At 41.8% G+C, this 110,462-nt stretch overlaps 9 protein-coding genes across 9 annotated transcripts; 4 read left to right on the top strand and 5 right to left on the bottom strand.

Annotated features, from left to right (window-relative positions):
- The first annotated feature begins 7,862 nt into the window (after positions 1-7,862).
- On the top strand, positions 7,863-15,352 carry pax10 (paired box 10). The gene is made up of 8 exons (XM_056430222.1): positions 7,863-7,894; positions 9,113-9,330; positions 9,497-9,691; positions 11,962-12,044; positions 12,147-12,303; positions 12,786-12,859; positions 14,602-14,734; positions 14,828-15,352. The coding sequence occupies exons 2-8, from the start codon at positions 9,216-9,218 to the stop codon at positions 14,926-14,928; spliced, it is 858 nt and encodes a 285-aa protein (XP_056286197.1). The 5' UTR covers positions 7,863-7,894; positions 9,113-9,215; the 3' UTR covers positions 14,929-15,352.
- Positions 15,353-20,331: 4,979 nt separating this feature from the next.
- Positions 20,332-32,062, top strand: mmp25b (matrix metallopeptidase 25b). Its single transcript, XM_056430212.1, has 11 exons — positions 20,332-20,372; positions 20,514-20,604; positions 22,792-22,924; positions 23,045-23,183; positions 25,030-25,334; positions 25,885-26,064; positions 27,575-27,659; positions 27,906-27,988; positions 28,276-28,428; positions 28,888-29,181; positions 29,801-32,062. Exons 2-11 carry the CDS (start codon positions 20,524-20,526, stop codon positions 30,043-30,045), a joined length of 1,698 nt encoding a protein of 565 aa, XP_056286187.1. The 5' UTR covers positions 20,332-20,372; positions 20,514-20,523; the 3' UTR covers positions 30,046-32,062.
- Positions 32,063-32,414: 352 nt separating this feature from the next.
- Positions 32,415-37,583, bottom strand: LOC130203801 (carbonic anhydrase 4-like). Its single transcript, XM_056430217.1, has 10 exons — positions 37,500-37,583; positions 36,944-37,076; positions 36,596-36,668; positions 36,450-36,476; positions 36,191-36,358; positions 34,033-34,181; positions 33,843-33,938; positions 33,482-33,560; positions 33,224-33,387; positions 32,415-33,147 (listed from the first exon to the last, which is right to left on the bottom strand). Exons 2-10 carry the CDS (start codon positions 37,040-37,042, stop codon positions 32,980-32,982), a joined length of 1,023 nt encoding a protein of 340 aa, XP_056286192.1. The 5' UTR covers positions 37,043-37,076; positions 37,500-37,583; the 3' UTR covers positions 32,415-32,979.
- Positions 37,584-47,302: 9,719 nt separating this feature from the next.
- Positions 47,303-60,093, bottom strand: LOC130203798 (carbonic anhydrase 4-like). Its single transcript, XM_056430213.1, has 16 exons — positions 60,039-60,093; positions 59,153-59,185; positions 58,900-59,073; positions 58,633-58,784; positions 58,444-58,533; positions 57,688-57,754; positions 55,018-55,181; positions 52,754-52,859; positions 52,647-52,679; positions 52,398-52,574; positions 51,661-51,809; positions 51,473-51,562; positions 49,762-49,803; positions 49,596-49,665; positions 49,354-49,517; positions 47,303-47,899 (listed from the first exon to the last, which is right to left on the bottom strand). The coding sequence occupies exons 1-16, from the start codon at positions 60,091-60,093 to the stop codon at positions 47,729-47,731; spliced, it is 1,737 nt and encodes a 578-aa protein (XP_056286188.1). The 3' UTR covers positions 47,303-47,728.
- Positions 60,094-64,046: 3,953 nt separating this feature from the next.
- On the bottom strand, positions 64,047-66,558 carry LOC130203805 (sarcoplasmic reticulum histidine-rich calcium-binding protein-like). The gene is made up of 5 exons (XM_056430220.1): positions 65,568-66,558; positions 64,517-64,596; positions 64,327-64,398; positions 64,171-64,225; positions 64,047-64,087 (listed from the first exon to the last, which is right to left on the bottom strand). The coding sequence occupies exons 1-5, from the start codon at positions 66,292-66,294 to the stop codon at positions 64,047-64,049; spliced, it is 975 nt and encodes a 324-aa protein (XP_056286195.1). The 5' UTR covers positions 66,295-66,558.
- Positions 66,559-68,846: 2,288 nt separating this feature from the next.
- Positions 68,847-77,128, bottom strand: LOC130203803 (tryptase-like). Its single transcript, XM_056430219.1, has 6 exons — positions 77,048-77,128; positions 72,386-72,400; positions 72,089-72,263; positions 71,219-71,487; positions 70,794-70,936; positions 68,847-69,262 (listed from the first exon to the last, which is right to left on the bottom strand). Exons 1-6 carry the CDS (start codon positions 77,100-77,102, stop codon positions 68,960-68,962), a joined length of 960 nt encoding a protein of 319 aa, XP_056286194.1. The 5' UTR covers positions 77,103-77,128; the 3' UTR covers positions 68,847-68,959.
- A 4,884-nt stretch (positions 77,129-82,012) lies between these two features.
- LOC130203920 (carbonic anhydrase 4-like) lies at positions 82,013-84,340 on the top strand. Its single transcript, XM_056430381.1, has 6 exons — positions 82,013-82,030; positions 82,828-82,933; positions 83,008-83,040; positions 83,119-83,295; positions 83,980-84,128; positions 84,227-84,340. Exons 1-6 carry the CDS (start codon positions 82,013-82,015, stop codon positions 84,338-84,340), a joined length of 597 nt encoding a protein of 198 aa, XP_056286356.1.
- Positions 84,341-94,529: 10,189 nt separating this feature from the next.
- LOC130203919 (cilia- and flagella-associated protein 251-like) lies at positions 94,530-101,795 on the bottom strand. Its single transcript, XM_056430380.1, has 7 exons — positions 101,785-101,795; positions 101,370-101,561; positions 96,114-96,865; positions 94,999-95,078; positions 94,809-94,880; positions 94,653-94,707; positions 94,530-94,570 (listed from the first exon to the last, which is right to left on the bottom strand). The coding sequence occupies exons 1-7, from the start codon at positions 101,793-101,795 to the stop codon at positions 94,530-94,532; spliced, it is 1,203 nt and encodes a 400-aa protein (XP_056286355.1).
- A 67-nt stretch (positions 101,796-101,862) lies between these two features.
- On the top strand, positions 101,863-104,168 carry LOC130203918 (carbonic anhydrase 6-like). Its single transcript, XM_056430378.1, is given in 8 exon segments — positions 101,863-101,880; positions 102,662-102,767; positions 102,842-102,874; positions 102,949-102,996; positions 102,999-103,052; positions 103,055-103,123; positions 103,808-103,956; positions 104,055-104,168. Coding segments are annotated over 8 exon segments (591 nt in total).
- Positions 104,169-110,462: the final 6,294 nt, after the last annotated feature.

Raw genomic sequence — 110,462 nt, 5'->3', positions numbered from 1 at the left:
GGTCAAACACATTCTTATATTAGGTAGATGTGTGTATGTAATCTATGGTACTGTCTCCAGTGGACCTGTGTATGACATTAACATAACTCATTCGATTGTTTAGTTTTTTTGGAGTTTGCCACACAGCTGGGCTGTGGTTAGCCTATTTCCTTTTTTTGTTTTTCACAACACCAAATGTGTATTTCTTCTGTTTGTCTATAAAGCTGTCGACTGTTTCTCTTTTCCCTTTTCCTCTCTTCCCTCCCTCCCTCCCTGCCCCAGGCAGTGTGTCTAGTTTCACAGAGCAATTGAAGGTGACAGGGACAGAGAGAGAGGGAGGGAGGGACAGAGGGAGGACACATCACAGTATCGCCTCGGGCTACACAACAGTAGAGGAAGAGAGAGAGGGATGGAGGGACAAAGAGAAAAGAAAGGAGAGACTCACCAAAGTACTCATGGAAATCCATAAACAGGTAATGGAAAGAAAGTTATCCAGTCAAACTTGAAGCGTGTGTGAGTCGGTCTCACTGATGTTCAGTTTCACAAAAAATCCCTAAAAGTGTCTTTTTGCATGAGTCCATCCCGCCTGCTCCTCTCATAGCACATGAACGCATCGCCGCGTACAGTCGGTAAGAGCAGTTACAATGTCCTCCACTTTGTTTTTATTTTAACGACTTGATGAATATTTGTTGTGGCATTGTAACCATGGTGACTGCCTCCACCGCCACCGCCACCCCCTCTCCTCTCATCCCCCCCCAGGCTCGTCCACCACCCCTTCCCCATCCCCCCTTCAGTGCTGAAAAAGCAAGGGATGGCGAGAGAGAGAAAGAGAAAGAGAGAGAGAGAGAGAGAGGTGACAGGAATGAACTAACAAGATGCACACAAAAAAAGCATGTCCTGGAGCTACATGAATCTTTGCAGGGAAGCACGCGCTGCCTCACACACACACACACACACACACACACACACACACTCACACACACGCTATTGCATTCAGCACATAGGGATCACATAGGTTAGGCCACAATCCAACCACTGGAACACATCAAGATGCAACAATGATTTCTGAATAAAGGAAACAACAAACAGGGTCGCCATGAGGAAACGAGGGGGGTGGGATGATAAGTGTGTGTGTGGGGTTATTACAACTTTATTATAATTAACTTAGCAGTTTTGTTACTCAACTTTCATTCCCTTAGTTTCCATTTTCATGTTGAATGTATATTTGTGTAAGTAAAAAGAAATGAGTAAGATGTTGTCGTACGTGGGTATTACTTATTGTTTTGCGACTTAATGGCCTACTTCTACTACACTGAATATTATTGAGGCAAACATTGTATTTTCTATTCCACTACACATATGTGGGAGACATAATGTTCATGCAGAAGATGATTTTACATATATTGGAACCTATAAAGCCTCGTAAAGAGATAAAGCTATTAAACGAGCTCCCCCTCGGCCAGCTGTGATGGAGAAAGGCGGCTATGTTTACGTCTCGGTGATAATAGTCGGTAAAGCTCAGCAGGTAGAACAGCAGCCTGAATCCAACCCACGGCACTGTGTTGCTCTCTCTCTCAAGCCCCCTTTCCTGTCCCTAGCCTTCCTATAATGAAGGCAAAAAAACCAAATAAAAAATATAAATAATGACAATGCAATGCTATAATAATATTATATAATATGTTGTCATTCTACAGAATTTTGCAGCAATTTTGATACTTAGAGAACATTTATAACACATTTTTACTTTTACTCAATTAAACATGTTAAATGTAGGACTTTTTGTCCTGTGACGGCGTCTTTTCATGGTGTTACATTTGTACTTTTACTTAACTCAAGGCTCTTAATGCTTCCTCCTTCCACCGGCGTTATTACTTCTGTCTTTACCTTTGAACTTGTCAAGTCCTTTCCATTCTCCGAGGCACATCTTGGAGGAAAGTAACAGAGAAAGGGGGTGAGAGAGAGAGGGGTGGTGGGGGGGGGGGGGGGCGAGAGCAATGGGGGCGGAGAAAGAATAGCATAGTATGAAAGAGAGAGGGAGCGACAGAGAGAAAGGGAGCGCAAAGTCTTGTCAACCGGAAATAAAACAAGCTGGCACCCTCCCCATCCCCAAGCCCCCCCCCCCCCCCCCCCCCAGAGTCACATACTTCCTCTTCACTCTCTCTATCTCTCTCCTCTGTCTCCCTGCTTCCATCTTCCATCTCTTCTTCTTCTTCTTCTTCTTCTTCTTCTTCTCCTTCTCCTTCTTCTTCTTCTTCTTCCTCTAATACAACAATTTAAAAACACATATTTATTTATTTGCTCAATCTTTTTTTTTCACTTCTTCTTCTACTTCCTTTTCTTCTTCTTCCTGTACTTCTTGTTCCTCTTCTTCTTCCTCTTCTACATCTTTTTATTCTTCTTCCTCTTCTACTTCCTTTTCTTCTTCTTCTTCTTCTTCTTCTCCTTCTCCTTCTTCTTCTTCCTCTAATACAACAATTTAAAAAACACATATTTATTTATTTGCTCAATCTTTTTTGTCACTTCTTCTTCTACTTCCTTTTCTTCTTCTTCCTGTACTTCTTGTTCCTCTTCTTCTTCCTCTTCTACATCTTTTTATTCTTCTTCCTCTTCTACTTCCTTTTATTCTTCTTCTTCTTCTCCTTCTTCTTCTTCTAATACAACAATTTTAAAAACACATATTCATTTATTTGCTCATTCTTTTTTTTGTCACGTCTTCTACTTCCTTTTCTTCTTCTTCCTGTACTTCTTGTTCCTCTTCTTCCTCTTCTACATCTTTTTCTTCTTCTTCTTCTTCTTCTTCTTCTTCTTCTAATACAACAATTAAAAAAAACACATTTATTTATTTGCTCAATCTTTTTGTTGTCACTTCTTCTTCTTCTTCTCCCCCCTCCGCTGCAAAGAGATTTGCTCTCTGACTCTACCGTGCCGTCATACCTGCGTCATTACCTCCGCCTCACACAGACCTCGTGTGGCCTGCCCAGGGTTTCTGTGCGGCGCTCCTTCGACCCGCACAATGCCTTTGCTTCTTGTCCCTTAGCGTTAAGCTCAGTGTTCTGGGAGACCAATAGCTCTGTTGTGAGAGAACAACGGTAACTTTACTACCTACAGCATCTTTACTGCATTGTAGGCCTAACACACTGCTGATAGGATGAAGCAACTCAATCCTCATAAGACAAGAACACGGGGTCAACACAGAGCTCAACATGTAGTTCGTCAAATAAATCATTAGATGATCGACACAATGTAAAAACTCACATATTTACTACATGAATGGATATCTTTGGGGTTTGATCTTATCGCAAAAAAATACACCAATAACTTAGAATTGCGAAATCAAAATAAATGTTCTGGTGTTTTATGAACCAGTGAAGAAGTAAACCAGCAGATTATTCAATAATAAAATAAAAACAAACAAATGCAGACCATGCTTTTGTAAAACGAAATTTTTAACTGATAACAAGAATTTAGCTTTTTTATTATTATTATTATTTATTTTTTATATATATATATATATCACTCATAATTATAATATAACTATGCTTAGGTTTTTCTAATGTTGTTGATACATTAGTGAATGGAATCATAACTAATCTTTATTGAAGTTTGGTTCTTAAAACCGATAAAGTTATTATTGTTGGAGATTTTAATATCCATGTGGATGTTGATAATGATTGCCTTAGTGCTGCATTCATCTCCTTGTTGGACTCGATTGGCTTCTGTCAGAGAGTACAGAAACCCACTCACAGCTTTGGCCACACGCTTGATCTTGTTCTTACTTATGGCGTTGACATTGAGCATTTGAACGTCTTCCCACAGAATCCTCTTCTGTCAGACCACAACCTCATAACTTTTGAATTTATACTACCGGAGTGTACTCCGTTAGTCAAAAGTTTCTACACTAGATGTCTAACTGATAGTGCTGTAGCTAAATTTAAAGCGATTCCTTCTGTATTTGATTCGATACCACGTCTCAATATAACAGAGGACTCCTGGTCTAACTTTAGTCCGTCCCAGATTGATCATCTTGTTGACAGTGCCATAGGCTCTCTGAGAATGACACTGGACTCGATAGCCCCTCTGAAGAAGAAGACAGTGAGGAAGAGGAGGTTTGCTCCATGGTATAACCCTCAGACCCGCAAACTGAAGCAAGCGTCACGAAAGCTTGAGCATATGGCGTTCAACTAATCTCGAAGAATCCCGCTTAGTTTGGCGAGATAGTCTTAAAACATATAAGAAGGCCCTCCGTAATGCCAGAGCAGCCTATTACTCATCAATAATAGAAAAATAAAAACAACCCCAGGTTTCTCTTCAGCACTGTAGCCAGGCTGACAGAGAGTCACAGCTCTGTGGGCCGAGCATTCCTATAAACCTTAGTGGTAATGACTTTATGAACTTCTTTAATGAAAAGATTTTAACTATTAGGGACAAGATTAATAATCTCTTGCCCATAACCAGTGCCAATCTGTTCTCAAGTGGAATGGCCTTGGAAACCGCTGTATGCCCTGGTGTATATTTGGAGGATTTTCTCCTATCAACCGTGACCAATTATTTTCAACGGTTTCTACTTGAACACGTCTACCTGTCTCTTGGACCCCATCCCGACGAGGCTGCTTAAAGACGTTTTGCCTTTAATTGGCGGCTATCTATTAGATATTATCAATGTGTCTCTGCTAACAGGCCACGTACCACACTCCTTCAAGGTGGCTGTTATTAAACCTCTCCTGAAGAAGCCCACTCTGGATCCAGAGGTATTGGCTAACTACAGACCGATCTCTAACCTCTCCTTCCTCTCCAAGATCCTTGAGAAAGTGGTCGCAAATCAGTTGTGCGACTTTCTACATCATAATAGTTTATTTGAGAAATTTCAATCAGGATTTAGAAAACACCACAGCACCGAGACGGCACTGGTGAAAATTACAAATGACCTCTTAATGGCAGCAGATAAAGGACTCCTCTCTGTCCTGGTCTTGTTAGACCTTAGTGCTGCATTCGACACCATTGACCATGACATCCTGTTACAGAGACTGGAGCAGTCGATTGGCATTTCAGGCACGGCACTAATTTGGTTTAAATCCTATTTATCAGATCGATCTCAGTTTGTATTTGTAAACGATGACGCCTCGATAACCACCAACGTTAATCACGGAGTTCCACAAGGTTCTGTGCTTGGACCAATTTTATTTACCTTATACATGCTTCCTTTGGGCAATATTATCAGGAAACACTCCATAAACTTTCATTGTTATGCAGATGACACTCAACTATATTTATCGATAAAACCAGAGGAGAGCAACCAACTCTGTAAAATTCAAGCATGTCTTAAAGACATAAAACATGGATGACCTGCAACTTCTTGATGTTAAACTCAGACAAAACCAAGTAATTTTAATCGGCCCTGAGCACCTCAGAGATCAATTATCTGGTGATGTGGATTCTGTAGACGGCATTGCCCTGGCATCCAACACCACTGTAAAGAATCTTGGCGTTATCTTTGATCGGGACTTGTCCTTTAACTCCCACGTAAAGCAAATCTCAAGGACTGCATTCTTTCATCTACGTAATATTTCAAAAATCAGGCACATCTTGTCTCAAAATGATGCAGAAAAATTGGTTCACGCGTTCGTTACTTTGAGACTGGATTACTGCAACTCCTTATTAGCAGGCTGCTCTAATAAATCTCTTAGGTCCCTCCAGTTGATCCAGAATGCTGCAGCTCGTGTTCTCACTAAAACTAAGAAAAGAGATCACATCACTCCTGCACTAGCTGCTCTGCACTGGCTCCCAGTAAAATCAAGAATCACTTTTAAAATTCTTCTCTTAACCTACAAAGCCTTGATTGGTGATGCTCCATCATATCTTAAGGAGCTTCTCGTACCATATTGCCCCACTAGAGAGCTACGCTCACTAAATGCGGGACTACTTGTAGTTCCTAGAGTCTTAAAAAGTAGAATGGGAGCCAGAGCCTTTAGTTATCAAGCTCCTCTTTTATGGAACCAGCTTCCAATTTCAGTCCGGGAGGCAGACACAGTCACCTCGTTTAAGAGTAGACTTAAGACCTTCCTCTTTGACAGAGCTTATAGTTAGGGCTGAATCAGGTTTGCCCTGGTCCAGCCCCTTGATATGCTGCTATAGGCTTATAGCTGCCGGGGGACATTTTAGGATGCACTGAGTACCTATCTCCTCTTTTTCTCTCCTTAAGGATGAATTTTCATCTCTCAATCACACGTTACTAACTCTGCTTTCTTCCCGGAAGTCCTTTTGACTTTACGTCTCATGGGGTCATCGGACCCTATGAGACGGCATAGATCCTATCTGCCTGATGGATCGTCTGGGTCGTGGAATTCCTGCTCATGACTACGCCACTGTCCTGTTGAGACTCCGCCCTCCTCCTCCCCACCGCCATCTGCCTGATGGATCGTGGAGGTCTCCATCGTGGAATATGCCTACTATGAACTATTCATACACTCTGTCATATTCATTGAATGTATTTTAACTCTAAATCTGTCCTTCTGTACACATTACATCTATTGCATCTGTCCATCCTAGGAGAGGGATCCTCCTCTGTTGCTCTCCTCCAGGTTTCTTCCCTTTTTTTTCCCCCTGAAGGGTTATTTGGGAGTTTTTCCTGGTCCGATGTGAGGTTTTGGGGCAGGGATGTCTATGTGTACAGATTGTAAAGCACTCCGAGACAAATTTGTAATTTGTGAAATTGGGCTATACAAATAAACTGAATTGAATTGAATACATCTGGGCATTCAATAATTAAATATTCTCTTGAGATATTAACATCTTTTTTACGTTGTTGGCTTCATAAAAAGAAAATGAATAAATGATCAAAAAGCATTACTCAAACGTACCTAATAACTGTGTGGTAATAACACATTTTAGTATGTTTTATTAATGATACAGACTGTGCCAAGAGTTGTTGTTAAATAATGTTTCCATCTTCGTCGTTTATCAGTGTTACAAATAGATTGAAAACTCAATAATATAATATATTGTTAATATGACGAGTGAAGATGTTTTGATGACATCATATCAGGGGCTCAAGCATATAGAATAATAAGTTATTATTATGCCTAATATTACTAATTATTATTACAGAGAAAAATCTCAGAACACGTGCATTTGTTTTACAATTATGTATAACTATCCATTGTCTTAAACAGATACTAAAATCAATATAATAATAATAATATTAATAATAATTGTTATTATAATAATTTCCTAATACTTATAATAAAAATTGTTGTATTCTTGCCTAAAAAATATCTGCTTCTGTGTGTAGTTGGTGAATTTAATTTTTTCACAATACAATATGATTGCAGTTTTAAAACATCCAAATGAGGATCAATGAAAGTGAGTCCTTGCTCGTGTGAACTTTGAGTGGATTCAATAAAATTAGTTGACCGTTTGCACGTGTGTGTGTGTGAAAAACTAACACAGTTGACCGATTATTCTCTGTTTCTTATGTGCAATTCATGGTTACATTTGAATTCCATCATCTATTTATCATCCACTATATCTCCATGATCTGTGCTCCATGCTCCTCTCTCTCGGCCTCCCCTCCTCCGCTCGCTGGCATTAAGTTCAAACTTGACACTGATGTTGACTCACTTTGTCACCCCTCGGTGGCTCCCTCTCTCTCTCCCTCTCTCTCTCTCTCTCTCTCTCCATCGCTTGGAGGACAAGAGTGCCCGCAGACGCATTTCTCTCCACAGCCCCCCCTCTTCCTCTTCCTCACTCTCTCTCACCCTGTCTAACTCTCTCCATCTCTCTCCTACTCTCTGCTTTACACACAGTTATTGTCAACAAAGCTGTAGAACAAGGGGCGCAGGGCGAACGAGGGAATAGAGGGCCACAGAGGAGGGAAGTAACACACGGGAGCCAGCGCATCTTCTCACCTGGACGCTTGGTAAGTTTGAATCTCTGTCTCTTCAGTGTTCCTTCTGTGCCGTGATCCCTTCTTCAATGTGGACTTTGGCCGAGGCTGAGCGATGGACCTCAAGTGACTTTGCCGTCTTAGGATAATGTTTGGAGTTTAATATAACATCCTGCACCCAAATGAATTAAGTTTGACCTTTGACATCCAGCTGCTGCAGTAGTTTGTGAGATTTGGCTCAGTATTGACCTTTGCATTCCTCTCCAAAGAGGAAGTTTCTCAAATAAACGGGGAATGCAAGATGCGACGAGGAGCAGAGGAAAACCTTTATTCGCCCTAGACGTCGACATATGTTTATTGAGAGCGGATAATGATGCTTATGGACACAGCTGACCCCCTAATGTCTCATCCTGAAAGTTTAACATGGGTTTGGTCTGAATGTCTCGTTCATGAAGCCGCTGTGTGTGTGTGTGTGTGTGTGTGTGTGTGTGTGTGTGTGTGTGTGTGTGTGTGTGTGTGTGTGTGTGTGTGTGTGTGTGTGTGTGTGTGTGTGTGTGTGTGTGTGTGTGTGTGTGTGTGTGTGTGTGTGGGGGCGGCTCCGTGTAGATGCATTGTTACCTTCGCATTGAAAATGCGGAAGGTTATGTTTTGATCGCCGTGTATTTATTTATTTATTTATTTGTATGCGTGTTACTCGCATAACACAAAAAGTATTAAACCGAATCGAATGAAATTCGGTGGGATGATTGGTTATTATCCGGGGACCATTTGATTAGATGTTGGGATCAATCGGGTCAAAGGTCAAGGTCATGAAAAGGTCAAAATCTTCTTTTTACCATAGCACGGTCAATTTTTATCCAATTGGCATGAAACTAATGCCAAAATGTTCATAATTCAATGCCCAATCAAGTGATATGCGAAGGTATGCGCTCTACCGAGTGCCCGTTCTAGTCTTTTCATGCATACGTGTGTGCGTGCGAGCTTGTGCTTCGCAGTAGAGATAGAGCTCAAAGCAAGTAGCATAATAAATGTCATGGCTTTCAGAGAGTGGCTCCTCATGTACCTTTGCTCCAGCATACCAACGCAGAACACACACGCGGTCCGACAGCGAGCGTGGAACCAACTCCATTTCCGTCTGTCATCGTGAGGCTAATTCGCCACAATGCCAACCGTGTGTGAACTCATGCGATATGAACCCCTCCTTCTTCTCCTCCTCCTCTTCGTTCCTTCCCCTAACCCGAACGATTGAAGGGTCGAAGGAGGGAGAGCGGCGCCCAAAGGTGACGGTAAGCCGGGCCGACAGGACGCGGACCCCGCGTTCCTTTCTCTTCGTGGTGGTTCGGACGCTCGTGGCATGTATGAGAAGTTAACCATGCTGAACCTGCAGAGCGGCTCGAACTGGAGCGGGCCGAACGACTGGTACCACGACCCCCCCGGCGCCCAGACAGGTGAGGGCAGACGGACGGCGCGTGTCGGTGTCACGCCGCCGGATGTCAACCCCGTTAAAGGAAGGGTCGCTCGCGTCCCACGCACTTCCTGTTCGTCCAACGCATGAATCTGTTCGTCTCGTATCCGACGTGGGAATCTCCCCCTGACGCTCCCGCATCTCTTTTGTCCCCTTCCTCTCTCCGCCAGTGTCCGAGGGCTGCCTGCTGGACGCGGAGGGCAGCATGGGGGGGGAGGCGGCGGGAGGGGGGACGGGCGGAGGGGGCGGAGTCCCCGTGGAGAGGGACGACGGCGAGGAGTCTCAGCTGAGGCTGCAGCTCAAGAGGAAGCTGCAGAGGAACCGGACCAGCTTCACGCAGGAGCAGATCGAGGCTCTGGAGAAAGGTCAGGCCAACGCGGCTCCGTCCAATCGGAGCGCTCCGCGCTCACGGGCCACGCCAGAGTGTGGCCCGTGACGCGGCTCCCCCCCTCCCCCCTGCCAACACCTTTGTCATCGGACTGTAGTCTTTACACCTCGTTTACAGCTTTTTGGGGAAATGGCAGGGGACATAAATATGAGATATTGTAGCAGCACACACTGCCTCCCCGTGATGACTCCTAGATTATCCATAAACTGAACCGCACACGTATCCCCGATCTGCTCCAAACGGCCTGGACAGCAGAGTTGCGATAATGCATCATTACTGCGGTTGGATTCTGCAGCGGGACCCGGTCCTCGTAGCACGAGATCCACCGAGAGGGATCAGAGAGGCACCCTCGACTGGACATGGCTGCAGCGGGCCCTGGAGCTGAATCAGGACGCCATGTCCACTGTGCAGCCGAGTGGAAACGCATCGCTGTGGTCACTCGGTACAAATGACATTAATGAGGTACACTGACCTCAGTGCATGGCCAAGGCACAATAACAATCATGTGTTGACACAGATGGCAATTATAAACCAGCCAATTAGAACAATTTGTGAGACAGACTTAATTTATAGAGCTGTCGTTGCAATATGGATTTAGAAACCATGAGTTACCAGTGGGAACTTAAGTCTTTGGTTATTTACAATGCTGGTAATATGTCAATATATATATATATATATATATATATATATATATATATATATATATATATATATATACATGTCTACAGAAAATTATATATATATATAGTTCTTTATTTCTGTAATGCAATTAAAAACAAAATGTCATGCATTCTGGATTCATTCCAAATCAACTGAAATATTGCAAGCCGTTTATTCTTTTAATATTTAATATTTATTTAATTGCATTACAGAAAATAAAGAACTTTATATAATATTATAATTTTCTGAGACATTTATATATACATGCATATGCGTGTGTGTATATATATATATATATATATATATGTTACTACAGCAAGCATTTATATATATGTGTATATATACACATATATATAAATGCTGTTGAGATTATATATATGTTTATATGCTAAACTGATGTTCAGCATCATAATTGTAGAGCGCTCAGATATCTATAAAGACTTCTCCATTGCCAGACCTGAAGCTTCAGAGTTTATGAGGATGACTCAGACTGTCAGTTAGAGGGCGAGGCGTATTCTCGTTTAGACTTGTCAACAACCAAAATGTCAGCACTTTGTCAACTTTAAATTAACCGCCACGATGAGAAATGATGCTCAGTACACAGTCTCATTGATATAAACTCACAGCTTATTCAGGACTTTACTTACCTCACGCCTCTGTGACGGTTATATATATATATATGTATATATATATATATCCTGTAAACCACAACACAGCAGATAGGAACACGGATCATTTGAATGAAAGGTTTCTGCTGCTAAGTGAGACACACTGCGTAATATAGATGCTGTGAAATTAGAGAATAAATGAAATAAATGAAACCCTGAGGAGTTCAGTCACTTTGACATAAAGTGCTCCGGCAGCTTCTCAACTTGATATGAACTTTCTGCGTGTTCCATAACGATCAATCATTCATACAAAGTGCAGCAGATAAATATTTCAACTACGGTTGTGAGGATACATCTCAGCTTCCTGGATTTGTGTATTACATGACAAGATAATTAATGATCTTCAGCATTAATTACTTGATATGTCAATCTACACCTTAATCATTTTTTATTTTATTTTATTATAAGACAAAAGACAATACATAGACATAACACCTAGAGGACGACGAAACAGTGGACACAACTTCATAGAGTCAGAGTATTGTGAAAAAAGAAAGAAAGAAAAATGCATGTGTACATGTGTGCATGTGCGTGCGTGTGTGTGTGTGAGTTTAAAAATATATATTTTAATTAAATTTGTTATTTAAAGAAACAAAATGCATTGATGATGGCAGATGTATATGTATGAGCGTATGCATGTTCATGGAATTGAATTGGTTTCCGGGCAAGGGAAAAAAACAAATAAATAAAATGAATTATTATATATTATTATATATTAAGTATACACCTTAATACTTAATAGGTGATTATAATTAATTTCTGTTTGAATCTAGTGAGATCTTTCCGTTCACAGGAGCGGATTAATTAGAAACGTGTTGACGACACGCAGCCGGGGTCGTGAGGCGAGCCGCCGCCTGTCGCCCTGTCAGCCTCCATTAAGACTCACTGCGTGTTTGACAGGAGTTCATCTCTTCCACAGAGTTTGAAAGGACACATTACCCAGATGTCTTTGCGAGGGAGAGATTGGCAAACAAGATTGATTTACCGGAGGCCCGGATACAGGTAAGAGAACGAGGATTTCATTTGTTTACCTCCGGCGGTCGACCCGTGACGACGCGTCGGTCGTCGCGATGAAGTCGGCTGACGGGACTCTTCGATCGACAGGTGTGGTTCTCAAACCGAAGAGCCAAATGGAGGAGGGAAGAAAAGCTTCGCAATCAAAGGAGGTCAGCGGGTGTGACTTCCTGTTCTCAGAGCCAAGCCCCTCTGACCACTTCCTTCAACACGTCCGTCTACCATCAGCAGCACGGCAGCAGTTCAGGTAAACGCCGCTCTGACAGACTCTCGTGACAATGAATGAAACATCGGTGAAACCTAAACTCACATTTACTCAGAAGGACATTCGCAAGCTGGCAAAGCATTGTTTCCTCCAGTCGAGCACATTGGATTCAATCTATTGTCACTGCACAGAGGACAGGTACACAGGCAAGGAAATGCATTCTCTGCATTTGACCCCTCCTTAGTTATTAAGGAGCAGTGGGGGCAACTGGGGGTTCAGTGCCTTGCTCATGGACACTTCGACTTGCAACTAATGGGGAGAGCGGGGATCGAACCGACGACTTTGGGGTTGCAGGACGACCCCCTGACCCCACTGAGCTACAGCCGCCCCCTGCAGCCGCTATACATGCATCTATATTTCCACTGCAATATGTTCCCTTCCCGTGTGTGTAACTGCATGTGTGTGTGTGTGTGTGTGTGTGTGTGTGTGTGTGTGTGTGTGTGTGTGTGTGTGTGTCTCTCCAGGGTCCATGTTGAGTCAGGCGGAGTCGTCCCTGCCCAGCTACAGCTCCCTGTCAGTGTTCTCCTCTGGAGTCCAGGTTGGACATTTCTTCATTCATCATTCATCAGCAGCTTCCAAACTTTACTAACGCAGGCCACCGAGCAGGGCGGAGCCTGCTTATTAACGCTTTAGGTCAGGGGTATATAATATACAATAATACAAATAAATACATGGATGAATCAGGACTACTGCAAATATAATATATATATATTTATATATATATATATATATATGATATGATATTCCTTTATTTGTCCCACAGTGGGGAAATTTCAAAAATCACAGCAGCGATGCACATCAGAACATCAATGAAAATAAATATAAAACACAAAACACAATACAAAAAAACTAAATTCTAAATATACAGGGGGAAAATAAAGTAAAGTGCTGAGTTTGCCAGGATCTCCAGCGATCTGCTGGAGTCGTAGTAGTACAATATAAATACTACTGTAACATTGTTGTTATCCAAATGTCATTATTTATTATTAATAAACGTTATAATTTTAATGAAAAATACAATAGTAATAATTACGGTAATACTACTGCACAGTAATCTAAATAAAACAAACACAGTTTAAAAGAGAGTGGTAATTCATCAGAAATGATCTTTCAAATCTTCTTTCTGATAAGGTTTAATTATGATATTAATTAATAAATAGACGCACTCATTACTCCATTAGATTGACAAGTTAAAGGCTTACGGGCAGCAAATCGCTTAACAATAAAAGATTTAGTGTGAAAGCTTCTGTGCGATGAACCCAAATAATCGGCGGGGTCAAGAGATCCTGGCGGGTCGAGCCATTGTTTCGGGATCATCAGTAAAAAAAAAAATTTAACGAGATGTTTTTTTGCAAAAGCCACCTGACAGCCGCATAAGATAAATAAACGTTGTTTCTTATTTTACATGCTTGTCCATAAAATGTAATGCAAAGGTGCCATAAAAAATCCAAAGATTCATATGTGTTATTATTATCTGTGCATTCACAACTAGTGTCTGCATGAATTCAGTTTGTCTCTTTATTCTTTATTCAAATACCCATCGGGCTGTCGTAGTTGTAGTAGCCACACAGAAAAATACAAAACAACCGTTATCAGCGGAAGAAGGAAATGCAGAAGGAGAAGCAGAAAAATACGAAAATCATGTGAGTGACACCAGGTGTTTCTCTTGTTTCTGGAAGCAATGGAACAAGAGTTTGTATGTGTTTTAACCACGAGTGACTTTTTAGCTGCAGTGATTGGACCTGTGTCCCCGTATTGTATTGTATTGTATTTTATATATAGTTGTTATATTTGTGTGTGTGTTTTATGGACCCATGAGTCTGGAATAAAGAAATATATATATATAATATATACAAATATAATATTTATATAATATATATATATTATATATATTATATATATATAGCCATAGCCATATTTTGCCATATATATATATTATATATATATATATATTATATATATATATAGCCATAGCCATATATTGCCATATATATATATTATATATATATAGCCATAGCCATATATATATATATAGCCATATATTTCCATATAGCCATATATATATATATATATATATATATGTATATATTTGGTGTGTGTACTGCAAAGAATGTGGCTGCTCTGCTTCCTCCTGCTAAACACTCTAGCGCCTCCCTGTGGCCAACCTGGAACTGCCTTTACACTACATGTTGTAATGAACAGCAAAATATATAAAAAGAGAGTTTAGAGAGTATTGTTTGTTGTTTCAATATTTATCTAACCCACATCTCTCTCTCCCAGTCTATTCCTCCCCAGTCGGCCTCCTCCTACTCCTGCATGTTACCTCCATCCCCCTCTGCCCCGCGCAGCTTTGACTCCTCGTCGTACTCCTCCCCTCATCTGCAGACTCCGTCCTCGGCCAACTCCAACACCGGTGAGGATTTATGTGGTCGGGTTGGTTTTTATTCAGGCTTGGAAATCCGCAGACGGAGTAACAGCTTCCGTTGTTCTTCTCCCTCCCACCCAGGGCTCATATCGCCCGGCGTTTCAGTGCCGGTCCAGGTTCCAGGAGCTGAGCAGCAGAACACGAGTCATAACCTGGGTCAGTACTGGGCCAGATTACAGTGAACAACAGACAATGGCCGCCAACAAAAGAAGGAAAAAGAGGGGCACGTAACAAAAAGGTGTCAAGAAAACAAAATGGGGCGACGCAGGACTGAGCGAGAGAGAGAGAGACGAGCTGCAGACCCCAAACGCATTACATGTTTACAAATCCAGACGAGAGCCGCTTTGGTTGCACTTGACGGTACTCTGGTCATACTGGTATTTGCTTAGTATTATCAGGTTGCACACTTCTGTTAGGATAGTGTATTAATCATCAGGATTAGAAATAGGATTAGCTCGAGGTGTGTTTAGGATTAAAATAGAGCCAGGATTAGTAAAAGGCTTACATTGGGGGTTAGGTTACATGTAACGGTGTGTTTTATCACCAGATAGTTGAGGATTAGCATTGGACTCCTTCAAGGTTTTATCATTATTTACATTTTACCAATTAGAAAATGACTTGTCTGTCCTCTAAATACACGGAGAAGTGGCTGTAAACTCTAAAAGGCCAGTCCGTGCACTTTTGAGCTTATTATTCTGTGACATGTTTAAAGAAGGTTTATCCGACCTGACGTCACTACGAGCCCCTCTGCCCATAAACCTCAATGTCTCCCAAAAAAAGAATAAAAAGACAGCTTCATAAACTGCACCCTTGAATTTTCAAACATCAAAAGTGGAAAAAGATTTTTTAAATTCCTCATTCATGCTGAGCAAATGGCAGGATTATGATCATAATCCTACCACACAGAAACTGATACGTGATCAGTTGTACTAAGTAAATGCCAGCCAATGTCAGTATCGTGACGTGTGACCACGGCTTCTTGTTATCGAGCAGCTCAGTGATGGTGTGATATCTTATTCCATAAGCAGAAGCTGTGAGGCGACCTTACAGCTATCACGTTTACTACAACTTCAAAACTTAAAGGAAATATAAATAAATCCTGCCTCCCCTGCCAGCAACATTACACTAAGACTGATACTGCACATTCTTGTACAGACATGTGTGTGTGATGAAGATAACTGTGAAACACTGTCAGACGTTATTGGAGGGAAGAATGTAGAACGCTGTGGACTCCATCATCTTAAAGCACAAAAGTGAGATCGTTAGGGACGCATCATGAAAATATTGCTGTCAGATATTATCCCATACATAAAAATATCATTTACAAGTTTCATTTACACGTTTCCTAGATGACTTTTGCCAAAAACTACAGCAAAACAATTACATTTTCTCTTTGATCTATATATGTAGATACAGTATATACATATATTTATATATATATACAGTATATATATATATATGTATTTATATCTATGTATATACAGGACTGTCTCAGAAAATTAGAATATTGTGATAAAGTTCTTTATTTTCTGTAATGCAATTAAAAAAACAAAAATGTCATGCATTCTGGATTCATTACAAATCAACTGAAATATTGCAAGCCTTTTATTCTTTTAATATTTAATAATTTTTTTATTGCATTACAGAAAATAAAGAACTTTATCACAATATTCTAATTTTCTGAGACAGTCCTGTATATGTATGTGTATATATACATATATATACATATATATATATACAGTATAAATATATACATATATATGTGTATATATATACATACATATATATACATATCTATACAGTTTATACATATATATGTATATATACAGTATATATATGTATATATATGTATGTGTATATATACATACATATATATACATCTATATATACAGTATAAATATATACATATATATGTATATATATATATGTATGTGTATATATATACATATCTATATATACAGTATAAATATATACATATATATGTATATATATATATGTACGTGTATATATATATACATATCTATACAGTATATACATATATATGTATATATGCAGTATATATATGTATATATATGTATGTGTATATATATCCATACATACATGTATATATACATATATATATATAAATATGTATATATATACATATATATTTAAATATATATATACACATATATATATGTATATATATGTGTTTATATATATGTACATATATATATGCCTATGTATGTATATATATATACACATACATATATATATATATATATATATCTACATATATATATATCTTCATATATATTTATGAAGACTTTTTATTCGATCTATTTCAAAACAGAAACATTGCCATCATAGATATTCAGCAGTGAAACATACTTTTGATTGGCAGGGACCTTTTTGTACAATGAATAATGAACCATATCTATCAGCCAGAGACAATCAATAATCAATAATCCTCACACAGCGAACAGAGAGGCTGCCTTCAAACCATCAAACTCTTCAGAGAATGACAATCAAAGCGAAGAAAAAGAAAACACTGTGAAATTATTGCATCACTGTCGATACAATCGCAAAGACGTTATCGACCGCGAGCGACCGCCAGCGAGCCGCTGCAGACAATCAGCTGCTTGCAGAAAGGAATCGAGTATTCTCCAGAAGCGTCCGTGTGCTTTGCAGGGTGTGAGCCTCCGCTCACTCCCCCTGACTCTTGGTTTTGTTGATGCATCTCAGTTTAATCTCAAATGAAATGTCTTTCAACTCTTATTTATTTGTCTTTTCACTCGTTCACACACGTCCTCTGTGTTGTTCCGTTGTCGTTGTGTTAGTGCTGCGTAGATACCAAGAGTCAACCCTTTTGTGAAGGCCTTGGGTCCCTTTAATGAAAATAAAACTATGTGTAATGAATGTGTATTCAAGGGATTTTATTTATGATGTGCTGTTTAATTCAGGAGTTTGAACAACAATTGGATTCAATCTATTGTCATTGCACAGAGTGCAGAGGCAAGGAGATGTATCCTCTGCATTTAACCCCTCCTTAGTTATGAAGGAGCAGTGGGCTGCAGTGAAGCGCCCGGGGGTTCAGTGCCTTGCTCATGGACACTTCCACTTGCAAGTATTGGGGAGAGCGGGGATCGAACCGACGCCCTCGGGGTTGCAGGACGACCCCCTGACCCCACTGAGCCACAGCCGCCCATTCAGAGAACATTCAGAGATGAGGTTTTTAAAAAAGTATTCTTATATTATCGTCATTTCCCAAATACACAACAATTCATTACATTCTTGGGTAAATCCAATATGTGAAAATAGTCTTTGATGTCAATTCATTTAGTGGTAAACTTCTTAAAAGATAATCCTCAACACATAAAATGCAATGACATAAAGTACTTTAAAAGAAGATTTGGTTGATAGCTTTCGTCGATATGTATTTATTGTCAGCGGCTCGTAGAGAGGAACTCAAACCGGACCGGCACCCGACTGCACTTCCTCTCACTTCTACTCTGCAGTTCAGTGTCTTCTAGGTCTATGTTTTGGTTTTCCAGCTCTCAACCCTGACACATACAACTGTATTGTCTGTATGAAGTGTGTACACTGTTCTTCAAATGTGTTTACATGCTGTCGTAGATGTATAAAAAACATGAGGATTAAATCACATTATATCTTCTGTATTCAGATTTTACTTAGTTATTTTAGTTTTAGCAACCAGATTGACTGATGTCTAAAATGATTCCTCCACTTATGTTTAAATAGCGGGAATTTGTTATTCTCTGTTTGAAACAATCAATCCAAAGATAGAGTGCAAGGAGGTCTGAGCTCTTGTTGTGAGTGTGCAAATACTATTTCTACACATTTGGATTGATTCCATACATATTATTAGATATAAGATATTCAAAAGAAAATACGGGAACGGTAATCTACAAAAATTCTGCAAATAAAGGAAAGACTGTGTCATATATTATTTATGAAGAGTCCATGTTAGAGTGGCATCTATGGGAACACCCAGGAGAACTGTTACATGTCTGCATTGTGAATTGTGGGTCACGTGACGAACAATGTCAATAAGTAACATGACAAAATGTCAACATTAACTTTAAGGTTAAAAACGTGGTGCAAAAAAAGTGAATGTTTCACTTTATCAGCTGGTTTCAGCTGCCCCCAGGTGGACACATATTACCGAAAGCAGGTGTAAGATTATTTTTTAAGTATAGAGATTTGAAAATTTGGTCTTATTGTGCTTGGATTTGAAATTCATTTTAAAAGCATCGATGTGCAGAGGAGAGATTATCCATCGTTTTACGACAAAACCCACCCTCCTTCAAAGGGGCAACGCATAAACGGTGCGTCCATCATGAAGCGGACATAGCGGAAACTAGCCGACCATTAGCAGCAGTGTGTGCTAATGGCATGACTCACTTGGCCCCTGGAGAGTTGGACAGAAATGAAAGACGGGAGAGGAGGAAGAAGGAAAGAGAACACCAGGCGCTGCAGAGCGGAGGAACATGCATCATCGTCATGCAGCTTAATGCAGAGTCATCACATTCCCCCAAATGTATCACAAGTTCTTTGTTTTGAATAACCATGACACAATTGTTGAACAAAATATTCAACTAATATTGTTAAATCACCGTTTTTTCCCATAATGAAATGAAAAAGAAAAATAGGCAACTAAAAAAATCACCATAGTTATTATAATTATAATGCTGATATTATTTCAGTCTAGAAATATGAGGCACCTTTTAGGCACGTGTATCACAAAACAGGCAGAACAAGAGAGATGTTTAATTGCTCAAAGAAAGTTACGATAAATAAAAAAAAATACACATTCAACTTCCCAAGCTCTCCGTGGGGCCCTTTCCTCTCAGCGGCCTGACAAACTTTGACATGGGGTCAGGGGGAGGAAAAGGGAAAAGAAAGAAACTGCGAGATGACGCCTGTGCATCACTTTCAGGTAAGTCCGTGTTTAATCATTCTTAAATATGGGAAATGTGATGCTAATTTAACACAAGTTAAGGGGGGGGGGGTATGCTAAGTTATGCTTAGGGCACCAAAATGGCGAGCAGCGGCTCTGGTGCCAATGCTACTGTTGATATATAATAGAATCAGAACTGTGTTTTGCGTGAGATGAAGATTCAAATAGATAAAAAAATCGGAGTTGACAAGTTACTGCATTTTAATAACATTTTAAGATGATTTAATTTTGATGTTGTCAGATAGCTTCTGTAAAGCTGTCAGAAGTACTTCAGTGCAATTCACGTGTAATTATCTTCAACGGGACTTCATGGGCAACCAATACAAATGGAATACAGTTATAATAGCAGTATTATTAATCATATAAATACTTGATTACAGCCAGGCAGAACCACATTCAGTCCTACATCGTTTTAAAGCAGATATTTATTCTTTGACTACATCGCAGGGAACAAACGAAGGAGAAGCTTCTACTTCCGTCTTCATCTTCTCACCTGTACCTGGAGCCACTGCATGGCACCGCGCGCGCGCTCCCTCCTCCGCGTAATGGGCGGATGGCGAACGCCTCTCGCGGAGGGAGGGCAGAGGAGGAGAGACAGCGGGCTGCAGATCGATGAGCCCAGCCTAGTCCCGAGAGAACACCGGAGCTCCCGGAGAGGAAACAACGGTGAGCGTTTTGCTCCGGCTGGTCCGGAGGGCAGCTGCTGCCATCAGAAACTACAGATGTCTCCGTTTTCTCCAGATGATGAAGTGTCGTGACAGTGAAGCGTGTTTGTGTGTGTGTGTGTGTGTGTGTGTGTGTGTGCAGGGAGTGGACCATGGAGTTGGGTCGTGTGCTGTTGATGCTGTTGACCTTAACGGGAAGCACATCCGCGCAGCTCGAGCAGTACAGAGCCGTGGTGAGTTCATGCTCTCTTTATCCAGAGAGAGAGAGGGAAAACATGCAACTGTTCCAGAACTCTTCAATGTGTGTGTATGTGTGTGTGTGTGTGTGTGTGTGTGTGTGTGTGTGTGTGTGTGTGTGTGGCTGCCCTTCGGTTATTGTGGAAATGTGGTTATTATGTAATAAGCTTGCTGTGTGATTGAGTATTATATTTACTTGACATCGTTTACTTTGTGTATATATATATATATCATAGTCTTGCACATGCTCAGTCTGATAACAGTTTACTCGATGATATATCACTTTGTTGATTGTGTTTTTTAATTCTGGGTAAAATAAGCATTTAAAATACAATTCATGTCAATGTAGTGACACAAATGTATACATGAAGTCATTATGATGTTAAAGCATCAGCAGTTTTTTTGGGGGGGAAAATAATTCAAATATCTTGTCAATTGCGAATTTGTGCAGCCTGTCTTTGCATCAGGCGTGTTTCTATCTCATATTAATATGATAATCAGGGTGTGATGATGGCAGAGAGGCTGGTGCACAGGAAGCATCCATATGGCTTCAGCGGTTTTAAAAAACATAAAGAAAAGGCATTACGTCCACATTGTTGTATGTATTTGGGTAATGTTATACTGATCTTCATGTAAAAATAGGTTTAAAATAAAAATGACAATCCGAAGTGGTCATTACTGCGTTAGGGTATTATATTAAGTTAATTACTTCTTCAGTAATTGCCAAGAATTTAGATCCTTCCTTTGTCGAGTTCACACAAACACTTCCTCAAAATGATTTCTTTGCACAACTTTGCATGTGTGTAAGATAAAAGTTGAGTTTCACTTCCGGCACCACGAGAACACTTCATGTCTGCTGGTGTTTTGGGCTGCAACACATGGACATGTGAGTGGAGTCAAACAGACTTCAGGTGAAATCATAAAGCAAAAATAGCATCAGTATAACATAAAAAAATTTAAAAAATAGAACACCAGAAGTTGCTGACAACTATAAATTTTGCGGTGGTAGTTTTTTTGCAGTGTAAAACCCACCGAAAGACGACGGTTGATGAACGAGCCGCTGCCTTTTCCTCTCCGCTACCAGCGCGGTGGAAGGGTGGAGGCGGCGCGGGAGGAAGGGCGGGTTTCAAAATCACTTTCAAGAAACAGATTTGACTTTGAGAAACGAGCTGAGCATCAAACCCGTCACACCCGAGTCAACATCGACTTCACCTGCAGTTCTCAGTTCCTCTGTGTGCAGTAAGCCGGCTGCCATGAGCACGCGGCCTTTATCCATCTACAGCCCCTCACAGATGATATAACATAAATTGACACTCTCCATTATGAGGAATGTACTGGGTCTGATTTATAGTAATGAATACCCTGCATGACATCAGCATTTACTGGTAATCTTACAGTTGAATGGATTGTAGTGTTATTGTTGGTTCACAGTGATTAGAACGGTTTTAATGGTGTTAAAGTTATTCACCACCAAAGGAATTAAATGTGTTGAGGCTTCATCACCCAACATCCTGATACTACGATTATATATTTTGAAAAACAACATATATATAAGCTGTAAGGATGAGAGAACATAAATCCATTTTACTCGTTTTTGTACTGTCGTTCCAACATGTGTTGTGTAAGCAGGGATTTTGTTGTTGTATGCATTACATATTATGGATCTCAGTAGGATTGATTCCATACATATAATTAGATATTAGTTATTCAAAAGAAAATACGGGAACGGTAATCTACAAAAAGTCTGCAAATAAATGAAAGACTGTGTTATACATTATTTATGAAGAGTCCATGTTAGAGTGGCATCTATGGGAACACCCAGGAGAACTGTTACATGTCTGCATTGTGAATTGTGGGTCACGTGACGAACAACGTCAATAAGTAACATGAGAAAATGTCAACATTAACTTTAAATTAAAAATGTGGTGCAAAAAAGGGAATGTTTCTCCTTATCAGCTTTTTTTAATACAGCTGGTTTCAGCTGCCCCCAGGTGGACACATATTATCCAAAGTAGGTGTAAGATATATATTTTTAGTATAGAGATTAGAAAATGTGGTCGTATTGTGCTTGGATTTGAAATTCATTATAAAAGCATCGATGTGCAGAGGAGAGATTATCCATCGTTTTACGACAAGATCCCAAAACGACCAAATTTGTTCAGGCGTTCTTCTTTTCTGTGCAGGATTGGCTGAGCAGGTACGGCTACCTCCCTCCTCCCGACCCGCGCACCAGCCGGCTGCAGACCAAAGAGGGGATCGAGAAGGCCATTCGTCTCATGCAGAGGTTCGGCGGCGTCCAGGAAAGCGGGGTTCTGGGTAACGACCTCTAAACACGCGTCTATCAGGACGGCGTGCTGCGTGTGTCCGAGACGTCGCACACCGCAGGCGTAATCGCTCTTTTGGTTTCACCATATTTGTGATGAACTTCTCTTCCAGACACTGAAACCCTCAAACTCATGTCCACGCCTCGATGCTCTCTCCCTGATATCATTGGGAACGAGGACATGCTGAGGAAGAGGAGGAAACGATACGCCCTGTCGGGCCTGAAGTGGCATAAGGCCGACCTCACGTGGAGGTGTGTTTCCTGTCACATTGTGGCTCCATGTCATCCCTGTATGAATCACTGGGCTGTGTCAGGTTTCATCACACATTCATGAAAAAGTGACATCTTTCATTTTCAAGATTTTAATTAGAGCAAAAGTAAGTTATGTTTTAAAGCCAAGGATACTTAAAGAGAGGAAGTTAGGTTTTTGGGGAAGTGTGTTAGTGTCTTTTCCTTTTCTCCACAGTCACACAAGCTCATCAATATGACATAAGAGACACTAAGAGAAAGAAAACATGGTGATAAAAAAATACGTATTTAAATAATAAAACAAAATAAGGCTGGTGTATTCTAAATGAATCTCGTGTTCATCAATGCGTTACAACAGGATGGTGTGTGTGTGGTGAACTCCACAAAGGAATATGCCACCAATGCCATTTTGTCATTAATGTGTTTTTGGACAAGAATGTGGCATAAAATACACAACATTAGAGTTTGGATACACAGGAAATGCTGTTAGTTTTAATCTTTATGTTGTATTTGTTGACAATAACAACAAAAAACGCAGAATATCGGCGAACCCTATCCTCTAACTCAGGAACAATAGAAACAGTCGAGGATAATTCAAACAGCCTACAGCGTTGTTACAATATATGTGGGCGACTGTAGCTCAGTGGGGCGTCGGTTCAATCCCCGCTCTCCCCATTAGTTGCAAGTCTAAGTGTCCATGAGCAAGGCACTGAACCCCCAGTTGCTCTCCGGGCGCATCACTGCAGCCCACTGCTCCTTCATGACTGAGGAGGGGTTAAATGCAGAGGATGGATGTCGTTGTCTGTGTACCTGGACTCTGTGTACCTGTCCTCTGTGTACCTGGGCTCTGTGTACCTGTGCTCTGTGTACCTGTCCTCTGTGTACCTGTACTCTGTGTACCTGTACTCTGTGTACCTGGACTCTGTGTACCTGTACTCTGTGTACCTGTACTCTGTGTACCTGGACTCTGTGTACCTGGACTCTGTGTACCTGTACTCTGTGTACCTGTCCTCTGTGTACCTGGACTCTGTGTACCTGTCCTCTGTGTACCTGTCCTCTGTGTACCTGGACTCTGTGTACCTGGACTCTGTGTACCTGGACTCTGTGTACCTGTGCTCTGTGTACCTGGACTCTGTGTACCTGGACTCTGTGTACCTGGACTCTGTGTACCTGGACTCTGTGTACCTGTACTCTGTGTACCTGTACTCTGTGTACCTGTACTCTGTGTACCTGGACTCTGTGTACCTGGACTCTGTGTACCTGGACTCTGTGTACCTGTCCTCTGTGTACCTGTACTCTGTGTACCTGGACTCTGTGTACCTGGACTCTGTGTACCTGTCCTCTGTGTACCTGTACTCTGTGTACCTGGACTCTGTGTACCTGGACTCTGTGTACCTGGACTCTGTGTACCTGTCCTCTGTGTACCTGGACTCTGTGTACCTGTCCTCTGTGTACCTGTACTCTGTGTACCTGTCCTCTGTGTTCCTGTCCTCTGTGTACCTGGACTCTGTGTACCTGTCCTCTGTGTACCTGGACTCTGTGTACCTGTCCTCTGTGTACCTGTACTCTGTGTACCTGTCCTCTGTGTACCTGTCCTCTGTGTACCTGTCCTCTGTGTACCTGTCCTCTGTGTACCTGTCCTCTGTGTATCTGTCCTCTGTGTACCTGTCCTCTGTGTACCTGTCCTCTGTGTACCTGTCCTCTGTGTACCTGTCCTCTGTGTACCTGTCCTCTGTGTACCTGTCCTCTGTGTACCTGGACTCTGTGTACCTGTCCTCTGTGTACCTGTCCTCTGTGCAGTGACAACAGATTGAATCTAATCCCGTGTGTAATCTGTTCCCGTCTGCAGCGTCCACAGCTACCCGTCGGCCTCCCTCTCCCCCGGCCTCCCTCGTGATCTGGTGGACACGATCCTGACCCACGCCTTCAAAGCCTGGAGCGACGAGGTCCCCTTGAGTTTCCGTCGGCTGGCGAGCGACATCAGGGGGGCGGCGGCCGGAGGGGACATCAGAGTTTCTTTTGCACGCTCGCTGCACGACGACGGCTACCCCTTTGACGGGCAGGGCGGCACCCTGGCCCACGCCTTCTTCCCCGGCAGGGACGAAGTGGCGGGGGACACACACTTTGACGACGATGAGATCTGGAGCTATAGAGGTGGGTACTGAATGAACTCCTGATGGATGCACGATGTCTGGCAATCTATACTCTTTCCACAGCAAGGAAACGGAGGATATTAGAGGAAAAGACGCCTCAATCGTGGTTGTTTATGTATCGTGGATATGCCTACTGCCACGGCTCTGCTGAGGCTCCGCCCACTCCTCTCTACCTCCGTCTGATGGACCGTGGAGGTCTGGATGGTGGAATATGCCGACTACCAACTCTTCATCCACTCTGTCATCTTCATTGTGTTGTTCCTGTGTTTTAATTAGTGTGTAATGATTCCTTCTGGTCACATGACATCTATGACACCTGTCCATCCTGGAGAGGGATCCTCCTCTGTTCTCTCCTCAAGGGTTCTGACCTTTTACCCTGAAGGGTTGTTTGGGAGTTGTTCCTGATCCCATGTGAGGTCAAAGGTCAGGGATGTCTATGTGTACAGATTGTAAAGCCCTCTGAGGGTAATTTGTAATTTGTGAAAATGGGCTCTACAAATAAACTGAATTGAACTGAATTGAATTCTGTGCTCCTCTTCACGCGTCCTCAGGTCTCAGCAGCAGCACAGACCTGTTCACAGTGGCGGTGCACGAGTTCGGCCACGCGCTGGGCCTCTCCCATTCCTCGTCCGATCCGTCCATCATGAGGCCCTACTACCAGGGTCCTGTAGGGGACATCCCCAACTTCCGGCTGGCCCTGGATGACCGGCACGCCATCCAGCAGATATACGGTGAGGAACCAGCTGGACTCACCACAATCTGGATCTGAGTGCAGAGTGTCAGTCTCTGTGATATTTAGTTCGTCCCTTTTACAGCATGTGTTCAAATGCGACGTTTTCCATGTCTGTCAGTGCATTTGTCACATAGGAAATCTTAATATGAAGACAAAAATGTAAACTCTGAGAATGGCTTACAGTTTATTCCCGAAGTTTTACAGGAGGTTGCTTTATTAAACGCTTTTATTTTGGCTAATAAAAGTACTGACAATAAAGCGAACCCATAAGGAACATATATGAAAAGAGGAAGGAGGCAAGCGTATGTTTGCACGTTCATAAAATGTGAGGAAGCAAGAATAAGTGTAACGGATCCCCGTATATCAATCGGCGTGAGACTTTACTGCTGGTGAACTTCTTTATTTCCTTTCTTCCGTTGTATAATCATGAACCAAAACTCTTGAATTAAAACCTCCTTGTCACCACCGTAAGAGCGTTAGCCTCATACGGGTCCATTAAAACTATCAAACTTTAAATAAAATGCGCATCCGTCCGTAACATTTAGCCGTACCGTCAAGTTTGTATATTAACACAAAATAAAGGTGCGCTTCCTTCTAACATTTCAAAATAAAAGTCAAATTTAGCTCAAAGCGGAAGTAGATTAAAACATATACAAAATCATTAAAACAATACAATATAAAAAGGCATACATCAAAACCAATGAAGCAGATACAAAATAAGGCAATCAACACAAAACAATAAACCTTTTAAGGGGTTATTTACAATAAGTGTCTATGACGTTAGCGAGTACAGCTTCACAGAGGTGCTAACATCATCATCATGTTTGTTTAGAATATTCTCCATCTTAGTTTAGCCTTTTAGCACTGAACACAAAGAGTGGCCACGTTGGTTATGTCGGTAGTCAGGGGATCAACAAAGTCAGCATCCTTTGGGCTCCATGAATATCTGAACCAAATTTCCTGTCAAACCATAAACGAGATAATTCAATCAATTATACTTCATCCTTTCATCCTGTTCATTGTTGTCATCTTCTTGCTTTATTGTGGCGTTAAAGCCTCACTGTGCAGGCAACTAGGACCAGTGGTGGTTTGTGGGAGGTAAACAAAAAAAAGTGGTCCTGAATTAATGGTTGCTTGTTGTTAATGTGATGATAGATTTTCCTATAAGTTAAAACCAAGAGGCCGGAAACCTCCTCCTGATGAAATGATTTATTAGTCGAGTGTAGACGTGCACACACACACACACACACACACACACACACACACAAACTGGATTTCAACAGCTTCCTTTCCGGGTCTTAAGAAGAAAGCATCCTGTGTGTCAAGCTCCCCTGGCTACACTCAGAAGAATGTAGGCTCCTTGCACAATGTCTGCAGCGCTGTGGTCAGCGTTCACCGACTCTTCGTCGTCAGCGTTCACCGACTCTTCGTCGTCAGCGTTCTCCGACTCTTCGTCGTCAGCGTTCACCGACTCTTCGTCGTCTCCTGCTGTCTCCGTTCGGTTGTAGGTGTGAAGGACAGCAGACCACCGGGGGGTGTTGATCCTGACCTCCCACGCCTGCCCAGTCCCCCTCCTCCAAGACCAACACAGCTGTGAGTAGAGGAAACCATCACTGTCCCTCCATCCAGACAAGAAGCACTTGTCATGCGCAATTACAAACGAGGAATGTCCTCTGCATGCACTCTGTTTCCTCGTGAAGGAGGATGAGTCGTTTAAGATGAAAGCCTTCTGATCGATTCTCGCGGACACAGTGTCTGGTCGTATTGCACCCTCTGGTGGATATCTTATCAAACTACATCCTACACAATATAATTGGACTTAACTTTTTTCTGTCCCAGTTCTGACCCCTCGTTTCAAGAGCGCTGTCAGGGAGGCTTTGATGCCGTGGCAAATATCAGAGGAGAAGTCTTCTTCTTTAAAGGTGAGAAGAAATTGAGTGTACTTGTAAAGCCCTCTGAGGCAAATGTGTATTTTGTGATAATGTGCTGTACAAAATGAACTGAATTGAATTGAAATTGAAAGAAACCATTCTACAAACGTACGGCATTGATATTTAAAAGTCTCCAAAATCATGTTTACTTTGTTTATCTCAGAAGAAAAAAGAAGAAATTCGCTGGTGTTTTAGTTTTATCGATCGACCCGGTGAGCCCCTTTGTCATCGAGCGTCTGCATGTACAGTAACGCATGTCTCGTTCTTCTCTTGGGAAGGTGCCCACTTCTGGAGAACAAAGCGAGACGGGTCGTTGGTGTCCCTCAATCCGGCTCAGATTAAAAACTTCTGGATCGGCCTCCCGCAAGGGACAACAAAGGTGGATGCCGTGTACGAGAGAAAGAGTGACAGCACCATCATCTTCTTTATTGGTGAGGAATACAATCAGGTTCAGTTGTGGTGAGTCGGAGCAGAAGAAGTGAACGTCGTTGATTCTTCTCATGTATGATTTTCATTTTATTTTATATTTTGCTTTGTATGCTTCTATATCTTTCATCCCTGTTTTTTATATTTTATATTTTTTTAAATTTTTTTTATTCTTGTGTGTTTGGTTTATTGGTGCTGCTCCTGCTGCGACAAATTTCCCCTTGGGGATTAATAAAGTAAATATCTATCTATCTATCTAGCTATCTTTAGTCAATTTTTTTAGGGAGAAAAGTTTCTATGGTGCAGGATTAAACTAATTATGTCAAAACAGCAGGAATCCTGAACACATTGCATTGCAATCCCAACAGCACTTGAATGACAAACCTTTTAATTAAGCATGACAAACCCATCTTTACCGTTAATTTGCACAAACAGATTCTGGTTTCTTTCCTTCGTCCGCTCAGGACCTCAGTACTGGGTCTTCAAGGACACGGTGGCCATGAGCGGCTACCCTCGGCCCCTCTCCGAGTGGGGCATGAGGTCAAAGAGCGGGGTGCCGGTGGACCGAGTGGAGGCAGCCTTCATCTGGGCCCACAACGGCAAGACCTACCTGTTCAGCGCCGGGGAGTTCTGGAGGTTTGACGACAGCCGCGAAGGAGAACACGTGACCAGGCAGCCGGAGCCGGGCTACCCACGGAGCACGGGCGTCTGGGGAGGAGTGCCCACCCACATGGATGACGTCATCAGCTGGGGAGCAGGTAACAACATTACAGGCATACATACATTTTTTTAGGGGGGTTATATTTTGGTCTGAATTGAAAATAACTTATTAAAGTCAAAATGACAAATGATTATTATGTAATCTTTCAAATTTAAAATACTTCGTTCCTGTTTGTGCAGTGTGGAAGAAATATTATTTGCTTAAAGGGACGCTGTAGAGCACAGGTGTCAAACACAAGGCCCGCGGGCCAAATCCGGCCCGCCGCATCATTTTAAGTGGCCCCTGACGGCTTGAAAGACACGTGATCCCCTTTTCTTAAAGAAATTGAAGACAAATTTCCCGTGCTTTTATTTTGAAGGTTTCAAATTAAATGGATTCCTGTTGTAATATTAGAGACATTTTCTTATGTACAATATTTCTACACTCAAATAAACAATAATCAAATTCAAAGAGAGTTATTTAACAATGTGTTGGAGGAGTTTATAAAGTGTTTCCGGCCCTTTAAGAGGGCGGCCATGATGCTGATGTGGCCCACGGTGAACATGAGTGTTTGACGACTAGCAGTGCTGATCCAGATGCAGGCTGATGTTTTATTATTTGTGTAACGCGAACAAAGAAGGAATGAGAGTCACTCTGCTGCTGCTGCTGCACTTTAGGAGACGCCTACTTCTTCAAGGACAACCGTTACTGGGTGCTGCAGAACGGAGGCCTGAACCAAGACGTCGTCGCTCCCAAATCCATCGCAGTCGACTGGCTCAGATGTCCAGCTCCTCCCGCAACCCCCACGCCTCCAATCCCAAAGTGCGGCTGCGACTTGAAGGCATCGTCTCCATTCCTACGAAGCGGCCGGCTCCTACTGATCTCTGTCATGTTGGTCGTTCAGGAATTTCTGAGAAAATAAGTCACTTCCTTTGTTCTTCTGGTGTGTAAAACCTGTTCTTTACATTCTTATGTCAGAACATTTTTAAAGACCCGCCTTCGCTTTAACATACGAGGCCTGTGTTACTGTAAACACTTTGCCTTTGACAGAACACATTGCCGACCCGTTGTGAATCCTACCTCTGTCCGACGATAGAATATCCTCCTACTTTTTGAAGCGTACGTGTTGGATTACATGGAGCCTGTATAGCAGAATGCATGGGAAATCGACACGGCAATCTTCTGACCCTCAAAATGAGGTCTTACCAAACCACCTCATGTTTGGACAGTTAACTCAAACAAATCAATTTCCTTATCAAAGCACATTTTTTATATTTCAGATTATGTTTGTTTAGTATTGTACATGCAAATGATTTTCAGGCAATCAGGAAGAAACATATTTTGTTGGCAAACAACAGAACAATTGAATGCAATCAGTCATTCACTTGGTGGGAGTTCAAAGCAGACTGGAAACTAAACTCATTGACACAAAGCAAACAGGGCAGAACTAGTCATTTAAACAGATTCAAGCTTAATTTCTGTCTCATTTGAGTTATTTTACACTGAGTCTATTACTATCATGTGAGAAAAAACACTTTTATTCTTGTATTTGATTATTTTTTAAAAGTCTCTTTTAAAAAAAAAATTATGTGGATTAAAGCTCTGCAGATCTTAACGCAGTAAATCATGTAATGCTTAAAGTGACAAAATATATTTGAATCTCTAATTGTTATTATTGTTAAATATTGTACTATTATGTGCGCCCTTGCTCATTGTGTCCTGCAGAGGGCAATGTTGTCTACAGTGCGTCCAGGACGTGACGTCACTGACCCTATATCCTGACTCCATGTGACTAAAATTGATTAGTATGAAACCGGAGCAGAAGGCAGCAGTATTGGCGCATCTGTCATGCCACGAACGGAGGTAAATAAACTATGCCTATTGAAAGGCTAAAGAAAGCCTTCTACTCTTCTAAGTTCTGTTAAATCTCCACCGCAAACGCACGAAGCTTAACAATTATAAACTATTGTTTTTGGTGTGAATTGCCTGGCTCCGGAGTTATCGGCCTTAGAGAAGGCAGACGTCTCTGGAGTGAACTGTCCCTTCAACAGGGTTTCATGATTTTGGATGAATGTCGGCCATAGTGTAGTTCCGATAAGGGATGGTGTGTATGTCGCACTGTGGCTGCAGGGCTGCGTGCAAGAACTCAACAAACGAGTAAATGTTGAAGTGCCATGATTCAGATGAAACGTCTTTGTGAAACGTCTGTTAATTATCCCCTGCTCTGAACTCCTTCAGAAGCTCTCATGCTGCACATTCACGACTATATCGTGCATCTAGAGCACATCTGACATTCTCCAGTGACAGTCCTGATGGCTCTCTCCGTCAAGAACACCTCTCTGAAACATATCTCAGTGGCGTCTTGTTCAACAAGTATAGGAAATCTGATAGTCATTTAGCCTGATGAACAAGTGTCTATTGAGCCTCGTGGTTTCACATTTCTTATGAAAATCAGCTCTGATTTGACAGTCTGACGAACACATCTTCACCCTCCTGTTACCTTAGGGTCAATTTGACCCCATTCAATGTTTAACCTCCTGTTACCTTTATATTTACTGACATATTTTACCCTCGGGGTCAATTTGACCCCAGCAATTAAAACCTCCAGAAAATTATTAGAATTAATATTGTTTTCCAAGTTTAAGTGTGGGGTACTTTATGTTTGTTTGTTGACTACCTAAATAGCCCTTTAAAGATACAAAAAAGTTGATATTTCTTATATGTTTGACAGTGAAAAACAGCCTGGGGTCAAATTGACCCGAAAGGTAACAGGAGGGTCAAAGTAAAGCGATACACATGTGAGAACTTGATTTTCAATATTAAATATAGTTTCTCTATTTGATTTGTTACATAGGCCTTCATCTTTAATTTAGAAATATTTCATTCATAATCTGTCTTTTCAACCACTACAAGCACATTAAAGTTATACAAACATATTAGCTCAAAGTTGTTATTACATTCTTTCAGAGGGAGTTGTTCAGGTTAGCTGTGTGGCTCAGATGTTTGGAGAACGTTAAAAGCAAAAACACCCTCACAGACGTCATTTATAAGGAATCAAAATCGCTCCGGATTAAAGTGTGTGACCTTTGAAGTGAAAGACGCCTTTTCATGAGTATCGCAGTCTTTTATGCCCCGTAATGCTTTGTCAACATACGCTAAACATCTCATGTGTCTGGGTCAAGTTCTATCCCAGAGCAACAATAGGGATTCAATTTGATGCAGTTTCTCAACACAATAAAGAAAATACAATAACTACCCACTGAAAATAGTATTCAAAAGAAAAGAAGATACTGACACTTAATCCTTTTAATTTAGAAACACTCAAGGGGTCACAGCTCCACATGTGCAAAGTAGAGCAACTGTGTGATGCATATTATAGTGATCAATAATAGTGCTCATTCAATTGATCATGTCAATCCTTCATTACACCTAATAACAGAAGCTTCATTTTTGTGATACGTTTTGCAGCGTGCCGACATTTCCTTCGCACTAATAAAGACAATATTAAGGCAAATAAGTATCCAGTATGAAAGGAGCATTAAGGGAGAAAACAACTTCAAAAATAAATCTTATTCGCCAAGATATGACAGACTTCAGTTTTAGCTATCTGGACGATACATGTTGGCAGATTTTAACGTGACTAAATACAAAGACTACATTGCTGGATTCCGAAACAAGCATTACAACATCGACCCTGTTAACTATGTGCAAATACAGCCCTTTTTCAGGTACCTGACTGTGGCGTTACCACTTTAGAGACAATCATGAGCTCAAATTATGGTGAAGAGGGTGTATCCTTGATAGAAACCAGTTTACCGGAAACACATTACTGAGACATCTCAGCTTTAATGGCGCTCTAGAACCTTCCCAGAAGAATGGTCAAAGCCATCAGCCCGAGGGAATAGCAGGTTTTGGCTGTGGAGCTGGTTGTGACCGATAGCGCTGGCTGGATGTTTCTGTAGTTATTCACAATAAGTGGCGATGTGCTGTTGGTGACGTAGACTATTTGGCTGAACTTGTCAATCTGGAGACAGAATATTAAGCCAGTTAGGTAAACAAAGCATTGTTCAAGCATTTGTGTTGAATTGCCCAAAACTCACCACATCTTTGCTGACTTTGACCGTGTCCTTGAACACAGTCCAAACAACAGCCTCATTGCAACTGGGGGTGGTCAAGGAGCCACGGTAGCGGTAATACTTGGTGGTATTCACCCCAGGTATGAGATCATTCATGGATATGTTAGCTGTCACTGGAACGGAGCTGCCTGAAGACAGAAACAGGATCTCTGCAGGAACTGTAGCATTTTATCCAAGAACATGAGATCAAATTATCCACAATAAAAGCTGTAATCTCCTTACCACTGTTTCGGATTTTGGAAAGGTAGGAGCTCAAGATGTTCCAGGCGGCAGGTTGGCCAGTGGCATTACCTGGCATTTCCTGAAAAGTGAGGACATTAAATCAGACTCAATTCTTTCCCCGCGACCCAGGAACACATATGTCAAGAGGGTTGCGGCTTTGCTCCCCTCCAAATATTTGTGTCCCATGACCCCCCTCTTCATTTCTTCTATACCCTTCACCCCTTCCCTAACCCATATTGTTATTAGCGTGGTCCTTGTTCGTGAAAATTATGTTAAAGTAGCTGATACATAGAGACATGAGGCTTGAGACATCATTTAAGTATATGAGTGTTACAAAAAACTAAAATGCATCTATTCTTACCTCAATGAGGAAACCAAGAGCAGCAAGTCCGGTACTATCTCCAACAGCTTGACCTGTGTTCCCACCATAGATTGACTTGACGTGTACGATGTGAAGCTGGGGGAGTTACGTCAAGAAGAAATCAATAGATACACTTTTTGTGGCAAAACTCACTCATAGCTGAACATGAGAAGGGAACTGCGTGCTATACCTCCATGGGATAGCGCTTGCCATTCACAGTGTGTTCGGAGCCAGGGACAGAGGAACCATTACCCCAGTGCAAGTGGAACTGCAGGCTGTCATATTTCTCGGAAAGTCCTCCTCCTTTAATGCTGACACCACTGTTGAGGGAGACTTTGACTGGAATGTGGTGGAAAAACAGAATGGACTATTAAATCAAAACTAACAAAAAAACGTAAGGGAAAAAAAGGCGGTTCATTGGCAAGAGGTTGCCGTTTATGGAGGACTTAAAATGTCTTATGTATAAATAAATAAATGCATTAATAAATACAGGAATAAATAAATAAATGGTTAAATACATGTATAAATAAATACAGGAATAAATTAATGCTGAAATAAATGTATAAATAAGTAAATACAAGAATAAATAAATGTATGAATAAATGTATAAATAAATAAATGCTTAAATAAATAAATGCTTAAATAAATGTATTAACTAAATAAATACAATAATAAATAAATAAATGGTTAAATCAAAGTAGAAATAAATAAATACAGGAATAAATAAATAAATGTATAAATAAATACAGGAATAAATAAATAAATGTGTAACAATTCGCCCTTATGAATCAATCAAGGGGAAAAGGTACAATACGCTAAAAAAAGGGAATGGGCGGATCAGCGAATTATGGTGTTAAGTGTCTGCTCAAACGGTCGCAAAAGAAAAACACAGTCGAAATGCGGACACCCAAATACTATTATATTAAATCAAATTCAATGCATCTGCAAGCTTCCAAAATGACCACACACTACAAACACTCAAACCCACTCAAAACAAAGTATAATCCCCGGATCCCGACAGTCCCCAAAGTCTTTGCAGTCCCCCAAAACAAAAGTAAACGACTGCACGCGCACAACCCCCCTCCCCCCCCTCCCCCAAAAAGCCGGCAAACAGCTGACCGAACAGGCGGAAACGTGGCGAGGCGCCGCGTTCACTCCCCGCGCTACTTCACCCTAGTCCGGTAGGTGCTGGGCCAGTTCACAGTGTTCCTGCGCAGTCTTCGCATTAATGATCCCGCCCGTTGGCATAAATCCACAATCGAAACAGTCCTCCTGAGTCCTTCACCAGTTCACAACACCGCCGCCTGTCAGTGCGCTCCAAACAAAAACCCCTCGCGTCACCTCCCCCTCGTCACCCTTTATAGCCCGTGACACAACAATAATAATAATTACAATAATAATACCAGACAACACATGATCCTAACTAAACCCAAGCTCACTTGAGGCCACTGATAAAAACACTGGTACGGCACATATACATAAAGGAAAATAAACGAGTAAAAGGTTTACCCTTTACCGGTGCCGTACACACAGGCCAAACCATGCGATCATTACAAATGCTTAAATAAATGTATGAATAAATGCTTAAATAAACACAAGAAAAAATAAATAAATACTTAAATAAATGTATAAATAAATACAGGAATAAATAATTGTAAGTTATACCTAAACAGGACATCATTAAATAAATCTATTTCTACATTTCTGTATTTCTTCATTTATTTATTTTTTTATTTATGTGTCCACACGTATCTCTTCATTTATTTATGCGTGACATTTATGTGTCCTTATATGCAAATAAGCTAGGGTTGTCCAAACCTCATTGTTAAACAGGATTGGTTCTCTGTACACATTCTTAATTCTACTGTTGTTGAGTAATTTTAAGATATTTTCAGGAGAGAAGTTAGTAGATTAAGCATAAAATCTGTGGTTGGTTTGTTATGATTCAGCCTAATAAAAATATGAAGAAATACAGAAATGTAGAAATACATTTATTTATGATGTTCTGTTTAGGAATAACTCATATTTATTTTATCCTGTATTTATTTATAAATATTTCTGTATCTATGCGTGCATTTCTATATTTATAGACATTTTAAGTCCTCCTACTTGGGAATAAATAGACGGCAACAATCTCAGCATGAAAGAAAACGCATGATAATCTGTGTTTACAATCCCGACTACATCTCTGTTTGTGACATCTTCAGGGAGGTAAATCTGACTCACAGTAGAGCTGCATTGTTAAAAGCATCAGAACATTTAACTTCCATTCAAAGATTTTAAATGCTCAACTGAAGTGCAATTAAAACATTTGATACCACTGGTTTCTTTCCACGCCCACTTCTCACCTGTCTTGCCAGTGTTTGTGATGGTATTCAAGGAGTGGGTGTCGTAGTTAACCATCGTGAATGCAGTCAGATTGGTGTCAATTTGGGCAGATGCTGAGACGATGTTAATGGGCGACTGTCGGCTGCCATTGCAGTACTGGCCAACAATGGTTGGCCAGGTGGTATCATCTAAAAATAGAAACAAGGCTTTTAGTAGCTGAAGAAGAAACACGATTAAGGTGTTAAGTGTTGCCAGTTTGAGATAAAGGGAGATACTCACTGCAGCTTGGTTTATGATAACACCAATCTAGAGGGGGAAAGCAAATAGGCCTACACTTAGTCATTCTGACAAACAATGTAAGGAACGAGTTAATATTGATTCAAGAAGTTAATATTGATTCAAGATGAACGTAACAATAACAATACCTATTGTGCTTGTGGCACAGCGGGCGCTGGGCACCAGGACGCACACAGCGAGTACAGCTCCAAGCCAATTCATCTACAATAACAGAAATGAACATACCACATTTATTCCCGCCAAAACAAAATCAGCAACCACATTAATTACTCGACAAGAATATGCAGCTATATGCATAATTTAAATGAGAGAATAAACTAAAGATCGTCCGTGTCCAAATGATTGACGCATTCGCAAATTAAGCCATAATTGACCAACTCTGATGCCATTGATCACAAACTGCTGCGGGGATTGAAAACACTTCTGCATTACTTTAAAGGCGACAACAGAGACCAACAAGCGGCGGCGAGTCTTACCTTTGAGCACCTGCAGCTTCTCTCAGTGTGGAAAACAGCTGTAGCGTCCCATCCTCCTTCTTTTATTGAGCAACTGCTCCGACACCGCCTCTTTCTCATGTGCGTTTATCTCTCTGAGAGAATTCCCCGCGGTCTGATAAGGGAATGAGATGTATTCCGGAATGTCGTATACTCATACATACTGATATATATATATATATGCGTGTCTTGCAGTTAGATATAAATACTCTGTAGCATATATATGTTACATTTTAATTTAATGTTGAATTTTAAAAATCATTTTAACAGTGCGACATTTCTTTAAAAAAGATTATTCTCTTTTTTTAGGAACGCTTTGTACTAAACATGCGTTGGTTATTTGTTTAAACAAAAAGACGTATTGGCATAATGATGTGTTCATAACTAGAATAAGACTAATTTGATTTTGTTGAAGACATTTATAAGCGGTTGTAAAATAATTGTTAACAGTTTATACACCACTTAAAATTGTTAATTAAAAGACTTATGAGTTTCTCACAATTGTACAATATTACACATTTGAGTTCAACTAACTTACCTATATAGTTGTTAAACCTTGTGTTGTTGTTTTGTTAAGATTAGTACATACTGTATAATGCATTTATTACCAGTTAACGATGCTTTTGCAGCATACCCATCTGGAATGAGCTCTACATGTTGTCAAAGTTCTCCAAATGAGAATAAAGAATTATATATGAAAACAATGTATATCCAAGTAAAAGTACAAAGTTCAAGTGTACAGAAACGTCATGGTGACAGCACCTTTATTTCCTGGTTTAATTATTGTCCGATGACTTAATAGTTCCTGGAACCCGTTGTTTGTGATTTTTCTGAGTCAGATGGGTTTGGTCAAACCAAGAAGGAAGGACCACAGGAAAACACATTTTATTTTACAATTTTTCATTGTTACCACGTTCAACTCAACTTGTCAGCATGGTTATAAATCCCATCGCTCTGGCTTTTCAAACTTTTTCAGTTTTCATATTTTCTTCTTCCTGATCCACTAGGCCACCACAGCCCTGTTGGGCCCCTCCTGTCCTCATTTACATTTACACATCTTGTCACCTCCAAGTTCTCAATGCATCCAGTGCCACCACGCAGGTTAATGCAAGCACTGTGTCTGAGGTTATTAAACTACACCGTGATAAAGAGTGCCGACATCATGCAGAACAACCATTGTTGATCTTCAATAAATGTATAAATAAATAAATACAAGAATAAATAAATAAATGGTTAAATAAAAGTATAAATAAATAAATACAGGAATAAATAAATAAATGCATGAATAAATACAGGATTAAATAAAAGTTTAAATGAATGTATAAATAAATTCAGGAATAAATAAATAAATGCTTAAATAAATGTATGAATACATAAATACAAGAACAAATAAATAAATGCTTAAATAAATGAGCATTACTGATTTTATTATGATTCTTATTCTACAGCAACCATTCTGCACTGTTGCTGTTATTTTTGGTAGTTGTAACTTATTCATCATGCCCATATCTCTCATATGAATCTTTTCTGTGATATTTAATGTGTTGTAATTCGTTTATTTTCATTCTGTACACACATTGTCTCTTGTACTTCTGTCCATCCCCCTCTGTTGCTCTCCTGAAGGTTTCTTAATTTTTTCTCCCCATTTGCATTTTTCCTGATCCGATGTGTGTTTTGTGATTTTGGGGTATATCAAATAAATTGAATTGATCTCACCATATTGTCTTCATATGACTGGATCACCTGCGTAACGGACCCAGATGGTATTTATGTGCATGATCTCTCTGTTTAAAACCTTCAATTGAGCCTTTTCTCACCAAGAACACATTTATAAATGTACGTTTTAGCTAAACGGTGTGGCAACAAGGATCACTTTCCAAAATGATTAAATTTAATGTCAGCTATTAAGTATTTCAAAAAAGCTTGTGTATCTGCATGTAATCTGAAAATAATGGGAACTTGAAAATAAATGATTGTCTGAGCTTCCAGTATGTTCTGTTCCAGGTCAGTCAGATGTGTTATGCTCATGAAAATGTTTAAAAAATAGTTTAACCCTCCTGTTACCTTTAGAGTCAATTTGACCCCATTCAATGTTTAATGTTGGTGTTCTTTGGGGTCAATTTGACCCCAGGCTGTTTTTCACTGTGTCAAACATAGAAGAAATATCAAGTTTTTTATATATTTAAAGGGCTATTTCGGTAGTCAACAAACAAACATAAAGTACCTCACACTTAAACTTGGGAAACAATATTAATTCTAATAATTTTCTAGAGGTTTTAATTGCTGGGGTCAAATCGACCCCAAGGTTAAAATATGTTAGAAAATGTAAAGGTAACAGGAGGGTTAAAAAAAGCAGAATCATTTCCACAATGGACTCTTCTAAGGAGACCAAAACCCAGCATTTGTCATTTGTTCAAATGCGTACCTGGCGAGCAACCTCTTGAGGATGTTCAAACAAACGCTGTTGTCGCTCAATAGAAATGGTTTCTAAGGAAGGAAACTCGGTTGGATGAATTGGTGTGGCAAAAAGATACACTCCAGACATGCAGTCGGACCGGATAAAAAAAAAAAAACTTGACGTCACCCAGATGGCATGTTCATTCAGTTTGTACATAAACAAACATCGATCACTTGATAATGTGCACGCCAATTATTGCCCCATATGCCATGCTAAGCGTCCTCGCCCTTAAGTATCTTTGAAAAGAATCCATGAAGCAACTCCCTTTATTTGGCAGCAAAAGGAAGTCTGGATCCAGAAACACGATTCACCCTGAAGTCAACCGAGTCCAGCAACTTCACCGCAGTGATCAACATTAATGAAAACACATCGTACATGGTGATATAAGCAAAGTACGAGAGGATTATTAGAAACTAATGACGCTTCTGACATCAGTTGAAGCGCAGCTAATAATAATGGAGTAATTAAATAACATTCTTTATTTCACTCAGCAGACCGCACGACGGCGCCTCTGCTCACTCTCCTCCCTTCCACTCTTTGCTGCTCTTTTATGGGCACGGAGGCCAATTAGAGACCCCACCCCCCTAGCTGCCACAAAGATATTATATAAGTGCAAAGTAACAAGGGATATGAAGAGAAATGAAATGTGACAGACATCACAATACCTGTAATGCTCACATTTCATTTCTTCAATCTGGCTTCACTTCACCACATCACCTTGTGTGTCACAGATTTTACCGTGTTTCCTGTGGAAGGAGAATGTATTCATATATCTTACCTCGGGATCTCCCAGAATGAGCCAGAAAAATGTTTCTGGGTGAGAAGTCTGGGTCAGCCTGCTGGGTCTGCTGCCCCCGCGACCAGACCCTGGATTAAGCGGATGAGAATGGATGGATGACACATCGCTCCGAGAGGCCGTAATCCAGCTCCAGACGGCACATTCAGGCATATTGTATTTTTAAATTGTTAGGTTGTGATAGTTTATTTTGATTCTGTAGTCTTGAGCTTAAAATTAATACATATAGAAAGATATTATAATAGGAAATATTAGGGAGAATATTGATATTGTTATAAATGTGTTATGAAGCATAGGGGGACTGTTTACTCTATGCAAATGTAAATGGCAAGAAGTAATGTGTGTTCATGAGAGTGAATGTTAGTTAGTATTTCAGATTGTGGAAGCCGGTTGAAGCCGTGAAGTGACTTTAATGCGGACAATAACAGACGGGACTTTTATTGTGAAAATACTTGTCTAGCAACTTGACCGGAAGTGACATTTTGACCCGGGGGTCGTGACCTTTGACCTCTCCATTTTGATAGCGGGACTTTTATCCAACAGGAAGGTGTTCGAGGCTGAACTACCTTTGAGAGGAGCTGATTGGCTGATTCTGGGACTAAGACTCTGGACTGGGGAAATATCGTCCTCTTTGGTCTTGACCCGGGTCCTTCCAGCTGGTTCCTGTTGAGCCCGGATCACCAGGAAACCCACGATCCTGAGCCTCGACTGTTTGTTCACACTTCTTGCCATTAAATATTGTTAAACTTAATTCACGCCATCCGGAGCCTGATGTCCATCATCTGCCAAGTGCCCAGTTTCAGTTACCCTTATAATAACAAGATAGAAGTAGTAACGTCTTCTACTGACCCGACCCCAAAGAAGACTCGCATCAGCTCTTGCATTATTCCCACATGGTTCTAGTAACCTTATACATGAGTGGTACACGAACCAGAAGATACAAAGGAGAAACAACTTTTTCTGTGTAGTGTGTGACTTCAGTCACTCAAGGGGGGAATGTGGAAGGAAAATGTAATGTATCGTTAGATATAACACATATAATAGAGGAAAGCGTGTTATACTTAAATTACAACTGCAAAGATGACTTAGAGCGCCCACACATCCACCTCCCGGACACGAGTTACAAGAACGCCCAAGAATGACGAGGCCTGTTCGATAAGAGAATGACCAGGTGGGAGATGTCAGCAAGAGCAGCCACATTCCTTCACCGTCTTGAGCTGGTGTATGGGGGTAAAGTGAGTGATGAGAAGTGTGATAATGAGGGCGAGACGGCGGCTGCACCTGCACTGAGTGGGAATTGATCTCTGATCCACACCCTCTGCGTCCTGCGGCGTCTCACGAGCAGTCAGATAAGAGATCTGCAGGGCTCTCAAGTTTTGAAGACAGGCAAGAGTGACATTTTTGGATATCAGTCAGTCGCGCGCAATTCCAGGATGCTTTATTTTCATTGGTTGCTGGATTAAATCTTACCCAGATACAACAGATACGGGTTTTTTTCTGATTGGCTATTGTGTAGCCCATTTCTTTTTTTTGATTGGCTGATAAGTGGCACCTCACAGCAGAACTCCAGGGGAGCGCTTGATTCCTCCACGGTGAGGGCAGCGCGGCCAGCTCATGTTGGTGCGCTGCGGCACATTAAAACATTGAATAGCCGAGAGTTTTTTTCATCGTGAGAAATACGATGTGTGGCGGGAGTGCGTGACTTAAGACCGAAATGCGTGAGTCTCACGCTCAATGCGTGACACTTGAGAGCCCTGTAGATACAAGTTCATGCAGCATCAGGTTAAGAGATTCGTCAGCATGGATCAAGAAAAAAGAAATCCAGCCGCAACACTAAAAAAACTAGAATGGGCACTCGGTAGAGCGCATATCTTCGCATATCACAAGATCGGGCATTGAATTTTAAACATTTTGGCATTAGTTGCATGCCAATTGGATAAAAATTGACCGTGCTATGGTAAAAAGAAGATGTTGACCTTTTCATGACCTCGACCTTTGACCCGATCGATCCCAAAATCGAATCAAATGGTCCCCGGATAATAACCAATCATCCCACCAAATTTCATGCGATTCGTTTTAATACTTTTTGACTTATGCGAATAACACGCAAACACGCACACATACAAATAAATAAATACACGGTGATCAAAACATAACCTTCCGCATTTTCAATGCGAAGGTAAACACGGCGTACTCATGGGTCAGCGGTGCCACTTTCTGCCGTCAAGTTTCTTTTTAAAGATCGCAAATTTTGCATGGCGCCACTTTCAGGCCACACTGGTTACAAAGGAAAGAGAAAATGGTGGAACGCTAGACAAAGGGGAGCACAGACTAAATACACTCGGGATGAGGAGGGGTAGTGAATGGCATAATAGTCAAGTCTACATCTACGTCTTACATTGAGAAGTTATACGCAGTAACTTTAACTCGTCAAACCAATACATCTACAACCGTTACAGCACCCATACACTTGGTTGTACATGTACACACCTTGTAGACACACCCATTCTGTCATTGATGGATGCATAGTCCCACAATCGTTACTCAGAATCACTCCTCTGCAGCAAGATACACCACACCTTTGAATCCAATGGAACTTCAATTAAGTCTATTTCAGTGAGTCGATCTAGTAATAGGTGTTACAATAAACGGATGACAAATCCAGGGTGTGTGAGGGGGAAGTTGGTAATGGTAATATGACCCCTCTTAAGGAAACGTGTGTTGAATTGACGTCAAATTGAACCCAAAGGGTAAAATATGTTAGTAAATATAAAGGTAACAGGAGGATTAAACATTGAATCGGGTCAAAATGACCCGAAGGCGGGGGGAGGGTTAAATATGTAATCGGGTCAAAATGACCCGAAGGCAACACAAGGGTTAAAAGAAATTCATTTGAGCTTGGTGTTGATTTGACTTTGGAGCTGGAAGTATGTGCTGCAACCTGTGTTGCTCAAATGTGTTTAAGGCGAGGTTACCGGTTCAGTTCCTGACTAGTAAAATCTGTTTTAATAAGAGGGTTGAATTAATTAAAAAACATATTTACTTTTTATTTATGTGACGTTGTCATACATACAAGCTTAAGCATAATTGCTACTGCCGGTGGCGGGAGCAATTATGCTCTGTTGTTTTCTCTCTGTGTTGTACACTGTAACCTCCCTGAATATGATGTGTACTACATAGAGTACATACAGTTGGAAAAAATGAAAATGCAGGTTGTTATGTTGTTGAAAACTCCATAAAAAGTGAGTAAACCCCCAAAAAAGAAGGTATTTAACATAAAATGTTAAGCATAATTGCTACTGTCACCGGTGGTAGAAATTCTGCTTTGTTGTTCTTTTAAAATGTTGGTGTTAACATCATCGCTTTGCTTTTTAAAAGCACTTGTGTTAGGTTAGTACCACGTTCAGTAAACTGAATTAAAGAAGATTGCAGGTTATTTATGGAATGAGGAAGAAGATCTTTGAAGAACACACAGTGCTAACAGCGTTTTTGATCATAGACCAAAGATAAAGTCGTGTTGTTGAACTGGAACACAGAAGGAATGTGGCACAGTGGAACTCGTTGCCGGGTCCAGACCTTTAAACCAACCAGCTACTTCAGAGTGGAACACGTTTACATTTCTGTTCAAAAATGGCTTTCACGTGTTCCCTCCGTCACATATTCTTGTGTTTTCTTTCCATTCATGCTCAGTCTGCAAGTTTACTCCCGACACAGGTGAGCTGCCGAAAGTAGTGTCCGTCTTCAGTCGGCGTGCAGTATGAATCTGATCTGAATTCATCTCTTCATGGCCACATGAAGGTAGAAAAATGTCAAAACAAGCGGATAGATACACACATACACACCTACCACCATTACAAATCTGTTTCAATTCTTAAGAACAGCATAACAAATTCCTACTTTTATACATCCAGCAAACTTGAAGCATCAAATGTATTACGTTTCTGGCCACCTGATGAATGTAAATCCAATGCCGACTGCCAACTCTTCATCCACTCTGTCATCTTCATTGTGTTGTTCCTGTGTTTTAATTAGTGTGTAATGATTCCTTCTGGTCACATGACATCTATGACACCTGTCCATCCTGGAGAGGGATCCTCCTCTGTTCTCTCCTCAAGGGTTCTGACCTTTTACCCTGAAGGGTTGTTTGGGAGTTGTTCCTGATCAGATGTGAGGTCAAAGGTCAAAGGTCAGGGATGTCTATGTGTACAGATTGTAAAGCACTCTGAGACACATTTCTAATTTGTGAAAATGGGCTCGACAAATAAACTGAACTGAATCACTATATTCTCCTTTAGCGTCCTGCAGTAGTTGTTATTGTTTTTAGCTGGCAAGCGGCTAACTTTACAAAGAAGGTAGCTTGTTCAGATATAACATCTTAATGGACTAACACCTCCTGCATGGGACTACAGAACAAAACAAACACAATGAGCTGAAAGAAGATGAAAAGATGGCTGTGCATGTGATGATTTTACATTATTTTTGGCTTTGGTCTCGTCATTGATTTTGTCCTCTTTGATTTACGTGTGCTTGTATTTGGTCCTGCATCAATATTTGTGTTCATGTCGGGACTCTCTGGTGGCGTGGTCATCAGTGTTGGGAGTAACGCGTTACTGTAATTCCACTACTTTTAGCGGTAACGAGCGTGTAACGAAGTATTTTTTAAATCAACTAACGCAGTTACAGTTACTGAAATTTAAATGAGTTCGTTACTCGCGTTACTCTCTTTTGTGAAAAATGAACACTTGCTGACAAGAAGACAAGCTAGGCTACTTTAGCTGCTTCTGATCTGACATCGCAGGACCTTGGTGGCGCAATGATATTGTAACGTCTCGGACGTTATGGACTGATGACACGGAGACGGGGCGACGTTATTATTCCTCCCTTTATTGGGCATTCACCAACACAGACAGCTGCTCCTCTCGGCTCAGCAGCTCCAACGTCATCAACAACAACGGTTCCCGTCAACCACCCTTAAAGGGTACCTGTAGTGCAAAACAACAACGTGCTACATCCATTCGGCGCATCAAATAAATCATATTTACCCCGCTGCTATTGTCAACAAGTCACGCATAGCCCGAGGATTTACATTTCTTTGTCAAAATTCCGAATCCGTGGGCGCAGCCATTTTGCTAGTTATTTACTCCAGCTCAAAGCTAACTATGACGTAGAGTCGTTGAAAGGAATTCAGCCCATCCGGAGCCACTTCTACACACGTTGCTTCTTGGGATAGATCGGTGGCCTCAAGAATTACACAATCTGTATCAGGGGTGCTCAATACGTCGATCGCGGCGACCTGCCAGTCGATCGCGGCGTAGTATTGGTAGATCGCATGACATTAAAAAAAATTGGCCCGCCCCCCTGTCACTTTCTCTATAGCGCCACATTACAGCAGCAGCATGTCATTTCTGTCTCTACGTGTTGCGTTGACAGTCCTCTGCCCGCCGTCTCGTGCGCCGCGGAGCTCCCGACACCGGTTTGCGCGCATCGGGACGGACGGAGCAAAGAAAAAGTCACTAGCACCCCCGAACATGTCGGCCGAACATTGCATCAATGAAAGACATCTCCAGCGCTGGCTTATGCGCGATGTAGCTATCAAGCTCACGCTTTTGTGTGAAGCAGATGAGGTCTAATGACACTATATCATCGGACATAAGTTCGTGCTCTTTACAACAAATGCACTCTCTGTCTGTTTTTTGTGGCACATTTCCCACAACTGCACCAAACATCCGCCGACTTGCGTGCACGGTCCGCACGGTGAAGCATCTGGACCGGCGGTCCTTCGGCATCAACTTCATCAGAATCATCGCTATCATCGCTGTCACAATTCACTAAATGGGGATAGTCTGCTTTTAAAGGTTCAAACAAGTATCCAGTTGCTGAATCAGACAATCTTTCATCGTCCATATTCTCAATCTCTCAGCATTTGTTTGCGAGCGCTCGACGTTGTTTACATTGGTATCTGAACACATCCGCTGTGGCTGGCTGTCGATCTATCAACGATGTGACGTCACACCACCCGCGACATATTCAAGCTCCAGTGCAATGTCGCATGTCGGATTTGAGGACTTTGAACAGCCTAAACTACGTATTGTTATTGAATACTGGACCGTCAGTGCATGAATAACCTTTAGAAACACATTATCTTTTGATCTGGCTACATATTGTTTTGCACTACAGGTACCCTTTAACTTCCGTTTTCCGGGAGGTTAACCCCGCCTCCCCTCTACTCCGCCAATCACAGTCACGCCCCCTCGACCAGCACGCACGGTGCCACACTGTGATTGACAGCCACTTCCAGTGTTGCCAGGTCCGCGGTTTTCCCGCGGAATTGGGCTACTTTTGAAGTGTTGCCGCTGGTTGAATTTTGTGTCCGCTGGTTCGGGTTAGACCTATTTTGCATGCAAATTACATGAATATCTTTAAATAAAAATGCATATTTTAAATGAAATAATTTATTTATACCCAAATCCTACCAAACTGACTCCAGATCAGCACGTAGACGCCGACACATCCGCGCACACAGGTGAGCACCCCCCCACCCCTCAATTATATGCAGCACCTCAAGGCACCTTTGTTTTCTCTTTTAATTAGTGTTAATACTGTAGGCCAATCACTTTTATTTCATTGGGCCTAATGTGGGAAGAAAAAAAAACTGTTAAATCACTGAGACAGTTATTTTGTATTAAGTTAAGTATTAAAAGGGACTTTTGTACGACTGCTTGATTTGAAGGCCTGTTGCCCTGTTGATTGCAATAAATAGGTCAACAACATATGTTTATTGTGTTTGACTGTTCAGTACTGTTCATTACATTAAAAAAGCAGACATAAAAGTAACTTAAAAGTTACTTTCCCGAGTAACTAATTACTTTTGATATACAGTAACTAGTAAAGTAATTAAATTACTTTTAAAAGAAGTAACTAGTAACTATAACTAATTACTAATTTTCAGTAACTTGCCCAACACTGTTGGTCATACACATAGTGATGGTAGTGCTTTTATGACCCTTTACATTTGTAATGGTGCTGCACAACAACACTTAAGCTGCTCAATTTACATTTAGGACATTTGTTCTTAAAGTCGCTTCCTGCTGTGTATAAATGAGGGGAAATAATAATATGGAAGCATTTCAACCTAAAACAATATCAATTATTTATTTCCCTTCTCATAAAAGCAAAAGAACACAACGATTGTTTTTTAATTTGTTTAATTGTCTGCAGTTTTTTTAACAACTGTAATTATTGGTTTGGTATAAGAGACAATAGTCTTGATTTCTCCTGCACATTATGATAGCGCAAATCCAATCAGGATACTCTTATATCAAGTATCCATACCCCTCTTTAAAATAAATCTAGAGATGTGATCTTCATTATGAGATTGCAAACAAAAAAAAGATGTAAATCATCAACGAAACACCACTTTCCAATTAATTTACTGAAAAATGATAACGAACAGTGCGAGACGAATAACTAGCGCAATGTTCCTCATCACGGCGATTCCAGTTAGCTAATCGTCTCACAAGTGCAAGTTGTGTGAAAAGGCCCAGAGGCATGCCGGCAGCAGCAGCAGCACAATGGGACCGGGGGCGCCGGATGCTGACTTGGTGCTGTAGACTTTCCTTTTATGCAGAGACTGCGTTGGCCGATACACGTTGTGATGTCCGGCAAGAGTCGGGAACATCGTCATCTGGTGGAAAAGGAAAGAAAAAGCTCTCGTGTTATTTGGGACAGGCTATATATTTGACTTGATGTAAAAGACCACCTCTTTCATTGACAACACCTTGCCTGCACCAATTTATCTATTCCAGCAGTCTAACCTGTTACGATGAGGCGAGGATGCAGACAACAACAATAAATCTTAACAGGACGCACAGAAGGGAAATCACCCCAATGATGGCATTTGACTGTTGGAGGTATCACATTTGGGTTAGGTTACTTTCAAGCTGCCAAAAGCAGCAGTCCATTAACAATGTGCATTCTAAAATATGTTTGTATAAACTCAAAGAAATGACTCATTGGATGAACTCAATTAAATTGTTGGCAGGTTTTCCATCCAATAATTATATGCAACTCCAACTCAAATTTAGCACATCAGTGCAATACAATGTAATGAAGTTAGTCCAACTCATTTGTATCAAATACATCTAAAATAAAATTACGATATTCATTAAATTAAATTAATTTGTGTTTGTCCAACTCAAAATATAAACTAACTAACTAAATATGCAAACTCTACACAGAAGGAAAGCCCCGACTGGGAACTGAACCCACGGCCCTCTGGCTGTGAGGCGACAGTGTTAGCCACTACACCACCGTACAGCCCTGAAAGTGTGTTCACCTCATGTAAACAACAGATTTTCAGCTGGCCCATGCGCAAAGGGTAGTCCTCAATGAAACACATTTATTTTGAGTTGATATGCACACCATCTAACCTAAATAAATCTAATAAATGAAAGTATTCATACATTTTGTGTTACACCCATTGAATATAAATATCTATTTTTGTAATTGATTTATTTAAATGTATCAAACAATATTTAAATGTGTCACCTCGAAGAAGGGCTTGAATCGTTTTTGTGAGTGTAACCTAAATAAATCTAATAAATGAAAGTATTCACACATTTTGTGTTACACCCATTCAATATGAATATCTTCGTTTTGTAATTGATTTATTTAAATGTATCAAACAATATTTAAATGTGTCACCTCTAAGAAGGGCTTGAATCGGTTTTTTTGAGTGTACTTGCGTGTTTGTTAATGTCTTTCAATTTCTTTGTGCCATTGTGGGATGTGGATTTAAGTGATCTCGTCCTTTTATGCAGAACTTTCGTTTCCCCTAATTTATTTTGTCTGTTTTTTATTTGAATTTTAATATATATTTTTTAATGTTATATTTGTTTCTTACTCTTCCATTTGTTTTGCCTTGACTCTCTGTAGAGCACTTTGTAAACATTCTTTTTAAAGGTGCTATATAAATAAAGTTATTATTATTATTATCCCAACAGGACTATTTTGCTCATCATTAATGGTGTCCATTACCCTGTTTGTAGATTATGCATAAAACACTTCATATAAAAATCTTATTGTGGCACAACACATACGGTATACATCGTCAGCACCGCGATGTTGAGAAGGACGTACCAGCGCTTGGTCCATCTTGACAGCCTCTTTAAAGACGGTCCAGACCACTGCTTCATCGCATGAAGGGGTGGTCAAGGAGCCGTTGTAGCGGAAGTATTCAGCTCGGTTAACATCGCCAAGCAAGTCATCAATGGAGATCCCGTCTGTGACGTTAACTTTTGAGTCTGCATGGAAGCCAAAACACACGAGATGTAGTGGCACATTTCTTTAAATGTATGCAAACAAAACAGATATTCACTCACTGATGTTATGAATAGCTGGAAAATAGCTGGTCAGTTTGTTCCAGGCCTCCATATCCGATGTGGGATGTGTCTACAGAGACAAACCCGGTAAATGATGGTGAGGAACACTTTGATTACAGGATTAACTAAATCTGCTCCTTTAAAAAAAGAAATGGACACCACTCGCCTCGACATTCTCTGAACTGCTGCGTCCGTCGGCTTTCTTCGCCTGAAAAATAAACAGGACAAAGAAGTGAGTCTGTTGTGTAAACAGCGTTGCAAAATGTCAAATTTAGACTGGTGAGCAAGGAAGATTCCCGACTGGGAAAACTCCCAATTTTAGAACCGCCGACAGGTTTTTAGATTTGAACAAATATTCCCGAGGTTTGCATCTGGACTTGCATAAACAAAGCAGCCCATTTAATATGTTTTAAATAGGATTATTAGCAGGCAGGTGCACAGACACTTTGGGGGGCAGGTGCTCAAAGCAAAAAAAAGGGGCATCCATCACCAAAAATGTTGAAACATAAGCAGCATGACACTAATTATATGCGGTCCTCGACCTGCGTCTCCTCTTGGCAGGGTTTAGACAGCTAGCTTACACTTTCCTTATGAATAAATATGAATTATTACATGGCAACGACAGTACAAGCGTTCTGATTGGCTAATTGGTAGTCTTGTAAAAAAAAAATTTAAAAAGGCCCCGTCAGATATCAAATCACATTTGGAGGGAATTGATGACAGAGTAATTTTTATTCTTAAATACTGATAAATTGAAGAAAACATTTGTCTCAAGAAAAAGGGTCAGTTTTCATCCAGGACAAAAGGGGAGGAGCTTGAGCACCACGAGGGCTCTATCTGTGCACATGCCGAATTATTATGTTTGCATCCAACATGAATGAGAAGTCATGTCACATTGTGTTTGTACGAAGTGTCATTGAGGGCGAAGCAAACAACGGAATGACAGAGTAGGTTGTAATATGCTGGTCTCTCGTTAAATGATGTCGCCGAGGTAAGCGCTCGATTATTTAGGTGCCAAGGTTCGGCCCTTTTGTTGTTCTGTATGCAGCGGATATCCTGTGGGGCCGTATCTCACCATATGTCTCGCTGGCATTGCTCGTAAGAAGAAATACATCTAATTAGCATTCCAAGAATACTTCATTTGTGTTCATATGTGAAAAGTGTTCATATGTGAAAAGTGACACATGTCAAACACAAGCAGGCAGGTAGTGGAGGGACGCTCTATCCCCGCTCCATTACACAGGGCATCATGAAAAGCTCCCAGACTGCCTCACCACTCGAGTAGATCGCTGGAGATCCTGGCAAACTCAGCACTTTATTTTGTTTTCCCCCTGTATATGGAGTATTAGTATTAGTATTTAGTTTTTAGTTTTATCTTTATTTTCATTGATGCTCTGATGTGAACCGCTGCTGTGATTTTGGAAATGTCCCCACTGTGGGACAAATAAAGGAATATCATATCATATCATATTATATCATATCATATCACTCACCCAGCTGCAGGTGCTTAGGACACCTAATTGAGGCAGGGCTGGGAAGCTTGAGAAGAGACGGAGGGGGGAGCACAGGGGGGGAAGGAGCTGGACAAGCCAGGCGCTGAAGGCCATCCACGCCGAGGACGAACAAGAGGACGACTTTGTCGTGCTTACGATACGTTTTGTTAAAAGAACCTTTTTCTCCCCCGGGACGATTTTTGTTGAAGGATGGATTTTTTTTAAATTATTTTGATGAATAAACATTCCCCTGCATTTTGAAACCTATCACTTTTGCCTGTGTTTACTCCTCCCCAGCCCGTGACGTGACAACGGGTTCATTGTTTATTGTATTGCTGTGACTACGACTGACTTCTATAACTAGTCAAATGCATTAAGTGTCACCTCGATAAGGAATCCCAGCACGGCCAGCCCGTTAGGAGTCCTCAGTGCCTCTGCCAGAGATAAGTCCTTCCTCTTGCTCACTATGTGCATCTGGACAAAAACACAATCATGACACTGGCAACAACTAAATGTATGAAAACAACAACACATTCACTGCAGTGTCACTGTGGTTCAACGGTTGCGATTACCTCCATCGGGTATCTTTTTGAATCCACTTTGTGCTCGGAGCCATCAGACTTATCTGAGCCCCAATGGAAGTGGAACTGAAGGGTGGAGTAGACGTATCCCAAACCTCCCCCTGAGACCTCCACCATGTCCTCTTTCAGCACACACTTCACTGAGTTGAGTGAGAATAAAAAGGGAAAAGGTAACCTGCAAGTATCTTCATTGATTTATGTAATACAATGTAAGAAATACATTGTGAAAATAAGTACTTAACTATGTCCCAGAGCCCAAAGTAAAGCCTTCAAATTGCTTATTTCCACCAACTAAGTCTAAAACCCAAAAGGTATTCGGTTTCCTATGAAATACGTAAGAAGAAATAACTAAAATGAGCATCATCTAAAAATCTGTACATGCAATGTCAATTGTCTGAAAGACATGATGCCTACTTTCAATAAGAGAGAAAAATAAATACATAAGAAAAGCAACAGCTTATGTTCTGAGATGCTGCAACAATTGCAAATAGTTTTCACTTTTACATGAGAAAAAGATTCACTGATTCAATTATTAAACAGAAATAGATTATTTTGTGTTTGACTAATATATTAATCCTTGCAGCTCTAATCGTAACCCTCAAAACCTACCTGCATTAGTTTTGTGTTGGGATTCTGATGAAAATGATGAATAAACTGATCTATGTGAATAAACACATTTAGAGGGCTACCTTGGAGTCAGAAACAGACCATAATATGAAACAACAAACCCGAGTGGCCCGTGTTCGTGACGTGCTTGATGGCGTGTTTGTCGTCAAACTTTGTGAAAGCGAAGGCCCCGAGCCGCTCGTCCGTCACGGTGTCGCGCGTCTCGATGTCGACGGGCGATTGGCGCTCGCCGCCGCATTTTGAGTGAGGCAGCTGGAGCCAATGAGACGGCTTGTACTCTGACGGCAGAGAGGGGAACAACGTTGAGAACCAAACCCCGCGGCGGCGCTCATCAAGCGATGTGTACATACCACAGGGCTCCTCCTCGTAGCACCACGAATGACCTGCAGAATGGAAGCGATGATACGTCAACTCGCAAACACTGCGGGTCGAATGTGAGCGGAAGAGTACGACTCACTGGATGGTGACGGAGTTGCGGGGGAAGCAAACACACGGCGTCCATTAAGAGGTCGCGTAGGCCGATACACATTGGTGAAGCCTGTCGCCATGGGAAACCGCTGAACCTACGCAAAGAATGTAAGACACGTTTCTTTCACAACATTCGAACGGCAGGGATTGACACTTCCCTTCGGCACAGAGCACGAGAATTATTTGAGTGAACAAACAGTTCGAAAGTGTCACAAAGACCTGGTTCTGGCTCCCTGCCTCGAGCTGCTCGCCTCAAGCAGAGAGGAGTGACGTACAGAAGAAAATAATTGTATTTTTTTTTTACTGGGTTTATTTAATAAGGGACAGAGCACATAAATAAAAATATTTCAGTAGATGTGCCAGAGTTAGCCAAGAGGCTATTTTTCATCTGTATTACCAAATCATTTTTATTTTTAAAAAAAATCACTTTTTAAAAAACTGTTTTCATTTTTAAACTTACTTTTTAAACTTTCCCCCGGAGACACATTATTTTTACAAAATACATTTAGTTCAACTTTATTTCTATGTTGCAATTTCATTGAAATGTTCTGAAAAAATACACATTCTCGTTTTTTGAGGATTATTAAGTTACACTGCAGAAATCGACACGTTATCGTATGCTTGAAAAACAATTATCTTGGCTTATCTTGGCTTATCTTGGCTTATCTTGGCTTATCTTGGTTTACCGTCAACCCGTTGCAAGCCTTTCACAAACCGGTATGCTTTATGCTTTGCGACCGAGTCATGCGCTTCCTGAGGCGTTATTTAACACGCGGAGAAATGTGGCCTATCTTCCGAGCACTTATGGCTGTCAGGTAGATGAGATGAAGAGAAAGATAGGATTTCACTCACAGCATATGACTTAACCATCCCGACGATTATCTAACATGATCATCCAAAGAGTACACCGGCACGTACAAGCATACCTCACGCCACAATGCACTCTGGGTAGGTACGCCAGATGCCGATCAGTAGTCAGGGGTTCAGGTGTAGAGCGTGACCGAGCAACGAACACATTGTTCTCCTCTCTACCGCCATCTGCCTGATGGATCGTGGAGGTCTCCATCGTGGAATATGCCTACTATTAACTATTCATACACTCTGTCATATTCATTGAATGTATTTTAACTCTAAATCTGTCCTTCTGTACACATTACATCTATTGTTCTGTCCATCCTGGAGAGGGATCCTCCTCTGTTCTCTCCTGAAGGTTTCTTCCCTTTTTTTCCCCTGAAGGGTTATTTGGGAGTTTTTCCTGGTCCGATGTGAGGTTTTGGGGCAGGGATGTCTATGTGTACAGATTGTAAAGCACTCCGAGACAAATTTGTAATTTGTGAAATTGGGCTATACAAATAAACTGAATTGAATTCTCGAGTAAGTAGAACACAACAAAACAATCGCTGCAGGCCCTATAGGATATTTAGTGAGTTTTTTTTTTTCATAGCCCATTTCTTTGTCACTCCTCAAAGAGGTTCTGAATTCAATACAGTGGATTATACGTTCTATCCTCTGCATCTGAGTCCTCATTTGAGTCCAGGCCTGACGGCAACCTGATAATTCATTTGGAGCTGTGTGTCTCAGAGGGAAATATCTCTCCGTCTCTGGAGCTGCTGAACACGGTGTCCTCCAGCCAGTGTGTCTCGTGGTCTGCTGTCTGGTCCTGAGCAGGTAGTGGGCCGTGGCTTTTTGGGGCTTTCCCCCAGAAAACAGCTGCTTGCTGCAGCCGTCAGGTACACGGTTGTTACCGGCAGACAGCTAAACAAGAGTTGCAGAGTCAGGTAATATTCTCTGTTGGATTCACACAGACTTCTCATTATGGAATGGGGAGGAGCAATAGTTCCATCCGGAGGGTCTAGTCTTGGGGACCAGAGGGTGGCGGTTCGAGTCCGGCACAGACCCCGTTATAGAGTGTGGACGAAAGAACCAGTTCACCTCCTGGGCATTGCCAAGGTGCCCTTGAGCAAAGCCTTGGACACCTTACTGCTTGGAGCACCTGACTATGTGGTAGCCCTACCTTTCTGGCATCTCTCCACAACTATCATGCAGGTGTGCGTTTTAATAAAAGCAGTGTTGTTGTTGTTGCTGCTGCTCGACCAATAGATGAGAGGCTTCATTCGTCTTTTATTTGCATACTATTTACCCTGAGGGTGGTGATGTCTGGCTGCTGTAACACTGCAAATTAAAATACTTAAAATGTTCTCAAGGTCATTTCCGTGCCGAGGTGTGCTGGGAAACTAAACATGGTTAACTCACCTGGTTTTTGTTGATGTTGATTGGTTGTTGAAAGACGGTCCACACCACGGCTTCATTGCATTGAGGGGTGGTCAGGGAGCCCATGTAGCGGTAGAACTTTGTGAGGTCGACATTTCCAATCAGGTCATGGATAGAAATGGAACTTTTCATGTCAACCTCTGTGTCTGTGAACATATAAGAAACAAAAAAAGTCATTAATATGTTGCCATGAACACAATGTTATAAAGAATGAGCATTAGTCATTATTACTGGCTCCCTGCTCGTTTTCGAACCATTAATAATGTGAATTCTAAAATATGTGTATACTTGCATGTTTGTTATTTTAAAGGAAAAAGTGAATTGCAAAACACATTTAGAAATGTATTTCAATTTCTTTGTGCCATTGTAGGATGTGAGTTGCCAAGGCTCGTAGAATCAGTCACTTCTTTAAAATCACTTCTTAAACCCCATTTTTAAAGAACAGCGTTGAAGTGATCTCGTCCTATTTTGCAGAACTTTGGTTCCTTTAATTTAGTTTGTCTGTTTTTTTATTTTTATTTTAATATATTTTTAAATGTTATATGTTTTTCTTACTATTCCATTTGTTTTGCCTCGACTCTCTGTAGAGCACTTTGTAAACATTATTTTTAAAGGTGCTTTATAAATAAAGTTATTATTATTATTATCATCATCAGAGGAGTACAATCAAATCTACTTTTTAACTCAACCTCCCTACAGCTTCTTTAGTGACTTAAACATAATCCCACTGCACAATAGAAGCTCACATGGTAAGTACACAGGAGTATGAGTTCCCAGGAGAAAGCCGGTGTCATCTTAAGGTACCCGAGCTCGGGAAGGACATGAAATACCGGACAGACTGTTCCAGAGTGCCGGGTTTCGGTCGTGATATCGCAGCATCGTATGTTCACTCGAGTATGTCGGTTCTGAATATAACTCCATTACTTCCGCGATCCAAAATCAGACATATTTCAAGCAGTAGGTATGATCTGTGTGTGTTTGTTGTTGAGAGATAAACGACAAACGTCACGGATTTTAATTTTGAGGAATGTGCACCACCTTCTGTGTCACTTTACTGCACTCTGCTCAGGCATGCGCACGATGCTCTTAGGGTACATGGAACATTATGTTTTAAGAGGAAGGAGACGTACTTTGCTCGAAAGCAGTCGCTGACGACTTTTGACGGCATTTGTGCGTTTGTCTTATTTATTTATTACATCTGTATGTTTTGAAATTCTGATTGTGAAGTGATAAGTAACCAAGAATATGGTTATGGTTTCTTTTGAACGCTGAATTTAAGTTATTAAAGCTCAATGTTTCAGGGGAAATTGAAATATAAAAGGTACAAGGTTCGATCCCTGGGCGCTTCACTGCAGCCCACTGCTCCTGAAGATCATAGGATGGGGTCAAATGCAGAGAAGAATGTATGTATGTGTATCATACATATACATCTGCCATCATCAATGCATTTTTTGTTTCTTTAAATAAAAAATTAAATAATATATATATATATTTTTTTTAAGTTCACACATATACACATGCATTTTTCTTTATTATTATGATTTTTTTTCTTTGTTTCTTTTTTCTTCTTTCACAATACTCTGACTTTATGATGTTACGTCCATTGTTTTGTCGTCCGCACTGTTTCGTCGTCCTCTAGGTGTTATGTCTATGTATTGTCTTTTGTCTTATAATAAAAAATTAAAATTAAAAAAATTTAAAAAATGCAGAGAACAATCTTCCTACAGGGATCAATGAAGGGTATATAATTAAAAAATATACATAATAAATGACATGACTCATCAAACACACTCTCCGGCATTAAAATCCTCACATCGCTGAATGGAAGCCAGACAAAGGATGTAGCGAGCGGTAATCTCTTCCGTTCTCTCCGACTTTAATTGTAGACTCGATTTGATCGCTCCAACTCGAAGAGCGTCTCAATTACTAAAACGCATCTCGAGGCGCGACAAGCAAGTAAACACCGGTGCGTCCTTTACGGATTCTTTTCCGGCGTGACTCACCACCAGAACATTCTCAAACCATGGCGGGCCTCTCCTGTAATCGTCATTTTCTAAGATGATCCAACTTTGGGTTTTATGCTCCCGTGTTTTCTTATGGGGAATCATGTTTCAACTACATTCCTTTTACCTAAATTAAAATAATCTTTTTTTATTGGTTGTCCGTCACATTCAATTAAACTGCTATAATTGTGACGTGCAAACAACCGTCTCAAAATATTCTATAAATAACATCTTGCTTTTCAGCCCTAATAATGTGCTCTTTTTCCAGTCATACAAACAGGTGTTTTTGTATATATATATATGTATATATATCACTAAATTATGTGTGTAGTACTTTTAACACAAATATTTGTTGTGCCTTATACAATAAAATACATAAACACAAATACATCTACACCTATATATGTGCTAAATACAAATGCATGACATCCATCTATTCTTGTGAAATTATTTATGCCTTGTTGTGAATTTAATTAAAAGTAAATATACAAGATCAATAATTACAGCAGTGGTATAACACAGTTCATGACAACTGTGGAGGCGAGGAAAGGAATCAAGGAGGTAGAAAATGGTGAATGAGAAAGGCCTTGGGTCTCATCAGACCAATCACTGCCATCTGTTGAAATAAGATGAAGAGACAAACGCCTACCTGTGATGTTTGGCAGGTAAGATGTGAGCTCGCTCCACGGTCCCGACATATCGCCATCGTCTGTTCCCTTTAGGAAGAGGACATCAATTAACGTTACTGTGATAATGTGAAAATCAACTCCATCGTGCATGTATTGTTGTGTTGATGTCACTCTGTAGTTCTGGTCACATGACATCTATTACACCTGTCCATCCTGGAGAGGGATCCTTCTCTGCTCTCCTGAAGGGTTCTTCCCTTTTTTTTCTATTTTGGGGGAGTTTTTCCTGATCCGATGTGAGTTCCTGGGACAGGGATATCTATGTGGAAAGCCCATTCAGAATTTGTGATATTGGGCTAAATAAAATAAACTGAAAAAATTGAATTGTTGTGCAGGAGTCCAGCCGTCAGTATTTGTGCGTGGGTTGTTTGTGTTCAGATGCAGACATTGTAAATCCACTGCAGTGGACTGCCATCTTAAAATGTAATAATCCGGCCAAATTTCATAAATGCAACCTCGTGAGAAACATTTTAATACTTGAATCCCTTTTTCATTAAATGCATAATAATAACAATAATAATTGTGTTATTAAATGCATAATAATAATAATAACTCTAATAATAATTAGAATAAATTGTTCATTAAATTAATAATAATAATAGTAATAATTATAATACATTTGTCATTAAATGCATACTAATAATAATACTAAATTTTTCATTAAATGGTTAGCAGTCAACCGTTTTCTTTGGAAAGACAATTTGAAATATTGGACATACGTTTATGAAAAAGCCGAGAACAGCAATTCCCTCTGAATCCTGCGTGGCGTCCTGCACCGAGAGGCCTTTCTTCAGACTCACGATGTGCATCTACGAAGGAGTACACGGCTGGATTAGACGAGGGCAAAGCAACGTGGTTTATCAAGAGATGAGGCATGTTGCCTCTAACGAATGCCAACCCTACCGTACCTCCATGGGGTATCTATGCCCATCAATCGTGTGCTCCGCACCTGGATGATGTTCTGTGCTGCCCCAGTGAAAGTGAAACTGAATTGTAGAATATGTTCCGTTAAGTCCACCTCCACTCACTTCAACGTCATCGGCCTCCAGTTTGCATTTCACTAAAGATGGAGAAGTGTCCATGTAGGTACAGCGTGTGCACGTACAGGAGTGAATCATTTATTTGAGTGACTATACCTCCGTCCAATGTTGTGTCCTCAGTGTCAGTTTGCGTACCTGTGTGACCGTTGTTTTCGATGGATTTGATGACGTGTCGAGAGGAGAAGTTGGCGAAGGTAAAGCTGAGCAGTTGAGGGTCCATCTGAACGTTGCCGGTGGCTATATCAATGGGAGACTGCCTTTTCTCTCCACAGGAAACATAGTGGTCCGCCCAATGCTCCGGGGATTGCGCTGTGGAGGTTAGAGGTGGTCTTAATACCATCAGCTACTGCAGACCGATGGTGGTTCAGTCACATCTGACTGTACTTACGGCAGCCATGATAGCACCAGTCACTCCCAGCAGCTGAAACACAAATATAGACAATGTGCAACACAAATTGTTTTTAAAATATATAACATTAATCAAAAAACCCCAGTTCTATCTGGTGGTCCTCTGAGTGCCGACGACTCTGTGTTTTTAGCCATTTCCCACCAAGACGTGTCATTATTAACACGCGTGTAGTTATTCTTTCAACTATAATATTCTGATTCTGAATGTGCAATGTAAACCCAGGCCGAGGATAATGAGAGTGTGTGTGTGTGTGTGTGTGTGTTGTAATCCGGCCTCCTCTTTGTGTCCTCCGCTGGGTGTGGCCCTGGAAAGCTGCTCTTATGGATCACGCGTTGAACTTTATTCAATCCTGTTTTTCATGACTTGTTTAGTTCATATTCTGGATGCATTTTAGGTCCTTTGATATTTTGGCTTAAAATTCCAAAAATAGATCCCTCATATCCTAAATATATTGCTCATTGCCCTATAATCAGTGCCGCCGCTCCCATAAGGCTAAACAAATCATAGTTATAATAGTTCTAATGCCGATATTATTTCAGTGTAGAAATATTAGGCACCTTTTAGGCATGTATATCACAAAACAGGCAGAACAAGAGATATATTTAATTGCTCAAAAAAAGTTATGCTAGTGCCCCCTCCCAAAAACACAAATACATCAACTTCCCAAGCTCACCCTGGGGGCCCTTTCCTATCTCAGAGGGGGGGGGCGGGGGGCATCATGAAGGAGTTATGCTTAGGGCACCAACATGTCGAGCAGCAGCACTGCCTATAATCCTCAAAAAAAGTATAGCTGATATACAGAAATGAATAAATCCTACCAATTACAAATGCTTCTATTATTTGGAAATTGCTGCTTTTTACTCACCACATTTGATCAATGGCCCCAAACTCAGAAACAGCAGAAGGGAGGGAAGATGCATCTTCAGAAGGAAACGGAAAGAGGTTGTGAAAGGTCGTTGATCTTATAGATATGTCATGATGTATTTTTCTCAATGTCTGAAGCAACGTTGTTATTAGTCAAAGAAAACATCTCTATCCTATCCTCTGATGATGAAGCAATCCCCGCTGTATGCTACTTTGACTTCATGCAAACAGTGGGACAGAGTCCATCACTAACCTTAACCCTCCTGTTACCTTTAGGGTCAATTTGACCCCATTCAATGTTTAATGTCGGTGTTCTTTCGGGTCAATTTGACCACAGGCTGTTTTTCACTGTCAAACATATAAGAAATATCAACTTTTTTATATATTCAAAGGGCTATTTAGGTAGTCAACAAACAAACATAAAGTACCTCACACTTAAACTTGGAAAACAATATTAATTCTAATAATTTTCTGGAGGTTTTAATTGCTGGGGTCAAATTGACCCCGAGGGTAAAATATGTCAGTAAATATAAAGGTAACGGGAGGGTTAAACATTGAATGGGGTCAAATTGACCCTAAGGCAACAGGAGGGTTAATTCACATTTAAAGGCACACTATTGAAGAATGAAATATTTGGGGAGGAAAGAATCCCATTTTTTAAAATGCATGTGTTAAAAGTCTGACAAACATTTACCTTACTGGCCTGGCGTCCCGACGGATTGAAGGAAGAAAAAGAAAAAATTAGAAATATGTGTCCATTTCCAAATGAGCTCACCAGTGAGGAGAAAATGAGAAAGTGTCCCGATATCTTTCAAGTTAGTCCTGAGGAGTAGGAGGGACACACAATGGGAGGAGGGGGGGGGGGGTCACTGCGTATTCACAACACCAAACCAGTATAGGGGAGACACGCAACATTGTCAAGACAACCAAATCCAAATGTTTAGGGCACATCAATGATCTGCTAACATGAGGGTTTGTTTACTCCACAAAGTCAGTTTCATAAAACATGCTCCACGCCACGTGTGTCTATACATGCCATCTTGATGCAAGGGGGGCAGCATATTGTATTTCTTACTATTGTTTTATTCATGCCTTAAATGCAAAACCTGAATTATTTTCTTTAATTAATTTTAACGCTGTGAGAGGAAGAGTTATTTGACACCTCTGTGTTTAACAATGGGAGACGAACTAAAGTCCAATGGAGGAAAAAACTATATACTGCTATTTGTAATCCCTTTTTAAACATAGGCCACAGCTAGACTAAGCCTTTAAATTCACAGGTTACCCTGTAATCTGATACCATAAAAGCTAAATAAGAGTTGGTGTTTAGAGAATGGATTATGTCTTTCAGGCCCAAACGAGCCATTGTCGGAATGTTGACTATAAGCTGCAGTAATTGGAGATATGATAAAGGGTGTTGGTCAGTGCCATTTTAATCATTACACATATGATTACATTCAAACTGCTCAACTTGTGAAATCTTTAAGGCAACAGAAGATTAAACATGAACAGATAAACTGTGTGGGAAAGTGTTACATCTACATACAACTATACACACGTTTCTTAAATTATTTTTTGGTCTGATTACCTGCAGCCGTGAAAAAAAACAGCTAAGATTCATGATGCACTTTAGGTTGACATTAACTCAGATTTGACAGTTAGACAAGAAGATTGATTCTTGGAGCCGAGAATCAATCGACTCGTCTCACTTTCTGCCAGAAAGTTGATATTTGTAACAGTTCATTTAAATTGATAATGACTATTTGTTTCATGACAGAAACTACTTCAACATGAAAACATTGACAGTTCAACATCACCTTTTCTTTGTAGGTCAGAGCATCTATTACAAGTGCTCCTGTGTTTACACACACACACACACACACACAGGTGCCCCACCCTTCTCCACATCACGGCTCGTGTATCCAAGTCACATCTGAGGTTAAGCTTCCCAAACACAAGGGAGCGGAGCTGCAGATACATTTGGTGTCAGGGACCTGTATCAACAGCGGTTGCTTTCCGGGCTCGACGCTCTGGCTCAGTCTGTGTTGATTCAACAAGATGCTCAAACATTCGTCCTCCTCTTTTTTGCCAACTCACCGACAACTAAACACAAAAGCTGAGCATAAAACCGAAGAGCTGAAAGTTCCTCTCCCGTCTGAAGGGAAACGCTCTGCTTCCCCTGAGCAGCAGCTGCAGCTCGTTAACTAATCAGCTGGACAACTGACTGCAGGACTTTCTGTCAGGTCACAGATCTATTACATTACATGACATTACATAACATGACATGTCCTTTAGCAGACGCTTTTATCCAAAGCGATTTACAATAAGTTCATCAACCAAGAGTACAAAATCAGAACAACAAGAATACAGAAAGTAACATCTCTTCAAGCAAGTCGAACTACAAAAGTACCATAAGTAAATAACATGAGTAAATAAGTAAGAGCCATTTAAGTGCCACTGAAGTTCTAATCTGTAATTGAATCCAGATATAGTCTGAAGATGTGTTTTTAGTCTCCGGTGAAGATGTAGAGACTTCCTGCTGTCCTGATGTCAGTGGGGAGCTGGTTCCACCAATCAGGAGCCAGGACAGCAGACAGTCTGGACGTAGTGATGAGCTCGAGGCGACGGGGTCACGAGTCGGTTGGCTGTCGCCGAGCGGAGCGACCATGCCGGGGTGTGAGGCGTGACCACATCCACGATGTATTTCTTTAAGTGGGGTTTCAGAAATGCAAGTGTCAGTTTAATTTGTGTGTGTATATTTCTTGTGAAATATCATCGAGGCCAACAAATATAAGCTTAGTGCGAGCAGGGGGGAAAAGGTAAGATTATAACTAATTAAAGAATCAATAAAAGGGGAAGGGTGAACAGAAATTATTTATTAAAGAAACAGCGATACATGTAGTTTACTTTTGTAAACTATTCAGAAATGTATTCATACTCGAGACTAAAAGTTTAAACCCAATTTATATATTTAGAATATTATGATGAATCATTTCGATTTAAAACATGAATATCCCATAAGGTGAACCTGACTTTAAATGCACGGTTGTATTTTATAGGCATAATTACCCAAGTTATTGACGTTTTTTTGACTGCTGTTTAAATTAGTCCCAGTCATGCGTATAAACACAAACATATATCTAGTAATACTTGAGAAGTCAGTAAACAATGTGAAATAGAAAACTAAAAGTAAACATAGCAATACAGCTAATTGGAAGCAAATTCATTCAGAGACAACCTGCTTGTGATGTAGCTGCATTTCGACTACATTAAACCAAGTTTTACAGATGAGGATACATGTATTATCAGATGAGAATTGGGAAAATGGTATATGTTGTTGTATGTACATTGTTGGGCCTATCCAACATTTGCAAGTTTCCAGAGTGGCGGTCGACTTTATTTTCAGTGTTCTAGTGCATTCATACAGATGTATGCCAATGAGAGATAAATTAATATTTTGGATCAACTAAACTGTTTTACAAAAATGCTCCTACAAAAAAAAATCCTAACACATTATATAATCGCCTCAGTCAGTTATTATCACCCTTTTTCATTGAAAATGTACAGTATAGCAGATCATTAAATACAAAAAAGGAAGGAATAAAAATAGACCTTTCAGCTTATTTCAAGGCACGTTAAAAATCTAAAAATGAGTTAAAACCGAAATGTGTTTTTATTTTTATTTCTGTCAGCTGTCAGATTCACGGAGAGCTCTTGAGGGAGTGCACGTGCTGCTTGAGAGGCGCGGACAGCCGGACAGCCGGACAGCCGGACAGCGCCAGTACCGGGTGCGTTACCTCGCGCCGGCACAAGGTGGCGGTAAAGGGCACCGTCTCCAGGATGCTCAGAGTAGAGAGGCGACAGTCCTGCAAAACAAAGACCACAGACCATGGGGGAAACTCCTCACTGAACTCGCATTTCAAAACACTGTGTGTGCCTTGCTGCTATTGATTCTGGAGATCATCATATAGTAGAAGTGTTTAATTAAATATGAAAGGGTTGGGAAGTCTTACTGAAAGAGGGTCCCAGTTAGCTCGTCAATAAGGCCACCTGGGGGGGAAATGCAATACAATATTACAAAAAGGTTGATTTATATTAATAAACAAGGTCCATGCAGAGTATGGAGTATTTACCTGGTGTGCAAATGGTGTCACACAGTATTGGGCAAATGTAGCAGGATGAGCATTCCTGGAAAACAAAAGGGTTTAAATGATGAGGCTCCTGACCCACAGAAACATTGCTTTAAATTATTAGAGATATATATTATATGGAGAATGTTCACTGCTTACTTGGCAGTGCTCACAGTGGTCGGACTCCTCTCCCTCTTCACACGGGCATTCGCCACAGTTATTAGAGCAGTACTAAAACAGGCAGAGAGATTTATGTACAGTTATTTTCAAATTAACGGGAGGAAGTTATTTGAAGTGATCTCAGACTATTCATTACACCTATATCCATTCTTCCACTCCTACATGTTACCTCACAGATGGAGCAAACGCTACACAAAGAGCCGGAGCGGAATTGCAGCATGTCAGCCTCCTCTTGGCTCGATTCCTTTGCTGTGTCATCATCTTCCTCCTCATCTAAAGCCAACAGAGTCACGGATACATTAGACCACGAGAGCAACAGAGACATGAGCTCATCGAGTCCCCAGAGCCAACCGAAATAAACCAGTAACAACAAGTGTCAACGTCTTTTTAGTCGGGGGGGGGGGGGTTCTGAGGAGTTATTCAACGATGCATCGAATCAGACTTTTAAACGTGGCGTGGCAGTTCAAGAATCCAACCGGCAGTTTGAACGTGCATTTCTGCGTTGGCAAAGTGGAAGAAATCGAGAAATCAGTGTCACGGCGGGAAAAAACACGTCCATTGACGGATTCTTCTAAAGCTTCTGATCGTTGCACTTCCTCTTCCTGTGAGGTCAGTGTTCTTATTGTGGGGATGCATTTGTGTTTTGGGGGTTTGATTTGACCTTTTTCTCACAGCAATCACTCTTTGATTGAATGTGTCGTGATTGGCCCACTGCCAAGCAGCATGTTCAGAGGCCCACCAACACATCTCCACAGTGGACACCCTGCAGCGCCGTTCTTTAAACACGTATCTCAGGGATCCAGATTGTTCCTCATGAGGCGTGTAAATGTGATTACGGCTCCTATATGGATTCAGACTTCACTTCATGAGAACTTTCCTTTTTCATCGTGAGATCATGTGTGACAGTAAACGCTAAGATGAGAACACAACAATATGTTTTTGATTTCGCCTGTAAAGGTTTCAGGAGTTTCAGGCAACGTGCAAATAAGTAGACAACTAAAGTAAGGCGTCTGGGCTGTGAGCAAACTTTACTTTACTTTACTTTACTCAGCACTTTACTTTATTTCCCCCCTGTATATTTAGTATTTAGTTTTTTAGTATTGTGTTTTGTGTTTTATATTTATTTTCATTGATGCTCTGCTGTGATTTTTGGAATTTCCCTACTGTGGGACAAATAAAGGAACATCATAACATATCATATATATTATATCATTATATACCGTCATCTTCCTCTGCTTCAGTTGCTTCTTCATCATCATCGTCATCTTCTTCAGCTAACTCAACTACTTCAGTTGCGTCATTATCGTCTTCAGAAGCCTCCTCTTCTTCCTCCACTGCTGCCTCATCGGTCTCCTCTACTTCTTCAGCATCATCCTCCTCTTCCTCATCTGCGACCTCCTCCCCCTGTTCATCGTCTTCCTCTTCTTCAGCCTCCTCCCCCTGTTCATCGTCTTCCTCTTCCTCGGCATCGTCTTCCTCTTCTTCAGCATCGTCTTCCTCATCTATAACCATCTGCCCCTCTTCATCGTCTTCCTCATTTGCAGTCTCCTCGCCCTCTTCCTTGTCTTCCTCTGCATCCTCCTCATCAGCCTCTTCTTCGTCTTCTTCCTCCTCGTCAGCCTCTTCTTCTTTTTCCTCATCTTCAGCCTCTTCTTCCTCCTCCTCAACAACCTCTTCCTTTACTTGCCCCTCCTCTTCCTCAGCCGTCTCCTCTTCTTCATCTTCATTATCTTCCTCCTCTTCATCATCATCTGACTCTTCGGCTACCTGCTCATCTTCCTCACCTGCACCCTCAGTGGTTTCTCCCTCTTCTGCCACGTTTCCGGCCCGGAGGTCCTCGTGGGCCCCGGCCCCGTCCTGGGCGCTCACGGCCCCAGACAGCGGGCCCTGCGCTGGGCACAGGAGGACCAGCAGGAGCCCTACTACCCAGCATTTCACAGGGGCCATTTTGGAAGACAGTCGAGGACCTTTTCTGAACTATAAATCCACTCCGGAGGATTATCTCCACGCTGGTTCTTCCACCAAAACCCCCCGAAAAATCAACGGGTTTTTAACACAGAAAAACCATTAAATCCACAGAAAACGTAACAGGGGGTGAAGGGAAGCGGTTCAGCTCTTGGATGCAGAGCGACGGGCCGAGGAGGGCCGCTGCGCTCACGAGACTCACGGAGCAGAGTGCCAGCCTCGTGCCGGGAACGCAGAGGACAAACACAGCTGGGCGTGAGTGACGGGGCCACATGGCCAGAAGAATGCTCCCGATGCCCTTAACCCAGGGCTTTAGAGGGGGGGGGGGGGGTTAGGACTGAAGGAGGGTAAAAGAGAAGTCACAGAATGTATGGAAAGTTCAACATTAAATTATTCCTTTTCAAAAGTCAATTGAGTTTTAATTTGACATCACCATTGTTGTAAAACTGCTAAACTAATCCAGGAGAGCAACATTTTATAAACGTATGAGTACATGAGAAGTTATCTCCTAAAATAAGTCAATTCTGTAAAATCCAGAAGGGCAAACTTCTTCCATGTTGACACTATTCTGTTATTCAGTATTTTATATAAAAGTGTATATATGTTTCTCTAATTGTAATGTAATTTCAGTACACATCTCTAAATTCCCCATAACACAAACTAGCCAATACAGAAATATAATAATAAAAAGGCAGTTCTACAGTTCTATTCGAAATAAGACAAAGAGAAACCGATGTTATTCAGACGCAACAACTTTTACTTTTCTTATCCTCAACCCAGCCAAGCGATGAGGTGTAATCCTGTGCACCGATTGGCTCCCTTCCTTTAATTCATTCTAATGCAGCTGAAGATAAGGACTGCGTGTGCTCTCACTCCATTGGACTTCTGAAAGCAGATGCATTTGAATAAATGTTTTAACATCAGCATTGTACACCCTTTAAGGGTTAGACCAACACAGCTCAACAGTAGAGATGGGATTTGCTTACTGGTTGCAAAGCAGAAGAGAACATGTCAGCATGATGTATGGAATGGATGTAAATAGAAGAAAATGGAGATGATGGAAATATGCACATGTGCTGCAACTTGACGTGAAAAAGAAACTTTATATTCAAAGTACAGAGTTTATATTCACGCTGTTCCATATGAAGCCAGATGAGAAACCGGATGGAGAGTTTGAGTGTGTGCTTCATTGTGTTAAAGCCCCAGAATGGAGTTTTTCCCTTTTAGCGCCCCCTTCACTTTGAGGTATTTAACGGTTACTTCAGTGTCGTAAATACCCAGTTACGATAGATGCAGCCTCGCATAAACTTGTATTGTTGACCAGACGAAGTCAGAAACCACGAAATGATGTCAACCGATAAGGTAAGAATATTTAAAGATTTTACATAAATATGACTGCATAGTTTTATTCATTGTGATATCGGAGATGAATGCTAACATAACCAAAAGAATGACATTTAGTTTAGATGAAATACCGATCGCGTTTTCAGCCTATATACGTTGTTTTCTAAATGTTTGAATGTGGAGTACGTGTGATCGAATGCAATATTGTTGACAACACCAACAAGCTACATATTCATAATTTACATTGGAACGTGTAATTCATTACAAGAGACTTCGCTTGCTTCGCCCTTATCCTGGAGCTGTGAGCGTGGACTGGCACTTTATGACATTGCGTAATCACTGCCAGAAAGCAGGTCGAAGTTCATCCGCCCCGGATCGGGCGGCTCCAGAATCCTACATAGCGGAGTTATTTCCCCACAGACCCCCGATGGCGGAGCCGCAAATCGCCATATTAAAAGTCATTGTAGCGGCACAATTTTTTTCAAGCTGTTATTTTAAGGTATATTGTTACATAATGTTACTTTAATTGCCCTGTGTCCTTTTAGCTGTATTGAGTTGTGTTTAGCGGATGCAGATGATGCATCAAGTCTAAAACAAAAGAATCCCATTCGTCATTTGTTATAACCACCAAGATCCGAGTCCCGGGCCATTCTCACGTTTTCCAAGAAGTGTGGGTTGATATCGTTAATGAGATCGTAAGTTTGGGATATCAATCCTCCAAAAAGTTTGAACAGAGAACAACACTACAGTTCTACACTGCACTGTAATGGTAAAATATAGTAAAGTCATATTATGTGCAAGTATAGCTTAGGTGATCAGTAGTTTATTGGGAGAGTGGTTTGGGGTAACGGGAACATGAGGGATGGACCAGCCTGCCGTCATAAAACTAATGGTGTTTCACTACGGGGGGGTTCAGGAACCAGGTGGTGTGAGGGGGACCAGACACAAGTTCTCTGGGCCTGATCAAGATAAGGAGCTGACCTTTCAGGATGTAGGGAAGAGGACCTCTTCTCTGAAGTTGTCGTATAATTTAGAATCAACGCTTGTGTTTGTTTGACCGGGGCCAGGAGGGGTAACCTAGATCGGTATAAAGAAGGCCGTGACTGTTGTTCGTTCTCGTGTCAGTTCCCTGAGAGCTGTGACAGACTTTTCCTCCTTGCAAGGAATAAAACAGATGAAGGCAATTTTGATTCAGAGACTTTATTCCTTCTTTCCAGATTAACAGAGGAAATCTTCCACTACAGCACTTTGACAACACAAACTCCACTGCAATCGTTGTGATATTAGACACATACATTATCATTTATAAGACAAACATAACGTAACACAACAAAGCCAGAGATGTGAACAAGTGTTCTGCAGGAACATTAACACTATCACCATTTGTACACACAAAGTTGTTGTCTTCATCAGTGCCTTTGGAGGCGTACGTTAGAAAGCTAACGTTTGCCGCAGGCACTTGATCCATGATCCAAGTCTGGAACTGAGATACTCGGGCGTAGACTTCAGGGAAACCAGCCTGGGCACACGATATTTCTAAACTGACAATGCCGGACTGAATCCACCGCGAGTTTTGTTGGCATTGCAAAGGACCACCAGAGTCCCCCTAAAGAAAAAGAGGCAAAGCAGTGAGTTGAAAGTAGAGAGAGGTACCGGAACCTAAAATAGTCTGGAGCTAAATTATTAAACGCCAGACAATTAATAACCTCCATCATTGTATGTTCTTTTTATTGGTTCTGTTTCAACATGCTGGTGTTGGTTAATTTGTTATCACACTGCAGCGTGTGTTTCCTCTGCTCTCTACATGTGACTAACATCAGACACACACACACACACACACACACACACACACACACACACACACACACACACACACACACACACACACACACACACACACACACACACACACACAGGGGCGGCCCGAGCACATTTGGCGCCCTCGGCGAGCTTCACTCGTGGCGCCCCCCCCCCCCCCAAAACACGAGTTTCAACTTTCAAACGCTATTTTGCCCTGCAAGACTGAATTTCTTTCAAATAAACAGAACAACGATCGCAACAATGAACAAACATTAAATAAAGAACAAAATCCCTGAGAGAATGTCACGTCTGTGCTGAACTACGCTTCGGCCACGCCCCCCTGATCAACGGTGCACATTCACTCCCTCGTCGTGCCCAAAATAATGTGACCGCCTACGGCTGTTTCTAATCCAGCTAGCTCTATAGCTCAGCATGATGAGTGTTTGACTGGACACCTGGAGATGCGTGATCGATTCCAGGACAAGACAGCTTTTTTCATCACTTTTTTTTTTTACATTGAATTTACATGACGTGGTCTACACTTCACTCGCTACTTATACTACTTTTTGGGTTCGACTATGTTTGAAATTGTTACTTTCCTTATTCTTGTTGTTCTTCTTAGTTTGTACTGGGTTGAAATGGCAACTGTAGTCTTTTGGATATTGGCGTGCTAAAATGACATGTACATGTAATGTATAGCGTAGGGACACATGATGCATGAATATGTTCACAGACTCAAAGCGCCACCTACTGGCTCAACTGGACTTTGTCGAATCTGGCCCAAACTTCTCGTGCTCGTTACAAGTCACGGCCCGAGTCAAGTCCGACCGGCGTGCCTGCGTCCTCGGTCCGGGGGCGCCGGCGAGACCCCCGACCGGCGCAGATGAGCGAGGACCCGTTCGACGCTGCTTGCAGCTTTAATGTTTTTTTTGTTTTCTGTTCTGTTAATGGCTGGCATTGCCGTCAAAATATTGGTTGGAGATATAGAAGGGGGCGCAAAAAAAAACTGCCTAGCAAAAAAATAGTATAATTTTTTTTTTTTTTACTAGGCGCATTTTTTTGCGCCCCCTTCTGAATGGCGCCCTAGGCGGCCGCCTATACCGCCTGAAGGAAAAACCGCCCCTGCACACCCACACACAAACACACACACACACACAGCGAACAGATCTGAGAGGAAAAAGACACAAATACTTTCTCAATCAACACACCTAAACAAATGTAAACATAAGTGATGCGTATTTCGAACTTAAGTGGCCTTACAAAGCCTCAGGTATTCTCACTGAACAAAACATTGTAATAGCTCTACTTAAAATCATACAATGGTGTATTATATTAACCTGGCATGTTCCTTTGTTCCCTTGTCCCGCACATATCATTTCATCAGTGATGTTTACCACTGGAATTGGGCTGTAGTTGCTAATGCACTGCTTTTCTCCAATGATGGGAACCTGAACTTCCTGCAGTGAGGATGGGAGGGGCCCTGTGGAAGAGAGAGCATGAGATCAGAGGATAAAGTCCCTTTCACACAGTTTTAAGGATTTTTTTCTTCTTTTTCTAGTCAAATAACTTGTGTGCATCACCGAGGTTTTGTTTAAATTGTTTTTGTGAGTGTGTGTTCTGAGACAAGCCCAACAATATCGACAAGAAGTCTTCTGACAATGCGATATGTCTTGTACTCTATTAATTTGTTCGTGATGCTAACATGTTGATGTTTAGCGATGTATTACCCATAGGGTTATCGTGTCAGCATGCCAATACTCACCGGTACGTCCAAGTCGGCCCCAACCAGTGGCCCAGCAGAGGGTGGCGTTGTGAAACTGGCTGGTGTTACTGGCCAGACAGACAGGCCTGATGTAGTCAGTGAACACAACGGGGCTTTGGAGCTTCATCAGGGCGATGTCGTTGTTGAAGAAGATGTTGTTGTAGTCAGAATGGACGATGATCTGGGACACGGTGCGGCTTACCTCGTGAATGTTAGAGCCAGTCTGAGTCTGTCTTCCCATGTAGAGAATCCATGGACTTAGCGTTTTTCTGGAAAAAAATAACAAAACAATGAATATTAATCATTGAGTCTCACAGTCGCAACACGTTTAATCAGAAAAGGACAGCTGGTCAGTCAATGTCAGTTCTTTAATTGAGGAAAAGCAAAAGTCTGACCTGCACCATTCTGACTAAAGAGTGGAAAGAATCTGACTCAACATTTTTAAAACAACAGACGACCTGAGAACTGTTCCGGAAAGCAGGCTAACAAACTCTTGGAGTATTGCTTGTGAGTATTCTTTGTAATATAGTCCTGTAGCACTATCAGAGGACTGTGTGTGGCGTTGAACATGCGCATTGGGTAGTGATGGCACAACTCGTTACCCCCAATCCGCCTGCGTACCTCTCATAAGAGGTAACAAAACATATTAAAAACTATGTGCAACCTATTAAATAAAACTCACTTTCAAACATCCTTCTCCAGCACAATCCTGCTCCCTCAGAAATATCATGCTTTTGAAAAATACTTACCAAAGCCACATTTATTTTAAGACTATTTAAAAATGGACTGCTAGTCCATTTTATTGAAACTCGAAAGCGTTATCTCAACAACAACAAAAATAACAATACCAGTGCCATGCGTTGTTCTTACGTTAGGATGCAGTGGGCTGCTGTGAGTACCCACTGGTCAGTGATCAGGCTCCCCCCGCAGATGTGAGCTTGACCACCTGAGAATCTGAGATGCATGCTGACCTGCCAGGGCCATGACCCAGCTGTAGCATCCTGTCCACCCACTATCCTTGTGTTCAGAGGTGCCGCTCCACAATCTGAAAGAGCACATAGACAAACTGTGTGTCAGTACATATGCCATGAGGCGGATTCAGGAGTAGCTGTGTTCAAAGTTGTTACAGTGCAACTCTGATAGCAAATTAAATATGACTGTGCTTACCCTGAGCATTCGACCCTGCAGGAAAAGAGAGATGAGCATTAATAGTGTAGAAGAAATGAGCAAGTACAGACACAAGATGGCACGACAGCTCCGGTAGCTTCATCAACTGCTTGTGGAGGTGTGCTCTCCAGCTCTGCAGCTCTGCAGCTCTGCAGCTCTCCAGCTCTGCAGCTCTGCAGCTCTGCAGCTCTGCAGCTCTGCAGCTCTGCAGCTCTGCAGCTCTGCAGCTCTGCAGCTCTGCAGCTCTGCAGCTCTGCAGCTCTGCAGCTCTGCAGCTCAGTCCTTTTGACCCGAGTCTGACCCGGGTTAACGCTCATCTGGACATGAGCCACTCCGTCGTGGGCTCCGGCTCCCGGGTCGTCTCCATGACGTGACCCGGGAAGGACTCGGCCGAGATTGTCTTTCGATTTTATTGAAGGCATTCATTCACTTTTAAGAATTGTTATTTTTCTGTATTATTGTGTTATTCATGTTTATAATGCCGAGTGATACTTTTTATTTCTATATCCGAATACCCAAATTAAAACAGAATACATACACAACAGACAAATAACCCATGAGTTGAATATTCAAGTCCAGCTCTTTATGAAGTTTATATTCAGGTGAGGCGGCTCCTGAAAAAATTCTCAGGGGGGGCAATTTTTTTGATCATGATTAACCCTCCCAAAACCATAGACCTTCAGACAGCTGTCTATGTGTAGCTTCATCACAATGCCATCAAGTCATGTGACTCCAGTCAGTGTGACGGCTGTGACTGAACTCTGTCTGTGAGCTTGTAGTTAGTTCATAAGCAGACAGACAGTCTGAGGCAGTCTGTGAGCTGTCTGTCAGTAATCTAGCTCCTGGTCTTTGATTTGGTGATTTTTTCAAAAAGGTTTAAATAATTATAATAATAATAAATATGAGATCACCATTTGGGACTCCTGCATCTGTGCTTTTTCAAATAATAGAATAAATACAATTGCAATCACTTCCAAGTAAACCAGATTTCTCCAGCAAAAAAAAAGCTCAATGTTGAGCTTTTGTTTTGAAGGGCAACAGCAGAAAAGCGGAACTCACTGAGGTAGGACCTGGCAAGTCGCCAAGAATCTCAGCTGTCGCGCAAGCGTAACTTGTTAATGCCATCACGTAAACATTTACACGAAGGTACAGGCATTTCAACATATATTTATTCATGACTTAGTTTTATGTCTTTGTACTTTGACCGTGTGTAATATGTGAAATATCAATAAAGGTCTTTCTGCATTTCCCCTGCGCCTCACCTGTAGTACCACTGCCCCCCACTAGAGGGGCACGCCCCACCTGTAGTCCTACATTCCTCTTTCAGGGAGCACAGCTGACAACACGGCTGTCACAGAACCGGTTTTCAGGCGTTCATTCCAGTCAAATCAGTCGGAGATCTTTTCTGACGTCGCTCTTCCAGTCAGGAAGAAAACGTTTCTGAAGACACTTTAGAACATTTTCGAGAATGAGGAACAATGTGTTTCTGATTTTATTTTCATTTTATTTTGGAGATCGACAGGGAACTTCTCCGAGATCGACGTGTTGGCTACCGCTGCTCTAGGAGGTCCTAATTCTATTGTTGCCGATGTCTCTTCATTGTTACGCCGACCGAAATGAGTTTCTTTCAAAGAAAGAATTGAATCGCTGCTGGAGGGGCGAGCCCTCCCGGAGGCCGGCATAGAGCATACGTGTCAAACTCATGGCCCACGGGCCAAATGTGGCCCGCCACGTCATTTTATGTGGCCCGCGACGGCATGAAATAAATATGATGCCTCTTCTTAAAAAAGGGAGGAAAAAAATCTTGTGCTTTTATTTTGAAGGTCATTTTTTTTGCAGCGGACTGCGGTCTGTTCACGCTCCTTCATGCTGCGTTCAGCCAGAGGAGAGGCGAACCCTTGCGTTGCTTTACTAAATGTACTCGCGTGAGTTCAGTCGCCGGACTATTTGTCACGTTTTCTTCACTCGCGCTAGAAGCGCCGGAGAGGGGGCGTGGCTTATCGTGGCATATAACAGTTCGTTACCACCGTCCACCACGGAAGAAATACACACTCTTTGTTCTGTTGAGAAAGTCCCACACACATCGGACCATCAAGCCCTCGCGTCCTGGTTAATAATATAAATATTACATATTATATTATCCGTAGCCGCACGCAGCTTCTCCAGGAGCTGCGTCTGGATGACGGCCGCTTCCAGACGATCAATATCCTCCGGAGGTTCTGATTCAACGGGATGACGTCAGTGACGTCACGCGGAGCATTTGAACAGTCTCACCTACTTTTGCCGCCCGAGTTTAAAAAATCAGCCCGAATGACGCGCATTTTTCGCATCCTGTCATTCACGCGCCCGGCGGACATCCAGACGCGCGTGCGTGTGTGACCACATTGACTTTGTGTTAACAAACATCCCCAGTTCCCCTATTATGAATTCCTCCATCAGGTCTATGTCAGTGGTCACTAAGGTTGAAGTGAGTGCTGCTTCATGTTGTTCAGTATTTATAATATAATCAGAAGAAAAGTGAATGTTGAATATGTGAATCTTTTTTAATTACCCTTGTTTAATTTATTTATAGTTTGTGTATAAAAGCTGCTCCTCAAGACTCTGACTTGTAGAGCAGCTTTGTGTGTCATTGGTTCAGTGAGTGAGACATGAATTACATCTTTTGAGGCTTTTTAAAACCAGACTTTTTTAGTTCATGTTTATGCATGAAAGCACTGTTTAGACATGTTTTAAAGTCTGAAGTTACTGAGTAGTAATGTATGTTGTATTACCTTGTGTCCTTAAGATTCACTTGTTGGTTCATAATTGACTGTCAAAGGGAATATTACTAGTGCTGTGAAAAAATAACGCGTTAACTCAGTTAATTCAATTACAGGTTTAACTAGTTTTTTTTTTTTTACGCATTTAACGCATGCGCAGAATGAGCTTCCAATCTGTCTGTTGTTGGTCGTCGGGACGGAAAAAAAGTCACTTGCAAAATGAGCTTGCAATCCACCACTTCAATCTGAACTCTGTCCGCTCTCATGCAGACGGTCTGTTCATCGGTAATGATCCTTCCGCAGGTTCACCTCCGGAAACCTTGTGACGACTTTTACTTCCTGTAGATCAGGGTCTCAACACGTCGATCGCGACCTGCCAGTCGATCGCAGCGTAGTGTCGGTAGATCGCATGACATTAAAGAGATTGGCCCGCCCCCTGACATGTTCTCTATAGCACGTCTTTGTTCTTTTATGAAACTAAACGTCTGTTGTTGATCGTATCTCCACAGCAGCATGTCATCTCTGTCTCTTCGCGTTGCGTTAACACTTATCGATCTCCGTCTCGCGCGCCACAGAGCTCCGTGCGCGCGCATCGGGACCGAGCAAAAAAAGTCACTTGTCAATCTGTCCACCTGTCCGTGTCCGGGCCGGTGAGGTTTCAGCTTTGCAGCGGTGTCCCCGCCGTCCCTTTCATCACGGCCCAGTTCATGAAGAAAACCCACACAGTCAGTTTGCCTCAGCAGCTGCTAGAGGAAGACTAGAGGCCTTTAGATTGTATCATGGTGGAGTTAATGGTTGACAAACAAGAGAAAGATGTTCTGTTTAACCTCCTGTTACCTTTACATTTACTAACATATTTTACCCTCGGGGTCAATTTGACCCCAGCAATTAAAACCTCCAGAAAATTATTAGAATTAATATTGCTTCCCAAGTTTAAGTGTGAGGTACTTTATGTTTGTTTGTTGACTACCTAAATAGCCCTTTAAATAAATAAAAAAGTTGATATTTCTTATATGTTTGACAGTGAAAAACAGCCTGGGGTCAAATTGACCCCAAAGAACACCGACATTAAACATTGAATGGGGTCAAATTGACCCGAAAGGTAACAGGAGGGTTAAACATTCTGTTTAGAATGAAGATGTATTAATGTTCCATATGGAAGAAAACTGCTAAATAACTGCTGAGTTGCAGCACCATTGTATAGAAGAATGTATAAATGTATATATCCGTCTTTTGTCATAAATCTCTATGTTCTCACAAAATATACCGAGAATATCGGTAATATGTGATTAATCATGATTAATCCACAAAAACCTGTGATTAACCCGATTAAAAATTGTAATCGTTTCACAGCCCTAAATATTACTAAATAATTTTGTTGTGCATTCTGTGATATTCTGAACTCTCAGGTTCAAACTGCACCATCTTTTCATTAAATACATTTGAGAAGTTAAAAATGTCCCTCGATGTATGTCTCAGCTTGTCATTCAGGGGTGATAGTGCATCCCAAAGCCAGACCAGTAGAGAACCACAGCCCCAGACCAGTGGAGAACCACTACCCAGACCAGTGGAGAACCACTGCCTAGACCAGTGGAGAACCACTACCCAGACCAGTGGAGAACCACTACCCAGACCAGTGGAGAACCACTACCCAGACGGATGTGGCCCTCGGTGAAAATGAGTTTGACACCCCTGCTCTAGGCAGTGCGGCGCCCTAATCGCCCTTATGGACAAGCCGCCCATCATATTTAAATATCTTTGAACAATTTGTAAAATAACCAGACATTTCAGGACAACATATACATCCTTAAAAATTACCATAGAGTAAAAACAAACTAAATATACATTTTAAAAGAGATATTGGTAAACAATATAAAAACTGGTAAACCCATGTAAAGCTCACCTTGTCCTACAAGGACTGCGAATAGCAGGAGGATCCCCACGGTCACGGCTGCCATGTGCTGTATCTAACTCGTTGCCTTCGGGAAGCGCGGAGTCTTTCCGATTGAGATTTTGTCTTCTGAATGTGTATTTAATCTAGTTTTATGAACACTCCCATCTCAAACCTGTTTTTCTTCCTTTGTCCTTAGACTTACCGCGTGACTCATTTCATTGCTTCCATCTCAGAAGGATCAAACATCGAGCAAGAAGCGCTGTGAAGGCTACGACCACATTGGCTTTATTTGGTAAACGGGTACAGACTTCCTCACCATACGTTTTAAATATATTTAACCAAAAGTTGGAGACTTTTGGGCATAGACAGAACACGTGTAACAAGTCTGCTGGCTGGCCTTTACATCGAGGACAAACGGGTCAGAGTTTGGGTACATTTTTGCCGTTGTGTAACGCGCCCTGTGTCCTTTTAGCTGTATTGAGTTGTGTTTAGTGGATGTAGATGATGTGTATATCAAGTCTAAAACAAAAGAGTCCCATTCGTCATTTGTTATAACCACCAAGATCCGAGTCCCGGGCCATTCTCACGTTTTCCAAGAAGTGTGGGTTGATATCGTTAATGAGATCGTAAGTTTGGGATATCAATCCTCCAAAAAGTTTGAACAGAGAACAACACTACAGTTCTACACTGCACTGTAATGGTAAAATATAGTAAAGTCATATTATGTGCAAGTATAGCTTAGGTGATCAGTAGTTTATTGGGAGAGTGGTTTGGGGTAACGGGAACATGAGGGATGGACCAGCCTGCCGTCATAAAACTAATGGTGTTTCACTACGGGGGGGTTCAGGAACCAGGTGGTGTGAGGGGGACCAGACACAAGTTCTCTGGGCCTGATCAAGATAAGGAGCTGACCTTTCAGGATGTAGGGAAGAGGACCTCTTCTCTGAAGTTGTCGTATAATTTAGAATCAACGCTTGTGTTTGTTTGACCGGGGCCAGGAGGGGTAACCTTGATCGGTATAAAGAAGGCCGTGACTGTTGTTCGTTCTCGTGTCAGTTCCCGGAGAGCTGTGACGGACTTTTCCTCCTTGCAAGTCAGATTTCAACCTCTCAGCTGAATCTCTAGCATTAATGAAGTCCTACCTGGAGGGAAGAACCCAGTGTGTTAGAGTAGGTGAGGCTGTATCACCTATACTGGGATATGAAGTGGGTGTCCCTCAGGGTTCGATTTTGGGACCATTATTGTTCAGCCTGTATATAAATGACCTCCCCAGTGTCTGTAAGGGATGTAGTATCCAAATGTACGCTGATGACACAGTGATCTATGTCCATGCAAAAAGCAAAGTTCAGGCTGCACTTCAACTCACTGATACCATGGTCCATGTCTCTGAATGGCTCTCAGATTCCTGTCTACAACTAAATGTCAAAAAGACAGTCTGCATGTTTTTCACAAAGACGGCATGTAACTCACCTGAGCCAGATGTCTATGTCTCTGGTGAGCGGCTCCAGATAGTGCCTGAATATAAATACCTAGGTATCTACCTCGACTCAAACCTTTCTTTTAAGAAGCAGGTAAAAAACGTGGCAAAGGTTGTCAGATTTCATTTAATCAATTTCAAATACATAAGAAATAACTTAAACATAGATACTGCAAAACTGTACTTTAACGCAATCATCATTCCATATCTGACCTCCTGCTTGACCAGCTGGGCTCAAGCAGGCAGCACCACTCTGAAACCAATTCAAATCCTCCATAAACAGGCTCTAAAAATACTGGATCAGAAGCCCAGGAGTTATCACCACTGTGCCATTTTAACTAAGTACAGTCTCCTGAACTGGGATAACCTCATTAAACTCGCCAATATGTGTCTTGTTTTTAAAGTTTTTAATGATATGGCTCCTCCCCCACTTGGTGAATTTATGAAACAAAAAACACAGAGTAGCAGACAAACTAGATCTGTGGAGAGGCGACTGCGTCATCCCATTTAGGAGGAGTTCTGTTCGTCAGTCTGCCTTTTCAGTGAAAGCAGGACAGCTCTGGAATGCCCTGCCTCTGATTATGCGCACTAGCAGAACTTTTTACTCTTTTAAACACGGCCTGAAGAACTGGCTTTTTACCAGTCAGATGTGTGAGCATGAACTGTGACTTCCTCCTCAGTGATTGTGTCAATAATTATTGTTTTTATGTGTTTTTTTTAAATTTTATTTTTAATTTTATTTTATGTTTTAATGATTTTATGAAGAGGCCAGTATTTTATCGTAACCTGTATGTTTACTGCTTTTCTATTATGTTACCGTGTTAACCTCTTACTCCTTTAGTGAAGGCTGTAACATCTGGCCACAGGGACCAAAGCTGAAATGTAGCCTTATCTAACGTTAACACATTTACCCATGGGTTGATTAATGTGTACGGTCCCTGTACAAATAAATAAATAAATGAAATGAAAATGAAAGGAATAAAACAGATGAAGGCAATTTTGATTCAGAGACTTCATTCCTTCTTTCCAGATTAACAGAGGAAATCTTCCACTACAGCACTTTGACAACACAAACTCCACTGCAATCGTTGTGATATTAGACACATACATTATCATTTATAAGACAAACATAACGTAACACAACAAAGCCAGAGATGTGAACAAGTGTTCTGCAGGAACATTAACACTATCACCATTTGTAGTTTGAACTACTGTGGGTGGGTTACACACAAAGTTGTTGTCTTCATCAGTGCCTTTGGAGGCGTACGTTAGAAAGCTAACATTTGCCGCAGGCACTTGATCCATGATCCAAGTCTGGAACTGAGATACTCGGGCGTAGACTTCAGGGAAACCAGCCTGGGCACACGGTATTCCAAAGCTGGTAATGCCGGACTGAATCCACCGCGAGTTTTGTTGGCATTGCAAAGGACCACCAGAGTCCCCCTAAAGAAAAAGAGGCAAAGCAGTGAGTTGAAAGTAGAGAGAGGTACCGGAACCTAAAATAGTCTGGAGCTAAATTATTAAACGCCAGACAATTAATAACCTCCATCATTGTATGTTCTTTTTATTACCTTCGCATTGAAAATGCGGAAGGTTATGTTTTGATCGCCGTGTATTTATTTATTTGTATGCGTGTTCCTCACATAACTAAAAAAGTATTAAACCGAATCGCATGAAATTTGGTGGGATGATTGGTTATTATCCGGGACAATTTGATTACATTTTGGGATCGATCGGGTCAAAGGTCAAGGTCATGAAAAGGTCAAAATCTTCTTGAATCGCATGAAATTTGGTGGGATGATTGGTTATTATCCGGGGACCATTTGCACGGCGCCATCGCTCGGTGAACAGAGAATTGTTAACAAACGAGCTAAAGGAGAAGTAGTCTGTGTGTATTTAGCTTAGTATACCGCATATCTTCAATTTGGTAAATTTGTGTGAATTTATGAAGGCAGTAATTCCCATGAGCAGAGGGAGGAGGACAGGATAGTGACTAATCTCTGTGTTCTTCATACTTTATAAACTCAGTAATACTCTTTATTTTTTGACACTTTAGATCAGTGGTCCCCAAACTACGGCCCGCGGGCCGAATCCGGCCTGCCTCCACATTTGGACCGGCCCCCTGAACAATACCAGACGCGTTCCGATTTATTATTGTGTTCACCTGGCCCGCTGCCGTTGAGATTGCAGTGAGACGCGGAGAAAATGTGAAGTGGTGCTCTTCACAATAAAACATCTTTGATGGGACGTGTCGCGTCTCGGCCAATCAGCGTTCAGATGTCCACAGCGTTTGGGAAGTTAGGTTAGCTTGAATGTTAGTCCGCTACATCTGCTGCCGTCACGCTGCACGGTGTAGCGATGCTAACAAAGTACCGTACGTTAAAAACGATGTGATTTAGCATATTTTTAGTATCGATACTTCATTAAAAGAGCGATCAGAGCGCACGCGCTGCTCCGTTAAATGCTGTCTGCACGCGCATGCACTCACAGCGAGTGGCGCGCGTACACAGGTGAGCACACTCTCACTAGCACCCCCCCCCCCACACACACACCCCCATCCCCACCCCGGCTGGCCCTCCAGCAGACAAGGGAAACGTTATGTGGCCCTCTCAGGAAAAAGTTTGGGGACCCCTGCTCTAATCTATTGGTCGAGCAACAACAACAACAACACTGCTTTTATTAAAACGCACACCTGCATGATAGTTGTGGAGAGATGCCAGAAAGGTAGGGCTACCACATAGTCAGGTGCTCCAAGCAGTAAGGTGTCCAAGGCTTTGCTCAAGGGCACCTTGGCAATGCCCAGGAGGTGAACTGGTTCTTTCGTCCACACTCTATAACGGGGTCTGTGCCGGACTCGAACCGCCACCCTCTGGTCCCCAAGACTAGACCCTCCGGATGGAACTATTGCTCCTCCCCATTCCATAATGAGAAGTCTGTGTGAATCCAACAGAGAATATTACCTGACTCTGCAACTCTTGTTTAGCTGTCTGCCTGTAACAACCGTGTACCTGACGGCTGCAGCAAGCAGCTGTTTTCTGGGGGAAAGCCCCAAAAAGCCACGGCCCACTACCTGCTCAGGACCAGCAGACCACGAGACACATGGCTGGAGGACACCGTGTTCAGCAGCTCCAGAGACGGAGAGATATTTCCCTCTGAGACACACAGCTCCAAATGAATTATCAGGTTGCCGTCAGGCCTGGACTCAAATGAGTACTCAGATGCAGAGGATAGAACGTATAAGCCACTGTATTGAATTCAGAACCTCTTTGAGGAGTGACAAAGAAATGGGCTATGAAAAAAATAAACTCACTAAATATCCTATAGGGCCTGCAGCGATTGTTTTGTTGTGTTCTACTTACTCGAGAACAATGTGTTCGTTGCTCGGTCATGCTCTAGACCTGAACCCCTGGCGTACCTACCCAGAGTGCATTGTGGCGGGAGGTATGCTTGTACGTGCCGGTGTACTGTTTGGATGATCACGTTAGATAATCGTCGGGATGGTTAAGTCATATGCTGTGAGTGAAATCCTATCTTTCTCTTCATCTCATCTACCTGACAGCCATAAGCGCTCGGAAGATAGGCCACATTTCTCCGCGTGTTAAGTAACGCCTCAGGAAGCGCATGACTCTGTCAGTCGCAAAGCATAAAGCAAACCGGTTTGTGAAAGGCTTGCAACGGGTTGACGGTAAACCAAGATAAGCCAAGATAAACCAAGATAAGCCAAGATAAACCAAGATAAGCCAAGATAAGCCAAGATAAGCCAAGATAAACCAAGATAAACCAAGATAATTGTTTTTCAAGCACACGATAACGTGTCGATTTCTGCAGTGTAACTTAATAATCATCAAAAAACGAAAATGTGTATTTATTCAGAACATTTCAATGAAATTGCAACATAGAAATAAAGTTGAACTAAATGTATGATGTAAAAATAATGTTGTGTCTCCGGGGAAAGTTTAAAAATTAAAAAAGTTTTTAAGAGTGCTTTTTAAAAAAAGAAAAATAATTTTGGGACTACAGATGAAAAATAGCCTCTTGGCTAACTCTGGCACATTTACTGAAATATTTTTATTAATGTGCTCTGTCCCTTATTAAATAAACCCAGTAAAAAAAAAAAGTACAATTATTTTCTTCTGTACGTCACTCCTCTCTGCTTGAGGCGAGCAGCTCGAGGCAGGGAGCCAGAACCAGGTCTTTGTGACACTTTCAAACTGTTGGTTCCCTCAAATAATTCTCGTGCTCTGTGCGAAGGAAGTGTCAATCCTGCCGTTCGAATGTTGTGAAAGAAACGTGTCTTACATTCTTTGCGTAGGTTCAGCGGTTTCCCATGGCGACAGGCTTCACCAATGTGTATCGGCCTACGCGACCTCTTAATGGACGCCGTGTGTTTGCTTCCCCCGCAACTCCGTCACCATCCAGTGAGTCGTACACTTCCGCTCACATTCGACCCGCAGTGTTTGCGAGTTGACGTATCATCGCTTCCATTCTGCAGGTCATTCGTGGTGCTACGAGGAGGAGCCCTGTGGTATGTACACATCGCTTGATGAGCGCCGCCGCCGCCGCCGGGTTTGGTTCTCAACGTTGTTCCCCTCTCTGCCGTCAGAGTACAAGCCGTCTCATTGGCTCCAGCTGCCTCACTCAAAATGCGGCGGCGAGCGCCAATCGCCCGTCGACATCGAGACGCGCGACACCGTGACGGACGAGCGGCTCGGGGCCTTCGCTTTCACAAAGTTTGACGACAAACACGCCATCAAGCACGTCACGAACACGGGCCACTCGGGTTTGTTGTTTCATATTATGGTCTGTTTCTGACTCCAAGGTAGCCCTCTAAATGTGTTTATTCACATAGATCAGTTTATTAATCATTTTCATCAGAATCCCAACACAAAACTAATGCAGGTAGGTTTTGAGGGTTACGATTAGAGCTGCAAGGATTAATATATTAGTCAAACACAAAATAATCTATTTCTGTTTAATAATTGAATCAGTGAATCTTTTTCTCATGTAAAAGTGAAAACTATTTGCAATTGTTGCAGCATCTCAGAACATAAGCGGTGTTGCTTTTCTTATGTATTTATTTTTCTCTCTTATTGAAAGTAGGCATCATGTCTTTCAGACAATTGACATTGCATGTACAGATTTTTAGATGATGCTCATTTTAGTTATTTCTTCTTACGTATTTCATAGGAAACCGAATACCCTTTGGGTTTTAGACTTAGTTGGTGGAAATAAGCAATTTGAAGGCTTGACTTTGGGCTCTGGGACATTTTTTTTTTAATAACTTTTTATTTTGCATTTTCCACAAACAGATTATTCCTTGACATCTAGAAAAATAAATAAATAATAATAATATATCTACAACATTTTAAGTACTTATTTTCACAATGTATTTCTTACATTGTATTACATAAATCAATGAAGATACTTGCAGGTTACCTTTTCCCTTTTTGTTCTCTCAACTCAGTGAAGTGTGTGCTGAAAGAGGACACGGTGGAGGTCTCAGGGGGAGGTTTGGGATACGTCTACTCCACCCTTCAGTTCCACTTCCATTGGGGCTCAGATAAGTCTGATGGCTCCGAGCACAAAGTGGATTCAAAAAGATACCCAATGGAGGTAATCGCAACCGTTGAACCACAGTGACGCTGCAGTGAATGTGTTGTTGTTTTCATACATTTAGTTGTTGCCAGTGTCATGATTGTGTCTTTGTCCAGATGCACATAGTGAGCAAGAGGAAGGACTTATCTCTGGCAGAGGCACTGACGACTCCTAATGGGCTGGCCGTGCTGGGATTCCTTATCGAGGTGACACTTAATGCATTTGACTAGTTATAGAAGTCAGTCTGTAGGGATATTAGGCAAAACACGGCACATACTGAATTATAAATCATTACAGACATTATATTACACTCTCATTCTACCATACATGACCTATTGTGTTGAAGTGTGGGGGAACACCTACAAAAGCACCCTACAGCCATTATGCATCATGCAAAAGAGAGCAATTAGAATAGTAAATAATGTAGGATATCTTGAACACACCAATTCACTGTTCTTAAAATCACATACACTGAAACTTATGGATATAGTAGAGTTCAAAACAGCACAAATTCTGTACAAAGCTAAACATAATTCTCTTCCTGGAAATATTCAAAAGATGTTTAGAGATAGAGAAGGAGAGTATGAACTAAGAGGGAGATGGAATTTTAAACAACCAATTGTTCATTCAACTTTAAAAAACATGTGCATATCTGTGTGTGGGGTGAAACAGTGGAATAGTTTAACTGATGACATCAAGGAAAGTAAGAATCTGGTGATATTCAAAAAAAAATTTAAAGACATGACTGGACAAGTACAGACGTATTGATGACGCATTATAAGTAACTGGTAATGGGGACAAGTTTTTTTTGTTTTTGTTTTGTTGATTGTTTTAGGTATATGTAGGTATGTTTATTTATGTGTGTGTATATATGTTTATATGGGTGTGTGAATTTGTATGCATGTTTATATGCTTATGTATATATATATATATATATATATATATATATATATATATATATATGTATATGGTTCTCTAAAAAAAGTATTTTCATGAAATCATAGGTTAGGGCATTTATAAGCTTGATAGCTTCAGCCTTGACCCTTTCGGTCAGCCACTTTCTTCTTCTGTTGAAATTTTTTTGGTGTTGATTTTGTATATTATTGCTGATCGAAATAAACTACACTAAACTAAACTAGAAACTAGTCGTAGTCACAGCAATACAATAAACAATGAACCCGTTGTCACGTCACGGGCTGGGGAGGAGTAAACACAGGCAAAAGTGATAGGCTTCAAAATGCAGGGGAATGTTTATTCATCAAAATAATTAAAAAAAAATCCATCCTTCAACAAAAAGCGTCCCAGGGGAGAAAAAGGTTCTTTAAACCAAAACGTATCGTAAGCACGACAAAGTCGTCCTCTTGTTCGTCCTCGGCGTGGATGTCCTTCAGCGCCTGGCTTGTCCAGCTCCTCCCCCCCTGTGCTCCCCCCTCCGTCTCTTCTCAAGCTTCCCAGCCCTGCCTCAATTAGGTGTCCTAAGCACCTGCAGCTGGGTGAGTGATATGATATATGATATGATATGATATAATATGATATGATATATGATATGATATAATATGATATAATATGATATGTTATGATATTCCTTTATTTGTCCGACAGTGGGGACATTTCAAAAATCACAGCAGCGGTTCACAGAGCATCAATGAAAATAAAGATAAAACACAAAACTAAATATGAATACTAATACTCCATATACAGGGGGGAAACAAATAATACAGTGCTGAGTTTGCCAGGATCTCCAGCGATCTACTCGAGTGGTGAGGCAGTCTGGGAGCTTTTCATTATGCCGTGTGTGTAATGGAGCGGGGATAGAGCGTCCCTCCACTACCTGCCTGCTTGTGTTTGACATGTGTCACTTATATGAACACACTATACTAAATGAAGTATTCTTGGAATGCTAATTAGATGTTGTATTTCTTCTTACGAGCAATGCCAGCGAGACATATGGTGAAATACGGCCCCACGCAGGCAGGTGCACAGACACTTTGGGGGGCAGGTGCTCAAACCAAAAAAAAGGGGCATCCATCACCAAAAATGTTGAAACATAAGCAACATGACACTAATTATATGCGGTCCTCGACCTGCGTCTCCTCTTGGCAGGGTTTAGACAGCTAGCTTACACTTTCCTTATGAATAAATATGAATTATTACATGGCAACGACAGTACAAGCGTTCTGATTGGCTAATTGGTAGTCTTGTAAAAAAAAAAAGTTTTAAAAGGCCCCGTCAGATATCAAATCACATTTGGAGGGAATTGATGACAGAGTAATTTTTATTCTTAAATACTGATAAATTGAAGAAAACATTTGTCTCAAGAAAAAGGGTCAGTTTTCATCCAGGACAAAAGGGGAGGAGCTTGAGCACCACTAGGGCTCTATCTGTGCACGTGCCTAAATATTAGGTTTGCATCCGACATGAATGAGAAGTCATGTCACATTGCGTTTGTACGAAGTGTCATTGAGGGCGTAGCAAACAACGGAATGACAGAGTAGGTTGTAATATGCTTGTCTCTCGTTAAATGATGTCGCCTTTGTAAGCGCTCGATGAGTTAGGTGCCAGGGTTCGGCCCTTTTGTTGTTCTGTATGCAGCGGATATCACTGCGGTCAACTCAGCCGACACTCGGATCTCCGTGGTCAACTCAGCCGACACTTAAATTTCTGTGCGCCTATAGACTGATGTTGACGGTAAACGCATTCGATCAGGAGCGCGCGAGGGTTTTGATAAAGTTAGCGGACGGATTCACGTGACACAACATCCGGTTTTGCAAAGTTAGCGGAAAGAACTACGTGACACAACATCCGTTTTTCAAAATAAGATGTCAACAAATCATACACTAGCATATACAAGTAAACAATTAACTGATTTTGAATCTTTATAGATCGTTTATGAGATTTAGCTTAAATTATGCTAACATTAAAACGTGTTTACTGTACCAAGGAAGAGTTTATAAAAATAAAACTCAGACTTTTGTATATTAAAAAAATCCTGTATATAGATTTCCCCAACAGTTCCAGAAAATGAATGATGCAGCTGTGTTCAAGACAGTCCTGACTTCCATTATCCTGGGAATCAGACATATCTACGTTCCCAATTGGGAGATATTTCAAAATAAAAGTCCTAAATGTTTACGAGAAATCTGTCATTTCTTTCATGTTTGAAGTGCTTTATATACATTTTCCCTCATAATGTCCGGCATTGACTGATGCAGCTGTGTTCAGGACAATCCAGACTTCCATTATCCTGGGAATAAGACATATCTACCGACCCAATTGGGAGATATTTCAAATTAAAAGTCCTACATGTTTAAAGAAATCGGTCATTTCTTTCATGTTCGAAGTGCTTTATCTATGTTTTTCCCCATAATGTCCGGCATTGACCGATGCAGCTGTGTTCAGGACAATCCAGACTTCCATTATCCTGGGAATAAGACATATCTACGGACCCAATTGGGAGATATTTCAAATTAAAAGTCCTAAATGTTTAAAGAAATCGGTCATTTATTTCATGTTCGAAGTGCTTTATCTATGTTTTTCCCCATAATGCCCGGCATTGACCGATGCAGCTGTGTTCAGGACAATCCAGACTTCCATTATCCTGGGAATCAGACATATCTACGGACCCAATTGGGAGATATTTCAAAGTAAATGTCCTAAATGTTTAAAGAAATCGGTCATTTCTTTCATGTTCGAAGTGCTTTATCTATGTTTTTCCCCATAATGCCCGGCATTGACCGATGCAGCTGTGTTCAGGACAATCCAGACTTCCATTATCCTGGGAATCAGACATATCTACGGTCCCAATTTGGAGATATTTCAAATTAAAAGTCCTAAATGTTTAAAGAAATCGGTCATTTATTTCATGTTCGAAGTGCTTTATCTATGTTTTTCCCCATAATGCCCGGCATTGACTGATGCAGCTGTGTTCAGGACAATCTTGACTTCCATTATCCTGGGAATCAGACAAATCTACGGTCCCAATTGGGAGATATTTCAAAGTAAATGTCCTAAATGTTTACAAGTAATCGGTAATTTACTTAATGTTTGACGTGCTTTATATGTTTACCCGGAAAAATCTGGGAAATAATTTGGGAATTGTTAATAAAACATGATTTACCCTTCAACTTCCACTGATATGCATGCAAACTAATACATTGTTTCACACACACACACACACACACACAGACACACACACTGACAGAAACACATAGACACACATACGTACACACACACAGGCAGACACACATACTCACACACACAGACACACACTCATACGCACACACTCTTACACACGCACACACAGACAGACAGACACACACTCACACACACAGACACACACATACAGACATACATACAAACACAGGCAGAATCTCACACACGCACGCACACACACACCCACACACACACACGCATACTCTGCAGACTGACCCTTGACCTCCCAATAGCCTTCTTTGAATTTGAAAAGAATCCAGATCTTTAAGTTGATTGAAAGTATGACAAATTAACTAAAAGACTGGTTTTAAGGATCGTATAAGGGTTATTGGCACGGTGACAATTCTCTCTTGTGAAAGTTTTGGAGGGGATTCCCCTCATGACCTCAAAGTATTGTATTTAGGTAAATATAATATATTAAATATAAAGCAGTAGGATTATATCTGAGAGACAATTGGGAGGTCAAGGGTCAGTCTGCAGAGTATGCGTGTGTGTGTGTGTGCGTGTGATTCTGCCTGTGTTGTATATGTGTCTGTGTGTGTGTCTGTGTGTGTGTGTCTGTCATTCTGTGTGTGTGTGTGTGTGTGTCTGTCTGTGTGTGTGCATGTGTAAGAGTGTGTGCGTATGAGTGTGTGTCTGTGTGTGTGAGGATGTGTGTCTCTGCCTGTGTGTGTGTGTACGTATGTGTGTCTATGTGTTTCTGTCAGTGTGTGTGTCTGTGTGTGTGTGTGTGTGTGTGTGTGTGAAACAATGTATTAGTTTGCATGCATATCAGTGGAAGTTGAAGGGTAAATCATGTTTTATTAACAATTCCCAAATTATTTCCCAGATTTTTCCGGGTAAACATATAGCACGTCAAACAATAAGTAAATTACCGATTACTTGTAAACATTTAGGACATTTACTTTGAAATATCTCCCAATTGGGACCGTAGATATGTCTGATTCCCAGGATAATGGAAGTCTGGATTGTCTTGAACACAGCTGCATCAGTCAATGCCGGGCATTATGGGGAAAAACATAGATAAAGCACTTCGAACATGAAATAAATGACCGATTTCTTTAAACATTTAGGACATTTACTTTGAAATATCTCCCAATTGGGTCCATAGATATGTCTGATTCCCAGGATAATGGAAGTCTGGATTGTCCTGAACACAGCTGCATCAGTCAATGCCGGGCATTATGGGGAAAAACATAGATAAAGCACTTCGAACATGAAATAAATGACCGATGTCTTTAAACATTTAGGACTTTTAATTTGAAATATCTCCCAATTGGGTCCGTAGATATGTCTTATTCCCAGGATAATGGAAGTCTGGATTGTCCTGAACACAGCTGCATCAGTCAATGCCGGGCATTATGAGGAAAAATTTATATAAAGCACTTCAAACATGAAAGAAATGACCGATTTCTCGTAAACATTTAGGACTTTTACTTTGAAATATCTCCCAATTGGGAACGTAGATATGTCTGATTCCCAGGATAATGGAAGTCAGGACTGTCTTGAACACAGCTGCATCATTCATTTCCTGGAACTGTTGGGGAAATCTATATACAGGATTTTTTTAATATACAAAAGTCTGAGTTTTATTTTTATAAACTCTTCCTTGGTACAGTAAACACGTTTTAATGTTAGCATAATTTAAGCTAACTCTCATAAACGATCTATAAAGATTCAAAATCAGTTAATTGTTTACTGGGGGAGCAGCATCGGAGCCGGTGACACCAGCCGTCTTAACAAACTGGTTAGGAAGGCTGGCTCCATCATCGGCTGCCAGCTGGAGCACCTGGAACAGGTGGTGGAGAGGAGGACGTTGAAGAAACTGGTGTCCATATTGGACAACCCTGACCACCCTCTCCACCTCCTGCCCCAGAAGAGATTACTTTCTGGCGCGTCTCTCACGCTCCGCAGCCACAAGGACAGATACAGGAGAACATTCCTGCCGGCGGCTATGAGGCTCTACAACAGTTCACCTCTTGCCAGATCATAGTGCAATCACTGAATACTTACACTATGTTGATCTGCACTTCACACATCTCATTTGTTTGCACTACACACATACACACACATTTCATTTCATTTGTTCTGCACTCATACACACACTTTGCTTTTTGCACTCTGTCTATATTTAATATTTTTTGTATTTGATCTGTTAGTGTTGTTGTGTGTTGTGTATGCATGTGTGTTGTATATTTATTTACATATATATTTAGTTTTGTATTTTACTTGTATACTTCTATATCCTTCATCCCTGTTTCTTATATTTTGTGTTTTGTTTTTATTATTGTGTGTTGCTGCTACTGTCACGACAAATTTCCCCTTGGGGATTAATAAAGTATATATCTATCTATCTATCTTGTATATGCTAGTGTATGATTTGTCGACATCTTATTTTGAAAAACGGATGTTGTGTCACGTAGTTCTTTCCGCTAACTTTGCAAAACCGGATGTTGTGTCACGTGAATCCGTCCGCTAACTTTATCAAAACCCTCGCGCGCTCCCGATCGAATGCGTTTACCGTCAACATCAGTCTATAGGCGCACAGAAATTTAAGTGTCGGCTGAGTTGACCACGGAGATCCGAGTGTCGGCTGAGTTGACCGCAGTCGGATATCCCGTGGGGCCAGGCACGTGCACAGATAGAGCCCTAGTGGTGCTCAAGCACCAGCCCCTTTGCCCTGGATGAGAAAAGTGCCCTTTTTGCTGGAGCCCACTTTTTTCATTCAGTACTTAAGAATAAAAGTTACTCTCTCTGTCATAAACTCCCCCCAAATGTGTTTTAATATCCGACGGGGCATTTATTTGAGTTATTGTGAGAATTTCGCCCCGACATGCTCCGCGACGCTCACGAGCCCCCCCCCCCCCCTCTGCGCCCCTCCCTCCTCCTCCTCCACTTCCTCCTCCGCGCAGTGCTCCTCGCGCCACCAAACGGCTGCACCTCCTTCTCCTCTGACCCGCAGCGACAAACAGGTCATGACGGTGTTTGTCCCCTGACGTTGTTTTTTGATAAATCAACCACAACATTAGCGCTGCTGAAAACATGACGTCACAACTGGTCCGACATTTCCTAAACAAATAAACAAACAAAAACTCACGAAATCCGTGATTTCAAAGCCTCGTCCAGCTGTTTACTGACGTTAGTTATGTTTAGACAGTGGCGGGCCGTCAGGGCCAGCAAGGCCTTCTCTGCTGGCCTAAACATCATCATCAGAATAAATTTTTTTTTTTTAAATAAATGTTCCCACAAATATGTATTAAATTATTCCCCAGAGTAAGAGTTATTCTCTTCATTTCATAGCGTTCCTCTTGGTTGTGCTGCTGCCAGCCCCAGGTTGAGATTTGGAGGGCTGGTCTTTATGTTTGATATTTTATCCAATCATATTCAGCCATCGTGTGTTGCCAGGGGGCTAACATCTGCCCTTAGGCCTTCAAAATCAACATTGCGGGCGCTGGTAGCTTAAAGTGAATGAGAATGAAAATGTTGTGTCAACCAATCAGCTTTAGAGTTGGCTCCTCTAGGCCTTCTAGAAGGCCCCGGAACCGGCACAGGAGCCAGCGAGCAGGGTAGTGCTGCACGTCTTTTGATTGGATTACCAATATTGAGAGGCGGGGCCTATAGGCAGGTATATGCAGAACCTCAGAACTAGGAAACTGAATTTGATAAACGAATTAATTTGCGTACTACTGAGCTGTTTTTTCAACCCACAATGGCGGAAGGAGGAGAAGATATCGATTTGGTGGAGGATATAATTATAACGCCATTCTCAAGACGAACTTTAAGACCGACGCTACAAAGCCCGTCACAGGCGGGGAAGAGGTTCGTTCGCCCCTTTCAAAGTTCCAACTCCGAGCGCGACCAACGGCTCACAGGCTCCGTGAAGCTCTGCACACCGGACTGCTGGGTGGATTAATTCGGGTGGGACTGTGTATGACCTCACTGAAGGCCCAGGCCCACGGCACGCCACTGTTTTAGAGAATAGAGAGAGGGAGAGAGAGGAGAGAGAGAAGAGAGTGAAGAGAGAGAGAGAGAGGAGAGAGAGAAGAGAGTGAAGAGAGAGAGAGAGGAGAGACAGAGAAAAGAGAGAAGAGCGAGAGAGAGAGAGGAGAGAGAGAGAGAGTTCTTATTCCGTTCTATTTAAGAGGGGCTAGTCTAGGATTTGCGTGGCCAGACTGAAAAAAAATCATACGGCCTCTCTTGTTCAGAGGGCCGGGCCAAATGTGGAGGCGGGCCGTAACCGGCCCGCGGGCCTTAGTTTGAGGACCACGGCTCTTGGCTGTTGATGTCTATCAATATCGCTCATTTTGAAAATGACGTAAGAGGGCAATACGGATCCGTATCAGACCAGCGAGGCGGGAAATACGTGGCTGGCATGACGACCCATTAGCCAATCAGAACGCTTGTACTGTTGTTGCTATATAATAATTCATCTTTATTCATAAAGAAAATGTAAGCTCGCTGTCTGATGCTGCCAGAGGAGACGCAGGTTGAGGACAGCTTCATCAGTGTAAAGCTGCTTATGCTTCAACTCTGTCAGAATTTTTTTTTTTGGCATTGGGTGCCCTTTTTTTGGGTTTGAGCACCTGCCCCCCAAAATGTCTGTGCACGTGCCTGAGTAATACCATAAGTAAATAAGTAAGAGCCATTTAAGTGCCACTGAAGTTCTAATCTGTAATTGAATCCAGATATAGTCTGAAGATGTGTTTTTAGTCTCCGGTGAAGATGTAGAGACTTCCTGCTGTCCTGATGTCAGTGGGGAGCTGGTTCCACCAATCAGGAGCCAGGACAGCAGACAGTCTGGACGTAGTGATGAGCTCGAGGTGACGGAGTCACGAGTCGGTTGGCTGTCGCCGAGCGGAGCGACCGTGCCGAGGTGTGAGGCGTGACCACATCCACGATGTATTTCTTTAAGTGGGGTTTCAGAAATGCAAGTGTCAGTTTAATTTGTGTGTGTATATTTCTTGTGAAATATCATTGAGGCCAACAAATATAAGCTTAGTGCGAGCAGGGGGGAAAAGGTAAGATTATAACTAATTAAAGAATCAATAAAAGGGGAAGGGTGAACAGAAATTATTTATTAAAGAAACAGCGATACATGTAGTTTACTTTAGTAATCTATTCAGAAATGTATTCATACTCGGGACTAAAAGTTTAAACCCAATTTATATATTTGGAATATTATGATTAATCATTTCGATTTAAAACATGAATATCCCATAAGGTGAACCTGACTTTAAATGCACGGTTGTATTTTATAGGCATAATTACCCAAGTTATTGACGTTTTTTTGACTGCTGTTTAAATTAGTCCCAGTCATGCGTATAAACACAAACGTATATCTAGTAATACTTTAGAAGTCAGTAAACAATGTGAAATAGAAAACTAAAAGTAAACATAGCAAAACAGCTAATTGGAAGCAAATTCATTCAGAGACAACCTGCTTGTGATGTAGCTGCATTTCGACTACATTAAACCAAGTTTGACAGATGAGGATACATGTATTATCAGATGAGAATTGGGAAAATGGTATATGTTGTTGTATGTACATTTTTGGGCCTATCCAACATTTGCAAGTTTCCAGAGTGGCGGTCGACTTTATTTTCAGTGTTCTAGTGCATTCATACAGATGTATGCCAATGAGAGATAAATTAATATTTTGGATCAACTAAACTGTTTTACAAAAATGCTCCTACAAAAAAAAATCCTAACACATTATATAATCGCCTCAGTCAGTTATTATCACCCTTTTTCATTGGAAATGTACAGTATAGCAGATCATTAAATACAAAAAAGGAAGGAACAAAAATAGACTTTTCAGCTTATTTCAAGGCACGTTAAAAATCTAAAGATGAGTTAAAACCTAAATGTGTTTTTTTTGTATTTCTGTCAGCTGTCAGATTCACGGAGAGCTCTTGAGGGAGTGCACGTGCTGCTTGAGAGGCGCGGGCAGCCGGACAGCCGGACAGCCGGACAGCGCCAGTACCGGGTGCGTTACCTCGCGCCGCCACAAGGTGGCGGTAAAGGGCACCGTCTCCAGGATGCTCAGAGTAGAGAGGCGACAGTCCTGCAAAACAAAGACCACAGACCATGGGGGAAACTCCTCACTGAACTCGCATTTCAAAACACTGTGTGTGCCTTGCTGCTATTGATTCTGGAGATCATCATATAGTAGAAGTGTTTAATTAAATATGAAAGGGTTGGGAAGTCTTACTGAAAGAGGGTCCCAGTTAGCTCGTCAATAAGGCCACCTGGGGGGGAATGCAACACAATATTACAAAAAGGTTGATTTATATTAATAAACAAGGTCCATGCAGAGTATGGAGTATTTACCTGGTGTGCAAATGGTGTCACACAGTATTGGGCAAATGTAGCAGGATGAGCATTCCTGGAAAACAAAAGGGTTTAAATGATGAGGCTCCTGACCCACAGAAACATTGCTTTAAATTATTAGAGATATATATTATATGGACAATGTTCACTGCTTACTTGGCAGTGCTCACAGTGGTCGGACTCCTCTCCCTCTTCACACGGGCATTCGCCACAGTTATTAGAGCAGTACTAAAACAGGCAGAGAGATTTATGTACAGTTATTTTCAAATTAACGGGAGGAAGTTATTTGAAGTGATCTCAGACTATTCATTACACCTATATCCATTCTTCCACTCCTACATGTTACCTCACAGATGGAGCAAACGCTACACAAAGAGCCGGAGCGGAATTGCAGCATGTCAGCCTCCTCTTGGCTCGATTCCTTTGCTGTGTCATCATCTTCCTCCTCATCTAAAGCCAACAGAGTCACGGATACATTAGACCACGAGAGCAACAGCGACATGAGCTCATCGAGTCCCCAGAGCCAACCGAAATAAACCAGTAACAACAAGTGTCAACGTCTTTTTAGTCGCACAATACCGGCATTCAACTCCTTGTTGTGCCCAGATCTCGAGGAAAACTATTTGAAGACAGACGAAACTCCTTTTTTGAGGAGTTATTCAACGATGCATCGAATCAGACTTTTAAACGTGGCGTGGCAGTTCAAGAATCCAACCGGCAGTTTGAACGTGCATTTCTGCGTTGGCAAAGTGGAAGAAATCGAGAAATCAGTGTCACGGCGGGAAAAAACACGTCCATTGACGGATTCTTCTAAAGCTTCTGATCGTTGCACTTCCTCTTCCTGTGAGGTCAGTGTTCTTATTGTGGGGATGCATTTGTGTTTTGGGGGTTTGATTTGACCTTTTTCTCACAGCAATCACTCTTTGATTGAATGTGTCGTGTGATTGGCCCACTGCCAAGCAGCATGTTCAGAGGCCCACCAACACATCTCCACAGTGGACACCCTGCAGCGCCGTTCTTTAAACACGTATCTCAGGGATCCAGATTGTTCCTCATGAGGCGTGTAAATGTAATTACGGCTCCTATATGGATTCAGACTTCACTTCATGAGAACTTTCCTTTTTCATCGTGAGATCATGTGTGACAGTAAACGCTAAGATGAGAACACAACAATATGTTTTTGATTTCGCCTGTAAAGGTTTCAGGAGTTTCAGGCAACGTGCAAATAAGTACTGAAAACTAAAGGAAGGCGTCTGGGCTGTGAGCAAACTTTACTTTACTTTACTTTACTCAGCACTTTACTTTATTTCCCCCCTGTATATTTAGTATTTAGTTTTTTAGTATTGTGTTTTGTTTTATATTTATTTTCATTGATGCTCTGCTGTGATTTTTGGAATTTCCCCACTGTGGGACAAATAAAGGAACATCATAACATATCATATTATATATCATATTATATACCGTCATCTTCCTCTGCTTCAGTTGCTTCTTCATCATCTTCTTTTTCTTCCGCTTCTTCAGCTAACTCAACTACTTCAGTTGCATCATTATCGTCTTCAGAAGCCTCCTCTTCCTCCTCCACTGCTGCCTCATCGGCGTCCTCTTCTTCTTCAGCATCATCCTCATTTTCCTCATCTGCAGCCTCCTCCCCCTGTTCGTCGTCTTCCTCTTCTTCGGCATCGTCTTCCTCATCTGCAGCCTCCTCCCCCTGTTCATCGTCTTCCTCCTCTTCAGCATCGTCTTCCTCATCTATAACCATCTGCCCCTCTTCATCGTCTTGCTCTTCTTCAGAGTCATCCTCTTCCTCATTTGCAGTCTCCTCGCCCTCTTCCTTGTCTTCCTCTGCATCCTCCTCATCATCAGCATCTTCTTGCTCCTCATCGTCAGCCTCTTCTTCCTCCTCATCGTCAGCCTCTTCCTTTTCTTGCCCCTCCTCTTCCTCAGCAGTCTCCTCTTCCTCCTCTTCTTCATTATCTTCCTCTTCATCATCATCATCTGACTCTTCTTCATTCTCCTCTTCGGCTACCTGCTCATCTTCCTCACCTGCACCCTCAGTGGTTTCTCCCTCTTCAGCCACGACCTCTGTCACGTTTCCGGCCCGGAGGTCTTCGTGGGCCCCGGCCCCGTCCTGGGCGCTCACGGCCCCAGACAGCGGGCCCTGCGCTGGGCACAGGAGGACCAGCAGGAGCAGGGGCCATTTTGGAAGACCTTTTCTGAACTATAAATCCACTCCGGAGGATTATCTCCACGCTGGTTCTTACACCAAAACCCCCCGAAAAATCAACGGGTTTTTAACACAGAAAAACTATTAAATCCACAGAAAACGTAACGGGGGGATGCAGGGAAGCGGTTTAGAGAGGGGGGGGGGGGTCAGGACTGCAGGAGGGAGGAGGGTAAAAGAGAAGTCACAGAATGTATGGAAAGTTCAACATTAAATTATTCCTTTTCAAAAGTCAATTGAGTTTTAATTTGACATAACCGTTGTTGTAAAACTGCTCAACTAATCCAGGAGAGCAACATTTTATAAACGTACGAGTACATGAGAAGTTATCTCCTAAAATAAGTCAATTCTGTAAAATCCAGAAGGGCAAACTTTTTCCATGTTCACACTATTCTGTTATTCAGTATTTTATATAAAAGTGTATATATGTTCCTCTAATTGTAATGTAATTTCAGTACACATCTCTAAATTCCCCATAACACAAACTAGCCAATACAGAAATATAATAATAAAAAGGCAGTTCTACAGTTCTATTCTAAATAAGACAAAGAGAAACCGATGTTATTCAGACGCAACAACTTTTACTTTTCTTATCCTCAGCCCAGCCAAGCGATGAGGTGTAATCCTGTGCACCGATTGGCTCCCTTCCTTTAATTCATTCTAATGCAGCTGAAGATAAGGACTGTGTGTGCTCTCACTCCATTGGACTTCTGAAAGCAGATGCATTTGAATAAATGTTTCTCTCGAGGGAAATCAAATACAAATTATTGCTAACATCAGCATTGTACACCCTTTAAGGGTTAAACCAACACGGCTCAACAGGAGAGATGGGATTTGCTTACTGGTCGCAAAGCAGAAGAGAACATGTCAGCATGATGTCTGGAATGGATGTAAATAGAAGGAAATGGAGATGATGGAAATATGCACATGTGCTGCAACTTGACGTTAAAAAGAAACTTTATATTCAAAGTACAGAGTTTATATTCACGCTGTTCCATATGAAGCCAGATGAGAAACCGGATGGAGAGTTTGAGTGTGTGCTTCATTGTGTTAAAGCCCCAGAATGGAGTTTTTCCCTTTTAGCGCCCCCTTCACTTTCAGGTATTTAACGGTTACTTCAGTGTCGTAAATACCCAGTTACGATAGATGCAGCCTCGCATAAACTTGTATTGATGACCAGACGAAGTCAGAAACCACGAAATGATGTCAACCGATAAGGTAAGAATACTTAAAGATTTTACATAAATATGACTGCATAGTTTTATTCATTGTGATATCGGAGATGAATGCTAACATAACCAAAAGAATGACAACATTTAGTTTAGATGAAATACCGATCGCGTTTTCAGCCTATATACGTTGTTTTCTAAATGTTTGAATGTAGATGCGTGTGATCGAATGCAATATTGTTGACAACACCAACAAGCTACATATTCATGATTTACATTGGAACGTGTAATTCATTACAAGAGACTTCGCTTGCTTCGCCCTTATGCTGTAGCTGCGAGCGTGGACTGGCACTTTATGACATTGCGTAATCACTGCCAGAAAGCAGGTCGAAGTTCATCCGCCCCGGATCGGGCGGCTCCAGAATCCTACATAGCGGAGTTATTTCCCCACAGACCCCCGATGGCGGAGCCGCTAATCGCCGTATTAAAAGTCATTGTAGCGGCACAATTTTTTTCAAGCTGTTATTTTAAGGTATATTGTTACATAATGTTACTTTAATTGCCCTGTGTCCTTTTAGCTGTATTGAGTTGTGTTTAGTGGATGATGTGTATATCAAGTCTAAAACAAAAGAGTCCCATTCGTCATGTGTTATAACCACCGAGATCCGAGTCCCGGGCCATTCTCACGTTTTCCAAGAAGTGTGGGTTGATATCGTTAATGAGCTCGTAAGTTTGGGATATCAATCCTCCAAAAAGTTTGAACAGAGAACAACACTACAGTTCTACACTGCACTGTAATGGTAAAATATAGTAAAGTCATATTATGTGCAAGTATAGCTTAGGTGATCAGTAGTTTATTGGGAGAGTGGTTTGGGGTAACGGGAACATGAGGGATGGACCAGCCTGCCGTCATAAAACTAATGGTGTTTCACTACGGGGGGGTTCAGGAACCAGGTGGTGTGAGGGGGACCAGACACAAGTTCTCTGGGCCTGATCAAGATAAGGAGCTGACCTTTCAGGATGTAGGGAAGAGGACCTCTTCTCTGAAGTTGTCGTATAATTTAGAATCAACGCTTGTGTTTGTTTGACCGGGGCCAGGAGGGGTAACCTAGATCGGTATAAAGAAGGCTGTGACTGCTGTTCGTTCTCGTGTCAGTTCCCGGAGAGCTGTGACGGACTTTTCCTCCTTGCAAGGAATAAAACAGATGAAGGCAATTTTGATTCAGAGACTTTATTCCTTCTTTCCAGATTAACAGAGGAAATCTTCCACTACAGCACATTGACAACACAAACTCCACTGCAATCGTTGTGATATTACACACATACATTATCATTTATAAGACAAACATAACGTAACACAACAAAGCCAGAGATGTGAACAAGTGTTCTGCAGGAACATTAACACTATCACCGTTTGTACACACAAAGTTGTTGTCTTCATCAGTGCCGTTGGAGGCGTACGTCAGAAAGCTAACGTTTGCCGCAGGCACTTGATCCATGATCCAAGTCTGGAACTGAGATACTCGGGCGTAGACTTCAGGGAAACCAGCCTGGGCACACGATATTTCTAAACTGACAATGCCGGACTGAATCCACCGCGAGTTTTGTTGGCATTGCAAAGGACCACCAGAGTCCCCCTAAAGAAAAAGAGGCAAAGCAGTGAGTTGAAAGTAGAGAGAGGTACCGGAACCTAAAATAGTCTGGAGCTAAATTATTAAACGCCAGACAATTAATAACCTCCATCATTGTATGTTCTTTTTATTACCTTCGCATTGAAAATGCGGAAGGTAATGTTTTGATCGCCGTGTATTTATTTATTTGAATGCGTGTTCCTCACATAACTAAAAAAGTATTAAACCGAATCGCATGAAATTTGGTGAGATGATTGGTTATTATCCGGGGACCATTTGATTACATTTTGGGATCAATCGGGTCAAAGGTCAAGGTCATGAAAAGGTCAAAATATTCTTGAATCGCATGAAATTTGGTGGGATGATTGGTTATTATCCGGGGACCATTTGATTACATTTTGGGATCAATCGGGTCAAAGGTCAAGGTCAAGGTCATGAAAAGGTCAACATATTCTTGAATCGCATGGAATTTGGTGGGATGATTGGTTATTATCCGGGGACCATTTGCGCGGCGCCATCGCTCGGTGAACAGAGAATTGTTAACAAACGAGCTAAAGGAGAAGTAGTCTGTGTGTATTTAGCTTAGTATACCGCATATCTTCAATTTGGTAAATTTGTGTGAATTTATGAAGGCAGTAATTCCCATGAGCAGAGGGAGGAGGACAGGATAGTGACTAATCTCTGTGTTCTTCATACTTTATAAACTCAGTAATACTCTTTATTTTTTGACACTTTAGATCAGTGGTCCCCAAACTACGGCCCGCGGGCCGAATCCGGCCTGCCTCCACATTTGGACCGGCCCCCTGAACAATACCAGAGACGCGTTCCGATTTATTATTTTGTTCACCTGGCCCGCTGCCGTTGAGATTGCAGTGAGACGCGGAGAAAATGTGAAGTGGTGCTCTTCACAATAAAACATCTTTGATGGACGTGTCGCGTCTCGGCCAATCAGCGTTCAGATGTCCACAGCGTTTGGGAAGTTAGGTTAGCTTGAATGTTAGTCCGCTACATCTGCTGCCGTCACGCTGCACGGTGTAGCGATGCTAACAAAGTACCCGTACGTTAAACACGATGTGATTTAGCATATTTTTAGTATCGATACTTCATTAAAAGAGCGATCAGAGCGCACGCGCTGCTCCGTTAAATGCTGTCTGCACGCGCAGCGCTCACAGCGAGTGGCGCGCGTACACAGGTGAGCACACTCTCACTAGCACCCCCCCCCCCCACACACACACACCCCCATCCCCACCCCGGCTGGCCCTCCAGCAGACAAGGGAAATGTTATGTGGCCCTCTCAGGAAAAAGTTTGGGGACCCCTGCTCTAATCTATTGGTCGAGCAACAACAACAACAACAACACTGCTTTTATTACAACGCACACCTGCATGATAGTTGTGGAGAGATGCCAGAAAGGTAGGGCTACCACATAGTCAGGTGCTCCAAGCAGTAAGGTGTCCAAGGCTTTGCTCAAGGGCACCTTGGCAATGCCCAGGAGGTGAACTGGTTCTTTCGTCCACACTCTATAACGGGGTCTGTGCCGGACTCGAACCGCCACCCTCTGGTCCCCAAGACTAGACCCTCCGGATGGAACTATTGCTCCTCCCCATTCCATAATGAGAAGTCCGTGTGAAGCCAACAGAGAATATTACCTGACTCTGCAACTCTTGTTTAGCTGTCTGCCGGTAACAACCGTGTACCTGACGGCTGCAGCAAGCAGCTGTTTTCTGGGGGAAAGCCCCAAAAAGCCACGGCCCACTACCTGCTCAGGACCAGACAGCAGACCACGAGACACATGGCTGGAGGACACCGTGTTCAGCAGCTCCAGAGACGGAGAGATATTTCCCTCTGAGACGCACAGCTCCAAATGAATTATCAGGTTGCCGTCAGGCCTGGACTCAAATGAGTACTCAGATGCAGAGGATAGAACGTATAAGCCACTGTATTGAAGTCAGAACCTCTTTGAGGAGTGACAAAGAAATGGGCTATGAAAAAAATAAACTCACTAAATATCCTATAGGGCCTGCAGCGATTGTTTTGTTGTGTTCTACTTACTCGAGAACAATGTGTTCGTTGCTCGGTCATGCTCTAGACCTGAACCCCTGGCGTACCTACCCAGAGTGCATTGTGGCGGGAGGTATGCTTGTACGTGCCGGTGTACTGTTTGGATGATCACGTTAGATAATCGTCGGGATGGTTAAGTCATATGCTGTGAGTGAAATCCTATCTTTCTCTTCATCTCATCTACCTGACAGCCATAAGCGCTCGGAAGATAGGCCACATTTCTCCGCGTGTTAAGTAACGCCTCAGGAAGCGCATGACTGTCGGTCGCAAAGCATAAAGCATACCGGTTTGTGAAAGGCTTGCAACGGGTTGACGGTAAGCCAAGATAAACCAAGATAAACCAAGATAAACCAAGATAAGCCAAGATAAACCAAGATAAACCAAGATAAGCCAAGATAATTGTTTTTCAAGCACACGATAACGTGTCGATTTCTGCAGTGTAACTTAATAATCCTCAAAAAACGAAAATGTGTATTTTTTCAGAACATTTCAATGAAATTGCAACATAGAAATAAAGTTGAACTAAATGTATTATGTAAAAATAATGTTGTGTCTCCGGGGAAAGTTTAAAAATTAAAAAAGTTTTTTAAAAAGTGCTCTTTTTTTAAAAGAAAAATGATTTTGGGACTACAGATGAAAAATAGCCTCTTGGCTAACTCTGGCACATTTACTGAAATATTTTTATTGATGTGCTCTGTCCCTTATTAAATAAACCCAGTAAAAAAAAAAAGTACAATTATTTTCTTCTGTACGTCACTCCTCTCTGCTTGAGGCGAGCAGCTCGAGGCAGGGAGCCAGAACCAGGTCTTTGTGACACTTTCAAACTGTTGGTTCCCTCAAATAATTCTCGTGCTCTGTGCCGAAGGGAAGTGTCAATCCCTGCCGTTCGAATGTTGTGAAAGAAACGTGTCTTACATTCTTTGCGTAGGTTCAGCGGTTTCCCATGGCGACAGGCTTCACCAATGTGTATCGGCCTACGCGACCTCTTAATGGACGCCGTGTGTTTGCTTCCCCCGCAACTCCGTCACCATCCAGTGAGTCGTACACTTCCGCTCACATTCGACCCGCAGTGTTTGCGAGTTGACGTATCATCGCTTCCATTCTGCAGGTCATTCGTGGTGCTACGAGGAGGAGCCCTGTGGTATGTACACATCGCTTGATGAGCGCCGCCGCCGCCGGGTTTGGTTCTCAACGTTGTTCCCTCTCTGCCGTCAGAGTACAAGCCGTCTCATTGGCTCCAGCTGCCTCACTCAAAATGCGGCGGCGGCGCCAATCGCCCGTCGACATCGAGACGCGCGACACCGTGACGGACGAGCGGCTCGGGCCTTCGCTTTCACAAAGTTTGACGACAAACACGCCATCAAGCACGTCACGAACACGGGCCACTCGGGTTTGTTGTTTCATATTATGGTCTGTTTCTGACTCCAAGGTAGCCCTCTAAATGTGTTTATTCACATAGATCAGTTTATTAATCATTTTCATCAGAATCCCAACACAAAACTAATGCAGGTAGGTTTTGAGGGTTACGATTAGAGCTGCAAGGATTAATATATTAGTCAAACACAAAATAATCTATTTCTGTTTAATAATTGAATCAGTGAATCTTTTTCTCATGTAAAAGTGAAAACTATTTGCAATTGTTGCAGCATCTCAGAACATAAGCGGTGTTGCTTTTCTTATGTATTTATTTTTCTCTCTTATTGAAAGTAGGCATCATGTCTTTCAGACAATTGACATTGCATGTACAGATTTTTAGATGATGCTCATTTTAGTTATTTCTTCTTACGTATTTCATAGGAAACCGAATACCCTTTGGGTTTTAGACTTAGTTGGTGGAAATAAGCAATTTGAAGGCTTGACTTTGGGCTCTGGGACATTTTTTTTTTTAGAACTTTTTATTTTGCATTTTCCACAAACAGATTATTCCTTGACATCTAGAAAAATAAATAAATAATAATAATATATCTACAACATTTTAAGTACTTATTTTCACAATGTATTTCTTACATTGTATTACATAAATCAATGAAGATACTTGCAGGTTACCTTTTCCCTTTTTGTTCTCTCAACTCAGTGAAGTGTGTGCTGAAAGAGGACATGGTGGAGGTCTCAGGGGGAGGTTTGGGATACGTCTACTCCACCCTTCAGTTCCACTTCCATTGGGGCTCAGATAAGTCTGATGGCTCCGAGCACAAAGTGGATTCAAAAAGATACCCAATGGAGGTAATCGCAACCGTTGAACCACAGTGACGCTGCAGTGAATGTGTTGTTGTTTTAATACATTCAGTTGTTGCCAGTGTCATGATTGTGTCTTTGTCCAGATGCACATAGTGAGCAAGAGGAAGGACTTATCTCTGGCAGAGGCACTGAGGACTCCTAACGGGCTGGCCGTGCTGGGATTCCTTATCGAGGTGACAATTAATGCATTTGACTAGTTATAGAAGTCAGTCGTAGTCACAGCAATACAATAAACAATGAACCCGTTGTCACGTCACGGGCTGGGGAGGAGTAAACACAGGCAAAAGTGATAGGCTTCAAAATGCAGGGGAATGTTTATTCATCAAAATAATTTTTTAAAAATCCATCCTTCAACAAAAAGCATCCCAGGGGAGAAAAAGGTTCTTTAAACCAAAACGTATCGTAAGCACGACAAAGTCGTCCTCTTGTTCGTCCTCGGCGTGGATGGCCTTCAGCGCCTGGCTTGTCCAGCTCCTTCTCCCCCTGTGCTCCCCCCTCCGTCTCTTCTCAAGCTTCCCAGCCCTGCCTCAATTAGGTGTCCTAAGCACCTGCAGCTGGGTGAGTGATATGATATATGATATGATATGATATAATATGATATGATATATGATATAATATGATATAATATGATATGTTATGATATTCCTTTATTTGTCCGACAGTGGGGACATTTCAAAAATCACAGCAGCGGTTCACAGAGCATCAATGAAAATAAAGATAAAACACAAAACTAAATACGAATACTAATACTCCATATACAGGGGGAAAACAAATAATACAGTGCTGAGTTTGCCAGGATCTCCAGCGATCTACTCGAGTGGTGAGGCAGTCTGGGAGCTTTTCATGATGCCCTGTGTAATGGAGCGGGGCTAGAGCGTCCCTCCACTACCTGCCTGCTTGTGTTTGACATGTGTCACTTTTCACATATGAACACACTATACTAAATGAAGTATTCTTGGAATGCTAATTAGATGTTGTATTTCTTCTTACGAGCAATGCCAGCGAGACATATGGTGAAATACGGCCCCACGCAGGCAGGTGCACAGACACTTTGGGGAGCAGGTGCTCAAAGCAAAAAAAAGGGGCATCCATCACCAAAAATGTTGAAACATAAGCAACATGACACTAATTATATGCGGTCCTCGACCTGCGTCTCCTCTTGGCAGGGTTTAGACAGCTAGCTTACACTTTCCTTATGAATAAATATGAATTATTACATGGCAACGACAGTACAAACATTCCGATTGGCTAATTGGTAGTCTTGTAAAAAAAAAAAGTTTAAAAAGGCCCCGTCAGATATCAAATCACATTTGGAGGGAATTGATGACAGAGTAATTTTTATTCTTAAATACTGATAAATTGAAGAAAACATTTGTCTCAAGAAAAAGGGTCAGTTTTCATCCAGGACAAAAGGGGAGGAGCTTGAGCACCACGAGGGCTCTATCTGTGCACGTGCCTAAATATTAGGTTTGCATCCGACATGAATGAGAAGTCATGTCACATTGCGTTTGTACGAAGTGTCATTGAGGGCGAAGCAAACAACGGAATGACAGAGTAGGTTGTAATATGCTTGTCTCTCGTTAAATAATGTCGCCGAGGTAAGCGCTCGATGAGTTAGGTGCCAGGGTTCGGCCCTTTTGTTGTTCTGTATGCAGCGGATATCCCGTGGGGCCAGGCACGTGCACAGATAGAGCCCTCGTGGTGCTCAAGCACCAGCCCCTTTGCCCTGGATGAGAAAAGTGCCCTTTTTGCTGGAGCCCACTTTTTTCATTCAGTACTTAAGAATAAAAGTTACTCTCTCTGTCATAAACTCCCCCCAAATGCGTTTTAATATCCGACGGGGCATTTATTTGAGTTATTGTGAGAATTTCGCCCCGACATGCTCCGCGACGCTCACGAGCCTCCCTCCTCGCCCTCCTCCTCCACTTCCTCCTCCGCGCAGTGCTCCTCGCGCCACCAAACGGCTGCACCTCCTTCTCCTCTGACCCGCAGCGACAAACAGGTCATGACGGTGTTTGTCCCCTGACGTTGTTTTGTGATAAATCAACCACAACATTAGCGCTGCTGAAAACATGACGTCACAACTGGTCCGACGTTTCCGAACAAAATAAACAAACAAAAACTCACAAAATCCGTGATTTCAAAGCCTCGTCCAGCTGTTTACTGACGTTAGTTATGTTTAGACAGTGGCGGGCCGTCAGGGCCAGCAAGGCCTTCTCTGCTGGCCTAAACATCATCAGAATATAATTATTTTTTAAAAATAAATGTTCCCACAAATATGTATTAAATTATTCCCCAGAGTAAGAGTTATTCTCTTCATTTCATAGCGTTCCTCTTGGTTGTGCTGCTGCCAGCGCCAGGTTGAGATTTGGAGGGCTGGTCTTTATGTTTGATATTTTATCCAATCATATTCAGCCATCGTGTGTTGCCAGGGGGCTAAAATCTGCCCTTAGGCCTTCAGAATCAACATTGCGGGCGCTGGTAGTTTAAAGTGAATGGGAATGACAATGTTGTGTCAACCAATCAGCTTTAGAGTTGGCTCCTCTAGGCCTTCTAGAAGGCCCCGGAACCGGCACAGGAGCAGCTAGCAGGCAGAGTGCTGCACGTCTTTTGATTGGATTACCAATATTGAGAGGCGGGGCCTATGGGCAGGTATATGCAGAACCTCAGAACTAGGAAACTGAATTTGATAAACGAATTAATTTGCGTACTACTGAGCTGTTTTTTCAACCCACAATGGCAGAAGGAGGAGAAGATATCGATTTGGTGGAGGATATAATTATAACGCCATTCTCAAGACGAACTTTAAGACCGACGCTACAAAGCCCGTCACAGGCGGGGAAGGGGTTCGTTCGCCCCTTTCAAAGTTCCAACTCCGAGCGCGACCAACGGCTCACAGGCTCCGTGAAGCTCTGCACACCGGACTGCTGGGTGGATTAATTCGGGTGGGACTGTGTATGACCTCACTGAAGGCCCAGGCCCCAGGCCCACGGCACGCCACTGTTTTAGAGAATAGAGAGAGGGAGAGAGAGGAGAGAGAAGAGAGTGAAGAGAGAGAGAGAGAGGAGAGAGAGAGAGAGAGTTCTTATTCCGTTCTATTCAACAGGGGCTAGTCTAGGATTTGCGTGGCCAGACTGAAAAAAAAATCATACGGCCTCTCTTGTTCAGAGGGCCGGGCCAAATGTGGAGGCGGGCCTTAACCGGCCCGCGGGCCTTAGTTTGAGGACCACGGCTCTTGGCTGTTGATGTCTATCAATATCGCTCATTTTGAAAATGACGTAAGAGGGCAATACGGATCCGTATCAGACCAGCGAGGAGGGAAATACGTGGCTGGCATGACGACCCATTAGCCAATCAGAACGCTTGTACTGTTGTTGCTATATAATAATTCATCTTTATTCATAAAGAAAATGTAAGCTAGTGGTCTGATGCTGCCAGAGGAAACGCAGGTCGAGGACAGCTTCATCAGTGTAAAGCTGCTTATGCTTCAACTCTGTCAGAATTTTTTTTTTTGGCATTGGTGCCCTTTTTTTGGGTTTGAGCACCTGCCCCCCAAAATGTCTGTGCACGTGCCTGAGTAATACCATAAGTAAATAAGGAAGAGCCATTTAAGTGCCACTGAAGTTCTAATCTGTAATTGAATCCAGATATAGTCTGAAGATGTGTTTTTAGTCTCCGGTGAAGATGTAGAGACTTCCTGCTGTCCTGATGTCAGTGGGGAGCTGGTTCCACCAATCAGGAGCCAGGACAGCAGACAGTCTGGATGTACTGATGAGCTCGATGTGACGGGGTCACGAGTCGATTGGCTGTCGCCGAGCGGAGCGACCGTGCCGAGGTGTGAGGCGTGACCACATCCACGATGTATTTCTTTAAGTGGGGTTTCAGAAATGCAAGTGTCAGTTTAATTTGTGTGTGTATATTTCTTGTGAAATATCATTGAGGCCAACAAATATAAGCTTAGTGCGAGCAGGGGGGAAAAAGGTAAGATTATAACTAATTAAAGAATCAATAAAAGGGGAAGGGTGAACAGAAATTATTTATTTAAGAAATAGCGATACATGTAGTTTACTTTAGTAAACTATTCAGAAATGTATTCTTTGGCTCTCTTCGAAGGCGGTCGCATTTTCTCTCCCTCTCCTCCCCATGACCTTCCCTTCCCTGCTTGGCTTCTCTCGTCATGTCTTGTCTTGTTTTATACTTGAGAGAACTAAAACCATGGACCGATCAACTGATCATCTGATCAACTGGTCTCTCAACGCACACCACCCTTCTCCTCGAAGAAGCTGGGGTCGGGAACCTGCCCGTCCTGCCGGGGCGTTGCAGCTGGTTACACGATGAGCAGCCCTTTCCGTGGAGGGCGTAGATGACATCTACCTATCGGAACTATGATTACAGGATTTCTGCTGTTTGGATTTGGCGTTGCCCTGGTTTATCGGAAAGCGTGACAACCGTTAAAAGCCCCTAAGGCTGCCTGGATCGATTTGAAAAATGGGAGGAAAGTGGTGGAATAGTAGGTGCGCAAATTGGATGTAGCTGCTGGAAGACCAAACAATCCCAATCTTATCTGCTCCTTCAACCAGAACGGGCCTTGGCCAAGGCCGTTACTGGAACAACAACTCCTGAAGATCGCTGAAGTGAGAACCTCTCTCATTCCCTTCCCCCTATCCACAGACACCTGTGGTTGTTTTCTCCCAGGACCTTTCAAGGCTATCTCCATGGCAACGACCATCTTGCGGACTGTGGACTCTGTTTGTTGGGGCCTGGAGGAGGACGACATACCAGACCACGCACACACAAACTTTCAATATACTGATTTGCATTCACTACCCCTCCCCCATCCGCCCTCGCCTGCTTCTTACCCCAGTGTGACCTGTGGCTGGCTATGAAGGCTGGCGCCGGACCGGCTGGCTGCTTGTCGGTGCTGGTTACCTTCTGCCCCAATGGATGGGCTTAGATCACCCAGTTGTTGGATTACCTCCCTCCCCTTCCTACCGTTGCAAGTCATGTCTAAAATGTATGTGCTTATGTGCTAAGGTGTTTTTCCTGCTCGCCCCCCTCTCTGGGGCATAGTCGGGGTTGGTGTTTTTTTCTCGCCTTCTTCCCTCATGTTATGCTGTAATCTTTCATCTACCCTTTCTTGCAATTTCGATGCTTTTGTACCTGTACTCTGGCAAACGACAAATAAATTCAATCAATCAATCAATCAATCAATAGTCGGGACTAAAAGTTTAAACCCAATTTATATATTTAGAATATTATGATTAATCATTTCGATTTAAAACATGAATATCCCATAAGGTGAACCTGACTTTAAATGCACGGTTGTATTTTATAGGCATAATTACCCAAATTATTGACGTTTTTTTGACTGCTGTTTAAATGAGTCCCAGTCATGCGTATAAACACAAACGTATATCTAGTAATACTTTAGAAGTCAGTAAACAATGTGAAATAGAAAACTAAAAGTAAACATAGCAAAACAGCTAATTGGAAGCAAATTCATTCAGAGACAACCTGCTTGTGATGTAGCTGCATTTCGACTACATTAAACCAAGTTTTACAGATGAGGATACATGTATTATCAGATGAGAATTGGGAAAATGGTATATGTTGTTGTATGTACATTTTTGGGCCTATCCAACATTTGCAAGTTTCCAGAGTGGCGGTCGACTTTATTTTCAGTGTTCTAGTGCATTCATACAGATGTATGCCAATGAGAGATAAATTAATATTTTGGATCAACTAAACTGTTTTACAAAAATGCTCCTACAAAAAAAAATCCTAACACATTATATAATCGCCTCAGTCAGTTATTATCACCCTTTTTCATTGGAAATGTACAGTATAGCAGATCATTAAATACAAAAAAGGAAGGAATAAAAATAGACCTTTCAGCTTATTTCAAGGCACGTTAAAAATCTAAAAATGAGTTAAAACCGAAATGTGTTTTTATTTTTATTTCTGTCAGCTGTCAGATTCACGGAGCGCTCTTGAGGGAGTGCACGTGCTGCTTGAGAGGCGCGGACAGCCGGACAGCCGGACAGCCGGACAGCCGGACAGCGCCAGTACCAGGCGCGGTACCTCGCGCCGGCACAAGGTGGCGGTAAAGGGCACCGTCTCCAGGATGCTCAGAGTAGAGAGGCGACAGTCCTGCAAAACAAAGACCACAGACCATGGGGGAAACTCCTCACTGAACTCGCATTTCAAAACACTGTGTGTGCCTTGCTGCTGTTGATTCAGGAGATCATCATATAGTAGAAGTGTTTAATTAAATATGAAAGGGTTGGGAAGTCTTACTGAAAGAGGGTCCCAGTTAGCTCGTCAATAAGGCCACCTGGGGGGGAAATGCAATACAATATTACAAAAAGGTTGATTTAATATATTAATAAACAAGGTCCATGCAGAGTATGGAGTATTTACCTGGTGTGCAAATGGTGTCACACAGTATTGGGCAAATGTAGCAGGATGAGCATTCCTGGAAAACAAAAGGG

The sequence above is a fragment of the Pseudoliparis swirei genome, chromosome 13 (genome assembly GCF_029220125.1).
Source record: "Pseudoliparis swirei isolate HS2019 ecotype Mariana Trench chromosome 13, NWPU_hadal_v1, whole genome shotgun sequence".
Classification (NCBI taxonomy): Eukaryota; Metazoa; Chordata; class Actinopteri; order Perciformes; family Liparidae; genus Pseudoliparis; species Pseudoliparis swirei.
The sequence above is the reverse complement of the archived record's forward strand: the minus strand, read 5'-3'. Positions and strand labels throughout refer to the sequence as shown.

Bases quoted from the DNA above. Each gene is read 5' to 3' on its own strand.
- LOC130203805 (XM_056430220.1), bottom strand. From the start codon at position 66,294: ATGGCCCCTGTGAAATGCTGGGTAGTAGGGCTCCTGCTGGTCCTCCTG. The intron at 64,597-65,567 runs GTATATAATGAT...ATGATGACACAG, and splicing joins TGAAGCAGAGGAAGATGACG to CAAAGGAATCGAGCCAAGAG. The intron at 64,399-64,516 runs GTAACATGTAGG...TGCCTGTTTTAG, and splicing joins GCGTTTGCTCCATCTGTGAG to TACTGCTCTAATAACTGTGG.
- LOC130203803 (XM_056430219.1), bottom strand. From the start codon at position 77,102: ATGGCAGCCGTGACCGTGGGGATCCTCCTGCTATTCGCAGTCCTTGTA. The intron at 70,937-71,218 runs GTGAGTATTGGC...TCTCTTCCACAG, and splicing joins GGGCCGACTTGGACGTACCG to GGCCCCTCCCATCCTCACTG. The intron at 69,263-70,793 runs GTTAATATAATA...CTTTTTCTTTAG, and splicing joins GGAACAAAGGAACATGCCAG to GGGGACTCTGGTGGTCCTTT.
- LOC130203920 (XM_056430381.1), top strand. The intron at 83,041-83,118 runs GTATGTACACAT...CTCTGCCGTCAG, and splicing joins CTACGAGGAGGAGCCCTGTG to AGTACAAGCCGTCTCATTGG. The intron at 83,296-83,979 runs GTTTGTTGTTTC...CTCTCAACTCAG, and splicing joins CACGAACACGGGCCACTCGG to TGAAGTGTGTGCTGAAAGAG.
- LOC130203798 (XM_056430213.1), bottom strand. From the start codon at position 60,093: ATGCATCTTCCCTCCCTTCTGCTGTTTCTGAGTTTGGGGCCATTGATC. The intron at 58,785-58,899 runs GTACGCAAACTG...CTCCATCTTTAG, and splicing joins CGAAAACAACGGTCACACAG to TGAAATGCAAACTGGAGGCC. The intron at 49,666-49,761 runs GCGAGTGGTGTC...TTGTCTCTGTAG, and splicing joins GCAGTTCAGAGAATGTCGAG to ACACATCCCACATCGGATAT.
- LOC130203801 (XM_056430217.1), bottom strand. From the start codon at position 37,042: ATGAGAAAGAGGCGGTGTCGGAGCAGTTGCTCAATAAAAGAAGGAGGA. The intron at 33,388-33,481 runs GTAAGGAGATTA...TTCTGTCTTCAG, and splicing joins TTCCAAAATCCGAAACAGTG to GCAGCTCCGTTCCAGTGACA. The intron at 33,148-33,223 runs GTGAGTTTTGGG...TTCTGTCTCCAG, and splicing joins TCAAAGTCAGCAAAGATGTG to ATTGACAAGTTCAGCCAAAT.
- LOC130203919 (XM_056430380.1), bottom strand. The intron at 94,708-94,808 runs GTAAGCAGTGAA...TTTGTTTTCCAG, and splicing joins ACCACTGTGAGCACTGCCAA to GAATGCTCATCCTGCTACAT. The intron at 94,571-94,652 runs GTAAATACTCCA...ATTCCCCCCCAG, and splicing joins TGACACCATTTGCACACCAG to GTGGCCTTATTGACGAGCTA.
- mmp25b (XM_056430212.1), top strand. From the start codon at position 20,524: ATGGAGTTGGGTCGTGTGCTGTTGATGCTGTTGACCTTAACGGGAAGC. The intron at 22,925-23,044 runs GTAACGACCTCT...CTTCTCTTCCAG, and splicing joins CCAGGAAAGCGGGGTTCTGG to ACACTGAAACCCTCAAACTC. The intron at 29,182-29,800 runs GTAACAACATTA...GCTGCACTTTAG, and splicing joins CGTCATCAGCTGGGGAGCAG to GAGACGCCTACTTCTTCAAG.
- pax10 (XM_056430222.1), top strand. From the start codon at position 9,216: ATGTATGAGAAGTTAACCATGCTGAACCTGCAGAGCGGCTCGAACTGG. The intron at 12,860-14,601 runs GTTGGACATTTC...TCTCTCTCCCAG, and splicing joins TGTTCTCCTCTGGAGTCCAG to TCTATTCCTCCCCAGTCGGC. The intron at 14,735-14,827 runs GTGAGGATTTAT...CCTCCCACCCAG, and splicing joins CTCGGCCAACTCCAACACCG to GGCTCATATCGCCCGGCGTT.